We start from the raw sequence: 144179 nt of genomic DNA on the forward strand, positions 1-144179 counted from the left end.
CTCAAGAGTTATCTGTCCACTAGGAACCCCAGTAGGAACCTATAAGTTTGCTTCTTCACCTTTCTCAGGCTCAACGGGTTCTACAGGTATTTCCAAAGCAAGAGAAGCTCCTTCTGTCTGTGGTGTAGACTCCAACAGGAATGTTTGGTGCACCTTTTCTTGTGGATCTGTTTCCCTATTCCTGAGGTGATGTCTCCTGATTATCTGACCTTCAACCGATATATGGTAGGACTGGAGTCCTGTCACTTGCACTCACTTCACCTAATAACCATTTGGGCCCATCTCCAAAGTTCTTTGCAAACTCTGCTTCTCCTGTAGTGAAGTTTCTTTCACGTCTATGGTAATCGTGTTCATTCTTCTGGGCCTCCTGCCTTCTCTCTACCCTCCCCCTGAAATTTGACCCTATGAGACTCAAATGTCCTGAGACATCTCTTCAGTAATAATACTGCAGGGGCAATACCGGTAGTCATGTGTGGTGTATAGTCCTGTAGCTGAGCAGGAAATGGGATAATTTTGTTGCTATACAGTCCCCCTCTAGTTTTTTCATTGCGGCCTTGTAGGTCTGGACTGCCCTCTCGGCCAACCCATTGGATGCAGGGTTGTATGGCGAGGCCTTGACATGCGTTATGTCATTGAAAGTTGTAAATCTTTCAAATGCCCCATTAGTAAATGCGGTTCCATTATCAGGCACTATTATCTCTGGTAAACCATGTATCGCGAAACTCTGACGCAATCAGTCTATGGTGGCAGCAGATGTGGGCGATTGCACCTCGCACACATCCATCCATTTGGAGTGGGAGTCGATAAGTAAGATGCCCCATGTAGTCAACGTGGAGGCGTGAATGGCCCTGCTGGCCATTCCCAAGGATGCAGTGGAGCAGAAGAAGGCAATTTCTGAATCTGTTGTCACTGCATGCAGCTCTTGATTATGTTTTCAATTTCAGCGTCCATCCCTGGCCACCATAAGTAGCAGCGTGCCAACATTTTCATTCTGGAAATGCTGGGGTGAGCTCTATGCAATTCTATCAATAATGGTTGTCATCCCCTTGGAGACACAATGATTCTCGCTCCCCACAGTAAGATGCCATCCTGGCAGGTGAGCTCATATCTCCTATTAAAATAGGGTTTCATTTCATCTGACTTTGGTTTGTTAGACCATCCCTGCAAGACTTGTTCCCTGACGTGAGACAAAACTGGATCGCGGCCTGTCCATTCTCTGACCTGTTTGGCATTCACTGGTGATGAATCCAGAAAGTTTAATAACAAGATAAGCTCTTGAGGAATGGGACGTTCACATTGCTGTCCTTTAGAGGTAATTGGCTCAGTGCGTCAGCATTGGCAATCTGGCTTCCTGGCAGGTGGATAAAAGTATATTTGTAAGCAGCTAGAATCAGCGCCCAACTTTGGATGCATGCCAAGGCGATTAGGGGTATTGCCTTATCTTCCCTGAACAAACCTAGTAGTGGCTTGTGGTCGGACACTATGGTGAAGTGGCGACCAGGGATGTATTGGCAGAACTTCTTAATACCAAATACAATGGATAAGCCTCTTTTCTCTATTTGTGAATATCTTCGTTCTGCCACAGAGTGTTCTTGAGACGTAGCCAATGGGCCGTTCGGAGCCATCCGCCATCCGGTGGGAGAGTACTGCCCCTACTCTGTAAGGGGATGCATCGCAAGTTAAAATCAATTGTTTCGTTGGGTTGAAATGTACCAACAGGGCCAATGAATGTAGTAACTGCTTTACTGCCATAGAAGCCTGTTGTTGTGGAGCTTGCCAAGTCTGCCTGTGGTTTTTCTTGAGTAGCTAGTATAATGGACAAATTTGGGAGAAAACAATTGTAGTAGTTAACCATTCCCAAGAAGGACTTGAGTTCTGTAGCATTTTTCAGGGCTAGCACCTCACAAATAGCTCTCACCTTGTCTTTTACTGGGTGAAGGCCCTGCGAGTTGACCCTATGCCACAACTGAATCAATTCTTTTACTTGGAAGATACATTTTTTCCTTCGGCTTGTGAGAACCGCTTCAATACCTCTTCCAAGTTAGCCAGGTGTTCTTCATCAGTTAGTCCTGTTACTAGGACATCATCGAGATAAACCACCACATGGGGTAGATCTTGGAGCAAATTTTCCATAGTCCATCAAAAAATGGCACAAGCCGATGAGACTCCAAGGAGTAACCTGGTATACTGGTATAACCGTCTATGTATGTTGATAGTCACAAAATCCCAAGAGGCCTTTTCTGGCTCAACTTGCTGGTGAGCCTGGCTCATAGTCAGGCTTTAGTACTGGAACTATGGGCACTGCCCATTTAGAAAACTATACAGGTTGTAAGACTTACAAACTTTCCAGCCTGTCCAATTCAGTATCTACTTTTTCTCATAATGCATAGGGGACTGGACTCGCCTTCAAGTATCTGGGGGTCACCCGAGGATACACGCGATTTTAGCTTGCAGCCCCTGAATCTTCCCGAGCTCTTCCCTGAACACAGGGGCATATTTCTGTAATAATTCTTGCAGATCTTTCATTCTGAAAAATCTTGGTCCACTCCAACTTTATTTCTTTAAGCCAGTTCTGACCAAGTAGAGTTGGACCCTCCCCTGCTGCCACTATCAGGGGTAGGTTAGCAGACTGGTTTCCATATTGTACTGGAACCTTGCATATACCTTTCACTCATACATTTTTGCCAGTATATGTCTTTAGTCTGGCATCTGAGTTTTCCAGCTTTAGTGAGTGGCCTCTTCCATTCAGATACCTAGATGTGTATTCCCCTATGACTGTCGTGGATGTGCCTGTTTCCTTCTATTGTCATGCACATTGACTCTGCTTTACCCATTTATTAATTGTGTAGCTTGCCAGCCCAAGCCTGGATACTGTCCAGGTCTTGCTGCATTTAGACATGGACTGCTTCAGTATCTGAGGAGTCGCGAATGGTGCTGAACATCGTGCAAACATCAGCGAACATCCCCACTTCTGACCTTATGACAGAAAGAAGGTTTTTGATGAAGCAGCTGAAGATGGTTGGGCCTAGGACACTACCCTGAGAAACTCCTGCAGTGATGAAATGGAGCTGAGATGATTGACCTCCAACAACCACAACCATCTTCCTTTGTATTATGTATGACTCCAACCAGCGGAGATTTTTCCCACTGATTCCCATGGAATCCAGTTTTGATGTCACGCTCAGTCAAATGCTGCCTTTGTGTCAAGGGCAGTCACTCTCACCTCCCCTTGGGAGTTCAGCTCTTTTGTCCATGTTTGAAACAAGGCAGTGATGAGGTCAGAAATTGAGTGACCCTTGGGGACCACAATCTGAGCTTCAGTGAGTAGGTTGTTGCTAAGCAAGTGCTGCTTGATAGCACTGTTGATGACCCCTTCCATCACTTTACTGATGGGGCAGTAATTGGCCGGGTTGGATTTGTCCTACATTTTGTGGAGGGGCATAACTGGGCAATTTTCCACATAGCCGGGTAGATGCCAATGTTGTAGCTGTACTGGAACAGCTTGGCTAGGGGCGTGGCAAGTTCTGCAGCACAAGTCTTCAGTACTATTGCCAGAATATTATCAGGGCCCATAGTCTTTGTAGTATCCAGTGCCTTCATCTGTTTCTTGATATCATGTGGCGTTAATCAAATTGGCTGAAGACTGGCATCTGTGACGCTGGGGACCTCCGGAGTAGACCGAGATGGATCATCCACTCGGCACTTCTGGCTGAAGATTGTAGCAAATGCTTCAGCCTTACCTTTTGCACTGATGTGCTGGGCTCCTCCATCATTTAGAGTGGGGATATTTGTGGAGCCTCCTCCTCCAGTGAGTTGTTTAATTGTCCACCACCATTCATGACTGGATGTGGCAGGACTGCAGAGCTTAGAGCTGTTCTGTTGGTTGTGGAAGCTTAACCCTATCATTTGCTACTTATGTAGTTTGGCACGCAAGTAGTCCTGTGTTGAAGCTTCACCAGGTTGATATCTCATTTGTCGGTATGCCTGGTGCTGTTCCTAACATGCCCTCCTGCATTCTTCATTGAACCAGGGTTGATCACCTGGTTTGATGGCAATGGTAGGGTGGAGGATATGCCAGGCCTTGAGGATACAGATTGTGGTTGAGTACAATTCTGCTGCTGCTGATGGCCCACAGCGCCTCATGGATGCCCAGTGACCTGCTAAATCTGTTCGAAATATATCCCATTTAGCATGGTGGTAGTGCCACACAGCACAATGAAGGGTACACTCAATATGAAGACAGAACTTTGTCTCCACAAGGACTGTACGGTGGTCACTCCTACCGATACTGATGCATCTGAGGCAGGCACGTTGGTGAGGATGAGGTCAAGCATGTTTTTCCCTCTTGTCCCCTCACCACCTGCCACATACCCAGTCTTGCAGCTATGTCATTTAGGACTTGGCCAGCTTGGTCTATGGTGCTACCGAGCCACTCTTGGTGATGGACATTGAAGTCCCCGACCCAGAGTACATTCGGTGCCCATGCCATCCTCAGTATTTCATCCAATTTTTGTTCAACATGGAGGAGCACTGATTCATCAGCTGAGGGAAATTACGTGGTAATCAGCAGGAGATTTCCTTGCACATGTTTGACCTGATGCCATGAGACTTAATGAGGTCCAGAGTTAATTTTGAGGCACCCAGGGCAACTCCCTCCCAACTGTATACCACTATGTTGCCACCTCTGCTGGGTCTGTCCAGCCGGTGGGACAGGACATAGCCAGGGATGGTGGTGGTGGTGTCTGGGACATTATCTGTAAAATAGGATTCCGTGAGGATGACTATGTCAGGCTGTTGCTTGACTAATCTGTGAGACAGCTCTCCCAATTTTGGTACAAGCTCCCAGATGTTAGTAAGGAGGACGGGTGCAGGGTTGGCAAGGCTGGGTTTGCCACTGTCATTTCCAGTGCCTAAGTTGATGCCAGGGGGTTCATCCGGTTTTAATCCTTTTTATTAACTTTATATCTGGATTTCCAAAAGGCATTCAATAAGTTGCCACACAAAAGGTTAATACACAAGGTAAGGACTCATAGAGTTGGGGGTAATCTATTAACATGGATAGAGAATTAGTTATCAACAGGAAGCAGAGAGTGGGCATAAATGAGCCATTTTCAAGTTGGCAGGCTGTGACTAGCGGAGTGCCACAAGGATCACAACAGCCTCAGCTTTTTACAGTCTATATTAATGACTTTGACAAAGAGACCAAGAGTAATGTATCCAAAATTGCCGACGATACAAAGTAAGGTGGGAATATAAGCTGTGAGGAGAACACAAAGAGGCTACAAAAGACCTATAGACAGGTAAAATGAATGGGCAACAACGTGGCAAATGAAGTATAATGTGGGGAAGTGTGAGTTTATTCACTTTGGAAGTGAGAAGAAAAGCAGAATATTTTTTAAAAAGCATGAAACTTTTAAATGCTGATGTTAGGAGGGATTTGGGTGTACTCATACCATGGAAGACAGAAAGTTAGCATGTAGGTACGGCGAGCAATCAGAAAGACAGATGGCATGTTGGCCTTTATTGCCAGGGGATTGGAGGACAAGAATAAGGACTTTATGCTCCAATTGTGCAGAGGTTTGATGAGACAATGCCTGGAGTAGTGTAAGCAGTTTTGGTTTCTGTATTTAATGAAGGATATATTTCCATTGGCAGTGCAGCAAAGGTTCATTCACTTGGTTCCTTGTATGAGGGGGTAGTCCTATAATGAGAGACTGAATAAATTGGGCCTATGCTCTCTGGAGTTTAGAAGAACGAGAGGTGATTTCAAAGGAACATACAAGAATCTGAAGAGGCTTGACACTGAATCTAGAACACAAGGGCTCTGTCTCAGGATAAGGATTTGATCATTTAAGACTGAGATGAGGAGAAATGTCTTCATTCAGTGGGTTATGAATCTTTGAAATTCTCTGCCCCCAAATGGTTGTGAATGCTCCATCGTTGAATATATTTGAGGCAGAAGTAGAAAGATTTTTGGTCTCTTGAGAATGGGGAGCAGGTGAGAAAGTGGAGTTAGGACTGATGATCAGCCATGATCGTACTGAATGGTGAAACAGGCTTAAGAGGCCATATGGCCTTCTCCTGCTCCTATTTCTTATGTTCTTGTATTCTATGCAATGTGTCAGAGGCTGCTTGTGCGGATGTTGTGGTGGCCTTGAAATTAAGCTGTGCATTAGTGTATGACCAATTATCAAGTTACCTTTCCAATTCCTCTCTCTGCATCTCGACTAAAATACAGCTCTACTTCGGAAATGATGCTAAAATAAGCAGATTCATGCTTCTGCTGAAAAAGCACAGTGAGGGATTTCAAACAAAGGGTTCAAACACCATCATGTAACTTTAGGACATTATCTGGGGAAATAAAGACTTGTTTCCTTTGCCTTGCATCATGAATTTTCAAGCGTTAATAACACCAGCTGGCATATTTTATTGTCAGAGGAAAATTTGGCACTTCAGAACCGTGCACTCAATACAATTTACACAGTTAAGGAATGATTCTTAGCAGCATGAAAAAATAAGGGGCTTCCTGAAGGAGATCAGATAATAAGTCAGCCTGGGTCACTCTGCATTGCCTGGTCAATAGTGCACAATCTGCTATGCCAACACATTGTCCTTTTCCCTACGATCTTGGCGTTAATAGCGCTGCCGATATATTGCATGAATCAATCAGCACACACACACACCCAGGAATGCATGTGAATGAGATGCAAATGACGCACACGCTCACACACATGCCTGATTTGAATGCCATAGCATTTATGCACCAGAGCAAAGACTGCAAATTGGCTGATTCTGGAATAGACCATATGGCAGTCAACAAAAAAAAAAATACAGTATGCTAAGAATGCTGAAGTCAATTTATTTTTGAGTAAGTTATTCGCAGTGGATGAAGGAAAGGTGGGGGTTGGAGGGAGAGAGAGAGAGGGAAAGCTGTTTGAGTCCCTCCAACACCTCCATAGAGAAGGTTAGGCCCAGAAGGGTTGACACAATGATAATGTCCACAAACAGCAATAAAACCAGCCGCCCTGAACTGCTCGGAGGTGAGTGGAACTCATCCCGACATCTTGCAACACCACATCCCAGCTGAACAAGGATACTTTTGATTGCCTTCCTCAGAAATAGTGCAGGGAGATAGAGCCATAGTGTGGAGTCATTCTGGAGACTAAATACAACGGCAGGCAGCAGGGTCGGTGTGATTCCCGCTAGGCGGTGGGTTGGATGAACTCGCACAATCTTCCATTCCCCAGCTCATTAATTATATATCTGCGAGGAGCTTGACGAATCTCATGGCGGAACGGGCAGGGATTTGTTCACTCAGTTGTTACCTCATGGGGGTCAAAGGTCCTGGCATCATATTTGAATGGCATGCACTCAATGTGTCCAAAGAAAAACTTGTATTTCTATTGTGCTTTTCACAATCACCAAATGTCTTAAAATTCCCGCTCTGGTTTGAGCAGAGAAGATTTACAAGAATGCAGCCACAGCATGAAAATTGCAGCCATGAGGAAAGATTAGACAGGCTAGGGTTGTTTCCTTTAGAACAGAGGAGGCTGAGGGATGACCTAATTGAGGTGTACAAAATTATGAAGGGCCTAGATAGGGTAGACAGGAAAGATCTGTTTCCACTAGCTGAGGGGTCAATTACCAGGGGACATAGATTTAAGGTGATTGGTAGAAGGATTAGAGGAGACGTGAGAAAAAATCTTTTCGCCCTGAGGGTGGTGGGCATCTGCCTAAATCAGTGGTTGAGGCTGAAATGCTCAACTTATTTAAATGATACTTGGATCTGTATCTGAAGTGCTGTAACCTGCAAGGCTATGGACCAGGTGCTGGAAAATGGGATTAAACTAAGCGGCTGGTTTCTTTTTGATCTTTTTTCTGGCTGGCACAGACATGATGGGCTGAATGGCCTCTTTCTGTGCCATAACTTTTCTATGGTTCAGTGTAGCCCAGGTATTCTGTTGGACAGGTAATCCATGATGTCTAAAAGATCAAAACCGTGTGCGCCACGGTTCAGAGAGGCCTCCCTGGGAATTCTCCGCCAGGCTGTCCAGGAAAGGCGGGAGGTCCTCATTCCTTGGAATGGGAGTCGGAGGTCCTTCCACCGGACCACACCAGCCTGGAAGGAGGTCGCCGGGGTGGTCAGCACCTGTGGGAAAGAAAAGAAAAAGGCTGTACAGTGCAGGAAAAGGATGAACGATCTGCTCCACTCTGCCAAGGTAAGTGAAACTTACATTCACTCCAAACTCTCACAATTTCATCAGGTAGTCTAATGACTAGAGCCCCAGGAATGTCACACGCTACCAGCAGATAGGACATCAGCATTGAGAATCTGCCAGCCACTTTAAAATCACCATCATATGAAAGATCCTGCACAACCTGCACCTTAATCCCTTACTGTGGAGGGGTCAGCAGAGACAATAGGCATGCATGCTTCTGAACTGCTCTTTCATCCATTGTGCTCATAGACAATCTATCTTACTTGATGCAGGACTAGAGTTCCCACAACAAAAGGGAGAGAGCCAGGATGAGAGGGGGTGCCCAGAGTTGAGGACATTCTCCCCCTGCGAAGAACAGGCCACAGAGCTGGCTGGAGATGATAGGGATTGTTCATGCTCAGAAGGGGAGATTGGCCTCCCCGAACAAGCCACTGAGGGTACATCCAGTATTCCTCAGCCACATGCGGACAATGGCTGTGAGTGATCTATAATGTGGGAGTCTGCTCAGTCAATTACTAATTCTCTATTCTCTCTATTCCAGGTACCAGCAAGAAAAGGTGTAGGACATCCTCCAGCAAGTGCCTCAGCCCCAGTCCCCAGACCACCTCAGGTGAGGAGGCAGACTAACCATCACTACATTCACCTGCACCCTCCACCAGTGCAGATACACGCACCTCGGAGGGTCATAGTACAAGAGTAGGTTTGAGTCCACAATCTGGTGATCACTTCACTACACGGGTCTACAGCAGGCTAAGGGAGTGGCAGCCAAGGTCTCTGATAATTCGAGGACTGCTGGAGACCAAGCACCTGCTGAGTCCAAGTCCGATGTTGGGCCTCTGGAATTGGGCCTAGGAGAAATGTTGGTGATGCAGAGACAGGCAGGAGAACATCAGGCAGAATGGTCAGAGGCTGTCAGCAGACTGGAACAAAGAATGGAAAAGTCTTTCCATGTTCTGTTTGATGTTGTGGCTCCAGCATGTGAGCGCATCAAAGTCTGTTTGGGGAGGGTGGCAGCCGCCTTGGAGATCAGGTCCAGCAGTTTGTGCCGGATTTGTGCTTGGATCTGTGCACCATCGCTCTAGCCAATGGTGCGTTCCAGCAGTGTCTAGGCAAGAGGGGGATGGGGCACTTTGACCTCCCTCAAGGTGCCCCTTCTCCTCAAGGAGTCAGGGAAGGGCCATCGGGCACCCAAAGGAAGGAGGAGCAGCAGCTGGACACCCCTGGGGCATTCACCCAGGTATTACAAGGGTGTCCTGCCGCTCCAACTCACCTCTGCCAGTGACCCCATTAACTCCAGCAGGTCAGGCCAAAGATGCTGCACCAGAGCAGAGGAGCCTTAGCAGGCAGGGGCCCTCCAGGACATCAGAGGAAGTCCCCCCAACAAAGTCATTACAGACAACAGGGTATAGCAGTCAGCAGGCTGTGTCCACCACTGCTGTGGATGTCTGGGCTACACCTGGACGTAGTGGTAGGGTTAGACAAATTAACAAGTTTTGAATGCATAATGGTGGCACAGGTGTTCAATCACAGTAAATACTTATCACTTTGGTAAATATATTTTGCACTTATCTGTCTCCAAGTCTCAGGTATTCAATGGCTAATTGATGTGATACACGTCCCTGGTTCATTCAAGGGCCAAAAATGTACCCCCACAATGAGCTCCCATCTTGATCCTCAGTTGTATTAAGCCTCACACAACTCACCACAGTGAGTAGCCTTCATGTCCACATCTGTGACATCAACAAAGAACCTTCATATGTAACAATGATGGCTGGACAATACACCTGTGACCCTTGGAACTCAGGCAGACATTATTTGGCCTCAGGAGAATTGTTCATCAATGTTTGTGATTATCCTGATGCTGTCGTACTGATGTCTGTTGTTTGTGGATGGCACAAGTATTTATTGCGACGAATGTTATAATTGTTTCTCCAAGGTGTTCTTTGTAATGGTGTTTATTTTATGACGAGTTTTTGGGAAAAGTTGTATTCATCAACAAGTGCCACAGGCTTTCATGCCTCCCTGTAGCTTGTTATCATCACTACGTTTAAGGCTGATAATTATTCATTTCTTAGTACCCAATCTCCCCGTGCATGAGGCTGAGCAATGGAAGTTGGGTTCACTCAGTGACATCAGAAATAACTGCTAGAGGGGAATGAGTGTGTGATGTCAGAGGTGTGTGCTCATCCTGATGAAGCCATCTACTTACCTGTGAGGATCTTACTTTGCTCCTAAACAGCTGCCTAGCAGTGCTGTACGTGATCTTTCTGTAAAGGCACAGTGCGCAAGTTGAAATGGAATTCATTGCATGACTGCACACTCATTGACTTAGGGTATGGAGAAAGGATTTGCCTTTGTGTGCTCTGAAAGTGATGCTTTTGCACATCTCCTGAGTCCTCAGCAGGGTCTATGAAGGGAAGAAGTTATCATTGATTGCTGTGTCAATACTGACGGGGCCACATTTCCCTCAAATGCCGAGGTAATCCAGAACATCAACTTGGCAGGCGTTCTGTGAAAGCAGGGACCTGAGTGTTTGTAAATAATCAAATGATGGTCCTGCTCAGCCACTCTCTGTGAGGACAATGCGAACAAAACTCCCAGCTTTTGGTGTGTATGATGTAGAGTAACAGGTCATTGCATCCTGATGTCCAAAGGCATATTGGGGCTCAGTAGCAAGTTGAGGCCTCTGCATTATTCACCCATGAGAGCTGGTGATTGGAGAGATGGTGGTTTCCAGATGCTGATCCCTCTTGAGACTGTCAAGTGCTAACCATTGATGAATGTTTTCCCTGTTATTGCCGCCTTGCTAAGCTGCTGTCAAACTGGCATGAGTACATTTATCGGTGCAAAAGCATTTCAGCCACTTAAAAGCTGCTTTATCCAATGACGTTTTGTGCTTTGGTTGAAAGGACTGCGCTATGTGTAGTTGCTTAAGGAGATGTGCTAGTGGAGTGCTAATCACATTCCAGGGCGGCCACATATCCCCAAGGCTACTGTGCCTTGTAAGGATGATGCTATTGTTAAAGCAGAAGGTGACTTATGCTGCTTCTTTGATCATTGTGATATTGATGCCCTTTCCTGATATGTTTCCGCTAAAAATGAATATCTTGCTGTGTCCCTTGCATTGAAGCCTGAAGAGAACTTTGATTGAGAAAACTTGTCTTCACCTTATTCCTCCTGAAATCTTGTAGCTATTTGGTTGTCATAGGCACGTTTGGCATGTCATGCCCATGCAATGGCGTTCTTAAGGATCTCGTCTGAATCCTCGCCCTTTTTAGTGTCATTCCCTTTCGAGTCCTCCCCATCTGATGAAATGCTTAGCTCCTTAATGTCTCCCCAGGCAACATGTCCCCCCTTTGCAGTGCTAGGTTGTGTAGGATGCAGCAAACAATGATGATGTGGGACACTCTCTGTGGTGATTATTGGAGAGCTACATCTGACAGTCCAAACATCAGAAGAACATCTTTAAGAGGCCAATTGTTTGCTCTATTAAGGGCTTTGTGGTGGAATGTACTGCATTGTATCTCTCCTCAGATGTACTCCATGGCCAACAAATGGGCCATGAGCCATGTCTTCTGAGGGGGTCCCCCTTGTCACCGAGAACCCAACCATCTAAGTGCCAAGGTGCCTCAAATACGTGTGGCACCTGCAAGTGACTCAAAATGTAAGAGTTGTGAGAGCTCTGTGGGTTTCTAGCACAAACGTGCTGGATCTGCTTTCTGTGATCACAAATGAGATGGATGTGCAGAGAGTGAAATCCTGTTGCATTAATGAATTTCACAGACTGCTGCCAGGACGTTCTCAAGGCCAATTGTGTGCAGTCAATGGTGCTTGCAAGACATCTGAAAATGAAGCAAATCTCACATTTCTGGCAGCCTGGCTTGTTTCACCCACACTGAACAGCATGTAATAGTGAGCTTAATTAGCATCAAAAGATGCATGTCCTGTACTCCTCAGTCCGGCTTCTGTAAGTTTTTTTACTATTCTTTCACGTGACATGGGCATCGTAGGCTAGGCCAGCATTATTTCCCATCCCCAACTGCCCTTGAGAAGGCAGTGTTGAGCTGCCTTCTTGAACCGCTGCAGTCCATGCGGTGTGGGTACATCCAGTGACAGTGAAGGAACGATAATATAGTTCCAAGTCAGGATAGTGTGCGATTTGGAGGGGAACTTGCAGGTGTTGGTGCTCCCATGCACCTGCTGCCTTTGTCCTTCTGGGGTAGAGGTCACGAGTTTGGAAGTCACTGTCAAAGGAACCTTGGTGAGTTACTCCAATGCATCCTGTAGATGGTACATACTGCTGCCACTGTGCGTCAGTTGTGGAAGGAATAGATGTTGAAGATGGTGGATGGTGTGTCAATTAAGTGGGCTGCTTTACCCTGGATGGTGTTGAGCTTCTTGAGTGTTGTTGAAGTTGCCTCTGGCATGCTCTTGTAGCCATAGTGTTCATATGGTTGGTCCAGCTCAGTTTCTGATGAATTCTAACCCCCAGAATATTGATAGTAGGGGATTCAGTGATGGTAATGCCATTGAATGTCAAGGGGAGATGGTTGGATTCACTCGTTAGAGATGATCATTGCCTGGCACTTCTCTGGCACGAATGTTAATTGCCACTTATCAGCCCAAGCCCGAATGTGTTCAAGGTCTTCCTGCATATGGGCATGGACTGCTTTGGTATCTGAGGAGTCGTGAATAGTGCTGAATGTTGTGCAATCATCAGTGAACATTCCCACTTCTGACTTTATGAAGGAGGGAAGGTCATTGATGAATCAGGTGAAGATGGTTGGGCCTGGGACACTACCCTGTGGAACTCCTACAGCGATGTCCTGGGACTGAGAGGATTAACATCCAATAACCACAACCTTTTGTGCCAGATAGGACTCCAGCCAGTGGAGAATTTTCCCCCGATTTCTATTGATTCCAGTTTTGCCAGGGCTCCTTGATGCCACATTCGGTCAAATGCTGCCTTGCTGTCTTGGGCAGTCACTCTCACCTCACCTCTTGAGTTTAGCTATTTTGTGCATGTTTGTCAGGAGTCATAACTTTTGCTGTATCCAATGTACTCAACCACTTCTTGGTGTCAGCTTTGGAACCGAATACATACCTAGGAGTTTAGTGAACGGGGTAGTTTAAAGTGTTAATCTTGTGCTTGAAAAGTCTAGTCTTGTCTGTAATTAGCAGTAACTGGAAGCTACTGTGTAAGTAGAGTAAGTTTATTTCTTTCTTCAAGCCTTAGGCAGGGTATACACACTCTGCTGAGAGAGCTGAGTAGCTAATTAACTAACTGGCTGAATCTAGTTGCTCCAGCTCCAATGCATTTACTATAAATTCAGGATCTTTAATGCAGCCTTGGTGAAGCTTTGGAACTGAGTGCATACCTGGGATTTTGGTGAGTGGGGGAGTTCAGTGAGGAAGTGTTCCTTTCCTTTTGCTTTTTCTAATTTTTTCATGCTGCAGGAATTGGTTCTTACTCTACTACAGAGAAGAAACTAACTGTTTGGTGAGCATCTATTCCAGTCCTAAGGTTTAAAATAGTATACAAACTTTCGATAAGATTAATAAAATATTTTTAAAAAGAAAATAAATAATTGAATAATATAATTAAGAAATTATTTAAAACACCTTCAGGATGACAGTACAGGTGATGTGTCAAGGCTGCAGCATGTGGGAGCTCCTGGATACCAGTGTGATCCAGGGCAAACATGCTTGCAGTAAATGTTTGCAGCTTGAAGAGCTTCGGCTCAGAGTCATTGAGATGGAGGCCTAGCTACAGACACTGTGACACATCAGGGAGTGGGAAAATTACCCAGATGCTTTGTATCAAGAGGTAGGCACACCCCTTAGGATAGGGTCTTCTGAATTTGTCAGTGGTCAGGGACAGGAGAGTGTGACTGTGAGCGAGACAGATAAGGGGACGCAGAGGGCAGGAGTGCAGGAGCCTCAGCCTTTGTAATTGTCCAATAGGTCTGAGGTTCTCTCAGCTTGTTTACATGAGAACAGGGGCTGCAGGGTGGATGACCAAACTGACCATGGCACCATGGTACAGGAAGCGATTCAAGTGGGGGGAGCAAAAAGGAATGCAGTGGTAGTAGGGAACAGCATAGTGAGGGAGATTGGCACTGTTCCCTGAAGCAAAAAGTGAGAGTCCAAACGGCTGTGCTATCTGTTCGGTGTGAGGTTCGGGACATCTGCTCAACGCTGGAGAGGAACTTGTAGTGGGAAGGGGAGGATCCAATTATCAAGGTCCTTGTAGGCACCAATGACATAGGCAGGGTAAGGAAAGAATATGGCATAAAGAATATGAGGAGTTAGGCAATAAATTGGAAAGCAGAACCTCAAAGATAATAATCTTTGGATTATTACCTGAGCCATGTGCAACTTGTTATACAGTACATAAAAAGAGAGAGGTGTGTGCATGGCTGGAAAACTGGTATGGGAGAAGTTGGTTCCAGTTTGTGGGGCACTGGCACTAGTACTGGAGAAAGTGGAGGCTGCACCATTGGGGCGGTCTATGCCCGAACTGTGCTCGGGCCGTATTCTTGTGTGCAGTATAACTAGGGATGTAGGGAGAGTTTTAAACTAAATAATGGGGGCAAAGGATCAAGTTTGGAAAGTTGTGGTATATCAAGGAGTAGAGACAAGGCAGGAGAGAAAGAAATTAATGTGGGAAATGACAAACAGACCAGTACAGGAAGGGACAGAGAGGACAGGGAGTACAAATCTAAGAGTAAATTAGCAGATAAGGCCAATGGTTGCAAAAATAATAAAAGAACAAAACTAAAGGCTCTGTATCTGAATACACATAGCATTCAAAACAAAATGGATGAACTGATAGTAAAAATAGAAAGAAATGTGTGATCTGATAGCCATTACAGAGACATGACTGCAGGGTGACATAGATTGGGACCTGAATATTGAAGGGTACATGACATTTTGGAAAGACAGGAAGCTAGGAAAAGGTGGAGAGGTGGCTCTGTTAATTAATGATGGTATTAACACATTAGAGAGAGATGACCGAAGTTCAGGAAACCAGGATGTAGAAGCGGTTTGGGTAGAGATAAGGAATGATAAATGCAAAAAGTCACTTATGGGAATGATGTGCAGGCCCCCTAACAGTAACCATACAGTAGAATGGGGTATAAAGGAAGAAATAATGGGAGATTGTCAGAAAGGTATTGCAAAATTCATGGGGGATTATAATCTACATATAGATTGGAAAAATTAGATAGGCAAAGGTAGCCTAGGTGAGAAATTCAAAGAATGTTTTCAGGATAGTCTCTTAGAACAGTGCATTCTGGAACCAACCAAAGATCAGGCTACATTAGACATGGTATTGAGCAACAAGATAAGGTTAATTAATGACCTCATAGTGAAGGCACCTCTAGGTAGCAGTGATCGTAATATGATTGAATTTTACATTCAGTTTGAGGGAGATAAGGTCTAAGATTAGTATTTTAAACTTAAATAAGGAGCAATTATGAGGGCATGAAAGTAGAGCTAGCTAAAGTGAACAGGCAAATTAGGTTAAGGGATAGGTCAATGCAGTGGCGGACATTTAAGGGGATATTTCAGAATACACAGAATAAATACATTCCAATGAGAAAGAAAAATTCCAAGGGGAACAACCTTTATCCGAGGTTGACTAAAAAAGTTAGAGGTAGTATCAAACTTGAAGAAAAAGCATATAATTGCGCTAAGACTAAACAGAATATATAAAGCAGCAAAGAATGACCAAGAGATTGATAAGGAAGAAAAAATTAGAGTACGTGAGAAAGCTGGCTATAAATATAAAGACATATAGTAAGAGTTTCTATAGTTACTTAACAAAGAAAAGAGTTAACTAAGTGAGCACAGGCCCCATAGAAGGTGAGTCTGGGCAATTAATAATGGAAAATAAAGAGATGGCAGATGAATTGAACAGGTATTTTACATCTTCACTGTAGAGGATACAAGTAACATCCCAGAAATAGCTGTAAATCAGGAAATGGAAGGGAGGGAGGAACACAGGAAAATTACATTTACCAGGGAAGTGGTACTGAGCAAATTGTTGGAACTGCGCGCTGACGAGTCCACGGGTCCTGATGAACTTCATCCTAGGGTCTTAAAAGAAGTAGCTAGTGAGATAGTTAATCCATTGGTTTTAATTTTCCAAAATTCCCTAGAAATTGGGGAATATTCCTTTATATTGGAAAATAATGAATGTAACTCCACTATTCAAAGAGAGAGGGGCACAAAAAGCATGAAATTGCAGGCCAGGGAAATCATGTTTAACCAATTTATTGGAGTTCTTTGAAGAAGTAACATATGCTGAGGATAAAGGGGAACTGGTGGATGTACTATATTTAGATTTCCTGAAGGTATTTGATAAGGGACCACATCAAAGATTATTGCAAAAAATAAAAACTCATGGTGTAGGGGGTAATATATTGGCTTGGATAAAGATTGGTTAACTAACAGGAAGCAGAGGGTAGGCATAAATTGGTCCTTTTCTGGTTGGAGAGATGTAATGACGGGATCATTGCTGGGGCCCCAACTGTTTACAATTTATATAAATGACTTAGATGAAGGGACTGAAGGTATGGTTGCTAAATTTGCTGATGACAAAAAAATAGGTAGCATAGTCAGATGTGATGGGAATGTGAAGGGATAGAGATAAATTAAGTGAATGGACAAAGACCTGGCAAATGGAATATAATGTGGGAAAGTATGAAATTATTCATTTTGGCAGGAAAAATAAAAAAAGAAGCATATTTTCTAAATGGTGTGAGATTATAGAGCTCTAAGATGCAGAGGGATCTGGGTATCCTAGTGCATGAGTCGCAAAAGGCTAGGGTACAGGTACAGCAAGTAATTAGGAAAGCGAATAAAATGTTATCATTTATTGCAAGGGGAATTGAATACAAAAGTAGGGAAGTTATGCTTCAGTTATACAGGGCATTGGTGAGACCACATCTGGAGTACTATGTACAGTATAGATCTCCTTATTTAAGGAAGGGTGTAAATGCATTGGAAGCAATTCAGAGGTTTACTAAACTAATAGTTGGAATGGGTGGATTGTCTTATGGGGAAAGGTTGGACAGGCTAGGCTTGCATCCATTGGAGTATGGAAGAGTAAGAGCTGACTTGATTGAAACATATAAGATCCTGAGGGGTATTGACAGGGTCAATGTGGAGAGGATGTTTTCTCTAGTGGGGGAATCTAGTACTAAAGGCTACTGTTTAAAAATAAGGGGTCGCCCATTTTGTTCAGAGATGAGGAGAATTTTTTCTCTCAGAGGGTCATGAGTCTTTGGAACTCTCTTTCTCAAAATTGTGGTGGAAACAGAGTCCTTGAATATTTTTAAGACAGGGGTTGTTAGATTTTTGATAAGCTAGGGGGTGAAAGGTAATTAGGGGTAGTCAGGAATGTGGAGTTGAGGTTGAAATCAGATCAGCCATGCAGGAGGGCTTGAAGGGCTGAGTGGCCTACTCCTGCTCCTAATTTATATGTTCGTATCCACTCGACACTTCTAGCCGAAGATGGTTGTAAGTGCTTCAGTCTTGTCTTTTGCACTGATATGCTGGTCTCCCCTTCATTGAGGATGGGGATATTTGTGGAGCCTCCACCTGCAGTGAGTTGTTTAATTGCCCACCACCATCCATGATTGGATGTGGCAGGATTGCAGAGCTTAGATTTCATCTGTTGGTTGTGGGATCGCTTAGCTCTGTCTATCGCATGCTGCTTCCATTGTTTGGCATGCAAATAGTCCTGTTTTATAGCTTCACCAAGTTAACACCTAATTTTTAGGTATGCCTGGTGCTGCTCCTGGCATGCCCTCCTGCACTCTTCATTGAACCAGGGCTGATCCCCCAGATTGATGGTAATGCTAGAGTGGGAGATATGCAAGGCCATGAGGTTATAGATGGGGTTATATACAATTCTTCTGTGGCTGAAGGCCCACAGAGCCTCATGGTTGCCCAGTCTTGAGTTGTGACATCTGTCCAAAATCTAGCCCATTCAGCACAGTGGTAGTGCCACACAACACAATGGAGGGTATCCTGAATGTGAAGGTAGGACTTCATCTCCACAAGGACGCTGAGGTGGTCACTCCTACCAATAATGTCATGGAAAGATGCATCTGCAAAAGATAGATTGGTGAGGAAGAGGTTAAATAGGTTTTTAGCTCTTGTTGGTTCCCTCACCACTTGCTGCAGACCCAGTCTAGCAATTATATCCTTTAGGACTTGCCCAGCTCAGTCAGTGGTGGTGCTACTGTGCCACTCTTGGTGTTGGACATTGAAGTCCCCAATCAGAGTACATTCTATGCCCTAGCTACCCTTAGTGCTTCCTTCAAGTTGAACACCACTTGCAATACTGATTCACCAGCTGAGGTGGGGGTGGAGGGGGTGCGGCAGGAGATAGTCAGCAGGACGTTGCCTTGCCCATGTTTGACCTCATTCCATGAGACTTCATGGGATCCGAGTCAATGTTGACAACTCCTAGGGTAACTCCCTCCCGAATGTATACCACTGTGCCTCCACATCTGGTGCGGTGTCTGGGACATTGTCTTTAAGGTATGATTCCATGAGTATGACTATGTCAGGCTGTTGCTTGACTAGTCTGTAGGACAGCTCTCCCAATTATGGCACAATTGGCCCTAGATGTTATTAAGGAGCACTTTGCAGAGTCTACAGAGTTGGGTTTGCTATTGTCATTTCCAGTGCCTAGCTCAATGCCAGGTGGTCCATCTGGTTTCCTTCCTTTTAGTGAACTTTATAGCAGTTTGAGACAACTGAGTGGGCTGACTAGGCCATTTCAGAGGGCATTTAAGAGTTGCTGTGGGTCTGGAGTCACATGTAGGCCAGACCAGGTACGAATGACAGATTTTCTTCCGTAAAGGGCATGGGTGAGCAAAATGGTCTTTTACATCAATAATTTAATGGTCACTATTACCAAGACTAGCTTTTCGATTCCAGATTTTATTAGCTGCATTGTAATTTCACCAGCTGCTGTGGTGGGATTCAAATCCATGTCTCTAGAGTATTAGCCTGAGTCTCTGGATTACAGGACCCATGACAATACCACCACGCCATAGCCTCCTCTGAGTTGTCCTCTAGTGGCTTTGACAATAACCATGATGATCTGAGGTGCAAAACACCTTTAAGAGAACGTGAGCAGATTGACCACGTGATTGTATGACTCAATTGCTGTGTAGTGCGGGCTACAATGTGAATCAGTAGTTTAAAATAGGGTCTGGTTTGAGAAGCACATATGTGTTAGTGCTCTGTTACTTGTGTTAATAAACAGCACGTGCTTCATCTTACATCGATCTCTATGTCTGCAGTATATTGTTTACTAACTCACTCACCGGTAGATAGGTGTGCAACCGTGTTCGCTGAGCAAAGCGACCCGACAGAAGGAACATAACTGGTGACAAGGCAAAAAACGACCAGTCGACCACACCAAAGAAAGCTGTGGAAATTAAACATAAGTAAATCAGCCATACTTTGCAAGGTGCAGCCTTCATAATTATCGAAGTTATCTCCCTCCTGTATACCACAGTTTGGCCATATCAAACCATTTGATCAGACCACTGGTCACATTATATTGAATGCTTTGTGTTCTTCTTTTTGGCCAATGACATATTTGGGGAGGAGAAGAGGCGAGCAATCTTCTTATCGACATGTGCAGTAAAACATACAGCTTAATTCATAGTTTAACAGCACCCAATGCCTCAGATTCCAAGAGCTTTGAGTTGGTAAATCTTGTGAAAAGTCACTTTCAGCTGAAACCCTTGATAACAACACAGCATTTTAAATTTAATTTGAGGTGTTCTGTCCCTGGAGAGATGGTTGCTTGCTATGTAGCAGCCTTAAAATAAATGACAGAGTACTGAGAGTTCGGGACATCGATTAACGACATGTTAATAGACCGATTAGTATATAGGATTAATGAAGACACCATTCAAAAAGGATGTTGTCAGAACTAATTTAGACTTCAGCAAGGTGCTGGAGTTGGCACTTGCGATGGACAGCACAGTCAGGGATTCAGAAGCAATCAAGGGAGCACAAAATGGTGCTGTCCTTCATGTTGGGAGGGAAACTGGTTAGAAATGGCGTGGAAATGCTGGGCTCCGCGGAAAGGCAGGACCCAGCCACCATTAACAGACCAGCAAAAGCCAATGGTTTAACAGAGAAAAACCACAATGATAATGGCAGAAATGGAACCAGACAGCCTGCAAGTGAACGACAATTTTAAAATATTGAGCGTTTCTTCTGCCTCGTAATGGGCACATTATACGATATTGTGAGGGCAGAATAAGACAAAACTTTAAGCAAAAGGGTAGAAATCGTGAAATCCACATAATGGAGGAACCAAAAGAAACAGGGTCAAATATTTACTCACTAAACAACTTAAAAATGGGTATAACAGAGCCAATCTACATGACAGTGAAAGTCAATGGGAAGCCCATCCGAATAGAGGTGGACACAAGGGCATCCACGACAGTTATAAGGAAACATACATTCAAATATCTGAACGGAGGAGACCACCCATTAAATCTGGAAAATTCAGATGCTAAATTAAAAACGTATATTGGTGAAGACATACGAGTAAGAGGTATACGCAAAGTTCCAGTACAATATTGAAATCAGTCTGCTAATTTACCCCCTGATAGTGGTAGCAGGGGAGGGCCCGAGTCTACTTGGTCAGAAATGGCTTAAGGAAATAAAGTTGAAGTGGACTGAGATTTTTCAACTCAGGATGAAACATCTGCAAAAATTATTTCAGAGGTATGCCTCCGTTTTCAGGGACGAGCTTGGAAAGATTCAGGGCTACAAGCTAAAATCCATGTAAATCCTGGGGCAACCCTTAGATTCATGAAGATGAGGCCAGTCCCCTATGCATTCTTATGAAAAAGTTGATGTCAAATTAGACAGTCTGGAAAGGTTGGGATGCTCTAACGAGCCAAAGTCTGATGAAATGAAGCCATATTTTAATAGGAGATACAAGCTCACCTGCCAGGCTGGCATCTTGCTGGGGGGAGTGAGGGTCATTGTGCCTCTGAGAGGAAGAAAGCCATTATTGACTGAATTGTATAGTGCTCACCCTAGCACCTCTAGAATGAAAATGTTGGGGTGCAGCTACTTATGGTGGCCAGGGATGGATACAGAAATCAAAAACTTAGTCAAGATCTGCATACAGTGCCAACAGTACAGAAATTGCCCCCTTCTGCTTCATTGCATCCTTGGGAATGGCCAGGAAGGCCATGGGTCCACCTCCACATTGACTGCATAGGGCCTTTTTTGGGCACAATGTTCCTCTTGATTATAGATGCTCACTCCAAGTGGATGGATATATATGAGGTGAGATCACCCACAATTGCCGCCACCATAGATAGATTGCATCAGAGTTTTGAGATACACCGTTTACCAGAGACAGTAGTGTCTGAGAATGGAACGGCATTCACCAGCGGGGAATTCCAAAGACTTACAAGTCTCAATGGCATAACACATATTAAGACCTCGCCATACCACCCTGCATCCAATGGATTGGCTGAGAGGGCAGTCCAGACCTTCAATTCCAGAATGAAAAAACTGGATGGAGGCTCTATTGCAACTAGATTATCACGTTTCCTACTTAGCTATAGGACTACGCCACACACGACCACCAGTATTGCCCCCACAGAGTTATTGAGGAAGAGACGTCTGAGGACACGTTTGAGTATCATAAGGCCAAATTTAGTTGGGGGAAGGTAGAGAGAAGTCAGAAGGCCCAGAAAAATGGACACGGTTACCACAGCCGTGAAAGAAACTTTGCAGTAGGAGATACAGATTTTGCAATGAGCTTTAGAGATGGGCCCAAATGGCTATCAGGTGAAGTTGGTGCTGTGAGAGGACCCCTTTCCTATCACATATCAGTCGAAGGTCAGATAATTAGGAGACACGTAGATCACTTCAGGAAAAGGGAAACATATCTACAAGAAAGGATGCACCAAGCATTCCTGTTGGAGTCTACACCACATGTGAAAGGAACTCTACTAGGTTTGGAAGTGTCTGTAGGATCCATTGAGCCTGAGAGAGTCGAAGAGACAAGCTTACATGTTCCTACTGGAAAGCCTAGTGGTTAGATGACTCCTGAGAGGGAGGCCTCGGATAAACAATCCGAAGTCGTATAAGTATGATGTTCGACACGTTTGAAGAAGCCTCCAGAGAGACTGAATTTATAAATAGTTTATTTATGTAAATAGTTGATAAATTGTAAAGATTGCAAATTGTACCTTTGAGTAAAGGGGGAGGGGTGTGGTAATCTGAGATGCAATACACCTTTAAGAGAATGTGAGCAGATTGACCACATGATTGTATTACCCAATTGCTGTGTAGCATGGGCCACATTGCTAATCAGTAGTTTAGAATAGGGTCTGATTTGAGAAGCACGCATGTGTTAGTGCTCTTGGGTCATTCGGACTCGAAACGTTAACTGTGTTCCTCTCCGCAGATGCTGCCAGACCTGCTGAGTTTTTCCAGGTATTTTTGTTTTTGTTTTTGTTTTGTGTTAGTGCTCTGTTACTTGTGTTAATAAACAGCATGTGCTTCATCTTACATCGGTCTCTGCATCTGCTGTATATTGTTTACCATCTCACTCACTGTTAAATAGGCGTGCAACTGTATTCGCTGAGCAAAGTGACGTGACAGAAGGAACATAACACTATCCATACTCAATCCTTGCACTTATGTCATGACTGTAAGCATGATGCCTTGAATACCATGACCAATACACTGGGAACACTGAGGCTTCTAGAGCCCATGTTGCTTCTATGCAGCTGTCGTGCCCCTAGATTGTTTGACCCTAAATCCATTTTCACATGCCTCTGTCAGGATCAGGTACCAATTATGACAAAATGCACCGCTGCAACTAGACTTAATGGATTCTCGCCTAAGTGTACCATGAGTAAAGGAGCCAAGCTCATTCATTGTGCATTAGATCCTTGAGTCCAACACTCAGTTGAGCCACACTCTCCATGGTTTGAGCAGGAAATTTATAGGGTCTCCCATCGGCCCAAAAGCATTTCACCAAACCCCTACACATGCCGAGACCCCTCCCCATTCAATTTTTCCTAGCTTGTTTTTCAAACTGCGTCATTCTTCGGTGAAAGCGAAAATGGCGCTGTTGATTTTTGTGAGTGATTCCAGCTCCCAGACTCCCCCTATCAGCCACCAATTCCTCCCATCCTCTTCCTCACTGACGCCTAATTCCCATTCTCCCATCACTATCCAGCCTCCCCCTGTTACCTTTGACCCCATCATTCTTCATGTGGATATCCCTGTTTTCTCCTCCCTGAACCCTTTATTATTTGATGTTCCCATTCCCTTTGTCAACCTGAGCCCTCCCCTTTTAGAGGCCACATGCATCCTTACTTTTTGGGTCACCGTCCCCCCATGAAACCATCAAATATCCCCCCTTGACTTTTCAGCTACTGACATATAGGATGCAAATGCCTCTCCTGAAAGTTACAGTGCATGCTGCCTCACAATACCATGACTCAAACCTCCCAGCACCAAGTGCCTTAGGTAACTGACAACGCCCTGCAAACCATACTGTGCACAACCATCACTTCCCCCACCCAAAACCGAGACAAAGACAAAGGTGCTATGCAGAGCCCTCTAGCATGGCCCATTCAGCCCCAAGGCAGTCTCTTCAATATGCCCCTGACAGCATGACCTCAGTCCCAGGACAGCCTCTGACTCTTCGATGGTCAGTCTTATAATTCTTACCCCCTGGACAGTCTTTCACCCTACCACTCTGTTCCTTGACCACCCCCTAGTCCTGTCTCTGTCTCACCCCTCCCCTCTCATGCTCCCCACATCGCCCCCCACCCCCCCCCCCAGTCTTGCCTCCGTCTCACCCCTATAAGCACCCGATATTTCGCAGATGTGATCTTAAAAGGAAGACACAAACAGCATCTACTATCCTCCAAGTCTTGGATTAACTGAAGCTTGCCAGGTACGTGCCATAAAGCAGACCGCGCTAATTATCCACTGGCAGGGCACTTAATTTGGAGGGGGAACTTAATTCCAGTGAGTTATCCTTTTAATGAGTATTCATAAGATGCAAATGAATACAAATGTGGTTCCCGACATAGATCAGCGGGAAATTTGACCTGCCTTTAACCCGCCGTCAAATTCAGGAGCACAAAATTCCAAACTAATTTTCCACCAGCAGGAAATTGACATTTTCAATTATGCCAAATTTGGTGCCCCAGCCTGCCACAATTCCCACCTCTGGCGGGAGGGGAAACTTTCACCCATAGAATCATTAGGGAACAGAAGTGGATCCAATTCATGCTGGCTCTCTGTCGACCCAGTTCCATTCTCCCGCTCTATCTCCATAGCCTTGTGAATTTATGTCCCTCAGAAAGGATAACGAGCAGATTCAATAAGAGACACAAATATTTCTGCTTTTTACGAAATGTTGTCAGGTTTTTAGGTTGGACAACCAAAATTTCATCAACACCAAAATAAGCCCACTGTTGATTATGTTGAGTGCAGGTCAATGCATTTCCCACCTGGATGGAGGAAAAAGCAGTGGAACAAATGCCCTGGATCCCTCTTCACAATGAATTGTACTGGAGAAACTTTCACACCTCCTTGGGTGTGAGTCTTCAACTACCTTAACAGACTCATTAGTGTCAGTATTCCTATAATACAAGAGTGATTACACTCCAAAAGTACCGCATGGCTTTAAAGCATCATGGAGGCTTGTTGACATCATGAAAGGCACTACACAAATGCAAATCTTTCTTTCCTTTGTTTGGATTTCAGAAACATGTCCACAATGACATTAGCACAGACCACTATTGAAGTCCACCTGTAGCGGTATACAAGCTCATCATTACAAATGTTCAATTTGTAATTGACTCAATTGATGAAATTTTCATATTTGGTTCAGAAGAATTTGGATTCACAGCTCACTCCAGAACTTGAAGGCATAATGGCACTCCATTAGCATCTCTGAGAGAGTGCTGTATTGTTTGAGGTTTTTCAATTGAACAATTAATCCATGTCTGCTTGTTCCACTGTGTCATGGATGACAAAGGTACTTCTGCATCATTTGAAGTGAAGAGTGGGGCATTCCCTTGATGTCTCTGAACCAATGTCACCAAAACAAATTAATTGGTCAAACATTTTATTGTTCTTTGTAGTACCCTGCAGCACACAGAGGAATGCTGATTTTATCCACGTAATAAAATAATTCTTTGTAAGTGAAAGCTTTGCTAAAGGCTTTGAAAATTGCAAGTCCTTTTTTCACTTGCTCATGGGATCTGGGTGTTGCTGGCCAGGTCAAAATCTGTTGAAACCCTAATTTTACTTGAAAAGGTGGTGATGAGCCACCTTCTTGAACTGTTGCAGTTCATGTGGTGTAGATAGTGAAGGAACAGCGATATAGTTCCAAGTCAAGATGTTGTGTAGCTTGGAGGGAAACTTGCAACCTTTATGAGACTGTTAGTGATCAAACTTATGCCAACCTTTCATCCCTGACTATAAGGGAAGATTGGTACACCTCTTCCACTGACCAGAATGAGTTAGATTACTATCTCTTAGAACAATAGGAAAAACTAAGGGAGAAAAAAGACACTAGTCATCACCAGAAGAGTTTAAAGATAAAGAGACAGTCATGCTAAGATTGTACCTTGTGCCATAACTTAAAAGAGTGCTGGATAACCTTAGAGAAATATTTTGTCCTATGCACCTAAAACTGAAGTTGCCTCAAATTAGGGCACTTAAAAATAAACCTTGAATGTCCCAAATCAGCTTTTTAATTGATAGGATCTTTGCTAGTATATAATACAGCTATCAGGACTCTGAAAGCTTATTTATATTCATATAATGGAAATGAACCAAGTTTCAGTTTCCTACTGTGTCCAAACCAGACCATACCTGAGCTGGGGGTGTATCACTGTCATGGGCTGTCAAGGAGAAATATGCTTTGGATCATGCTTGACTAACTTAATTGAATTTACCTTAATTGGAGTGTATGGATTAAGGGAATACAATAGAAGCCAAGGCTTGGCCTAAATAGCCAAGTGGTTATGGTACTGGGCTTGTAAGTTCAAATCTCACAATGGCAAACTGAAACAATGTAACTTCATCTGAATAGGAACAGATGGAAACGTGTTTGTACTCGAAAGAGTTACAATAGAAGCCATGCAAAAGAATTTCTGAAGATATTTGATAAAGTACCATCTAAGAGACTTGTTACAAAAATTAAGACACATGATATCAAAGGAAACATAACTACATAAATAGTAGAGTGGCTAGGGATAGAGAAAAGCATCAGGGGGAATGGATTGGTTGGGGAGTTCTGGGGAGAGTGTTATACCCCTAGGGCAGAATCGTCCCAGATTTGCACAAAGTGCGGTAGCGGGCAGGAAAAATGTTGTTTTGGCCGCAGTGGCGGGGTTTCGCACCGTTATCGTCCCATTACCGCCTCATTAATTATGCAGCCACAGGAAATACGCCCTCTCACTGGCAGGCAGCCTCTAATTTGCCTCGCTGCTTCCTCAAGCAGGGCGCCATAATTAAACTGCAGTTGCGCACACACCTCGCAATGCTTGCAGCTCAGGACTCCTCCGGTGAAGTCAAGGCCCCAAGAGTGAAGAGTGTAGCCCCCCAATTCAGTGACAGATCCTGGGATGCCTCCTAGACACCGTGGAGGCCCACCGTGATGCCCTCTACCCCCACTCTGGCCGCAGGAGACCCACGAATCTCACCACTCTGGCTTGGGAGGTGGTGGCAGAGGCAGTCAGCGCCAATGCTGCACACAAGAGGTTGGCCATCCAATGCAGAAAACGGATGAATGATTTTATCTGTGCCGCCAGGGTAAGGCAACCATCGTATCACTCCAAACTCACACACCCATCACACATTAACTGGCGTCTCACTCAGTGCCAGCTCAAGGGACATCACTACTCACTCTCACACACGCACCCTCACATCTCCATCTGGCCCCATCTCCTCTGGAGACCGCCTCCTCAGCCTGGTGAGGCCACTTGCATAGCTCAACATGTGCCCCCACAAACACCCTGAGATACCCCCTTCCCCAGTACAGCCCTCATCCTGCAGCCTCTTCCCTTGTCTGAGGCCACTTCTCCCCCTTCGCCAAGCAAGCCCTAGCCCTGCAGCCATTGAAAAGCTGGTCTGGTAGGTAGAGGTCTGCACATGAACCCTCCTAAATGTGATGTGGTGCTGCCTGGAAAGCCTGGCACTGATGACTGCCAGTGTTGCCCGAAGTAAAGTAGGAAAACAAACCTCAAAGTCCCGAGCAAAGTGCAGCTCACCAGGTGCATGTCACTTATATACAGTTGTGAAACATGTCAGTGTACATTCACACCAACGTGCTCGGATGATCCAGCATAGCTGAGGGTGAATCCGGCGAGCAAGGCTTATAATGAGATGCTATAGTATTGAAATTAGATTCCTGACCTGCAGTGGCGGGAAACGTGGCCCGCCATTGAGGAGGGGAGCGGACAATTGCAAAATGGTTTAATGACAGCATGAAACCGATTTTTGGCCTTCTCACCATATTGTTGTGCCCCCCCCCCCCCCCGACCATAATGCCTGACGCCAATGGGGCTGGAAAATTCTGGCCCTAGGCTCTGTGCTGGGCTCACCTTTATTTAAATAAGTAATCTGGGCATAGTCATGAGAGGGGGAACGTCAAAGATATTAAACTTGAAGGGGTGCTTGACTGTGAGGAAGAATAGAAGAAATTGCAGGTTAAAGGTGAGGTCACAGGTTGAAAAGGCCATAAAAATGCAAATGGAATTCTGGATTTTCTACATGAGGGCACTGAATATAAAAGAAACGAAGAGATGCTGAATTTGTACAAGGCATTGATTAGGTCACAGTTTGAATACCATATACTTCTTTGCCTCCTTCATTACAGGACTGATATGGGAACCACAGCAAGGATTCATTTTCATTACACCGATAATGTTGATAGTTCTAAAGAGAGGTTCAATAAATAGAGAAAGAAGGTAAGTTAAGAATTCAGCAGAGGTTTTCAAAATCTTTGAATGACTTTGTGATGATAGTGTCAGTATACACACTGGTTGGAAAACTGGCAGCAAAGCTGTTTAAGCTCAGGGTTCACATGAAAGAACGAAAGGAGGATTCAGAAGAAAACTTTTCCCACTGGTTGCTGGGGTGATTCAACCCAAGCGATGCAGAGACTATAACATCACTTAAAAGAGAGCTGGATTTGTATTTGAAAAGGAAGAATATCAAAGAGTAGAGAAATATGATTAGATTTGATAGCTCCAATTGAATAGAAAGCATTGTGCACATGTAATGGCTAAAAAGAGCTTTCTATGCTGTAAGTTTGATATGATGACAAACCAATCTGGTCGGTGCAGTGTATGGTCACATCTTTTTGCCTGAGGCATGGAACAGGACAGGTGGTGCTCCTTGTGCAGAGCTCTGTTGCCCAGTCTGCAGCCAACAGGGACAATTGGTTAGTAAGTGGATCTTTTGGTGGAAATAAGTCAGAAAGTGAACAGAAAAGTAGCAACTTAATTATAGCATTGTAGATTGATACAGCACAGAAAGAGGCCATTCAATCCATCCTGTCTATGCCAATTTTCCAAAATAGTTACCAATTAATCCCACTCCCCTGCTCTCTATGACAGCCCTGCGAATTTCTCCTTTCTAAGCCAAGGTCCAATTCCTTTTTGAATGTTACAATTGACTCTGCTGCTGTCACCCTTTCAGGCAGTGCATTCGAGATCAAAACTCAGTGAATAAAAACATTCTCCTCATCTCCCTGTATCCCTAGCATTTTGCCTATTATTTTGGCACTATTATGTCTCACCCTGGTGAAAATTTGAAAAAAAATGAACTGAGAGAACTGGCTTGGCCTGTTATTGTCATTCCTTCATCATTTGAACACTGCTATGGCTCATTGGGTAGCATGTTCAACTCTGAGATGGAAAATTGTGGATTCAAAATGCAGGCTGGCATCCCTAGTGCCAGAACTGAGAGAGTGCTGCACTGTTGGAGGTGCTGTCTTTCCTGATGATCCTGTCTGGCAGCCGATAGGGCTATTGGTTAGTTAGTGGATCTTTTGGTGGAAATGAGTCATATCCTGTCTGGCCTTTTAGGTGAGCATATGGGGTTCCACTATTTTGAAGAAGAGCAGGGGACTTCACCACAGTGTTCTGCCAATGTCTATCTCTCACCAACATCACTAAAACATATTATCTGGTCATTAACACACTGTTGTTTGTGGGAGCTTGCTATGTGCAATTTGTTGTTGCTTTTCCTACATTGCAAAAGTTACTAATTCAAAAGTGATTAATTGACTGTAAAGCACTTTGGGATATCCTGAAATACACGTCTCTCTATTTACCTTAACACCATTGTGGAACCACTATGACGGCATGGTGACAGATGTTCCAGTAGCAGCCCACCAGAATATCCTTGGCCATTTGTTTAACCGCCATTGTTTATGCTCCATAAGCCTTCTCCAACTGAATCTCATCCTATCAGCATATCCTTCTGTTCCTTTCTCCCTCGTGTATTAATTTAGCTTCCAGATAAATGCATTAAATATATTAGTTTCCTTCAGAAAATCTAGATAAATAGTTAATGTAGTCACCATAAAGCCTCCCATACCAAGAGGTGGGAGTTTTGCTTGATAGCTCAGTGAACCAAAACACAACATAGAGAGCAGGGGAGAGGGGGAGGTGTGAACTATCCTCCTCACCTTTCTTGACCAAGCTGATTTGCATCCTCCAAATGTCTTTCCACTGTCATCCAGCTAAGTGGGACTGCACTCACTTAGCCCCATTCCTGTTAAGGCCAGAGAATCAGTTGCAATGACTTCTCTTCCTGCTCCAACTCCCACTCCATTACCTCCAGTGTCCCCCAAGGATCCTTCTTTGGCCCCCTATTTTTCATCCACATCCTGCCCATTGGCAACATAATCTGAAAACACAGCTTCAGTTTCCATGGGCTGAATTTCCCCCAGTCGGGGAGGAAGTTGTTGGCGGGTGCGCTTCTGATCGGAGGCACAGCGCCATTTTACGCGTCAGCAAGTGAGACCCGCCCCCCCCCCATCTGACGGTAAAATCCAGCCCCATGTTCCAAACTTCTGCACCTCCCTATTTTCCCATTTACAGATACAAAGGATCTGAAGTAATCTCATTGCTCCACCAATGTTGGCTGTTCCTTCAACTGCCTACAGGCCTAAGCTCAGGAATTCCGTCTCTCTTCTCCTTTAAGTTGATAATTAATACTTGGCTCTTTAGCCAAATTTTTTGCCACGTAATATCTCTTTATGTGGCTCAGTGTCAAATTTTGTTCAACGGTTCTTGTGAATTGCCTTGGGATGTTTTACTAATTTAAAGATGCTACTAAGTTAGTTGTTCTTGGTAAGCAGCACAGGGTCACAGAGTTGACCCTATCTCTGACCTGTGTCTTTGTATATTAGGAGTCACAATGTTGCCCACGAGTTGTAGGGATCAAGTATAAACACAATTGGGTTAGAAATTTATCTTGGGCTTTCACAAACTAGGCTATTATCACATTGAATGGTTGTAATGGTGATGTTTGGACTGAAGGGAAGTAGGCAATGGAATTCCCCAAGGCTCAGTACTAGGATCACTGCTGTCATTGATATAGATTAATGCCTTGGACTTGGAGGCACAGTGCACAATTTTAAACTTTTCAGATGACGCAACTCTTGGAACTGTGGTAAACAGTGATGATGATAACAATAGACTTCAAAGGATGTAGACAGGCTTGTGGAATGGACACATGGCAGATGAAATTCAATGCAGAGAAGTGTGTTGGAAGAAAGAGCAGAGATATTTACTAAATGGTTCAATTTTAAAAGGAGTGCAACAACAGTAAGATCTGGGGATGTTAGTGCACAAACCTTTGAAGGTGACATTATAGGTTACCAATGCAATTAATAACGTCTATGGGATCCTGGGCTTTATAAACAGAAGCATAGGCCTGGATATTTGCCATGCTGGAGAACCTCTCCATCATGGCGAAAATGGTGGACGAGCCCAGATATCAAAAGTCCCCCCCACTGCCCAAATATAGCAGCTCCTATTTTTGTGGGAGCGGGAATGGGGTCGGGCCGGGGTTTACACACGCTGGGGGAGGCAGCTGGCCATTTAAATCATCGACTGAAGTGGGATTTTGGTAGGCCAAGAGTGTGAAACTCAAAGTGTGCAGTGTAAACCAGGTAAGAGCTGGTCTGAATGGTGGATTCATTTGGATAGCCAGCAGAAGTAAGGGACCCCTTTGGGGGAGTTAAGGTGCCCTTTGTGGTAGGTCAGGTGCCCTTTGGAATTGATAAAGTAGACATGCCTGTGTAAAAAGTGCATAAACTCATTCCTGTCCAGCTCATTGGAACTGTCAACGGACCTGTTAAAATTAACTGTCAAAGGGAGCTGTCAGGACTATGAAGGGGACCTGTCAAGGCTGTCAAGAGAACCTGTCAAAAGCAATTGTCAACCTCTCAAAAGCAGCTGTTAAAGGGAGTTGTCAAGCTGTCAAGGCATTTAAAAGACCTTCCCATTAATTTTTTTGAAAAAATATCAGGAGTGTTAAATATACTGCTTGCTATGGGTATAAGGACAAAGGTTGGCAAGAGGAGTTATGGGAGGTGGGTACAAGGCATGAAGTGGCACACATTAGCATGGATGGGGCATGGAGAGCGTGTGGGATGATGAGTGGGGTGAGGGCTGGAGGGATGGTTTTTTGTTTTATTGTTTCCCTTCCAATCTTTCAGACAGTTTTAGACAGGGCCAATGCACAGAGGCAAGCCTTTCAGCTGGTCCATTTTTGCACCCAACAACCTCTGCCCTCATTCCTGGGATGGAAGGCCCAACTTCTAATCCAGCCTGCCCCCTGAATGAAAATTCCAACTTCAGGCCTCTTTGTCCCGGGTCGAGTTGTAGAACTGGGAAATTTCTCGAATCTGCACAACTGCATCAGGAGCACAAATCCAGGCCTTAGAGTAAAAAAGCCTGGAAGTTATTCTAAAGCTATTGTTGTGATCCCCATGGGGAAACTGTAAACCCGAATGACCAAATTTACCAAATGATGCCCAAAGAAGAAATTACCAAACATATTTCACTTTTTGCAACTTTTACTTCAACATGAATTCAAATCAACATTAGTTGAACATAAATCAACAGGCAAATAATACTTCAAATAAAAAGGTAAGTTTCACTTTAAATAGTTGATTAAACATGAATTAACAGGCAAGTGATACTTCAAGTAAAAAGCTAAGATTCACTTCGTCTTCTGCAACCACAAGTTTTTGCATCACTCCCCGCATAATTATAGCACTATGTAGCTACACAGTTCCACAGTTTGCTGTTCCTTATTCACGCAGAGTAGGTCAGGAGTACTATCTGACAAAAACCTTCATGTTTGAGTTTCACAGGTACATTTATCATCAGCAAAGCACAATCCTACAATATCCCTCTCCCTTGGTCATGACAGTCCTGACGGTGCAGCTTTCTAGAGTTTCTTTTCGACCAACCAACCAATGACATCCTGGGTCACGGTTTGGCCACTTGTGGGAAAACACCCAGCCCTTTAGCATCTGCGAGCTAGTCACACAGCTTTTCATGTTTTAGACCTTTTTGCACAATGCCTCTAAGAGCTCCTGTCTCCTCTCCTGCCAAACAGAAAAACTGACCTCTTCCTCAGAGTGATTTGCTTCTTTTTCTCACAAGAATTCTCTGTATTCTTCTTTCTGTCTCTGCCTGCTTTCTCTTTGTGTTTGCATCCAACTCCTCTGCTTATAGTTCCTGCTTCTCTGCAGCTCTCCCTTGTGCCTGTCAGCCATACGACTTTTTTCTTAACTTCCTTCCTATTGGTACTGCTTCCAGGTCAAGGGTCATCAGGTCTCATAGATCAGTATTTCTTATTATCCAAGAAATTGATCCCTTTACAATTGATGCAAAGTTCTGCCAAACATTCTTAAAAACAATTACAGATGCCGTATACATTTTAAAGCAATTACAGATTTTCCTTACAGCACTGCTTCCTGGTCAGAGGTCATCATGCTATTGCAAGCACTAGTTTGTTGTCAACTGGTGCATTGTGTCCAATTCTGGACGCCACACCCTAGGGAGGTTGTGAAAGGTTTAGAGATGGTGCAGCAAAGATTTACTACAATGTTTGCAGGGATGAGAGTATACAGTTATGCTGATTGACTGGAGATCTCTGAGGAGGAATCTTTGGGATTGCGACAAAAATATCAGAGTTGTCAGCTTACCAAACATTTGTTCATCCAATTCTGGTGTATGAAAGTTGTCTGTGTGATCCTTATATGGTGTGAGATATAAATAAGATCGAAGTGATCCAAAGGCATGCTGCTTAATTCTGCACAAATCAGTATGTGAAATGCACCAGTGTCACATCCTTGATTAAAGATTTGCAATGGAAAGCACTAAAACAAAAGAGGAAGAAAACAATACTGACCATGCTTTACAAAATATGGAATCGACTGGTTGAAATGGACAGAAACAAGTACCTGATGCCCTCTGGCAATGACAGAGCACGGAGTAGCCACCAACCCAAACAATAAAGACCAGTTGTTTCTAAGACTGTGTATATACAATCTCTCTTCCCAAGGACAGTCCCACAAGGAACAATCTGCCAAAGGAAATAGTCACAACCTGTCACTTGAAATCTTCAAGACCCATCTTTAGATTATTTCCATTCAAAGATTTTCATTTTCAGGACTACCATTTCAGCAGGTCATGCCTGGTTTGGTTAGTGCTACCCATATAAATGTTGGTGGAATTATGGATATTAGTATGTGATGCTGACACATCTAATGCAGAAGCAGAATCTGGGGTTGTCCTCCTTAGAGCAGAGAAGGCTAAACAGACATTTGATGGAGGAGTTTAAAATCATAAAGGGTTTAGATAGAGTAAATAAAGAGAAACTCTTGAGTGAAGAGTCAATGAACAGAAGGCACAGATTTAAGATGATTGACAAAAAGAACTGGAGGCGACATGAGGAAAAACATTCTTATACAACTAGTAGTAAGGAATTGGAATGCACTGCCTGATAATGTGGTGGATACAGATTAAATAGCAGCCTTAAAATGGAAATTGGATAAATACTTGAAGGAGAAATGGGGAGATGGAGAAAGAGACAAGGAATGGGATTAACTGGATTGCTCTACAATAGAAGCTAGCACAGATATGATGGACTGAATGGCCTCTTTCTGTGCTGTGCTATTCTAAGTTTCTTTGGTTGGGCAAGCTGCCTAACACTCTCATTGAAGCCGGTGGAATTAAATATCAGATGCTGTGTTTTTTGGGAAGAGAATCCAGTATTGCCCATTTTGCTCCACAATTGAGGTGAATTTCTACCTCAATATTTCTCTTGTTTTTAAGGATGATAAACTTGGTCCTAATTTAGTTTCCTATTTGAGGACTTTTAGACATATTTCTGAATAATGCAACAATGAAAAGGATTTTAATTAAGGAAATGGTTCAGCGCAGTAAAGTGCACGATGAAACCTGTAAATTATGGATACCTGAAGGACTGACATCAGATGTCCTATTCTTGCAGGTGTCCATATTTTCAAAAGGGTCACTACACGAGCTGACAGTGGCTGACAGGAGAAATTCTAACCCCGATACTAGCATAGCCAAAATGGACTCCAGTAACAACCCATTGATCATCATGATCTTCAGACTCAGATACAGTCATTACTTTGAACATTTCAAAGTTTGATGTCAGGCTGTGTCTCATCTTATAAGTTGTATAAAGGGCTTGATGCACTGAAGGATGTCGATAGTTTGTAAGTTGTGAGTTTCCATGATTTCAGAGCGTCTCTTGCATATTTTACAAAATAAGCCAATTACGACCACTAATAAATATCTGTTTTGGGCACTGTCATTTGTACAGGTTATACAGGTAAGCGTTAGATTATGAGTGCCCGTTGTGGCTCAGTTGGTAGCACCCTTGATGCTATGTCAGAAGAATCTGGGTTTAAGTCCCACTCCAGGGCTTGAGCACAAAAATTTAGGCTGATGTTCCAGTGGAGAGCTGGGGCAGTGCTACACAGTTGGAGGTGCTGTCTTTTGGGTGAGATGTTAAACTGAGATCTCATTTGCCTGCTGGATGGTTCTAAAAGGTCCCATGGCACTATTTCAAAGAAGAGAAGGGAAACTTTGCCCCGATTTCTTGCTCTATGTTTATCCCTCAATAAATATCACTGAAACAAAGGCCGATTATCTGTTCATTATCATGTTTGTGTTTGTGGAAGTTTGCTGCGTGTAGATTAGTTGCCACATTTCCTTCATTACAACATTTGTCACACATCAGAAACACTTTGAGACATCCAGTGGGCACAAACAATGCTACATAAATATAAGTTTTCCTTTTCTTCTTATTCTATGAAAAATACAAGTTAAAAAGCCTGGGGTTAGCATCCAAGGTTGTACAGAGAACTTCTCAACAGAAAAGCTTCAAATTTACAATCCAAGCAAGGAGCAGAGACTCCAGAAGGCGAAAGTTTCTAAAACAAAATCAAAATACTGCAGATGCTGGATCTCACATGTGTTATGATGATAAAAATTCACCAATCGCTCGTGATGGATTTTTATTTTTATTCTTAAAGGCTTGGCCAGCAGTTTTATTGCCCATCCTGATTGCCATTGAGAAAGTGGTGGTGAACCGCCTTCCTGAAATGCTGTAGCCCTTGTGGTGTAGGTACACCCATGGTGCTGTTAGGAAGGGCTTTCCAGGATTTTTGACCAAGTGACAGTGAAGGAACGGCAATATCATTCCAAGTCAGGATGGTGTGTGACTTGGAAGGGAGCTTGCAAGTGGTGGTGTTCCCATGCATCTACAGCCTTTGTCTTTCTAGGTGGTAGAGTTCACGGATTTGGAAGGTGCTGTCAAAGTGAGTGGATTGTTCAAACTCAATGTTGGCTCAATTATTAATTCTTAGGCACAAGTGAAAAAAAAATATATATATACACACACGTGGACAGAAAGTTTGAGGACATCTGAACTGCAGAGCTGTGTCTGTGTTCTGCTCCAGGCCAAAATGAAACTGAGGCTGGATCGTATGACACACTTCCCTTAAAGTGATGGCATGCTGCTACTCCTTAAAGGCATATTACAACTTCCCCGCTTCCAATGAGGTGTAGCTATTTACAATAAATGTTCATTTTAGTTCCCATTATGTAAGTGTATAGGACCGGTGAGTCTCTAAAGCGTAAAGATAATCTACTGGTGCACCTGGATCTTGCAATAACCTTGTCTGAAGGTTTTTTGATTGCTCACAGTGATCAGTGGGGTTGCCATTCTTAGATGTTGTTCCTGATTGTATTATAGATCTTGTCCTAGATGCAACAGGACTGCATGGTGGTTGAGGAGATGGAATGGATCTAATTTGTCTTCCATTATGCCTCATTGTTACGCCTCTGTATGTAATGACTTCCTAGGACCTTGGTTCCGAACAAATCCTTGTCACCTCGGCTGGTTGCCAGGTACTTTCTGTGGGCTCCTGTATGTGAACTTGTCGCAACCATAAATGTGGCATTTCTGTACCTGCATTTTTATCATTGTCACTTGCAGTTTTAAAAGTTGCTCTCTAGTTTCTGAGAGAGTAGAATGGGTAAGAGTAGGGAAAATGGTATGCACTGGTCTGCCAAATATGAGTTCTGCTGGTGACAGAATAGTTTGACTTAAAGATGTCACTCCCAGATGTAACATTGCAATGTGTGGATCTTGCTTGGTCTGTCTACATTTGAGAATTAGGGATTTCACCATGCATTTCGTTTGTTCAGCTAGGTCATTAGATCTAGGGTAATGAGGAGAAGAAGTAGTGTGATCGATATTCCACTTCTCACACAAATCACATGGCTTACCAATAAACTGCAGACCGTTATCCATGCTTATCTCTCCAAGCAAACAAAGTAAACTGAAAATAGCACTTGGATTTTGCTGGACCGTTGTGCTTGACGTATTGTGCAAATGTTGAATAATGGGGTACTTGGTAAAGTAGTTGATAATGATGATGAAGTCAGTGCCATGGACATGAAAGAGATAGGATGCAATTTTGGACCAAGGATGATTAGGAATTTCATGTGGAATCAGTGGTTCTTTGTGCTGACTTGGCAAATGCTCTTGACATTCCTCTCACTTCTTAACGATGGCTTCAATGACATTGTTCATACCCAACCAGTAGACTGTCTCTCTTCTAAATCTTTTCGTCCAACCTATGCCCATGTGTGAATGATGAACTTGTTCAATAATATCAGATCACAAAGATTCCATTCTGATTAACTGCCCTCCTTTAAAAATGACTCCCTGGGAGATGCCTATCTCATCAGGTATGGCCAAAATGGTTTCATGTGTTTGTGGACATGCTGAACTGAATTAGGCAGTGATGGTTTTCCACAGTTCCTGTGGTGTAGAATCTTTCATCATTTCCTTTTGTAGCTGCAGACATTTGCATTGTGCAAAATGTACCAGATCAATTTGGAAAACATCTTCAAGTTCAATGCCAATGAAGTCAACTTGTAGATCAAAGGGTAGATCTCCTGTTTTCGCTGGGTTAGGCAATTTACGAATTGTATCTTATATCATGAAAATGTAATAATTCCCATTATATTATTTTGATTTACTGAAAAGTGGGTTAACAGTGGGGTTTGGATTAGTTTCTCTATGTGCATGTGTGTATGTGTGGGATTTAACTGAATTGGAGACAGCTGGATTGGAGGCATGGAGTCATCAGAAAGTCAGCTAGGTTTGAAATGCCAAATACATAAACATGGCTGAAGTTTGACAATGTGACGTGGAAGGAAGATTTGCATTCTTGGATAAATTAGGTTAGTTTGAATTTCAAATGGAATGTAAGATGTTACAGCTAGCCAGAAGAAGCCAAGCCAAACAGTGTGTTGGGAGTGTGAGCATTGCGTGTTCTGTTAACAAGGGAGTGTGAGCTCTGTGTCTTCTCTAAAATTGGGGGTGTGAATGCTGTGTGTTCACTTAACTAGGGAGTGTGAGCGCTGTGTGTTCTCTGAACTCAGGAGTGTAAGCGCTGTGTGTTCTCTAAAATTGGGGGTGTGAATGCTGTGTGTTCTCTTAACTCGGGAGTGTGAGTACTGTGTGTTCTCTGAACTCGGGATTGTGAACACTGTGTTCTCTGAACTCTGGATTGTGAGCGCTGTGTGTGCACTGAACTCGGGAGTGTGAGCGCTGTATGTTCTCTGAACTCAGGAGTGTGAGCGCTGTATGTTCTCTGAACTCAGGAGTGTGAGCACTGTGTGTTCTCTGAACTCAGGAGTGTGATCGCTGTGTGTTCCCTGAACTCGAGAGTGCAAGCGCTGTGTGTTCTCTTCACTTGGGAGTGTGAATGCTGTGTGTTGTCTGAACTCGAGAGTGTAAGCACTGTGTGATCTCTGAACTCATCAGTGTGAGCACTAGTTGATCTCTGAATGAGTGAGTTTGAGTGCCATGTGTTCTCCGAACTCGGAAGCATGAGATCTGTGCATTCTCTGAACTCGGTAGGTGAGCGCTGTGTGTTCTGTAAATTTGTGAGTGTGAGCCCTGTGTGTTCCCTGAACTCAGGAGTGTGAGCGCTGTGTGTTCTCAAAACTTGGGATTGTGAGTGCTGTGTGTACTCTGCATTTGGAAGTGTGAGCGCTGTGTGTTCACTGAAACCAGGAGTGTGATCGCACTGTGATCTCTACATTTGGGAATTTCAGCACTTTGTGTTCTCTGATCTCAGGTGTGTGAGCGCTGAGTGTTGTCTGAACTCAGGTCTCTGAGCACTTTGTGATCTCTGAACGAGTGAGTGTCAGTGCTTTGTGATCTCTGAACTCGGGAGTGTGAGCACTGTGTGTTCTCTGAACAAGTGAGTGTGAGCACTGTGTGTTCTCTCAACGAGTGAGTGTGAGCGCTGTGTGTTCTCTGAACGAGTGAGTGCGACCACTGTGTGTTCTCTGAATTTGGAATGTGGTCACTGTGCATTCTCAGTTCTTGTCAGTGTGAGCGCTGTGTGTTCACTGCACCGGGGTGTGTGAGTGCTGTGTGTTCTGTGAACTCGGGAGTGTGAGCGCTGTGTGTTCTCTGAATTCGCAAGTGTGAACGCTGTATTTTCTGAACTCGGGAGTGTGAGCGCTGTATGCCCTCTGAACCTGGGAGTGTGAGCGCTGTGTGCCCTCTGAACTTGGGAGTGTGAGCGCTGTGTGTTCCCTGAACCTGGGAATGTGAGTGCTGTGTGTTTTCTGAACTCTGGAGTCTGAGCGCTGTGTGGCCTCTGAACTTGGGTCTGTGAGCGCTGTGTGTTTTCTGAACTCCGGAGTGTGAGCGCTGAGTGTTCTTTGAACAAGTGAGTGTGAGCGCTGTGTGATCTCTGATCTTAGGAGTGTGAGTGCTGAGTGCTGTCTGAAGTCAGGTGTGTGAGCGCAGTTTGTTCTCTGAATGACTGAGTGTGAGCACTGTGTGTTCTGTGAATGAGTGAACGTGAGCACTGTGTGTTCTCTGAACGAGTGAGTGTGAGCATGGTGTGTTCTCTGAACGAGTGAGTGTGAGCGCTGTGTGATCTCTCAAGTCGGGAGAGTGAGCGCTAGGGGTTCTCTGAATTCGGGAGTGTCAGCGCTGTGTGTTCTCTGAACTCGGGAGTGTGAGCGCTGGTTGTTCTCTGAATTCGCCAGTGTGAGCCCTGTGTATTTTCTGAACTCAAGAGTGTGAGTGCTGTGTGTTCTCTGTCTTCGGGAGTGTGAGCGTTGAGTGGTCTCTGAACCCGGGAATGTGAGTGATGTGTGTTCTCTGACTTCGGGAGTGTGAGTGATGTGTGTTCTCTGAATTCGAGAGTGTGAGCACTGAGTGATCCCTGAACCCATCAGTGTGAGCGCTTGGTAATCTCTGAATGAGTGAATGTGAGCGCTGTGTGTTCGCAGAACTCGGTAGTGTGAGCATTATGTGTTGTCTGAACTCAAGAGTGTGCGCAATGAGCGTTCTCTGAACTTGAGAATGTGTGAGCGCTGTCTGTTCTCTGAACTCGGTAGTGTGAGTGATGTGTGTTCTCTGATCTCGGCAATGTGAGCGCTGTGTGTTTTCTGAGCTCAGCAGTGTGAGCGCTGTGTGTTCCCTGAACTCGGTAGTGTGACGCTGTGTGTTCTCTGCACTGGGGAGTGTGAGCGCTGTGTGATCTCTGATCTTAGGAGTGTGAGCGTTGAGTGCTGTCTGAACTCAGGTGTGTGAGCGCAGTTTGTTCTCTGAATGAGTGAGCGTGAGCACTGTGTGTTCTCTGAACGAGTGAGTGTGAGCATGGTGTGTTCTCTGAACGAGTGAGTGTGAGCGTTGTGTGATCTCTCAAGTCGGGAGAGTGAGCGCTAGGGGTTCGCTGAATTCGGGAGTGTCAGCGCTGTGTGTTCTCTGAACTCGGGAGTGTGAGCGCTGGTTGTTCTCTGAATTCGCCAGTGTGAGCCCTGTGTATTTTCTGAACTCAAGAGTGTGAGTGCTGTGTGTTCCCTGCACTGGGGAGTGTGAACACTGTGTGTTCCCAGCACTGGGAGTGTGAGAGCTGTGTGTTCTCGGAACTCAGTAGTGAGAGCGCTGTGTGTTCTCGGAACTCAGTAGTGAGAGCGCTGTGTGTTCTCGGAACTCAGGTGTGTGAGCGCTGAGTGTTCTCTGAATTCGCCAGTGTGATCAGTGTGTGTTCTCTGTTCTTGTCAGTGTGAGCATTGTGTGTTCACTGCACTGGCGACTGTGAGCGTTGTGTGTTCTCTGAATTCAGGAGTGTCAGCGCTGTGTGTTCCCTGAATTCGGACGTGTGAGTGTTGGTTGTTCTCTGAATTCGCCAGTGTGAGCGCTGTGTGTTTTCTGAACTCAAGAGTGTGAGCGCTTTGTGTTCTCTGTCTTCGGGAATGTGAGCGCTGTGTATTCTCTGTACTTGGGAGTGTGAACGCTGTGTGCTGTCTGTACTCGAGAGTGTGAGCACTGAGTGATCTCTGAACCCATCAGTGTGAGCACTTGATGATCTCTAAACGAGTGCGTGTGAGCACTGTGTGTTCTCTGAACCCATCAATGTGAGCACTTGGTGATCTCTGATCTCAGGAGTGTGAGCGCTGTGTTTTCTCTGAACTCGGGAGTGTGAGCGCTGTGTGTTCTCTGAACTTGGGAGTGTGAGCGCTGTGTGTTCTCTGAACTCGGGAGAGTGACGCTGTGTGTTCTCTGAACTCAGGAGTGTGAGCGCTGTGTGTCCTCTGAACTCGGGAGTGTGAGCACTGTGTGTTCTCTGAACTCGGGAGTGTGACGCTGTGTGTTCTCTGAACTCGGGAGTGTGAGCGCTGTGTGTTCTCTGAACTTGGAGTGTGAGCGCTGTGTGTTCTCTGAACTCGGGAGAGTGACGCTGTGTGTTCTCTGAACTCAGGAGTGTGAGCGCTGTGTGTCCTCTGAACTCGGGAGTGTGAGCACTGTGTGTTCTCTGAACTCGGGAGTGTGACGCTGTGTGTTCTCTGAACTCGGGAGTGTGAGAGCTGTGTGTTCTTTGAACTCGGTAGTGTGACGCTATGTGTTCTCTACACTCAGGAGTATGTGCACTGTGTGATCTCTGAACTCGGTAGTGTGACGCTATGTGTTCTCTACACTCGGGAGTATGTGCGCTGTGTGATCTCTTCACTGGGGAGCGTGAGTGCTGTCTGCTCTCTGACCTTGGATGTGTGATCGCTGTGTGTTCTCTGCACAGGGGAGTGTGAACACTGTGTGTTCCCTGCACTGGGGAGTGTGAGCGCTGTGTGTTCTTTGAACTCGGTAGTGTGACGCTATGTGTTCTCTACACTCAGGAGTATGTGCACTGTGTGATCTCTGAACTCGGTAGTGTGACGCTATGTGTTCTCTACACTCGGGAGTATGTGCGCTGTGTGATCTCTTCACTGGGGAGCGTGAGTGCTGTCTGCTCTCTGACCTTGGATGTGTGATCGCTGTGTGTTCTCTGCACAGGGGAGTGTGAACACTGTGTGTTCCCTGCACTGGGGAGTGTGAGCGCTGTGTGTTCTCGGAACTCAGCAGTGTGAGCGCTGTGTGTCCACTGAACTCAGGAGTGTGAACGCTGTATGTCCTCTGCACTCAGCTGTGTGAGAGCTGTGTGCTCTCTGAACTTATGAGTGTAAGCGCTGTGTGTTCTTTGAACACAGGAGTATGAGTGCTGTGTGGTCTTGGAACTCGGGAGTGTGAGTGCTGAGTGTTCTCTGAACTCAGGTATGGGAGCATTGAGTGATCCCTGAACCCATCAGTGTGAGCACTTGGTGTTCTCTGATCTCGGGAGTGTGAGCATTGTGTGTTCTCTGAACTCAAGAGTGTGCGCAATGAGTGTTCTCTGAACTCGGGAGTGTGAGTGCTGTCTGTTCTCTGAATTCGGGAGCATGAGCGCTGTGTGTTCCCTGAACACGGGAGTGTGAGCATTGTTTGTTCTCTGAACTCAAGAATGTGCGCGATGAGTGTTCTCTGAACTCGGGAGTGTGAGCGCTGTGTGTTCTCTGAACTCGGGAGTGTGAGCGCTGTGTGTTCTCTGAACTCAGTAGTGTGAGCGCTGTGTGTTCTCTGAACTCAGTAGTGTGAGCGCTGATTGTTCTCAGAACGTGTGAGTGTGAGTGCTGTGTGTTCTCTGAATGCGGGAGTGTAAGCGCTGTATGTTCTCTGAACTCGGGAGTGTGAGCGCTGTGTGTCCTCTGAACTCGGAAGTGTGAGGGCTGTGTGTTCTCTGAATTCGCAAGTGTGAGTGCTGTGTATTTTCTGAACTCAAGAGTGTCAGCGCTGTGTGTTCTCTATACTTAGGAGTGTGTTCTCCGAACTCAAGAGTATGAGCGCTGCGTGATCTCTGAACTCATCAGTGTGAGCACTTGATGATCTCTGAATGAGTGAGTGTGAGCACTATGTGTTCTCAGAACTTGGAATTGAGAGCGCTGTGTGTACTCTGCACTTGGAAGTGTGAGCACTCTGTGTTGTCTGAACTCAGGTGTATGAGCGCTGGTGTGATCTCTGAACTCGGAGAGTGTGAGTGCTGACTGTCCTCTGAACTCAGGAGGATGAGCGCTGTGTGCACTCTGAACTCGGAAGTGTGAATGCTGTATGTTTTCTGCACTGCGGAATGTGAACACTATCTGTTCTCTGCACTGGAGAGTGTCAGCGCTGTGTGTTCTCCACATTGGCAGTGTCAGCGCTGTGTGTTTCCCCTGCACTGGGGAGTGTGAGCGCTGTGCATTCTCTGAACACATCAGTGTGAGTGCTGTTTGATCTCTGCACTTGGAAGTGTGAACGCCGTGGAGTCACTGAACTTGTGAGTGTGATAGGTGTGTGTTCTCTGCACACGATAGTGGTGAGCGCTGTGTCTTCACTGAACTCGGGAGTGTGATCGCATCGTGATCTCTACATTTGAGAGTTTCATCATTTTGTGTTCTCTGATCTCAGGACTGTGAGTGCTGAGTGTTGTCTGAACTTGGTGTTTGTGCGCTGTGTGTTTTTCTGAACTCGGGAGTGAGCGCTATGTGTTAACTGAACTCGGGAGTGTGAGCGCTGTGTGTTCACTGAACTCAGGAGTGTGAGTGCTGTGTGTTCTCTGATCTCGGTAGTGTGAGTGCTGTGTGTTCCCTGACCACGGCAGTGTGAGCGCTGTGTGTTCACTGATGTCGGTAGTGTGAGTGCTGTGTGTTCCCTGAACACGGAATTGTAAGCGCTGTGTGTTTTCTGATCTCAGCAGTGTGAGCGCTGTGTGTTCTCTGAACACGGGAGTGTGAACGCTGTGTGATCTCTGATCTCGGTAGTGCGAGCGCTGGGTGTTCTCTGATCTCGGTAGTGTGTGTGCTGTGTGTTCCCTGAACACGGGAGTGTGAGCGCTGTGTGTTCTCTGATCTCGGTAGTGTGAGTGCTGTGTGTTTCACTGAACTCAGAAGTGTGAGGGCTGTGCGTTCTCTGATCTCAGGACTGTGAGCACTGAGTGTTGTCTGAACTCGGGAGTTTGTGCGCTGTGTGTTTTCTGAACTCGGGAGTGTGAGTGCTGTATGTTCACTGAACTCATCAGTGTGAACGCTGTGTGTTCAATGTACTTGGGAGTGTGAGCACTGTGTGTTCTCTAATCTCGGGAGTTTGTGCGCTGTGTGCTTTCTGAACGTGGGAGTGTGAGTGCTCTGTGTTCACTGAACTCGGGAGTGTGAGCGGTGTCTGTTCACAGAAGTTGTGAGTGTGAGCGCTGTATGTTCTCTGATCTTGGGAGTTTGTGCGCTGTGTGTTTTCTGAACACGACAGTGTAAGCGTTGCGTGTTCACTGAACTCATCAGTGTGAACACTGTGTGTTTTGTGCACTCGGGAGTGTGAGAGCTGTGTGTTTTCTGAACACGGGAGTGTGAGCGCTGTGTAATCTCTGAGCTTGTCAGTGTGAGCACTGTGTGATCTCTGGACTCAGGAATCTGAGCACTGTTTGTTCTCTATACTTGGGAGTGTGAGCGATGTGTGTCTCCGAATTCGAAGTGCAAGCGCGGAGTGATCTCTCAACTCATCATTGTGAGCACTTGGTAATCATGAGTGCATGTGAGCACTGTGCGTTCTCTGAACTCGGGAGTGTGAGTGCTGTGTGTTCCCTACATTCGGGAGTGTGAGCACCGTGTGTTCTCGGAACGCGTGAGTGTGAGCGCTGGGTATTCTCTGAACCCGTCACATTCAGCGCCGTTTGTTCTCTGAACTCAGGAGTGTGAGCGCTGTGTGTTCTCTACACTCGGGAGTGTGAGCACTGTGTGTTCTCGGAACGCGTGAGTGTGAGCACTGTGTGTTCTCTGAACCCGGGAGTGTGAGCGCTACGTGTTCACTGAACTCAGGAGTGTGAGCACTTTGTGTTCACTGATCTCAGGACTGTGAGCACTGAGTGTTGTCTGAACTCGAGAGTGTGAGCGCTGTCTGTTCACAGAAGTTGTGAGTGTGAGCGCTGTATGTTCTCTGATCTTGGGAGTTTGTGCGCTGTGTGTTTTCTGAACTCGGGAACGTGAGTGTTCTGTGTTCACTGAATTTGGAAGTATGAGCGCTGTGTGTTCACTGAACTCGGGAGTGTGAGCGCTATGTGTTCACTGAACTCAGGAGTGTGATCGCACTGCCATCTCTACATTTGAGAGTTTCAACACTTTGCGTTCTCTGATCTCAGGAGCCTGAGCGTGAGTGTTGTCTGAACTCAGGGTGTGTGAGCGCTGTGTGATCTCTGAACTAGGGAGTGTGAGTGCTGACTGTCCTCTAAACTCAGGAGAATGAGCGCTGTGTGCACTCTGAACTCGGGAGTGTGAGCGCTGTGTGTTCTCTGAACTCGGGAGTGTGAGCGCTGTGTGTTCTCTGAACACGGGAGTGTGAGCGCTGTGTGTCCTCTGAACTCAGGAGTGTGAGCACTGTGTGTTCTCTGAACTCAGGAGTGTGAGCGCTGTGTATTCTCTGAACACGTCAGTGTGAGTGCTGTTTGATCTCTGCACTTGGAAGTGTGATCGCCGTGGAGTCACTGAACTTGGGAGTGTGAGTGGTTTGTGTTCTCTGCACACGATAGTGTGAGCGCTGTGTGTTCACTGAACTCGGGAGTGTGATGCATTGTGATCTCTACATTTGAGAGTTTCATCATTTTGTGTTCTCTGATCTCAGGACTGTGAGCGCTGACTATTGTCTGAACTTGGGAGTTTGTGCGCTGTGTGTTTTCTGAACTCGGGAGTGAGCGCTATGTGTTCACTGAACTCGGGAGTGTGAGCGCTGTGTGTTCGCTGAACTCGGAGTGTGAGTGCTGTGTGTTCTCTGATCTCAGTAGTGTGACTGCTGTGTGTTCTCTGATCTCGGTAGTGTGAGCGCTGGGTGTTCTCTGATCTCGGTAGTGTGAGTGCTGTGTTTTCCCCGAACACGGCAGTGTGAGCGCTGTGTGTTCACTGATGTCGGTAGTGTGAGCGCTGTGTGTTCTCTGAACACGGGAGTGTGAACGCTGTGTGTTCTCTGATCTCAGTAGTGTGAGCACTGGGTGTTCTCTGATCTCGGTAGCGTGAGTGCTGTGTGTTCCCTGAAGACGGGAGTGTGAGTGCTGTGTGTTCTCTGATCTCGGTAGTGTGAGTGCTGTGTGTTCACTGATCTCAGGACTGTGAGCGCTGAGTGTTGTCTGAACTCAAGAGTGTGAGCGCTGTCTGTTCACAGGAGTTGTGAGTGTGAGCGCTGTATGTTCTCTGATCTTGGGAGTTTGTGCGCTGTGTGTTGTCTGAACTCGGGAATGTGAGTGTTCTGTGTTCACTGAATTTGGAAGTATGAGCGCTGTGTGTTCACTGAACTCGGGAGTGTGAGCGCTATGTGTTCATTGAACTCAGGAGTGTGATTGCACTGTCATCTCTACATTGAGAGTTTCAGCACTTTGCGTTCTCTGATCTCAGGAGCGTGAGCGTGAGTGTTGTCTGAACTCAGGTGTGTGAGCGCTGTGTGATCTCTGAACTAGGGAGTGTGAGTGCTGAGTGTCCTCTGAACTCAGGAGAATGAGCGCTGTGTGCACTCTGAACTCGGAAGTGTGAACGCTGTGTGTTTTCTGCACTGCGGAATGTGAACACTATAGGTTCTCTGCACTGGAGAGCGTCAGCGCTGTGTGTCCTCCACATTTGGCAGTGTCAGCGCTGTGTGTTCCCTGCACTGGGGAGTGTGAGCGCAGTGTGTCCTCTGAACACGGGAGTGTGAGCGCTGTGTGTCCTCTGAACTCAGGAGTGTGAGCACTGTGTGTTCTCTGAACTCAGGAGTGTGAGCGCTGTGCATTCTCTGAACACATCAGTGTGAGTGCTGTTTGATCTCTGCACTTGGAAGTGTGAACGCCGTGGTGTCACTGAACTTGGGAGTGTGAAAGGTGTGTGTTCTCTGCACACGATAGTGTGAGCGCTGTGTCTTCACTGAACTCGGGAGTGTGATCGTATCGTGATCTCTACATTTGAGAGTTTCATCATTTTGTGTTCTCTGATCTCAGGACTGTGAGCGCTGAGTGTTGTCTGAACTTGGGAGTTTGTGCGCTGTGTGTTTTCTGAACTCGGGAGTGAGCGCTATGCGTTCACTGAACTCGGGAGTGTGAGCGCTGTGTGTTCACTGAACTCAGGAGTGTGAGTGCTGTGTGTTCTCTGATCTCGGTAGTGTGAGCGCTGTGTGTTCTCTGATCTCAGTAGTGTGAGTGCTGGGTGTTCTCTGATCTCGGTAATGTGAGTGCAGTGTGTTCCCTGAACACGGGAGTGTGAGTGCTGTGTGTTCCCTGACCACGGCAGTGTGAGTGCTGTGTGTTCACTGATGTCGGTAGTGTGAGTGCTGTGTGTTCCCTGAACACGGAATTGTAAGCGCTGTGTGTTTTCTGGTCTCAGCAGTGTGAGCGCTGTGTGTTCTCTGAACACGGGAGTGTGAACGCTGTGTGTTCTCTGATCTCGGTAGTGCGAGCGCTGGGTGTTCTCTGATCTCGGTAGTGTGAGTGCTGTGTGTTCCCTGAACACGGGAGTGTGAGGGCTGTGCGTTCTCTGATCTCAGGACTGTGAGCACTGAGTGTTGTCTGAACTCGGGAGTTTGTGCGCTGTGTGTTTTCTGAACTCGGGAGTGTGAGTGCTGTATGTTCACTGAACTCATCAATGTGAACGCTGTGTGTTCAATGTACTTGGGAGTGTGAGCGCTGTGTGTTCTCTAATCTCGGGAGTTTGTGCGCTGTGTGCTTTCTGAACGTGGGAGTGTGAGTGCTCTGTGTTCACTGAACTCGGGAGTGTGACCACTGAGTGTTGTCTGAACTCGGGAGTGTGAGCGGTGTCTGTTCACAGAAGTTGTGAGTGTGAGCGCTGTATGTTCTCTGATCTTGGGAGTTTGTGCGCTGTGTGTTTTCTGAACTCGGCAGTGTAAGCGTTGCGTATTCACTGAACTCATCAGTGTGAACACTGTGTGTTTTGTGCACTCGGGAGTGTGAGTGCTGTGTGTTCTCTGAACACGGAAGTGTGAGCGCTGTGTGATCTCTGAACTCGGGAATGTGAGTGCTGAGTGTTGTCTGAACATGGGAGTGTGAGCGCTGTGTAATCTCTGAGCTTGTCAGTGTGAGCACTGTGTGATCTCTGAACTCGGGAATCTGAGCACTGTTTGTTCTCTATACTTGGGAGTGTGAGCGATGTGTGTCTCCGAATTCGAAAGTGCGAGCGCGGAGTGATCTCTCAACTCATCATTTTGAGCACTTGGTAATCATGAGTGCATGTGAGCACTGTGCGTTCTCTGAACTTGGGAGTGTGAGTGCTGTGTGTTCCCTACATTCGGGAGTGTGAGCACTGTTTGTTCTCGGAACGTGTGAGTGTGAGCGCTGGGTATTCTCTGAACCCGTCACATTCAGCGCCGTTTGTTCTCTGAACTCAGGAGTGTGAGCGCTGTGTGTTCACTGAACTCGGGAGTGTGAGCACTTGGTGTTCACTGATCTCAGGACTGTGAGCGCTGAGTGTTGTCTGAACTCGAGAGTGTGAGCGCTGTCTGTTCACAGAAGTTGTGAGTGTGAGCGCTGTATGTTCTCTGATCTTGGGAGTTTGTGCGCTGTGTGTTTTCTGAACGTGGGAGTGTGAGTGCTGTGTGTTCACTGAACCTGGGAGTGTGAGCACTGAGTGTTGTCTGAATTCGGGAGTGTGAGCGCTGTCTGTTCACAGAAGTTGTGAGTGTGAGCTCTGTATGTTCTCTGATATTGGGAGTTTGTGCGCTGTGTGTTTTCCGAACTCGGGAATGTGACAGTTCTGTGTTCACTGAATTTGGAAGTATGAGCGCTGTGTGTTCACTGAAGTCGGGAGTGTGAGCGCTATGTGTTCATTGAACTCAGGAGTGTGATCGCACTGCCATCTCTACAGTTGAGAGTTTCAACACTTTGCGTTCTCTGATCTCAGGAGCCTGAGCGTGAGTGTTGTCTGAACTCAGGTGTGTGAGGGCTGTGTGATCTCTGAGCTAGGGAGTGTGAGTGCTGACTGTCCTCTGAACTCAGGAGAATGAGCGCTGTGTGCACTCTGAACTCGGGAGTGTGAGCGCTGTGTGTTCTCTGAACTCGGGAGTGTGAGCGCTGTGTGTTCTCTGAACTCGGGAGTGTGAGCGCTGTGTGTTCTCTGAACACAGGAGTGTGAGCGCTGTGTATTCTCTGAACACATCAGTGTGAGTGCTGTTTGATCTCTGCACTTGGAAGTGTGATCGCCGTGGAGTCACTGAACTTGGGAGTGTGAGAGGTGTGTGTTCTCTGCACACGATAGTGTGAGCGCTGTGTGTTCACTGAACTCGGGAGTGTGATGCATTGTGATCTCTACATTTGAGAGTTTCATCATTTTGTGTTCTCTGATTTCAGGACTGTGAGCGCTGAGTGTTGTCTGAACTTGGGAGTTTGTGCGCTGTGTGTTTTCTGAACTCGGGAGTGAGCGCTATGTGTTCACTGAACTCGGGAGTGTGAGTGCTGTGTGTTCACTGAACTCGGGAGTGTGAGCGCTGGGTGTTCTCTGATCTCGGTAGTGTGAGTGCTGTGTTTTCCCTGCACACGGCAGTGTGATCGCTGTGTGTTCACTGATGTCGGTAGTGTGAGCTCTGTGTGTTCTCTGAACACGGGCGTGTGAACGCTGTGTGTTCTCTGATCTCGGTAGTGTGAGCGCTGGGTGTTCTCTGATCTCGGTAGTGTGAGTGCTGTGTGTTCCCTGAAGACGGGAGTGTGAGTGCTGTGTGTTCTCTGATCTCGGTAGTGTGAGTGCTGTGTGTTCACTGAACTCGGAAGCGTGAGCGCTGTGCATCTCTGAACTCGGAAATGTGAGCACTGAGTGTTGTCTGAACTTGGGAGTGTGAACGCTGTGTGTTCACAGAAGTTGTGAGCGTGAGCGCTGTATGTTCTCTGATCTTGGGAGTTTGTGCGCTGTGTGTTTTCTGAACTCGGCAGTGTGAGCGTTGCATGTTCACTGAACCCATCAGTGTTAACGCTGTGTGTTTTGTGCACTCGGGAGTTCGAGTGCTGTGTGTTCTCTGAACACGGGAGTGTGAGCGCTGTGTGTTCTCAGAACTTAGGATTGTGAGTGCTGTGTGTACTCTGTACTATGCAGTGTGAGCCTTGTATGTTCATTGAACACGGGAGTGTGATCGCTCTGTGATCTCTACATTTGGGAGTTTCAGCACTTTGTGTTCTCTGATCTCAGGAGTGTGAGCGTGAGTGTTGTCTGAACTCAGGTGTGTGAGCGCTGTGTGTTCTCTGAACAAGTGAGTGTGAGCGCTGTGTGATCTCTGAACTCGGGAGTGTGAGTGCTGAGTGTTGTCTGAACATGGGAGTGTGAGCGCTGTGTAATCTCTGAACTTGTCAGTGTGAGCACTGTGTGATCTCTGAACTCGGGAATCTGAGCACTGTTTGTTCTCTATACTTGGGACTGTGAGCGATGTGTGCTCTCCGAATTCGAAAGTGCGAGCTCTGAGTGATCTCTCAACTCATCATTGTGAGCACTTGGTAATCATGAGTGCATGTGAGCACTGTGCGTTCTCTGAACTCGGGAGTGTGAGTGCTGTGTGTTCCCTACATTCGGGAATGTGAGCACTGTGTGTTCTCGGAACGCGTGAGTGTGAGCGCTGGGTATTCTCTGAACCCGTCACATTCAGCGCCGTTTGTTCTCTGAACTCAGGAGTGTGAGCGCTGTGTGTTCTCTGAACTCAGGAGTGTGAGCGCTGTGTGTTCTCTACACTCGGGAGTGTGAGCACTGTGTGTTCTCGGAACGAGTGAGTGTGAGCACTGTGTGTTCTCTGAACTCGGGAGTGTGAGCGCTCTGTGTTCACTGATCTCAGGACTGTGAGCGCTGAGTGTTGTCTGAACTCGAGAGTGTGAGCGCTGTCTGTTCACAGAAGTTGTGAGTGTGAGCGCTGTATGTTCTCTGATCTTGGGAGTTTGTGCGCTGTGTGTTTTCTGAACGTGGGAGTGTGAGTGCTGTGTGTTGTCTGAACTCGGGAGTGTGAGCGCTGTCTGTTCACAGAAGTTATGAGTGTGAGCGCTGTATGTTCTCTGATATTGGGAGTTTGTGCACTGTGAGTTTTCTGAACTCGGAAATGTGAGTGTTCTGTGTTCACTGAATTTGGAAGTATGAGCGCTGTGTGTTCACTGAACTCGGGAGTGTGAGCGCTATGTGTTCACTGAACTCAGGAGTGTGATCGCACTGTCATCTCTGCATTTGAGAGTTTCAGCACTTTGCGTTCTCTGATCTCAGGAGGGTGAGCGTGAGTGTTGTCTGAACTCAGGTGTGTGAGCGCTGTGTGTTCTCTGAACAAGTGAGTGTGAGCGCTGTGTGATCTCTGAACTCGGGAGTGTGAGTGCTGAGTGTTGTCTGAACATGGGAGTGTGAGCGCTGTGTAATCTCTGAGCTTGTCAGTGTGAGCACTGTGTGATCTCTGAACTCGGGAATCTGAGCACTGTTTGTTCTCTATACTTGGGAGTGTGAGCGATGTGTGCTCTCTGAATTCGAAAGTGCGAGCGCTGAGTTATCTCTCAACTCATCATTGTGAGCACTTGGTAATCATGAGTGCATGTGAGCACTGTGCGTTCTCTGAACTCGGGAGTGTGAGTGCTGTGTGTTCCCTACATTCGGGAGTGTGAGCACTGTGTGTTCTCGGAACGCGTGAGTGTGAGCGCTGGGTATTCTCTGAACCCGTTACATTCAGCGCCGTTTGTTCTCTGAACTCAGGAGTGTGAGCGCTGTGTGTTCTCTACACTCGGGAGTGTGAGCACTGTGTGTTCTCAGAACGCGTGAATGTGAGCACTGTGTGTTCTCTGAACACAGAAGTGTGAGCGCTCTGTGTTCTCTGAACCCAGGAGTGTGAGCGCTGTGTGTTCGCTGAACTCGAGAGTGTGAGCGCTCAGCGCTCACTGATCTCAGGACTGTGAGCGCTGAGTGTTGTCTGAACTTGAAAGTGTGAGCGCTGTCTGTTCACAGAAGTTGTGAGTGTGAGCGCTGTATGTTCTCTGATCTTGGGAGTTTGTGCGCTGTGTGTTTTCTGAACGTGCGAGTGTGAGTGCTGTGTGTTCACTGAAGTCGGGCGTGTGAGCACTGAGTGTTGTCTGAACTCGGGAGTGTGAGCGCTGTCTGTTCACAGAAGTTGTCAGTGTGAGCGCTGTATATTCTCTGATCTTGGGAGTTTGTGCGCTGTGTGTTTTCTGAACTCGGCAGTGTAAGTGTTGCGTGTTCACTGAACTCATCAGTGTGAACACTGTGTGTTTTGTGCACTCGGGAGTGTGAGTGCTGTGTGTTCTTTGAACACGGGAGTGTGAGCGCTTTGTGTTCTCAGAACTTAGGATTGTGAGTGCTGTGTGTACTCTGTACTATGCAGTGTGAGCCCTGTCTGTTCATTGAACACGGGACTGTGATCGCTCTGTGATCTCTACATTTGGGAGTTTCAGCACTTTGTGTTCTCTGATCTCAGGAGTGTGAGCATGAGTGTTGTCTGAACTCAGGTGTGTGAGCGCTGTATGTTCTCTGAACAGGTGAGTGTGAGCGCTGCGTGATCTCTGAACTCGGGAGTGTGAATGCTGAGTGTTGTCTGAACACGGGAGTGTGAGCGCTGTGTAATCTCTGAACTTGTCAGTGTAAGCACTGTGTGATCTCTGGACTCAGGAATCTGAGCACTGTTTGTTCTCTATACTTGGGAGTGTGAGCGATGTGTGCTCTCTGAATTTGAAAGTGCGAGTGCTGAGTGATCTCTGAACTCATCATTGTGAGCACTTGGTGATCATGTGAGCACTGTGCATTCTCTGAACTCAGGAGTGTGAGCGCTGTGTGTTCTCTGAACTCGGGAGTGTGAGTGCTGTGTGTTCCCTACATTCGGGTGTGTGAGCGCTGTGTATTCTCTGAACCTGTCATATTCAGTGCGTTTGTTCTCTGAACTCAGGAGTGTGAGCGCTGTGTGTTCTCTGAACTCAGGAGTGTGAGCGCTGTGTGTTCTCTACACTCGGGAGTGTGAGCACTGTGTGTTCTCGGAATGCGTGAGTGTGAGCACTGTGTGTTCTCTGAACCCGGGAGTGTGAGCGCTGTGTGTTCTCTACACTCGGGAGTGTGAGCACTGTGTGTTCTCGGAATGCGTGAGTGTGAGCACTGTGTGTTCTCTGTACTCGGGGTTGTGAGCGCTCTGTGTTCTCTGAACCCAGGAGTGTGAGCGCTGTGTGTTCCCTACATTCGGGAGTGTGAGTGCTATGTGTTCCCTGCACTGGGGAGTGTGAGCGCTGTGTGTTCTCTGAACACAGGAGTGTGAGCGCTGTGTGTCCTCTGAACTTGGGCGTGTGAGCACCCTGTGTCCTCTGAACTCAGGAGTGTGAGTACTGTTGTTCTCTGAACTCGGGAGTATGAGCGCTGTGTGTATTCTCTGAACTTGTCATTGTGAGTGCTGTTTGATCTCTGCACTGCAGGGTGTTGATCGCTGTGTGTTCTCTGAATTTAGGAGCTTGTGCGCTGTGTGTTCTCTGAACTTGGGAGTGTGAACGTTGTGTATTCACTGAACTTGTGAGTGTGAGCGTTCTGTATTCACTGAACGTGGGAGTGTGAGCGCTGTGTGTTCTCTAAACTCGGGAGTGTTACCGGTTTCTGTCTCTGAACTCGGGAGTTTGTGCGCAGTGTGTTCTCTGAACTCAGCAGTGTGAGCATTGTGTGTTCTCTGAACTCGGCAATGTGACCGCTGTGTGTTCTCTGAACTCGGGAGTGTGAGCATTCCGTATTCACTGAACACGGGAATGTGAGCGCTGTGTGTTCTCTGAACTCGGGAGTGTGAGTGCTGTGTGTTCTCTAAACTCGGGAGTGTGAGTGCTATGTGTTCTCTGATCTCGGCAGTGTGAGCGCTGTGTGTTCTCTGAACTTGGGAGTGTGAGAGCTGTTTGTTCTCTGATCTTGGCAGTGTGAGCGCTGTGTGTTCCATGAACACGGGAGTGTGAGCGCTGTGTGTTCCCTGAACACGGGAGACTGAGCGCTGTGTGTTCTCTGATCTCGGTTGTGTGAGCGCTGTGTGTTCACTGATCTCAGTAGTGTGAGTGCTGTGTGTTCCCTGAACACGGGAGTGTGAGCGCTGTGTGTTCTCAGATCTCGGCAGTGTGAGTGCTGTGTGTTCTCTGATCTCGATAGTGTGAGTGCTGTGTGTTCTCTGATCTCGGTAGTGTGAGTGCTGTGTGTTCCCTACACTCTTGAGTGTGAGTGCTGTGTGTTCCCTGAACACGGGAGTGTGAGCGCTGTGTGTTCTCTACACTTTGGAGTGTGAGCGCTGTGTGTTCTCGGAACGTGTGAGTGTGTGCACTGTGTGATCTCTGAACTCATCAGTGTGAGTGCTGTTTGATCTCTGCACTGTGGGGTGTTGATCGCTGTGTGTTCTCTGAATTCAGGAGCTTGTGCGCTGTGTGTTCTCTGAACTTGGGAGTGTGAGCGTTGTGTATTCACTGAACGCGGGAGTGTGAGCGCTGTGTGTTCTCTAAACTCGGGAGTATTACCGCTTTCTGTCTCTGAACTCGGGAGTTTGTGCGCTGTGTGTTCTCTGAACGCGTGAGTGTGAGCGCTGTGTGATCTCTAAACTCCAGAGTATGAGTGCTGTGTGTATTCTGAACTTGAGAGTGTGAATGCTGTGTGTTCCATACACTCGGGAGTATGAGCGCTTTGTGTTCTCTGAACCCAGGAGTGTGAGCGCTGTGTGTTCTCTGAAACTCAGATGTGTGAATGTGAGTTTCAGCACTTTGTCTTCTCTGATTTCAGGAGTGTGAGCGCTGTGTTTTCTTTAAACTTGTCAGTGTGAGTGTTGTGTTCTCTGAAGTCGGGACTATGAGGGGTCTGTGTTCGCTATATTCGGGAGTGTGAATGCTGTCTGTTCTCTGAGCTCGGGTGTGCGAGCGCTGTGTGTTCTCTGCACTTGGGATTGTGAGTACAGTGTGCTCACCGAACTTACGAGTGTGATCGCTGTGCTTTCTCTACATTTGGGAGTGTGAGCGCTGTGTGTTCTCTGAGCTTGAGATTGTGAGCGCTGTGTTTTCTCTGAAATCAGGAGTGTGAGCACTGTATGTTCTCTGAATTCGGTAGTGTGAGCACTGAGTGTTCTCTGAATTCTGGAGTGTGAGCATTGTGTGTTCTCTGAATTTGGGAGTGTGAGAACTGTGTGTTCTCTGAACTCAGGAGTGTGAGCACTGAGTGTTCTTTGAATTCTGGAGTGTGAGTATTGTGTGTTCTCTGAATTTGGGAGTGTGAGCATTGTGTGTTCTCTGAACTCAGGAGTGTGACAACTGTGTGTTCTCTGAACTCAAGACTGTGCGGACTGAGTGTTCTCTGAACTTGGGAGTGTGAGCATAGTGTGTTCTCTGAACTCAAGAGTGTGAATGCTGTGTGTTCCCTGAATTCAGAATTGTGAGCACTGTGTGTTCTCTGAGCTCAAGAGTGTGAGCATAGTGTGTTCTCTGAACTCGGGAGTGTGTAATAGTGTGTTCTCTGAATTCGGGCGTGTAAGCGCTGTGTGTTCTCTGAACGAGTGAGTATGACCAATTTGTTTCCTCTGAACTCAGGAGTTGTGGCACAGTTTGTTCTTTACATTTGGGTGTCTGAGTGCTGCGTGTCTTTGAACTCAGAAGCGTGAAGTGTGTGCATTTTATGAACACGGGAGTGTGAGCGATGTGTGTTCTCTGTGCTGGGGAGTGTGAGCACTCTGTGATCTCTGAACTCGGGAGTGTGAGCGCTGTATATTCTCTGAACTCAGGAGTGTGAGCGCTGTATGTTCTCTGATCTCGGTAGTGTGAGCGCTGTGTGTTCCCTGAACACAGGAGTGTGAGCACTGTGTGTTCTATGATCTCGGCAGTGTGAGCGTTGTGTGTTCTCTGATCTCAGCAGTGTGAACGCTGTGTATTCCCTGAACTCGGGAGTGTGAGCATTGTGTTCTCTGAACTCGGGAATCTGAGCGCTGGGTGTTTTCGGATCTCGGCAGTGTGAGTGCTGTGTGTTCTCTGATCTCGGTAGTGTGAGAGCTGTGTGTTCCCTAAACTCGCGAGTGTGAGCGCTGTGTGTTCTCTGATCTCGGCAGTGTGAGCGCTGTGTGTTCTCTGATCTCAGCAGTGTGAACGCTGTGTCTTCCCTGAACACAGGAGTGTGAGCACTGTGTGTTCTATGATCTCGGCAGTGTGAGCGTTGTGTGTTCTCTGATCTCAGCAGTGTGAACGCTGTGTATTCCCTGAACTCGGGAGTGTGAGCATTGTGTTCTCTGAACTCGGGAATCTGAGCGCTGGGTGTTTTCGGATCTCGGCAGTGTGAGTGCTGTGTGTTCTCTGATCTCGGTAGTGTGAGAGCTGTGTGTTCCCTAAACTCGCGAGTGTGAGCGCTGTGTGTTCTCTGATCTCGGCAGTGTGAGCGCTGTGTGTTCTCTGATCTCAGCAGTGTGAACGCTGTGTCTTCCCTGAACACAGGAGTGTGAGCGCTGTGTGTTCTCTGATCTCGGTAGTGTGAGCGCTGTGTGTTCTCTGCACTCGGGAGTGTGAGCGCTGTGTGTTCACTGAATACGGGAGCGTGAGTGCTGTGTGTTCCCTACACTCGGGAGTGTGAGCGCTGTGTGTTCCCTGAACACAAGAGTGTGAGCGCTGTGTGTTCTCTGATCTCGGTAGTGTGAGTGCTGTGTGTTCACTGATCTCAGTAGTGTGAGTGCTGTGTGTTCCCTGAACACGGGAGTGTGAGCGCTGTGTGTTCTCAGATCTCGGCAGTGTGAGTGCTGTGTGTTCACTGATCTCAGTAGTGTGAGTGCTGTGTGTTCCCTGAACACGGGAGTGTGAGCGCTGTGTGTTCTCAGATCTCGGCAGTGTGAGTGCTGTGTGTTCCCTGAACACGGGAGTGTGAGCACTGTGTGTTCTCTGATCTCGGTAGTGTGAGCGCTGTGTGTTCCTTGAACACGGGAGTGTGAGCGCTGCGTGTTCTCAGAACTTGGAATTGAGAGCGCTGTGTGTACTCTGCACTTGGAAGTGTGAGCACTCTGTGTACTCTGCACTTGGAAGCATGAGCACTGTGTGTTCACTGAACTCGGGAGTGTGATTGCACTGTGATCTCTAATCTCAGGAGTTTGAGCGCTGAGTGTTGTCTGAACTTGTGTGTGAGCGCTGAGAGTTGTCTGAACTCATGTGTGTGAGCACTGCAAGTTCTCTGAACAAGTGAGCGTGAGCGCTGTGTGATCTCTGAACTCGGGAGTGTGAGTGCTGAGTGTTGTCTCAGCTCAGATGCCTGAGTGCTGTGTGTTCTGTTATCTCGGGAGTGTGAGTGCTGTGTGATCTCTGAACCCAGGAATGTGAGCGCTGTGTGTTCTCCATACTTGGGTGTGCGAGCAATGTGTGTTCTCCAAACTCGAGAGTGTGACCACTGAGTGATCTCTGAATTCATCAGTGTGAGCACTTGCTGATCTCTGAATGAGTGAGTGTGAGCACTGAGTGTTCACTGAACACGGGAGTGTGAGTTAAAAACAAAAAAACTGCGGATGCTGGAAATCCAAAACAAAAACAGAATTACCTGGAAAAACTCAGCAGGTCTGGCAGCATCGGCGGAGAAGAAAAGAGTTGACGTTTCGAGTCCTCATGACCCTTCGACAGAACTTGAGTTCGAGTCCAGGAAAGAGCTGAAATATAAGCTGGTTTAAGGTGTGTGTGTGGGGGGCGGAGAGATAGAGAGACAGAGAGGTGGAGGGGGTTGGTGTGGTTGTAGCGACAAACAAGCAGTGATAGAAGCAGATCATCAAAAGATGTCAACAACAATAGTACAATAGAACACATAGGTGTTAAAGATAAAGTTGGTGATATTATCTAAACGAATGTGCTAATTAAGAATGGATGGTAGGGCACTCAAGGTATAGCTCTAGTGGGTTTTTTTTTATTTTATATAATGGAAATAGGTGGGAAAAGGAAAATCTTTATAATTTATTGGGAAAAAAAAAAGAGAAGGGGGAAACAGAAAGGGGGTGGGGATGGGGGAGGGGACTCACGACCTAAAGTTGTTGAATTCAATATTCAGTCCGGAAGGCTGTAAAGTCCCTAGTCGGAAGATGAGGTGTTGTTCCTCCAGTTTGCGTTGGGCTTCACTGGAACAATGCAGCAAGCCAAGGACAGACATGTGGGCAAGAGAGCAGGGTGGAGTGTTAAAATGGCAAGCGACAGGGAGGTTTGGGTCATTCTTGCGGACAGACCGCAGGTGTTCTGCAAAGCGGTCGCCCAGTTTACGTTTGGTCTCTCCAATGTAGAGGAGACCACATTGGGAGCAACGAATGCAGTAGACTAAGTTGGGGGAAATGCAAGTGAAATGCTGCTTCACTTGAAAGGAGTGTTTGGGTCCTTGGACGGTGAGGAGAGAGGAAGTGAAGGGGCAGGTGTTGCATCTTTTGCGTGGGCAAGGGGTTGTGCCATAGGAGGGGGTTGAGGAGTAGGGGGTGATGGAGGAGTGGACCAGGGTGTCCCGGAGGGAGCGATCCCTACGGAATGCCGATAAGGGGGGTGAAGGGAAGATGTGTTTGGTAGTGGCATCATGCTGGAGTTGGCGGAAATGGCGGAGGATGATCCTTTGAATGCGGAGGCTGGTGGGGTGATAAGTGAGGACAAGGGGGACCCTATCATGTTTCTGGGAGGGAGGAGAAGGAGTGAGGGCGGATGCGCGGGAGATGGGCCGGACACGGTTGAGGGCCCTGTCAACGACCGTGGGTGGAAAACCTCGGTTAAGGAAGAAGGAGGACATGTCAGAGGAACTGTTTTTGAATGTAGCATCATCGGAACAGATGCGACGGAGGCGAAGGAACTGAGAGAATGGGATGGAGTCCTTACAGGAAGTGGGGTGTGAGGAGCTGTAGTCGAGATAGCTGTGGGTGTCGGTGGGTTTGTAATGGATATTGGTGGACAGTCTATCACCAGAGATTGAGACAGAGAGGTCAAGGAAGGGAAGGGAAGTGTCAGAGATGGACCACGTGAAAATGATGGAGGGGTGGAGATTGGAAGCAAAATTAATAAATTTTTCCAAGTCCTGACGAGAGCATGAAGCAGCACCGAAATAATCATCGATGTACCGGAGAAAGAGTTGTGGAAGGGGGCCGGAGTAGGACTGCAACAAGGAATGTTCCACATACCCCATAAAGAGACAGGCATAGCTGGGGCCCATGCGGGTACCCATAGCCACACCTTTTATTTGGAGGAAGTGAGAGGAGTTGAAGGAGAAATTGTTCAGCGTGAGAACAAGTTCAGCCAGACGGAGGAGAGTAGTGGTGGATGGGGATTGTTCGGGCCTCTGTTCGAGGAAGAAGCTAAGGGCCCTCAGACCATCCTGGTGGGGGATGGAGGTGTAGAGGGATTGGACGTCCATGGTGAAGAGGAAGCGGTAGGGGCCAGGGAACTGGAAATTGTTGATGTGACGTAAGGTGTCAGAGGAATCACGGATGTAGGTGGGAAGGGACTGGACAAGGGGAGAGAGAAGGGAGTCAAGATAACGAGAAATGAGTTCTGTGGGGCAGGAGCAAGCTGAGACGATCGGTCTACCGGGGCAGTTCTGTTTGTGGATTTTGGGTAGGAGATAGAAGCGGGCCGTCCGAGGTTGGGCAACTATCAGGTTGGAAGCTGTGGGAGGGAGATCCCCAGAGGAGATGAGGTCAGTGACAGTCCTGGAAACAATGGCTTGATGTTCAGTGGTGGGGTCATGGTCCAGGGAGAGGTAGGAGGAAGTGTCTGCGAGTTGACGCTCAGCCTCCGCGTGGTAGAGGTCAGTGCGCCAGACAACAACAGCACCACCCTTGTCAGCGGGTTTGATGACAATGTCAGGGTTGGACCTGAGAGAATGGAGTGCAGTAAGTTCAGAGAGAGACAGGTTAGAATGGGTGAGAGGAGCAGAGAAATTGAGACGACTAATGTCGCGCCGACAGTTCTCAATGAAAAGATCGAGAGAAGGTAAGAATCCAGAGGGAGGGGTCCAGGTGGAGGGAGAATATTGAAGATGGGTAAAAGGATCCGTTGAACTGGGAGAGGACTCCTGCCCAAAGAAGTGAGCCCGGAGACGAAGACGGCGGAAGAAGAGTTCAGTATCATGCCGAGCCCGAAATTCATTGAGGTGAGGGCGTAAGGGTATGAAACTAAGTCCTTTGCTGAGCACTGAACGTTCAGCATCGGAGAGGGGAAGGTCAGGGGGTATAGTGAATACATGGCTGGGGTTGGGATTGGAAGATGGGGTGGGGACGGAGGGACAGGCAGGGGTGGAGGGTCCTAGATGGGTGTTGGTGTGTGGAGTGTGAGTGCTGTGTGTCCCCTACACTCGGGAGTGTGAGCGCTGTGTGTTCTTGGAATGCGTGAGTGTGAGCACTGTGTGTTCTCTGAACTCGGGAGTGTGAACGCTGTGTGTTCTCTGAACGCAGGAATGTGAGCGCTGTGCGTTCCCTACACTCAGGTGTGTGAGCGCTGTGTGTTCCCTGCACCGGGGAGTGTGTGCACTGTGTGTTCTCTAAATATAGGAGTGTGAGCGCTGTGTGTCCTCTGAACTTGGGCGTGTGAGTGCCCTGTGTCCTCTGAACTCAGGAGTGTGAGTACTGTTGTTCTCTGAACTCAGGAGTATGAGCGCTGTGTGTATTCTCTGAACTCGTCAGTGTGAGTGCTGCTTGATCTCTGCACTGTGGGGTGTTGATCGCTGTGTGTTCTCTGAATTCAGGAGCTTGTGCACTGTGTGTTCTCTGAACTTGGGAGTGTGAGCATTGTGTATTCACTGAACTTGTGAGTGTGAGCATTCTGTATTCACTGAACGCGGGAGTGTGAGTGCTGTGTGTTCTCTGAATTCAGAAGTGTGAGCACTGTGTGTTCTCTGAGCTCAAGAGTGTGAGCGCTGAGTATTCTCTGAACTCAGGAGTGTGAGCATAGTGTGTTCTCTGAACTCAGGAGTGTGAATGCTGTGTGTTCCCTGAATTCAGAAGTGTGAGCACTGTGTGTTCTCTGAGCTCAAGAGTGTGAGCAGAGTGTGTTCTCCGAACTCAGGAGTGTGAGCATAGTGTGTTCCCTGAACTCGGGAGTGTGAGCATAGTGTGTTCTCTGAACTCGGGAGTGTGAGCATAGTGTGTTCTCTGAATTCGGGAGTGTAAGTGCTGTGTGTTCTCTGAACGAGTGAGTATGACCAATTTGTTTCCTCTGAGCTCAGGAGTTGTGGCACAGTTTGTTCTTTACATTTGGGTGTCTGAGTGCTGCATGTCTTTGAACTCAGAAGCATGAAGTGTGTGCATTTTATGAACACGGGAGTGTGAGCGATGTGTGTTCTCTGTGCTCGGGAGTGTGAGCACTCTGTGATCTCTGAACTCGGGAGTGTGAGCGTTGTGTGTCCTCTGAACTCAGGAGTGTGAGCGCTGTATGTTCCTGAAATCAGGAGTGTGAGCACTGTGTGTTCTCTGATGTTGGTAGTGTCAGTGCTGTGTGTTCCCTGAACACGGGAGTGTGAGCACTGTGTGTTCTCTGATCTCGGCAGTGTGAGTGCTGTGTGTTCTCTGATCTCGGCAGTGTGAGTGCTGTGTGTTCTCTGATCTCGGTAGCGTGAGTGCTGTGTGTTCCCTACACTCGGGAGTGTGAGTGCTGTGTGTTCCCTGAACACGGGAGTGTGAGCGCTGTGTGTTCTCTGATCTCGGTAGAGTGAGCGCTGCGTGTTCCTTGAACACGGGAGTGTGAGCGCTGCGTGTTCTCAGAACTTGGAACTGAGAGCGCTGTGTGTACTCTGCACTTGGAAGTGTGAGCGCTCTGTGTACTCTGCACTTGGAAGCATGAGCACTGTGTGTTCACTGAACTCGGGAGTGTGATTGCACTGTGATCTCTAATCTCAGGAGTTTGAGCACTGAGTGTTGTCTGAACTTGTGTGTGAGCGCTGAGAGTTGTCTGAACTCATGTGTGTGAGCACTGCGAGTTCTCTGAACAAGTGAGCGTGAGCGCTGTGTGATCTCTGAACTCGGGAGTGTGAGTGCTGAGTGTTGTCTCAGCTCAGATGTCTGAGTGCTGTGTGTTCTGTTATCTCGGGAGTGTGAGTGCTGTGTGATCTCTGAACCCAGGAATGTGAGCGCTGTGTGTTCTCCATACTTGGGTGTGCGAGCAATGTGTGTTCTCCAAACTCGAGAGTGTGACCACTGAGTGATCTCTGAATTCATCAGTGTGAGCACTTGGTGATCTCTGAATGAGTGAGTGTGGGCGCTCTGTGTTCTCTACACTTGGGAGTGTGAGCGCTGTGTGTTCTCGGAACTCGGGAGTGTGAACGCTGTGTGTTCTCTGAACCCAGGAGTGTGAGCGCTGTGCGTTCCCTACACTCGGGTGTGTGAGCGCTGTGTGTTCCCTGCACTCGGGAGTGTGTGCACTGTGTGTTCTCTGAATACAGGAGTGTGAGCGCTGTGTGTCCTCTGAACTTGGGCGTGTGAGTGCCCTGTGTCCTCTGAACTCAGGAGTGTGACTACTGTTGTTCTCTGAACTCGGGAGTATGAGCGCTGTGTGTATTCTCTGAACTCGTCAGTGTGAGTGCTGTTTGATCTCTGCACTGTGGGGTGTTGATCGCTGTGTGTTCTCTGAATTCAGCAGCTTGTGCACTGTGTGTTCTCTGAACTTGGGAGTGTGAGCATTGTGTATTCACTGAACTTGTGAGTGTGAGCGTTCTGTATTCACTGAACGTGGGAGTGTGAGTGCTGTGTGTTCTCTGAATTCAGAAGTGTGAGCACTGTGTGTTCTCTGAGCTCAAGAGTGTGAGCGCTGAGTATTCTCTGAACTCGGGAGTGTGAGCATAGTGTGTTCTCTGAACTCGGGAGTGTGAGCGTAGTGTGTTCTCTGAATTCGGGAGTGTAAGCGCTGTGTGTTCTCTGAGCGAGTGAGTATGACCAATTTGTTTCCTCTGAACTCAGGAGTTGTGGCACAGTTTGTTCTTTACATTTGGGTGTCTGAGTGCTGCATGTCTTTGAACTCAGAAGCGTGAAGTGTGTGCATTTTATGAACACAGGAGTGTGAGCAATGTGTGTTCTCTGTGCTCGGGACTGTGAGCACTCTGTGATCTCTGAACTCGGGAGTGTGAGCGTTGTGTGTCCTCTGATCTCAGGAGTGTGAGCGTGAGTGTTGTCTGAACTCAGGTGTGTGAGCGCTGTGTGTTCTCTGAACAAGTGAGTGAGAGCGCTGTGTGATCTCTGAACTCGGGAGGGTGAGTGCTGAGTGTTGTCTGAACACGGGAGTGTGAGCACTGTGTAATCTCTGAACTTGTCAGTGTGAGCACTGTGTGATCTCTGAACTCGGGAATCTGAGCACTGTTTGTTCTCTATACTTGGGAGTGTGAGCGATGTGTGCTCTCCGAATTCGTAAGTGCGAGCGCTGCGTGATCTCTCAACTCATCATTGTGAGAACTTGGTAATCATAAGTGCATGTGAGCACTGTGCGTTCTCTGAACTTGGGAGTGTGAGTGCTGTGTGTTCCCTACATTCGGGTGTGTGAGCACTGTGTTTTCTCAGAACGCGTGAGTGTGAGCGCTGGGTATTCTCTGAACACTTCACATTCAGTGCCGTTTGTTCTCTGAACTCAGAAGTGTGAGCGCTGTGTGTTCTCGGAACGCGTGAGTGTGAGCACTGTGTGTTCTCTGCACTCGGGAGTGTGAGCGCTCTCTGTTCACAGAGGTTGTGAGTGTGAGCGCTGTATGTTCTCTGATCTTGGGAGTTTGTGCACTGTGTGTTTTCTGAACGTGGGAATGTGAGTGCTGTATGTTCACTGAACTCATCAGTGTGAACGCTCTGTGTTCATTGTACTTGGGAGTGTGAGCGCTGGGTGTGCTCTGATCTCGGTAGTGTGAGTGCTGTGTGTTCCCTGAACACGGGAGTGTGAACACTGTGTGTTCTCTGATCTTGGTAGTGTGAGTGCTGTGTGTACCCTGAACACGGGATTGTGAGCGCTGTGTGTTCTCTGAACTCGGGAGTGTGAGCGCTGTGTGTTCTCTGAACTTGGGAATGTGAGTGCTGTGTGTTCACTGAACTCATCAGTGTGATCGCTGTGTGTTGTCTGAACTGGGGAATGTGAGCGCTGTCTGTTCACAGAAGTTGTGAGTGTCAGCGCTGTATGTTCTCTGATCTTGGGAGTTTGTGCGTTGTGTGTTTTCTGAACTCGGGAATGTGAATGTTGTGTGTTCACTGAATTCGGAAGTATGAGCACTGGGTGTTCACTGAACTCGGGAGTGTGATCGCACTGTCATCTCTACATTTGAGAGTTTCAGCACTCTGTGTTCTCTGATCTCAGGAGTGTGAGCGTGAGTGTTGTCTGAACTCAGGTGCGTGAGCGCTGTGTGATCTCTGAACTTGGGAATGTGAGCGCTGTGTGTTCTCTGATATCGGCAGTTTGAGCGCTGTGTGTTCCCTGAACACGGGAGTGTAAGCGCTGTTTGTTCTCTGATCTCAGTCGTGTGAGCGATGTGTGTTCTCTGATCTCGGTAGTGTGAGTGCTTTGTATTCTCTGATCTTGGTAGTGTGAGTGCTGTGTGTTCCCTGAAAACAGGAGTGTGAGCGCTGTGTATTCTCTGAACTCAGCAATGTGAGTGTTGTGTGCTCACTGTACTCGTGTGTGTGAGCGCTGTGTGTTCACTGAACTCGGGAATGTGAGTGTTTTGTGTTCACTGAACTCGTGAGTGTGAGCACTGTGTGTTCACTGAACTCGGGAGTGTGAACGCTCTGTGTTCACTGATCTCAGTACTGTGAGCGCTGAGTGTTGTCTGAACTCAAGAGTGTGAGCGCTGTCTGTTCACAGAAGTTGTGAGTGTGAGCGCTGTATGTTCTCTGATCTTGGGAGTTTGTGCGCTGTGTGTTTTCTGAACTCGGGAATGTGAGTGTTCTGTGTTCACTGAATTTGGAAGTATGAGCGCTGTGTGTTCACTGAACTCGGGAGTGTGAGCGCTATGTGTTCACTGAACTCAGGAGTGTGATCGCATTGTCATCTCTACATTTGAGAGTTTCAGCACTTTGCGTTCTCTGATCTCAGGAGCGTGAGCGTGAGTGTTGTCTGAACTCAGGTGTGTGAGCGCTGTGTGATCTCTGAACTAGGGCGTGTGAGTGCTGAGTGTCCTCTAAACTCAGGAGAATGAGCGCTGTGTGCACTCTGAACTCGGAAGTGTGAACGCTGTGTGTTTTCTGCACTGCGGAATGTGAACACTATAGGTTCTCTGCACTGGAGACTGTCAGCGCTGTGTGTTCTCCACATTTGGCAGTGTCAGTGCTGTGTGTTCCCTGCACTGGGGAGTGGGAACGCTGTGTGTTCTCTGAACACGGGAGTGTGAGCGCTGTGTGTCCTCTGAACTCAGGAGTGTGAGCACTGTGTGTTCTCTGAACTCAGGAGTGTGAGCGCTGTGCATTCTCTGAACACGTCAGTGTGAGTGCTGTTTGATCTCTGCACTTGGAAGTGTGAACGCCGTGGGGTCTCTGAACTCGGGAGTGTGAGAGGTGTGTGTTCTCTGCACACGATAGTGTGAGCGTTGTGTGTTCACTGAACTCAGGAGTGTGATCGCATTGTGATCTCTACATTTGAGAGTTTCATCATTTTGTGTTCTCTGATCTCAGGACTGTGAGCGCTGAGTGTTGTCTGAACTTGGGAGATTGTACGCTGTGTGTTTTCTGAACTCGGGAATGTGAGTGTTATGTGTTCGCTGAACTCGGGAGTGAGCGCTATGTGTTCACTGAACTCGGGAGTGTGAGCGCTGTGTGTTCACTGAACTCAGGAGTGTGAGTGCTGTGTGTTCTCTGATCTCGGTAGTGTGAGCGCTGTGTGTTCTCTGATCTCGGTAGTGTGAGCGCTGTGTATTCTCTGATCTCGGTAGTGTGAGCGCTGTGTGTTCCCTGAACACGGGAGTGTGACTGCTGTGTGTTCCCAGAAAACGGCAGTGTGAGTGCTGTGTGTTCTCTGATCTCGGTAGTATGAGCGCTGTTTGTTCCTTGAACACGGGAGTGTGACCGCTGCGTGTTCTCAGAACTTGGAATTGAGAACGCTGCGTGTACTCTGCACTTGGAAGTGTGAGCGCTTGGGAGTTTGTGCGCTGTGTGTTTTCTGAACGTGGGAGTGTGAGTGCTGTATGTTCACTGAACTCATCAGTGTGAACGCTGTGTGTTCATTGTACTTGGGAGTGTGAGCGCTGTGTGTTCTCTGATCTCGGGAGTTTGTGTGCTGTATGTTTTCTGAACGTGGGTGTGTGAGTGCTGTGTGTTTACTGAACTCGGGAGTGTGAGCACTGTGTGTTGTCTGAAATCGGGAGTGTGAGCGCTGTCTGTTCACAGAAGTTGTGAGTGTGAGCGCTGTATGTTCTCTGATATTGAGAGTTTGTGCGCTGTGTGTTTTCTGAACTCGGGAACGTGAGTGTTCTGTGTTCACTGAATTTGGAAGTATGAGCGCTGTGTGTTCACTGAACTCGAGAGTGTGAGCGCTATGTGTTCACTGAACTCAGGAGTGTGATTGCACTGTCATCTCTACATTTGATAGTTTCAGCACTTTGCGTTCTTTGATCTCAGGAGTGTGAGCGTGAGTGTTGTCTGAACTCAGGTGTATGAGCGCTGTGTGATCTCTGAACTCGGGAGTGTGAGTGCTGACTGTCCTCTGAACTCAGGAGGATGAGCGCTGTGTGCACTCTGAACTCGGAAGTGTGAATGCTGTATGTTTTCTGCACTGCGGAATGTGAACACTATCTGTTCTCTGCACTGGAGAGTGTCAGCGCTGTGTGTTCTCCACATTTGGCAGTGTCAGCGCTGTGTGTTCCCTGCACTGGGGAGTGTGAGCGCTGTGCATTCTCTGAACACATCAGTGTGAGTGCTGTTTGATCTCTGCACTTGGAAGTGTGAACGCCGTGGAGTCACTGAACTTGTGAGTGTGATAGGTGTGTGTTCTCTGCACACGATAGTGTGAGCGCTGTGTCTTCACTGAACTCGGGAGTGTGATCGCATCGTGATCTCTACATTTGAGAGTTTCATCATTTTGTGTTCTCTGATCTCAGGACTGTGAGTGCTGAGTGTTGTCTGAACTTGGGTGTTTGTGCGCTGTGTGTTTTCTGAACTCGGGAGTGAGCGCTATGTGTTAACTGAACTCGGGAGTGTGAGCGCTGTGTGTTCACTGAACTCAGGAGTGTGAGTGCTGTGTGTTCTCTGATCTCGGTAGTGTGAGTGCTGTGTGTTCCCTGACCACGGCAGTGTGAGCGCTGTGTGTTCACTGATGTCGGTAGTGTGAGTGCTGTGTGTTCCCTGAACACGGAATTGTAAGCGCTGTGTGTTTTCTGATCTCAGCAGTGTGAGCGCTGTGTGTTCTCTGAACACGGGAGTGTGAACGCTGTGTGATCTCTGATCTCGGTAGTGCGAGCGCTGGGTGTTCTCTGATCTCGGTAGTGTGTGTGCTGTGTGTTCCCTGAACACGGGAGTGTGAGCGCTGTGTGTTCTCTGATCTCGGTAGTGTGAGTGCTGTGTGTTCACTGAACTCAGAAGTGTGAGGGCTGTGCGTTCTCTGATCTCAGGACTGTGAGCACTGAGTGTTGTCTGAACTCGGGAGTTTGTGCGCTGTGTGTTTTCTGAACTCGGGAGTGTGAGTGCTGTATGTTCACTGAACTCATCAGTGTGAACGCTGTGTGTTCAATGTACTTGGGAGTGTGAGCACTGTGTGTTCTCTAATCTCGGGAGTTTGTGCGCTGTGTGCTTTCTGAACGTGGGAGTGTGAGTGCTCTGTGTTCACTGAACTCGGGAGTGTGAGCGGTGTCTGTTCACAGAAGTTGTGAGTGTGAGCGCTGTATGTTCTCTGATCTTGGGAGTTTGTGCGCTGTGTGTTTTCTGAACTCGACAGTGTAAGCGTTGCGTGTTCACTGAACTCATCAGTGTGAACACTGTGTGTTTTGTGCACTCGGGAGTGTGAGAGCTGTGTGTTTTCTGAACACGGGAGTGTGAGCGCTGTGTAATCTCTGAGCTTGTCAGTGTGAGCACTGTGTGATCTCTGGACTCAGGAATCTGAGCACTGTTTGTTCTCTATACTTGGGAGTGTGAGCGATGTGTGTCTCCGAATTCGAAAGTGCAAGCGCGGAGTGATCTCTCAACTCATCATTGTGAGCACTTGGTAATCATGAGTGCATGTGAGCACTGTGCGTTCTCTGAACTCGGGAGTGTGAGTGCTGTGTGTTCCCTACATTCGGGAGTGTGAGCACCGTGTGTTCTCGGAACGCGTGAGTGTGAGCGCTGGGTATTCTCTGAACCCGTCACATTCAGCGCCGTTTGTTCTCTGAACTCAGGAGTGTGAGCGCTGTGTGTTCTCTACACTCGGGAGTGTGAGCACTGTGTGTTCTCGGAACGCGTGAGTGTGAGCACTGTGTGTTCTCTGAACCCGGGAGTGTGAGCGCTACGTGTTCACTGAACTCAGGAGTGTGAGCACTTTGTGTTCACTGATCTCAGGACTGTGAGCACTGAGTGTTGTCTGAACTCGAGAGTGTGAGCGCTGTCTGTTCACAGAAGTTGTGAGTGTGAGCGCTGTATGTTCTCTGATCTTGGGAGTTTGTGCGCTGTGTGTTTTCTGAACTCGGGAACGTGAGTGTTCTGTGTTCACTGAATTTGGAAGTATGAGCGCTGTGTGTTCACTGAACTCGGGAGTGTGAGCGCTATGTGTTCACTGAACTCAGGAGTGTGATCGCACTGCCATCTCTACATTTGAGAGTTTCAACACTTTGCGTTCTCTGATCTCAGGAGCCTGAGCGTGAGTGTTGTCTGAACTCAGGTGTGTGAGCGCTGTGTGATCTCTGAACTAGGGAGTGTGAGTGCTGACTGTCCTCTAAACTCAGGAGAATGAGCGCTGTGTGCACTCTGAACTCGGGAGTGTGAGCGCTGTGTGTTCTCTGAACTCGGGAGTGTGAGCGCTGTGTGTTCTCTGAACACGGGAGTGTGAGCGCTGTGTGTCCTCTGAACTCAGGAGTGTGAGCACTGTGTGTTCTCTGAACTCAGGAGTGTGAGCGCTGTGTATTCTCTGAACACGTCAGTGTGAGTGCTGTTTGATCTCTGCACTTGGAAGTGTGATCGCCGTGGAGTCACTGAACTTGGGAGTGTGAGTGGTTTGTGTTCTCTGCACACGATAGTGTGAGCGCTGTGTGTTCACTGAACTCGGGAGTGTGATGCATTGTGATCTCTACATTTGAGAGTTTCATCATTTTGTGTTCTCTGATCTCAGGACTGTGAGCGCTGACTATTGTCTGAACTTGGGAGTTTGTGCGCTGTGTGTTTTCTGAACTCGGGAGTGAGCGCTATGTGTTCACTGAACTCGGGAGTGTGAGCGCTGTGTGTTCGCTGAACTCGGGAGTGTGAGTGCTGTGTGTTCTCTGATCTCAGTAGTGTGACTGCTGTGTGTTCTCTGATCTCGGTAGTGTGAGCGCTGGGTGTTCTCTGATCTCGGTAGTGTGAGTGCTGTGTTTTCCCCGAACACGGCAGTGTGAGCGCTGTGTGTTCACTGATGTCGGTAGTGTGAGCGCTGTGTGTTCTCTGAACACGGGAGTGTGAACGCTGTGTGTTCTCTGATCTCAGTAGTGTGAGCACTGGGTGTTCTCTGATCTCGGTAGCGTGAGTGCTGTGTGTTCCCTGAAGACGGGAGTGTGAGTGCTGTGTGTTCTCTGATCTCGGTAGTGTGAGTGCTGTGTGTTCACTGATCTCAGGACTGTGAGCGCTGAGTGTTGTCTGAACTCAAGAGTGTGAGCGCTGTCTGTTCACAGGAGTTGTGAGTGTGAGCGCTGTATGTTCTCTGATCTTGGGAGTTTGTGCGCTGTGTGTTGTCTGAACTCGGGAATGTGAGTGTTCTGTGTTCACTGAATTTGGAAGTATGAGCGCTGTGTGTTCACTGAACTCGGGAGTGTGAGCGCTATGTGTTCATTGAACTCAGGAGTGTGATTGCACTGTCATCTCTACATTTGAGAGTTTCAGCACTTTGCGTTCTCTGATCTCAGGAGCGTGAGCGTGAGTGTTGTCTGAACTCAGGTGTGTGAGCGCTGTGTGATCTCTGAACTAGGGAGTGTGAGTGCTGAGTGTCCTCTGAACTCAGGAGAATGAGCGCTGTGTGCACTCTGAACTCGGAAGTGTGAACGCTGTGTGTTTTCTGCACTGCGGAATGTGAACACTATAGGTTCTCTGCACTGGAGAGCGTCAGCGCTGTGTGTCCTCCACATTTGGCAGTGTCAGCGCTGTGTGTTCCCTGCACTGGGGAGTGTGAGCGCAGTGTGTCCTCTGAACACGGGAGTGTGAGCGCTGTGTGTCCTCTGAACTCAGGAGTGTGAGCACTGTGTGTTCTCTGAACTCAGGAGTGTGAGCGCTGTGCATTCTCTGAACACATCAGTGTGAGTGCTGTTTGATCTCTGCACTTGGAAGTGTGAACGCCGTGGTGTCACTGAACTTGGGAGTGTGAAAGGTGTGTGTTCTCTGCACACGATAGTGTGAGCGCTGTGTCTTCACTGAACTCGGGAGTGTGATCGTATCGTGATCTCTACATTTGAGAGTTTCATCATTTTGTGTTCTCTGATCTCAGGACTGTGAGCGCTGAGTGTTGTCTGAACTTGGGAGTTTGTGCGCTGTGTGTTTTCTGAACTCGGGAGTGAGCGCTATGCGTTCACTGAACTCGGGAGTGTGAGCGCTGTGTGTTCACTGAACTCAGGAGTGTGAGTGCTGTGTGTTCTCTGATCTCGGTAGTGTGAGCGCTGTGTGTTCTCTGATCTCAGTAGTGTGAGTGCTGGGTGTTCTCTGATCTCGGTAATGTGAGTGCAGTGTGTTCCCTGAACACGGGAGTGTGAGTGCTGTGTGTTCCCTGACCACGGCAGTGTGAGTGCTGTGTGTTCACTGATGTCGGTAGTGTGAGTGCTGTGTGTTCCCTGAACACGGAATTGTAAGCGCTGTGTGTTTTCTGGTCTCAGCAGTGTGAGCGCTGTGTGTTCTCTGAACACGGGAGTGTGAACGCTGTGTGTTCTCTGATCTCGGTAGTGCGAGCGCTGGGTGTTCTCTGATCTCGGTAGTGTGAGTGCTGTGTGTTCCCTGAACACGGGAGTGTGAGGGCTGTGCGTTCTCTGATCTCAGGACTGTGAGCACTGAGTGTTGTCTGAACTCGGGAGTTTGTGCGCTGTGTGTTTTCTGAACTCGGGAGTGTGAGTGCTGTATGTTCACTGAACTCATCAATGTGAACGCTGTGTGTTCAATGTACTTGGGAGTGTGAGCGCTGTGTGTTCTCTAATCTCGGGAGTTTGTGCGCTGTGTGCTTTCTGAACGTGGGAGTGTGAGTGCTCTGTGTTCACTGAACTCGGGAGTGTGACCACTGAGTGTTGTCTGAACTCGGGAGTGTGAGCGGTGTCTGTTCACAGAAGTTGTGAGTGTGAGCGCTGTATGTTCTCTGATCTTGGGAGTTTGTGCGCTGTGTGTTTTCTGAACTCGGCAGTGTAAGCGTTGCGTATTCACTGAACTCATCAGTGTGAACACTGTGTGTTTTGTGCACTCGGGAGTGTGAGTGCTGTGTGTTCTCTGAACACGGAAGTGTGAGCGCTGTGTGATCTCTGAACTCGGGAATGTGAGTGCTGAGTGTTGTCTGAACATGGGAGTGTGAGCGCTGTGTAATCTCTGAGCTTGTCAGTGTGAGCACTGTGTGATCTCTGAACTCGGGAATCTGAGCACTGTTTGTTCTCTATACTTGGGAGTGTGAGCGATGTGTGTCTCCGAATTCGAAAGTGCGAGCGCGGAGTGATCTCTCAACTCATCATTTTGAGCACTTGGTAATCATGAGTGCATGTGAGCACTGTGCGTTCTCTGAACTTGGGAGTGTGAGTGCTGTGTGTTCCCTACATTCGGGAGTGTGAGCACTGTTTGTTCTCGGAACGTGTGAGTGTGAGCGCTGGGTATTCTCTGAACCCGTCACATTCAGCGCCGTTTGTTCTCTGAACTCAGGAGTGTGAGCGCTGTGTGTTCACTGAACTCGGGAGTGTGAGCACTTGGTGTTCACTGATCTCAGGACTGTGAGCGCTGAGTGTTGTCTGAACTCGAGAGTGTGAGCGCTGTCTGTTCACAGAAGTTGTGAGTGTGAGCGCTGTATGTTCTCTGATCTTGGGAGTTTGTGCGCTGTGTGTTTTCTGAACGTGGGAGTGTGAGTGCTGTGTGTTCACTGAACCTGGGAGTGTGAGCACTGAGTGTTGTCTGAATTCGGGAGTGTGAGCGCTGTCTGTTCACAGAAGTTGTGAGTGTGAGCTCTGTATGTTCTCTGATATTGGGAGTTTGTGCGCTGTGTGTTTTCCGAACTCGGGAATGTGACAGTTCTGTGTTCACTGAATTTGGAAGTATGAGCGCTGTGTGTTCACTGAAGTCGGGAGTGTGAGCGCTATGTGTTCATTGAACTCAGGAGTGTGATCGCACTGCCATCTCTACATTTGAGAGTTTCAACACTTTGCGTTCTCTGATCTCAGGAGCCTGAGCGTGAGTGTTGTCTGAACTCAGGTGTGTGAGGGCTGTGTGATCTCTGAGCTAGGGAGTGTGAGTGCTGACTGTCCTCTGAACTCAGGAGAATGAGCGCTGTGTGCACTCTGAACTCGGGAGTGTGAGCGCTGTGTGTTCTCTGAACTCGGGAGTGTGAGCGCTGTGTGTTCTCTGAACTCGGGAGTGTGAGCGCTGTGTGTTCTCTGAACACGGGAGTGTGAGCGCTGTGTATTCTCTGAACACATCAGTGTGAGTGCTGTTTGATCTCTGCACTTGGAAGTGTGATCGCCGTGGAGTCACTGAACTTGGGAGTGTGAGAGGTGTGTGTTCTCTGCACACGATAGTGTGAGCGCTGTGTGTTCACTGAACTCGGGAGTGTGATGCATTGTGATCTCTACATTTGAGAGTTTCATCATTTTGTGTTCTCTGATTTCAGGACTGTGAGCGCTGAGTGTTGTCTGAACTTGGGAGTTTGTGCGCTGTGTGTTTTCTGAACTCGGGAGTGAGCGCTATGTGTTCACTGAACTCGGGAGTGTGAGTGCTGTGTGTTCACTGAACTCGGGAGTGTGAGCGCTGGGTGTTCTCTGATCTCGGTAGTGTGAGTGCTGTGTTTTCCCTGCACACGGCAGTGTGATCGCTGTGTGTTCACTGATGTCGGTAGTGTGAGCTCTGTGTGTTCTCTGAACACGGGCGTGTGAACGCTGTGTGTTCTCTGATCTCGGTAGTGTGAGCGCTGGGTGTTCTCTGATCTCGGTAGTGTGAGTGCTGTGTGTTCCCTGAAGACGGGAGTGTGAGTGCTGTGTGTTCTCTGATCTCGGTAGTGTGAGTGCTGTGTGTTCACTGAACTCGGAAGCGTGAGCGCTGTGCATCTCTGAACTCGGAAATGTGAGCACTGAGTGTTGTCTGAACTTGGGAGTGTGAACGCTGTGTGTTCACAGAAGTTGTGAGCGTGAGCGCTGTATGTTCTCTGATCTTGGGAGTTTGTGCGCTGTGTGTTTTCTGAACTCGGCAGTGTGAGCGTTGCATGTTCACTGAACCCATCAGTGTTAACGCTGTGTGTTTTGTGCACTCGGGAGTTCGAGTGCTGTGTGTTCTCTGAACACGGGAGTGTGAGCGCTGTGTGTTCTCAGAACTTAGGATTGTGAGTGCTGTGTGTACTCTGTACTATGCAGTGTGAGCCTTGTATGTTCATTGAACACGGGAGTGTGATCGCTCTGTGATCTCTACATTTGGGAGTTTCAGCACTTTGTGTTCTCTGATCTCAGGAGTGTGAGCGTGAGTGTTGTCTGAACTCAGGTGTGTGAGCGCTGTGTGTTCTCTGAACAAGTGAGTGTGAGCGCTGTGTGATCTCTGAACTCGGGAGTGTGAGTGCTGAGTGTTGTCTGAACATGGGAGTGTGAGCGCTGTGTAATCTCTGAACTTGTCAGTGTGAGCACTGTGTGATCTCTGAACTCGGGAATCTGAGCACTGTTTGTTCTCTATACTTGGGACTGTGAGCGATGTGTGCTCTCCGAATTCGAAAGTGCGAGCTCTGAGTGATCTCTCAACTCATCATTGTGAGCACTTGGTAATCATGAGTGCATGTGAGCACTGTGCGTTCTCTGAACTCGGGAGTGTGAGTGCTGTGTGTTCCCTACATTCGGGAATGTGAGCACTGTGTGTTCTCGGAACGCGTGAGTGTGAGCGCTGGGTATTCTCTGAACCCGTCACATTCAGCGCCGTTTGTTCTCTGAACTCAGGAGTGTGAGCGCTGTGTGTTCTCTGAACTCAGGAGTGTGAGCGCTGTGTGTTCTCTACACTCGGGAGTGTGAGCACTGTGTGTTCTCGGAACGAGTGAGTGTGAGCACTGTGTGTTCTCTGAACTCAGGAGTGTGAGCGCTCTGTGTTCACTGATCTCAGGACTGTGAGCGCTGAGTGTTGTCTGAACTCGAGAGTGTGAGCGCTGTCTGTTCACAGAAGTTGTGAGTGTGAGCGCTCTATGTTCTCTGATCTTGGGAGTTTGTGCGCTGTGTGTTTTCTGAACGTGGGAGTGTGAGTGCTGTGTGTTGTCTGAACTCGGGAGTGTGAGCGCTGTCTGTTCACAGAAGTTATGAGTGTGAGCGCTGTATGTTCTCTGATATTGGGAGTTTGTGCACTGTGAGTTTTCTGAACTCGGAAATGTGAGTGTTCTGTGTTCACTGAATTTGGAAGTATGAGCGCTGTGTGTTCACTGAACTCGGGAGTGTGAGCGCTATGTGTTCACTGAACTCAGGAGTGTGATCGCACTGTCATCTCTACATTTGAGAGTTTCAGCACTTGGCGTTCTCTGATCTCAGGAGCGTGAGCGTGAGTGTTGTCTGAACTCAGGTGTGTGAGCGCTGTGTGTTCTCTGAACAAGTGAGTGTGAGCGCTGTGTGATCTCTGAACTCGGGAGTGTGAGTGCTGAGTGTTGTCTGAACATGGGAGTGTGAGCGCTGTGTAATCTCTGAGCTTGTCAGTGTGAGCACTGTGTGATCTCTGAACTCGGGAATCTGAGCACTGTTTGTTCTCTATACTTGGGAGTGTGAGCGATGTGTGCTCTCTGAATTCGAAAGTGCGAGCGCTGAGTTATCTCTCAACTCATCATTGTGAGCACTTGGTAATCATGAGTGCATGTGAGCACTGTGCGTTCTCTGAACTCGGGAGTGTGAGTGCTGTGTGTTCCCTACATTCGGGAGTGTGAGCACTGTGTGTTCTCGGAACGCGTGAGTGTGAGCGCTGGGTATTCTCTGAACCCGTCACATTCAGCGCCGTTTGTTCTCTGAACTCAGGAGTGTGAGCGCTGTGTGTTCTCTACACTCGGGAGTGTGAGCACTGTGTGTTCTCAGAACGCGTGAATGTGAGCACTGTGTGTTCTCTGAACACAGAAGTGTGAGCGCTCTGTGTTCTCTGAACCCAGGAGTGTGAGCGCTGTGTGTTCGCTGAACTCGAGAGTGTGAGCGCTCAGCGCTCACTGATCTCAGGACTGTGAGCGCTGAGTGTTGTCTGAACTTGAAAGTGTGAGCGCTGTCTGTTCACAGAAGTTGTGAGTGTGAGCGCTGTATGTTCTCTGATCTTGGGAGTTTGTGCGCTGTGTGTTTTCTGAACGTGCGAGTGTGAGTGCTGTGTGTTCACTGAAGTCGGGCGTGTGAGCACTGAGTGTTGTCTGAACTCGGGAGTGTGAGCGCTGTCTGTTCACAGAAGTTGTCAGTGTGAGCGCTGTATATTCTCTGATCTTGGGAGTTTGTGCGCTGTGTGTTTTCTGAACTCGGCAGTGTAAGTGTTGCGTGTTCACTGAACTCATCAGTGTGAACACTGTGTGTTTTGTGCACTCGGGAGTGTGAGTGCTGTGTGTTCTTTGAACACGGGAGTGTGAGCGCTTTGTGTTCTCAGAACTTAGGATTGTGAGTGCTGTGTGTACTCTGTACTATGCAGTGTGAGCCCTGTCTGTTCATTGAACACGGGACTGTGATCGCTCTGTGATCTCTACATTTGGGAGTTTCAGCACTTTGTGTTCTCTGATCTCAGGAGTGTGAGCATGAGTGTTGTCTGAACTCAGGTGTGTGAGCGCTGTATGTTCTCTGAACAGGTGAGTGTGAGCGCTGCGTGATCTCTGAACTCGGGAGTGTGAATGCTGAGTGTTGTCTGAACACGGGAGTGTGAGCGCTGTGTAATCTCTGAACTTGTCAGTGTAAGCACTGTGTGATCTCTGGACTCAGGAATCTGAGCACTGTTTGTTCTCTATACTTGGGAGTGTGAGCGATGTGTGCTCTCTGAATTTGAAAGTGCGAGTGCTGAGTGATCTCTGAACTCATCATTGTGAGCACTTGGTGATCATGTGAGCACTGTGCATTCTCTGAACTCAGGAGTGTGAGCGCTGTGTGTTCTCTGAACTCGGGAGTGTGAGTGCTGTGTGTTCCCTACATTCGGGTGTGTGAGCGCTGTGTATTCTCTGAACCTGTCATATTCAGTGCGTTTGTTCTCTGAACTCAGGAGTGTGAGCGCTGTGTGTTCTCTGAACTCAGGAGTGTGAGCGCTGTGTGTTCTCTACACTCGGGAGTGTGAGCACTGTGTGTTCTCGGAATGCGTGAGTGTGAGCACTGTGTGTTCTCTGAACCCGGGAGTGTGAGCGCTGTGTGTTCTCTACACTCGGGAGTGTGAGCACTGTGTGTTCTCGGAATGCGTGAGTGTGAGCACTGTGTGTTCTCTGTACTCGGGGTTGTGAGCGCTCTGTGTTCTCTGAACCCAGGAGTGTGAGCGCTGTGTGTTCCCTACATTCGGGAGTGTGAGTGCTATGTGTTCCCTGCACTGGGGAGTGTGAGCGCTGTGTGTTCTCTGAACACAGGAGTGTGAGCGCTGTGTGTCCTCTGAACTTGGGCGTGTGAGCACCCTGTGTCCTCTGAACTCAGGAGTGTGAGTACTGTTGTTCTCTGAACTCGGGAGTATGAGCGCTGTGTGTATTCTCTGAACTTGTCATTGTGAGTGCTGTTTGATCTCTGCACTGCAGGGTGTGATCGCTGTGTGTTCTCTGAATTTAGGAGCTTGTGCGCTGTGTGTTCTCTGAACTTGGGAGTGTGAACGTTGTGTATTCACTGAACTTGTGAGTGTGAGCGTTCTGTATTCACTGAACGTGGGAGTGTGAGCGCTGTGTGTTCTCTAAACTCGGGAGTGTTACCGGTTTCTGTCTCTGAACTCGGGAGTTTGTGCGCAGTGTGTTCTCTGAACTCAGCAGTGTGAGCATTGTGTGTTCTCTGAACTCGGCAATGTGACCGCTGTGTGTTCTCTGAACTCGGGAGTGTGAGCATTCCGTATTCACTGAACACGGGAATGTGAGCGCTGTGTGTTCTCTGAACTCGGGAGTGTGAGTGCTGTGTGTTCTCTAAACTCGGGAGTGTGAGTGCTATGTGTTCTCTGATCTCGGCAGTGTGAGCGCTGTGTGTTCTCTGAACTTGGGAGTGTGAGAGCTGTTTGTTCTCTGATCTTGGCAGTGTGAGCGCTGTGTGTTCCATGAACACGGGAGTGTGAGCGCTGTGTGTTCCCTGAACACGGGAGACTGAGCGCTGTGTGTTCTCTGATCTCGGTTGTGTGAGCGCTGTGTGTTCACTGATCTCAGTAGTGTGAGTGCTGTGTGTTCCCTGAACACGGGAGTGTGAGCGCTGTGTGTTCTCAGATCTCGGCAGTGTGAGTGCTGTGTGTTCTCTGATCTCGATAGTGTGAGTGCTGTGTGTTCTCTGATCTCGGTAGTGTGAGTGCTGTGTGTTCCCTACACTCTTGAGTGTGAGTGCTGTGTGTTCCCTGAACACGGGAGTGTGAGCGCTGTGTGTTCTCTACACTTTGGAGTGTGAGCGCTGTGTGTTCTCGGAACGTGTGAGTGTGTGCACTGTGTGATCTCTGAACTCATCAGTGTGAGTGCTGTTTGATCTCTGCACTGTGGGGTGTTGATCGCTGTGTGTTCTCTGAATTCAGGAGCTTGTGCGCTGTGTGTTCTCTGAACTTGGGAGTGTGAGCGTTGTGTATTCACTGAACGCGGGAGTGTGAGCGCTGTGTGTTCTCTAAACTCGGGAGTATTACCGCTTTCTGTCTCTGAACTCGGGAGTTTGTGCGCTGTGTGTTCTCTGAACGCGTGAGTGTGAGCGCTGTGTGATCTCTAAACTCCAGAGTATGAGTGCTGTGTGTATTCTGAACTTGAGAGTGTGAATGCTGTGTGTTCCATACACTCGGGAGTATGAGCGCTTTGTGTTCTCTGAACCCAGGAGTGTGAGCGCTGTGTGTTCTCTGAAACTCAGATGTGTGAATGTGAGTTTCAGCACTTTGTCTTCTCTGATTTCAGGAGTGTGAGCGCTGTGTTTTCTTTAAACTTGTCAGTGTGAGTGTTGTGTTCTCTGAAGTCGGGACTATGAGGGGTCTGTGTTCGCTATATTCGGGAGTGTGAATGCTGTCTGTTCTCTGAGCTCGGGTGTGCGAGCGCTGTGTGTTCTCTGCACTTGGGATTGTGAGTACAGTGTGCTCACCGAACTTACGAGTGTGATCGCTGTGCTTTCTCTACATTTGGGAGTGTGAGCGCTGTGTGTTCTCTGAGCTTGAGATTGTGAGCGCTGTGTTTTCTCTGAAATCAGGAGTGTGAGCACTGTATGTTCTCTGAATTCGGTAGTGTGAGCACTGAGTGTTCTCTGAATTCTGGAGTGTGAGCATTGTGTGTTCTCTGAATTTGGGAGTGTGAGAACTGTGTGTTCTCTGAACTCAGGAGTGTGAGCACTGAGTGTTCTTTGAATTCTGGAGTGTGAGTATTGTGTGTTCTCTGAATTTGGGAGTGTGAGCATTGTGTGTTCTCTGAACTCAGGAGTGTGACAACTGTGTGTTCTCTGAACTCAAGACTGTGCGGACTGAGTGTTCTCTGAACTTGGGAGTGTGAGCATAGTGTGTTCTCTGAACTCAAGAGTGTGAATGCTGTGTGTTCCCTGAATTCAGAATTGTGAGCACTGTGTGTTCTCTGAGCTCAAGAGTGTGAGCATAGTGTGTTCTCTGAACTCGGGAGTGTGTAATAGTGTGTTCTCTGAATTCGGGCGTGTAAGCGCTGTGTGTTCTCTGAACGAGTGAGTATGACCAATTTGTTTCCTCTGAACTCAGGAGTTGTGGCACAGTTTGTTCTTTACATTTGGGTGTCTGAGTGCTGCGTGTCTTTGAACTCAGAAGCGTGAAGTGTGTGCATTTTATGAACACGGGAGTGTGAGCGATGTGTGTTCTCTGTGCTGGGGAGTGTGAGCACTCTGTGATCTCTGAACTCGGGAGTGTGAGCGCTGTATATTCTCTGAACTCAGGAGTGTGAGCGCTGTATGTTCTCTGATCTCGGTAGTGTGAGCGCTGTGTGTTCCCTGAACACAGGAGTGTGAGCACTGTGTGTTCTATGATCTCGGCAGTGTGAGCGTTGTGTGTTCTCTGATCTCAGCAGTGTGAACGCTGTGTATTCCCTGAACTCGGGAGTGTGAGCATTGTGTTCTCTGAACTCGGGAATCTGAGCGCTGGGTGTTTTCGGATCTCGGCAGTGTGAGTGCTGTGTGTTCTCTGATCTCGGTAGTGTGAGAGCTGTGTGTTCCCTAAACTCGCGAGTGTGAGCGCTGTGTGTTCTCTGATCTCGGCAGTGTGAGCGCTGTGTGTTCTCTGATCTCAGCAGTGTGAACGCTGTGTCTTCCCTGAACACAGGAGTGTGAGCGCTGTGTGTTCTATGATCTCGGCAGTGTGAGCGTTGTGTGTTCTCTGATCTCAGCAGTGTGAACGCTGTGTATTCCCTGAACTCGGGAGTGTGAGCATTGTGTTCTCTGAACTCGGGAATCTGAGCGCTGGGTGTTTTCGGATCTCGGCAGTGTGAGTGCTGTGTGTTCTCTGATCTCGGTAGTGTGAGAGCTGTGTGTTCCCTAAACTCGCGAGTGTGAGCGCTGTGTGTTCTCTGATCTCGGCAGTGTGAGCGCTGTGTGTTCTCTGATCTCAGCAGTGTGAACGCTGTGTCTTCCCTGAACACAGGAGTGTGAGCGCTGTGTGTTCTCTGATCTCGGTAGTGTGAGCGCTGTGTGTTCTCTGCACTCGGGAGTGTGAGCGCTGTGTGTTCACTGAATACGGGAGCGTGAGTGCTGTGTGTTCCCTACACTCGGGAGTGTGAGCGCTGTGTGTTCCCTGAACACAAGAGTGTGAGCGCTGTGTGTTCTCTGATCTCGGTAGTGTGAGTGCTGTGTGTTCACTGATCTCAGTAGTGTGAGTGCTGTGTGTTCCCTGAACACGGGAGTGTGAGCGCTGTGTGTTCTCAGATCTCGGCAGTGTGAGTGCTGTGTGTTCACTGATCTCAGTAGTGTGAGTGCTGTGTGTTCCCTGAACACGGGAGTGTGAGCGCTGTGTGTTCTCAGATCTCGGCAGTGTGAGTGCTGTGTGTTCCCTGAACACGGGAGTGTGAGCACTGTGTGTTCTCTGATCTCGGTAGTGTGAGCGCTGTGTGTTCCTTGAACACGGGAGTGTGAGCGCTGCGTGTTCTCAGAACTTGGAATTGAGAGCGCTGTGTGTACTCTGCACTTGGAAGTGTGAGCACTCTGTGTACTCTGCACTTGGAAGCATGAGCACTGTGTGTTCACTGAACTCGGGAGTGTGATTGCACTGTGATCTCTAATCTCAGGAGTTTGAGCGCTGAGTGTTGTCTGAACTTGTGTGTGAGCGCTGAGAGTTGTCTGAACTCATGTGTGTGAGCACTGCAAGTTCTCTGAACAAGTGAGCGTGAGCGCTGTGTGATCTCTGAACTCGGGAGTGTGAGTGCTGAGTGTTGTCTCAGCTCAGATGCCTGAGTGCTGTGTGTTCTGTTATCTCGGGAGTGTGAGTGCTGTGTGATCTCTGAACCCAGGAATGTGAGCGCTGTGTGTTCTCCATACTTGGGTGTGCGAGCAATGTGTGTTCTCCAAACTCGAGAGTGTGACCACTGAGTGATCTCTGAATTCATCAGTGTGAGCACTTGCTGATCTCTGAATGAGTGAGTGTGAGCACTGAGTGTTCACTGAACACGGGAGTGTGAGTTAAAAACAAAAAAACTGCGGATGCTGGAAATCCAAAACAAAAACAGAATTACCTGGAAAAACTCAGCAGGTCTGGCAGCATCGGCGGAGAAGAAAAGAGTTGACGTTTCGAGTCCTCATGACCCTTCGACAGAACTTGAGTTCGAGTCCAGGAAAGAGCTGAAATATAAGCTGGTTTAAGGTGTGTGTGTGGGGGGCGGAGAGATAGAGAGACAGAGAGGTGGAGGGGGTTGGTGTGGTTGTAGCGACAAACAAGCAGTGATAGAAGCAGATCATCAAAAGATGTCAACAACAATAGTACAATAGAACACATAGGTGTTAAAGATAAAGTTGGTGATATTATCTAAACGAATGTGCTAATTAAGAATGGATGGTAGGGCACTCAAGGTATAGCTCTAGTGGGTTTTTTTTTTTATTTTATATAATGGAAATAGGTGGGAAAAGGAAAATCTTTATAATTTATTGGGAAAAAAAAAAGAGAAGGGGGAAACAGAAAGGGGGTGGGGATGGGGGAGGGGACTCACGACCTAAAGTTGTTGAATTCAATATTCAGTCCGGAAGGCTGTAAAGTCCCTAGTCGGAAGATGAGGTGTTGTTCCTCCAGTTTGCGTTGGGCTTCACTGGAACAATGCAGCAAGCCAAGGACAGACATGTGGGCAAGAGAGCAGGGTGGAGTGTTAAAATGGCAAGCGACAGGGAGGTTTGGGTCATTCTTGCGGACAGACCGCAGGTGTTCTGCAAAGCGGTCGCCCAGTTTACGTTTGGTCTCTCCAATGTAGAGGAGACCACATTGGGAGCAACGAATGCAGTAGACTAAGTTGGGGGAAATGCAAGTGAAATGCTGCTTCACTTGAAAGGAGTGTTTGGGTCCTTGGACGGTGAGGAGAGAGGAAGTGAAGGGGCAGGTGTTGCATCTTTTGCGTGGGCAAGGGGTTGTGCCATAGGAGGGGGTTGAGGAGTAGGGGGTGATGGAGGAGTGGACCAGGGTGTCCCGGAGGGAGCGATCCCTACGGAATGCCGATAAGGGGGGTGAAGGGAAGATGTGTTTGGTAGTGGCATCATGCTGGAGTTGGCGGAAATGGCGGAGGATGATCCTTTGAATGCGGAGGCTGGTGGGGTGATAAGTGAGGACAAGGGGGACCCTATCATGTTTCTGGGAGGGAGGAGAAGGAGTGAGGGCGGATGCGCGGGAGATGGGCCGGACACGGTTGAGGGCCCTGTCAACGACCGTGGGTGGAAAACCTCGGTTAAGGAAGAAGGAGGACATGTCAGAGGAACTGTTTTTGAATGTAGCATCATCGGAACAGATGCGACGGAGGCGAAGGAACTGAGAGAATGGGATGGAGTCCTTACAGGAAGTGGGGTGTGAGGAGCTGTAGTCGAGATAGCTGTGGGTGTCGGTGGGTTTGTAATGGATATTGGTGGACAGTCTATCACCAGAGATTGAGACAGAGAGGTCAAGGAAGGGAAGGGAAGTGTCAGAGATGGACCACGTGAAAATGATGGAGGGGTGGAGATTGGAAGCAAAATTAATAAATTTTTCCAAGTCCTGACGAGAGCATGAAGCAGCACCGAAATAATCATCGATGTACCGGAGAAAGAGTTGTGGAAGGGGGCCGGAGTAGGACTGCAACAAGGAATGTTCCACATACCCCATAAAGAGACAGGCATAGCTGGGGCCCATGCGGGTACCCATAGCCACACCTTTTATTTGGAGGAAGTGAGAGGAGTTGAAGGAGAAATTGTTCAGCGTGAGAACAAGTTCAGCCAGACGGAGGAGAGTAGTGGTGGATGGGGATTGTTCGGGCCTCTGTTCGAGGAAGAAGCTAAGGGCCCTCAGACCATCCTGGTGGGGGATGGAGGTGTAGAGGGATTGGACGTCCATGGTGAAGAGGAAGCGGTAGGGGCCAGGGAACTGGAAATTGTTGATGTGACGTAAGGTGTCAGAGGAATCACGGATGTAGGTGGGAAGGGACTGGACAAGGGGAGAGAGAAGGGAGTCAAGATAACGAGAAATGAGTTCTGTGGGGCAGGAGCAAGCTGAGACGATCGGTCTACCGGGGCAGTTCTGTTTGTGGATTTTGGGTAGGAGATAGAAGCGGGCCGTCCGAGGTTGGGCAACTATCAGGTTGGAAGCTGTGGGAGGGAGATCCCCAGAGGAGATGAGGTCAGTGACAGTCCTGGAAACAATGGCTTGATGTTCAGTGGTGGGGTCATGGTCCAGGGAGAGGTAGGAGGAAGTGTCTGCGAGTTGACGCTCAGCCTCCGCGTGGTAGAGGTCAGTGCGCCAGACAACAACAGCACCACCCTTGTCAGCGGGTTTGATGACAATGTCAGGGTTGGACCTGAGAGAATGGAGTGCAGTAAGTTCAGAGAGAGACAGGTTAGAATGGGTGAGAGGAGCAGAGAAATTGAGACGACTAATGTCGCGCCGACAGTTCTCAATGAAAAGATCGAGAGAAGGTAAGAATCCAGAGGGAGGGGTCCAGGTGGAGGGAGAATATTGAAGATGGGTAAAAGGATCCGTTGAACTGGGAGAGGACTCCTGCCCAAAGAAGTGAGCCCGGAGACGAAGACGGCGGAAGAAGAGTTCAGTATCATGCCGAGCCCGAAATTCATTGAGGTGAGGGCGTAAGGGTATGAAACTAAGTCCTTTGCTGAGCACTGAACGTTCAGCATCGGAGAGGGGAAGGTCAGGGGGTATAGTGAATACACGGCTGGGGTTGGGATTGGAAGATGGGGTGGGGACGGAGGGACAGGCAGGGGTGGAGGGTCCTAGATGGGTGTTGGTGTGTGGAGTGTGAGTGCTGTGTGTCCCCTACACTCGGGAGTGTGAGCGCTGTGTGTTCTCGGAATGCGTGAGTGTGAGCACTGTGTGTTCTCTGAACTCGGGAGTGTGAACGCTGTGTGTTCTCTGAACGCAGGAATGTGAGCGCTGTGCGTTCCCTACACTCAGGTGTGTGAGCGCTGTGTGTTCCCTGCACCGGGGAGTGTGTGCACTGTGTGTTCTCTAAATATAGGAGTGTGAGCGCTGTGTGTCCTCTGAACTTGGGCGTGTGAGTGCCCTGTGTCCTCTGAACTCAGGAGTGTGAGTACTGTTGTTCTCTGAACTCAGGAGTATGAGCGCTGTGTGTATTCTCTGAACTCGTCAGTGTGAGTGCTGCTTGATCTCTGCACTGTGGGGTGTTGATCGCTGTGTGTTCTCTGAATTCAGGAGCTTGTGCACTGTGTGTTCTCTGAACTTGGGAGTGTGAGCATTGTGTATTCACTGAACTTGTGAGTGTGAGCATTCTGTATTCACTGAACGCGGGAGTGTGAGTGCTGTGTGTTCTCTGAATTCAGAAGTGTGAGCACTGTGTGTTCTCTGAGCTCAAGAGTGTGAGCGCTGAGTATTCTCTGAACTCAGGAGTGTGAGCATAGTGTGTTCTCTGAACTCAGGAGTGTGAATGCTGTGTGTTCCCTGAATTCAGAAGTGTGAGCACTGTGTGTTCTCTGAGCTCAAGAGTGTGAGCAGAGTGTGTTCTCCGAACTCAGGAGTGTGAGCATAGTGTGTTCCCTGAACTCGGGAGTGTGAGCATAGTGTGTTCTCTGAACTCGGGAGTGTGAGCATAGTGTGTTCTCTGAATTCGGGAGTGTAAGTGCTGTGTGTTCTCTGAACGAGTGAGTATGACCAATTTGTTTCCTCTGAGCTCAGGAGTTGTGGCACAGTTTGTTCTTTACATTTGGGTGTCTGAGTGCTGCATGTCTTTGAACTCAGAAGCATGAAGTGTGTGCATTTTATGAACACGGGAGTGTGAGCGATGTGTGTTCTCTGTGCTCGGGAGTGTGAGCACTCTGTGATCTCTGAACTCGGGAGTGTGAGCGTTGTGTGTCCTCTGAACTCAGGAGTGTGAGCGCTGTATGTTCTCTGAAATCAGGAGTGTGAGCACTGTGTGTTCTCTGATGTTGGTAGTGTCAGTGCTGTGTGTTCCCTGAACACGGGAGTGTGAGCACTGTGTGTTCTCTGATCTCGGCAGTGTGAGTGCTGTGTGTTCTCTGATCTCGGCAGTGTGAGTGCTGTGTGTTCTCTGATCTCGGTAGCGTGAGTGCTGTGTGTTCCCTACACTCGGGAGTGTGAGTGCTGTGTGTTCCCTGAACACGGGAGTGTGAGCGCTGTGTGTTCTCTGATCTCGGTAGAGTGAGCGCTGCGTGTTCCTTGAACACGGGAGTGTGAGCGCTGCGTGTTCTCAGAACTTGGAACTGAGAGCGCTGTGTGTACTCTGCACTTGGAAGTGTGAGCACTCTGTGTACTCTGCACTTGGAAGCATGAGCACTGTGTGTTCACTGAACTCGGGAGTGTGATTGCACTGTGATCTCTAATCTCAGGAGTTTGAGCACTGAGTGTTGTCTGAACTTGTGTGTGAGCGCTGAGAGTTGTCTGAACTCATGTGTGTGAGCACTGCGAGTTCTCTGAACAAGTGAGCGTGAGCGCTGTGTGATCTCTGAACTCGGGAGTGTGAGTGCTGAGTGTTGTCTCAGCTCAGATGTCTGAGTGCTGTGTGTTCTGTTATCTCGGGAGTGTGAGTGCTGTGTGATCTCTGAACCCAGGAATGTGAGCGCTGTGTGTTCTCCATACTTGGGTGTGCGAGCAATGTGTGTTCTCCAAACTCGAGAGTGTGACCACTGAGTGATCTCTGAATTCATCAGTGTGAGCACTTGGTGATCTCTGAATGAGTGAGTGTGGGCGCTCTGTGTTCTCTACACTTGGGAGTGTGAGCGCTGTGTGTTCTCGGAACTCGGGAGTGTGAACGCTGTGTGTTCTCTGAACCCAGGAGTGTGAGCGCTGTGCGTTCCCTACACTCGGGTGTGTGAGCGCTGTGTGTTCCCTGCACTCGGGAGTGTGTGCACTGTGTGTTCTCTGAATACAGGAGTGTGAGCGCTGTGTGTCCTCTGAACTTGGGCGTGTGAGTGCCCTGTGTCCTCTGAACTCAGGAGTGTGACTACTGTTGTTCTCTGAACTCGGGAGTATGAGCGCTGTGTGTATTCTCTGAACTCGTCAGTGTGAGTGCTGTTTGATCTCTGCACTGTGGGGTGTTGATCGCTGTGTGTTCTCTGAATTCAGCAGCTTGTGCACTGTGTGTTCTCTGAACTTGGGAGTGTGAGCATTGTGTATTCACTGAACTTGTGAGTGTGAGCGTTCTGTATTCACTGAACGTGGGAGTGTGAGTGCTGTGTGTTCTCTGAATTCAGAAGTGTGAGCACTGTGTGTTCTCTGAGCTCAAGAGTGTGAGCGCTGAGTATTCTCTGAACTCGGGAGTGTGAGCATAGTGTGTTCTCTGAACTCGGGAGTGTGAGCGTAGTGTGTTCTCTGAATTCGGGAGTGTAAGCGCTGTGTGTTCTCTGAGCGAGTGAGTATGACCAATTTGTTTCCTCTGAACTCAGGAGTTGTGGCACAGTTTGTTCTTTACATTTGGGTGTCTGAGTGCTGCATGTCTTTGAACTCAGAAGCGTGAAGTGTGTGCATTTTATGAACACAGGAGTGTGAGCGATGTGTGTTCTCTGTGCTCGGGACTGTGAGCACTCTGTGATCTCTGAACTCGGGAGTGTGAGCGTTGTGTGTCCTCTGAACTCAGGAGTGTGAGCGCTGTATGTTCTCTGAACTCAGGAGTGTGAGCGCTGTGTGTTCTCTGATCTTGGTAGTGTCAGTGCTGTGTGTTCCCTGAACACGGGAGTGTGAGCACTGTGTGTTGTCTGATCTCGGCAGTGTGAGCGCTGTGTGTTCTCTGATCTCAGCAGTGTGAACGCTGTGTGTTCCCTGAACTCGGGAGTGTGAGCGTTGTGTTCTCTGAACTCAGGAATCTGAGCGCTGGGTGTTCTCTGATCTCGGCAGTGTGAGTGCTGTGTGTTCTCTGATCTCGGTAGTGTGAGCACTGTGTGTTCCCTAAACTCGCGAGTGTGAGCGCTGTGTGTTCTCTGATCTCGGCAGTGTGAGCGCTGTGTGTTCTCTGATCTCAGCAGTGTGAACGCTGTGTGTTTCCTGAACATGGGAGTGTGAGCACTGTGTATTCTCTGATCTCGGTAGTGTGAGCGCTGTGTGTTCCCTGAACACGGGAGTGTGAGCACTGTGTGTTCTCTGATCTCGGTAGTGTGAGTGCTGTGTGTTCTCTGATCTTGGTAGTGTGAGCGCTGTTTGTTCCTTGAACACGGGAGTGTGACCGCTGCGTGTTCTCAGAACTTGGAATTGAGAACGCTGTGTGTACTCTGCACTTGGAAGCGTGAGCACTGTGTGTTCACTGAACTCGGGAGTGTGATTGCACTGTGATCTCTAATCTCAGGTGTTTGAGCGCTGAGTGTTGTCTGAACTCATGTGTGTGAGCGCTGAGAGTTTTCTGAACTCGTGTGTGAACGCTGAGTGTTCTCTGAACAAGTGAGTGTGAGTGCTGTGTGATTTCTGAACTCGGGAATGTGAGTGCTGAATGTTGTCTCAGCTCAGATGTCTGAGTGCTGTGTGTTCTGTTATCTCGGGAGTGTGAGTGCTGTGTGATCTCTGAACCCAGGAATGTGAGCGCTGTGTGTTCTCCATACTTGGTTGTGCGAGCAATGTGTGTTCTCCAAACTCGAGAGTGTGACCACTGAGTGATCTCTGAATTCATCAGTGTGAGCACTTGGTGATCTCTGAACGAGTGAGTGTGAGCGCTGAGTGTTCACTGATCTCGGCAGTGTGAGCACTGTGTGTTCTCTGCACTCGGGAGTGTGAGCGCTGTGTGTTCACTGAATACGGGAGTGTGAGTGCTGTGTGTTCCCTACACTCGGGAGTGTGAGCGCTGTGTGTTCTCGCAACACGTGAGTGTGAGCACTGTGTGTTCTCTGAACTCGGGAGTGTGAGCGCTGTGTGTTCTCTACACTTGGGAGTGTGAGCGCTGTGTGTTCTCGGAATGCGTGAGTGTGAGCACTGTGTGTTCTCTGAACTCGGGAGTGTGAGCGCTGTGTGTTCCCTACACTCGGGAGTGTGAGCGCTGTGTGTTCCCTGCACTGGGGAGTGTGAGTGCTGTGTGTTCCCTGAACACGGGAGTGTGAGCGCTGTGTGTTCTCTGATCTCGGCAGTGTGAGTGCTGTGTGTTCCTTGAACACGGGAGTGTGAGCGCTGCGCGTTCTCAGAACTTGGAATTGAGAGCGCTGTGTGTACTCTGCACTTGAAAGTGTGAGCGCTCTGTGTACTCTGCACTTGGAAGCATGAGCACTGTGTATTCACTGAACTCAGTAGTGTGCTTGCACTGTGATCTCTAATCTCAGGAGTTTGAGCGCTGAGTGTTGTCTGAACTTGTGTGTGAGCGCTGAGAGTTATCTGAACTCATGTGTGTGAGCACTGCGAGTTCTCTGAACAAGTGAGCGTAAGCGCTGTGTGTTCTCTATACTTGGGTGTGCGAGTAATGTGTGTTCTCCAAACTCAAGAGTGTGACCGCTGAGTGATCTCTGAATTCATCAGTGTGAGCACTTGGTGATCTCTGAATGAGTGAGTGTGAGCGCTGAGTGTTCACTGAACACGGGAGTGTGAGTGCTGTGTGTTCCCTACACTCGGGAGTGTGAGTGCTGTGTGTTCTCGGAACACGTGAGTGTAAGCACTGTGTGTTCTCTGAACTCGGGAGTGTGAGCGCTGTGTGTTCTCTACACTTGGAAGTGTAAGCGCTGTGTGTTCTCGGAACGCGTGAGTGTGAGCACTGTGTGTTCTCTGAACTCGGGAGTGTGAATGCTGTGTGTTCTCTGAACCCAGGAGCGTGAGCGCTGTGCGTTCCCTACACTCGGGAGTGTGAGCGCTGTGTGTTCCCTGCACTGGGGAGTGTGTGCACTGTGTGTTCTCTGAATACAGGAGTGTGAGCGCTGTGTGTCCTCTGAACTTGGGCGTGTGAGCGCCCTGTGTTCTCTGAACTCAGGAGTGTGAGTACTGTTGTTCTCTGAACTCGGGAGTATGAGCACTGTGTGTATTCTCTGAACTCGTCAATGTGCGTGCTGTTTGATCTCTGCACAGCAGGGTGTTGATCGCTGTGTGTTCTCTGAATTCAGGAGCTTGTGTACTGTGTGTTCTCTGAACTTGGGAGTGTGAACGTTGTGTATTCACTGAACTTGTGAGTGTGAGCGTTCTGTATTCACTGAACGTGGGAGTGTGAGTGCTGTGTGTTCTCTAAACTCGGAAGTGTGAGCGCTGTGTGATCTCTAAACTCCAGAGTATGAGTGCTGTGTGTACTCTGAACTTGAGAGTGTGAATGCTGTGTGTTCTATACACTCGGGAGTATGAGCGCTGTGTGTTCTCTGAACCCAGGAGTGTGAGCGCTGTTTGTTCTCTGAACTCAGATGTGTGAATGCTGTGTGTTCTTTGAAACCAGGAGTGTGAGCACCGTGTGTCTCTGAACTCGGGAGTTTGTGCGCTGTGTGTTCTCTGAACGCGTGAGTGTGAGCGCTGTGTGATCTCTAAACTCCAGAGTATGAGTGCTGTGTGTACTCTGAAATTGAGAGTGTGAATGCTGTGTGTTCTATACACTCGGGAGTATGAGCGCTGTGTGTTCTCTGAACCCAGGAGTGTGAGCTGGCATAGTGGTACTGTTGCTGCACTAGTAATCCAGAGGCCCAGGCTAATCGTCTGGGGAATGTGTTCAAATCCCACCATGGTAGCTGGCGGATTTTGAATTCAATTAATAAATATGTTCTCGGAACTCAGATGTGTGAATGCTGTGTGTTCTCTGAAACCAGGAGTGTGAGCACCGTGTGTTCACTGAACTCGGTAGTGTGAGCGCACTGTGATCTCTACATTTGAGAGTTTCAGCACTTTGTCTTCTCTGATCTCAGGAGTGTGAGCGCTGTGTTTTCTTTAAACTTGTCAGTGTGAGTGTTGTGTTCTCTGAAGTCGGGACTGTGAGCGATCTGTGTTCGCTATATTTGGGAGTGTGAATGCTGTCTGTTCTCTGAGCTCGGGTGTGCGAGCGCTGTGTGCTCTCTGCACTTGGGATTGTGAGTACAGTGTGCTCACCGAACTTACGAGTGTGATCGCTGTGCTTTCTCTACATTTGGGAGTGTGAGCGCTTGTGTTCTCTGAGCTTGAGATTGTGAGCGCTGTGTTTTCTCTGAACTCAGGAGTGTGAGCACTGTATGTTCTCTGAATTCGGTAGTGTGAGCACTGAGTGTTCTCTGAATTCTGGAGTGTGAGCATTGTGTGTTCTCTGAATTTGGGAGTGTGAGCATAGTGTGTTCTCTGAACTCAAGAGTGTGAATGCTGTGTGTTCTCTGAATTCAGAAGTGTGAGCACTGTGTGTACTCTGAGCTCAAGAGTTTGAGCGCTGAGTATTCTCTGAACTCGGGAGTGTGAGCATAGTGTGTTCTCTGAACTCGGGATTGTGAGCATAGTGTGTTCTCTGAATTCGGGAGTGTAAGCGCTGTGTGTTCTCTGAACGAGTGAGTATGACCAATTTGTTTCCTCTGAACTCAGGAGTTGTGGCACAGTTTATTCTTTACATTTGGGTGTCTGAGTGCTGCGTGTCTTTGAACTCAGAAGCGTGAAGTGTGTGCATTTTATGAACACGGGAGTGTGAGCGATGTGTGTTCTCTGTGCTCGGGAGTGTGAGCACTCTGTGATCTCTGAACTCGGGAGTGTGAGCGTTGTGTGTCCTCTGAACTCAGGAGTGTGAGCGTGAGTGTTGTCTGAACTCAGGTGTGTGAGCGCTGTGTGTCCTCTGAACTTGGGCGTGTGAGCGCCCTGTGTTCTCTGAACTCAGGAGTGTGAGTACTGTTGTTCTCTGAACTCGGGAGTATGAGCACTGTGTGTATTCTCTGAACTCGTCAATGTGCGTGCTGTTTGATCTCTGCACAGCAGGGTGTTGATCGCTGTGTGTTCTCTGAATTCAGGAGCTTGTGTACTGTGTGTTCTCTGAACTTGGGAGTGTGAACGTTGTGTATTCACTGAACTTGTGAGTGTGAGCGTTCTGTATTCACTGAACGTGGGAGTGTGAGTGCTGTGTGTTCTCTAAACTCGGAAGTGTGAGCGCTGTGTGATCTCTAAACTCCAGAGTATGAGTGCTGTGTGTACTCTGAACTTGAGAGTGTGAATGCTGTGTGTTCTATACACTCGGGAGTATGAGCGCTGTGTGTTCTCTGAACCCAGGAGTGTGAGCGCTGTATGTTCTCTGAACTCAGATGTGTGAATGCTGTGTGTTCTTTGAAACCAGGAGTGTGAGCACCGTGTGTCTCTGAACTCGGGAGTTTGTGCGCTGTGTGTTCTCTGAACGCGTGAGTGTGAGCGCTGTGTGATCTCTAAACTCCAGAGTATGAGTGCTGTGTGTACTCTGAAATTGAGAGTGTGAATGCTGTGTGTTCTATACACTCGGGAGTATGAGCGCTGTGTGTTCTCTGAACCCAGGAGTGTGAGCTGGCATAGTGGTACTGTTGCTGCACTAGTAATCCAGAGGCCCAGGCTAATCGTCTGGGGAATGTGTTCAAATCCCACCATGGTAGCTGGCGGATTTTGAATTCAATTAATAAATATGTTCTCGGAACTCAGATGTGTGAATGCTGTGTGTTCTCTGAAACCAGGAGTGTGAGCACCGTGTGTTCACTGAACTCGGTAGTGTGAGCGCACTGTGATCTCTACATTTGAGAGTTTCAGCACTTTGTCTTCTCTGATCTCAGGAGTGTGAGCGCTGTGTTTTCTTTAAACTTGTCAGTGTGAGTGTTGTGTTCTCTGAAGTCGGGACTGTGAGCGATCTGTGTTCGCTATATTTGGGAGTGTGAATGCTGTCTGTTCTCTGAGCTCGGGTGTGCGAGCGCTGTGTGCTCTCTGCACTTGGGATTGTGAGTACAGTGTGCTCACCGAACTTACGAGTGTGATCGCTGTGCTTTCTCTACATTTGGGAGTGTGAGCGCTTGTGTTCTCTGAGCTTGAGATTGTGAGCGCTGTGTTTTCTCTGAACTCAGGAGTGTGAGCACTGTATGTTCTCTGAATTCGGTAGTGTGAGCACTGAGTGTTCTCTGAATTCTGGAGTGTGAGCATTGTGTGTTCTCTGAATTTGGGAGTGTGAGCATAGTGTGTTCTCTGAACTCAAGAGTGTGAATGCTGTGTGTTCTCTGAATTCAGAAGTGTGAGCACTGTGTGTACTCTGAGCTCAAGAGTTTGAGCGCTGAGTATTCTCTGAACTCGGGAGTGTGAGCATAGTGTGTTCTCTGAACTCGGGATTGTGAGCATAGTGTGTTCTCTGAATTCGGGAGTGTAAGCGCTGTGTGTTCTCTGAACGAGTGAGTATGACCAATTTGTTTCCTCTGAACTCAGGAGTTGTGGCACAGTTTATTCTTTACATTTGGGTGTCTGAGTGCTGCGTGTCTTTGAACTCAGAAGCGTGAAGTGTGTGCATTTTATGAACACGGGAGTGTGAGCGATGTGTGTTCTCTGTGCTCGGGAGTGTGAGCACTCTGTGATCTCTGAACTCGGGAGTGTGAGCGTTGTGTGTTCTCTGAACTCGTAAGTGTGAGCGCTCTGTGTTCTCTACATTAGGGAGTGTGAGCACTGCGATCTCTGGATTCGGGAGTGTGAGCACTGTGTGATCTCTGGATTTGGGAGTGTGAGCACTGTGTGATCTCTGAACAATTGAGTGTGAATGCTGTGTATTCTCTGAACTCAGGAGTGATGGCACTGTGTGTTCTCTACATTTGGGAGTGTGAGATCTGTACATCCTCTGAACACGGGTGTGTGAGCGCTGCTTGTTCTCTGAACTTGGGAGTGTGAGCTCTGTGTGACCTCTGAACTCGGGATTGTGGGTGCTCTGTGTTCTCTAAATTTGGATGTGTAAGCACTCTGTGTTCCCTGATCTCGGGAGTGTGAACGCTGTGTTTTCCCTAAACTCAGGAGTGTGATCGTGGTGCATTCCTTGAACTCGGAAGGGTGAGCTCTGTGTGTTCCCTGAAATCAGGAGTGTGAGTGCAGTGCGTTCCCTGAACTCTGGGGTGTGAGTGCTGTGTGTTCCCTGAACTCTGGAATGTGAGCGCTGTGCATTATCGGAAGTCGGGAGTGTGAGCACTGTGTGTTCTCTGAACTTGGGAGTGTAGGTGCTGTGTGTTCCCTGAACTCGGGAGTGTGAGTGATGTGTATTCCCTGAACTTGGGAGTGTGAGCACTGTGTGTTCTCTGAAATCAGGAGTGTGAGCACTGTGTGTTCTCTGAAATCAGGAGTGTGAGCCCTGTGTGGTCTCTGCACATGGGAGTGTGAGGGCTGTAGGGGGTGGTGGTGTGTGTCAATAGGAATTGATGGAATATTCTCCACTGGCTAGAGTCCTACCTAGCACAAAGGGTTGTGGTTGTTGGAGGTTAATCATCTCAGTCCCAGGACATCGCTGGAGGAGTTCCACAGGGTAGTGTCCCAGGCCCAACCATCTTCACCTGCTTCATCAATGACCTTCCCTCCTTCATAAAGTCAGAAGTGGGGATGTTCACTGATGATTGCACAACGTTCAGCACTATTCGCGACTCCTCATCTACTAAAGCGGTCCATGCCCATATACAGGAAGACCTTGAACACATTTGGGCTTGGGCTGATAAGTGGCAAGTAACATTCGTGCCAGAGAAGTGCCAGGCAATGATCATCTCTAACAAGAGTAAAGCCAACCATCTCCCCTTGACATTCAATGGCATTACCATCACTGAATCTCCTACTATCAATATTCTGGGGGTTAGCATTCACCAGAAACTGAGCTGGACCTACCATATGAACACTGTGGCTACAAAAGCATGCCAGAGGCTGGGAATCTGGTGGAAAGTTAATCACCACCAGACTCCCCAAAGCCCGTTCGCAATCTACAAGGACTGTGATGCAATACTCTCCACTTGCCTGGTTGAGTGCAACTTCAACAACACTCAAGAAGCTCAACACCATCCAGGGTAAAGCAGCACACTTGATTGACACACCCTCCACCATCTTCAACATCTATTCCTTCCACCACTGACGCACAGTGGCAGCAGTATGTACCAGCTACAGGATGCATTGGAGTAACTCACCAAGGTTCCTTTGACAGCAACTTCCAAACCCGTGACCTCTACCCCGGAAGGACAAGGGCAGCAGGTGCATGGGAGCACCACCAACTGCAAGTTCCCCTCCAAATCGCACACCATCCTGATTTGGAAATATATCACTGTTCCTTCACTGTCACTGGGTGTACCCACAACACGTGGACTGCAGCGGTTCAACAAGGCAGCTCAACACTGGCTTCTCAAGGGCAATTAGGGATGGGAAATAATGCTGGCCTAGCCTATGATGCCCATGTCATGTGAAAGAATAATAAAAAACTTACAGAAGCCGGACTGAGGATTAGCATCTTCTGATGCTAATTAAGCTCACTATTACATGCTGTTCAGTGTGGGTGAAACAAGCCAGGCTGCCAGAAATGTGAGATTTGCTTCATTTTCAGATTTCCTGCAAGCACTATTGACTGCACAAAATTGGCCTTGAGAACGTCCTGGCAGCAGTCTGTGAAATTCATTAATGCAACAGGATTTCACTCTCTGCACATCCAACTCATTTGTGATCACGGAAAGCAGATCCAGCATGTTTGTGCTAGGAACCCACAGAGCTCTCACAACTCTTACATTTTGAGTCACTTGCAGGTGCCACACGTATTTGAGGTTGGATCCTCGGTGACAAGGGGGACCCCCCAGAAGACATGGCTCATGGCCCATTTGTTGGCCATGGAGTACATATGAGGAGAGATACAATGCAGTAGATTCCACAACAAAGCACTTAATAGAGCAAACGATTGGCCTCTTAAAGATGTGTTTCTGATGTCTGGAATGGTCAGATATAGCTCTCCAATAATTTCCACAGAGAGTGTCCCTCACCATCATTGTTTGCTGCATCCTACACAACCTAGCACTGCAAAGGGGGGACATGTTGCCTGGGGAGACATTAAGGAGCTAAGCATTTCATCAGATGGGGAGGACTCGAAAGGGAGTGACTCTGAAGAGGGCGAGGATTCAGACGAGACCCTTAAGGATGCCATTGCATGGGCATGATATGCCAACTGTGCCTATGATAACCAAATAGCTACAAGATTTCAGGAGGAATAAGGTGAAGACAAGTTTTCTCAATCATAGTTCTCATTCAGGCTTCGATGCAAGGGACACAACAAGATCTTCATTTTTAGCGGAAACATATCAGGAAAGGGCATCAATCTCACAATGATCAAGGAAGCAGCATAAGTCAGCTTCTGCTTTAACGATAGCATCATCCTTACAAGGCACAGTAGCCTTGGGGACATGTGGCCGCCCTGGAATGTGATTAGCATCCACTAGCACATCTCCTTAAGCAACTACACATAGCGCAGTCCTTTCAACCAAAGCGTCAAAACGTCATTGGATAAAGCAGTTTTTAAGTGGCTGAAATCCATTGCACCAATGGATATACTCATGCCAGTTTGACAGCAGCTTAGCAAGGCGGCACTAACTGGGAAAACATTCATCAATGGTTAGCGCTTGACAGTCTCAAGAGGGATCAGCATCTGGATAGCACCATCTCTCCAATCACCAGCTCTCATGGGTGAATAATGCAGAGGCCTCATCTTGCTACTGAGCCCCAATATGCCTTTGGACATCAGGACGCATTGACCTGTTACTCTATATCATACACCAAAAGCTGGGAATTTTGTTCGCATTGTCCTCACAGAGAGTGGCTGAGCAGGACCATCGTTTGATTATTTACAAATACTCAAATCCCTGCATTAACAGAAAGCCTGCCAAGTTGATGTTCTGGATTACCTTGGCATTTGAGAGAAATGTGGCCCCGTCAGTATTGTCACAGCAATCAATGATAACTTCTTCCCTTCATAGACCCCGCTGAGGACTCAGGAGATGTGCAAAAGCATCATTTTCAGAGCATTACAGTCTTTGTCTAGCACACAAAGGCAAATCCTTTCTCCATACCCTAAGTCAATGAGTGTGCAGTCATGCAATGAATTCCATTTCAACTTGCGCACTGTGCCTTTACAGAAAGATCATGTTCAGCACTGCTAGGCAGCTGTTTAGGAGCAAAGTAAGATCCTCACAGGTAAGTAGATGGCTTCATCAGGATGAGCACACACCTCTGACATCACACACTCATTCCCCTCTAGCAGATATTTCTGATGTCACTGAGTGAACCCAACTTCCAATGCTCAGCCTCATGCACGGGGAGATTGGGACTAAGAAATGAATAATTATCAGCCTTAAACGCAGTGATGATAACAAGCTACAGGGAGGCATGAAAGCCTGTGGCACTCGATGATGAATACAACTTTTCCCAAAAACTCGTCATAAAATAAACACCATTACAAAGAACACTTTGGAGAAACAATTATAACATTCGTCGCAATAAATACTTGTGCCATCCACAAACAACAGACATCAGTACGACAGCATCAGGATAATCACAAACATTGATGAACAATTCTCCTGAGGCCAAATAATGTCTGCCTGAGTTCCAAGGGTCACAGGTGTATTGTCCAGCCATCATTGTTACATATGAAGGTTCTTTGTTGATGTCACAGATGTGGACATGAAGGCTACTCACTGTGGTGAGTTGTGTGAGGCTTAATATAACTGAGGATCAAGATGGGAGCTCATTGTGGGGGTACATTTTTGGCCCTTGAATGAACACGGGACGTGCATCACATCAGTTAGCCATTGAATACCTGAGACTTGGAGACAGATAAGTGCAAAATATATTTACCAAAGTGAAAAGTATTTACCGTGATTGACCACCTGTGCCACCATTATGCATTCAAAACTTGTTAATTTTTCTAACCCTACCACTACGTCTAGGTGTAGCCCAGACATCCACAACAGTGGTAGATGCAGCCTGCTGACTGCTATACGCTGTTGTCTACAAAGACTTTGTTGAGGGGGCTTCCTCTGATGTCCTGAGTGCTGGAAGGCCCCTGACTGCTAACGCTCCCCTGCTCTGGTGCAGCATCTTTGGCCTGACCTGCTGGAGTTAATGGGCTCACTGGCAGAGGTGAGTTGGAGCGGCAGGACACCCTTGTACTGTCCTGGGTGGATGCCCCAGGGGTGTCCAGCTGGTGCTCCTCCTTCCTTTGGGTGCCAGATGGCCCTTCCCTGACTCCTTGAGGAGAAGGGGCACCTTGAGGGAGGTCAAAGTGCCCCATCCCCCTTTTGTCTAGACACTGCTGGAACGCACCATTGGCTAGAGCGATGGTGCACAGATCCAAGCACAAATCCGGCACAAACTGCTGGACCTGATCTCCAAGGCGGCTGCCACCCTCCCCAAACAGACTTTGATGTGCTCACATGCTGGAGCCACAACATCAAACAGAACATGGAAAGACTTTTCCATTCTTCGTTCCAGTCTGCTGACAACCTCTGACCATTCTGCCTGATGTTCTCTTGCTTGTCTCTGCATCACCAACATTTCTCCTAGGCCCAATTCCAGAGGCCCAACATTGGACATGGATTCAGCAGGTGCTTGGTCTCCAGCAGTCCAATTATCAGAGACCTTGGCTGCCACTCCCTCAGTCTGCTGTAGACCCGTGTAGTGAAGTGATCACCAGATTGTGGATTCGAACATACTCTCGAACTATGACCCTCCGAGGTGCGTGTATCTGCACTGGTGGAGGGTGCAGGTGAACGTAGTGATGGGTCTTCGGCAGTTTGTGTAGGATCTTTCATATGATGGTGATTTTAAAGTGGCTGGCAGATTCTCAATGCTGATGTCCTATCTGCTGGTAGCGTGTGACATTCCTGTGGGCTCTTGACATTAGACTACCTGATGACCTTATGAGAGTTTGGAGTGAATGTAAGTTTCACTTACCTTGGCAGAGTGGAGCAGATCATTCATCCTTTTCCTGCACCATACAGCCTTTTTCTTTTCTTTCCCACAGGTGCTGACCTCCCTGGCGACCTCTTCCCAGGCTGGTGTGGTCCGGTGGAAGGACCTCCGACTCCCATTCCAAGGAAGGAGAACCTCCTGCCTTTCCTGGACAGCCTGACGGAGACTTCCCAGGGAGGCCTCTCTGAACCGTGGCGCACATGGTTTTGATTTTTTTAGGCATCGTAGATTACCTGTCCAACAGAATACCTGGGCTACACTGAACCATAGAACCATAGAAAAGTTATGGCACAAAAAGAGGCCATTCAGCCCATCATGTCTGTACCAGCCAGAAAACGATCAAAATGAAACTAGCCGCTCAGTTTAATCCCATTTTCCAGCACCTGGTCCATAGCCTTGCAGGTTACAGCAATTCAGATATAGATCCAAGTACCATTTAAATGAGTTGAGCATTTCAGCCTCAACCACTGATTTAGGCAGATGCCTACCACCCTCAGGGTGAAAAGATTTTTTCTTACGTCCCCTCTAATTCTTCTACCAATCACCTTAAATCTATGTCCCCTGGTAATTGATCCCTCAGCTAGGGGAAACAAATCTTTCCTGCCTACCCTATCTGTAGGGGGTGGTGGTGTGTGTCAGCTTCACCTCTGACTTCTGAGCGGTCCGAATCGCTCCCACTCCCTGGGTTCTAGACCTTGGACTTATTTGGGGGTTATGACAAAGTGCAGCAGACAACTGGTTTTGGTGCAAGAAGGAAAAAATCTGGTTTTATTGAAGTCACAAATGAACTTATAACATTAGGATTATACTGAGATTATACAGACCTACAAAGTACACTTAGTTAAGAGTGGAGAACACACGGCATAGCGAGGGAAATTCATGATACTAATCCCCTTACCCTTGTCCCACCCCCAAAACCTAACTAAATTGAACTAGGAGAGGTCAGGGATGATGCTCACCAACCCAGGGTTCCTTGACAGTTCGAAATCCAGCCAGGTAAGCCAGTTGCAGTTTTGGGGTACGCTCTTTGTGTCCTCTGGGGCTTGCCGTCCCCACGTAGTCCTGGTCTGTGGAATCTGCGAAGGTTCTTCAGTTGGGTGGAGGGCGCGGTTGTGGCCTTGTTGTCTGTGGTTGAGCCTGCCACCCCGTGCCCCTCGCCAAGATGTTGCCTGAGGGCCTGCAAACCTCCAGATCTCCTCCTTCCGTTTGGCTCAGCTACCTCTCCCTGCTTAAACTCTGCTTCAACCACTCCAAAACTGCTCACCCTCCTTCCTTTCATAATTGGTGGCCCATTTATGCTGTTTTTCGAATTTCTTACCTGAATCCAAATCAAGGTTAGTTCTTTCTTTGATTTTGGTGGGCTTCTTCAGGTGATTGTTGTCTCATTGGTTTTAATGGGCTCGCATGACGTTTATCGTTGTCTTCCTGTCCCCATAACTAGTCTTGAACTGAAAACCATTGTATATGTGGAGTGTTGATAGGTTCATATAATTGCATTGATTGCTACCTTCCTGCCTTAGTAGTTACTAGCGACTCTTTATGCAAGATTTTGATGGGCTTTAGGTTTGTGTAAGATGAAGTCTTTCTCTGGGTTGATTGTTTTAACGGGAAGAATGCTCTGTCTCCTCTCGTTGTCTGGTTGCGGGCAACAATCCACACTGCACTCAATAAGCCCAGGCATGTCCAGTTCCAGGCTTTCATCAGCCTAGCCTCCTGTCTGCAGGGTTCTACACTTAACTCAGCAGTTGGTTCCTCTGCCATAAAAGTCCAAAAGTCATATCCTTGTTGATGATATGAAAAATGTGGGAATTTTGAGAACCCTTCAGCCCCCTCGTGATATTTAAACCTTGCTTCAAGTATCATACTGGAAAAAAAAACAAAATTCCCGACCCTTTATAGTCAATCTTCTCCTGTAATTACCTATCTAAGATATAATGACACATACATTCCCCATTCTGTAAAATGTGGTGTACGTAACCAGGCACAGGCAAAATACAGTTATTTACATACATTCAAACACTTAGGGGGGCCAACACCCCACTTGGTGCACATACACCTTTATTAAAAGAAAACAACACATAAAATTCTTTTTAAAAAATAACCGAACACAAAAAAACAACAACAATCTTTATTCAGGAACACAACAAAATATATATGAAAGGTTCAAACAGGTGTATCTCTATCCACCTTAGCATAATGCTTCTTCCAGGTCCTTTCATTTTGGAACTCTAGGATTTTGCCTTTTCCCTTGCACTGACAGCACAACAGGTACAAGATTATTCCCAGCTGGCAAACCACGAGGATGTGGGAAGACATCCTGACTCATGAAGGGAACTCTTTGTTTTCGAAAATGTCCCACCAGGGTGGGACTGTGATACCTTGAATCTCTCCCTCTATCTCATGTGTTTTCTGTTCCAAAGTATAGAAATACTTTTGTGATGACTCTACAGCTTTTAGTAATTTAGTGAGATGTTCTGGTCGAGGGGGAATTTCGTAACCGAAATGTGTGTTAGAGCTCTGCAGGTTGGTAATGTTTTCCCTAACAGTGAGGTGAACAGTGGAGGGCTCAGGAATGGGGACAATCTGTTCCAGGGCCACTTGAACTTCTGCCTTGGGTTTAAAACAAAAACTGCTGTCACTTACCGGACACCGGATGTCCTGTCCAAGCTGGTAGTGGGGCGCACTTGTGGTGACACAATATGTCCAGCCCCTTTATATGCTACCTGTGGGGGAACATGGCCTTGTGCCATTACCTCCATGGTACAGTTTATAGGCCGTGCACCAGCAGTTTTAAACCCGCACTGTGGTCTGGAATAGACGTTCAAGTGCTGGGGACACAGTAGTATGTGTGCACCCCGGCTCCGGCAGAGGTCTGTACCTGTCATCATGTGCTCCCACTTTATGACGTAAGGTGGGACCACTGCAAAACGGATGTGTGCACCCCCTTCAATGACTCCAATGTTCTCCACCCCATATACTGGTGCAGATCGGGCTGTCCCGCCCATGACCGGCATCCTCATTCTAGACCCATGATGGTGTGGTTGGAGCGCCCACAATCTACTGGGACAGGGTAGGCTTCAGAGGCGAGGCAGAACTGAAATGGGCTTAGTGATTTCTCAAATGGGTGGAGGGCTGCGAGCTGCTTGTTGCTGATCCAGGAGGGGACTAAACCTTGCTTTAAATCCTCCAGGTTGCTGTTGCCTCGCCCTGCAACCAGGCCCCGTACAGCACGCACACCTCATTCTGTGCAGCCTGGTCTGATGCATTCCTATCATCTCAAATGAGTGCATTCACTGTTTTGGCATGCCTTTCCAACTCAGCAATAATCTCCTTTCAATAGACCGTCATGGCCTGGTGCTCGTGTAGCTCTGAGCCTATCACCATGTTCTCCTCTGTTAAGATTTTTCGTAAATGTGTTTTTAAACCGTTTACATGTGTCTGCAATTCTGTGTCATCCAGACTGTTTATCACAGAGGATCCTGTGTTATATGCTGTGAAAACATCATTTCAGGTTCTCCTTCTTTGTCTCCCCGCATTGCTAAAGTACTCAGTGTGGGTAGTGTACAGTTCTGCTTTATCTACATTGGCAAAATCGAACTCGTAGAATTTCCTGAACATTTCTCTTAACAGGGCCTGGTATAGCTGTTCTGTCTCCTTGGGGCACCACAGAGGTAAGTGTACCTCTGTGAGGTTTAGAATCACAGAAGCTACCGTGTAGTGTACCCCCTGGTATAGCACCTTTTCGGACAGCATTGTACCAGCCCATTCCCTGGTCCCTTGGTGGTGGCAGGGCACTTCTCCATATGTGTCCTTACTGTTGGGGCCGTGGGCAGGTGCTTTTGGGTGTGTGCCACGAGTTCAGTGGTCTTAACTGAGGCTGGAGAAGATGGGGTTTGCAAGTGCATAGGTGGGAATCCCATTCCACCCCCTTCCCCTTGTCCAGCCATGCTGCGGAAAAGATAACAGATACGCCCGTGGGGCAGGTCGTCCGCGATTCCCACATGCAGACATAGATTCCCTGCTCCATTTTCCACCACTTGTCCCAGCACACGTTAACCACCGCCCCCCCCCATGGTTCCCGGTAATGGTCCGATGGGTGTTGTTCCCCTGTCGCTCCCAGTCAGCTGCACTGTCCCCCATGTCTCTGCACAGCTTCCTGAGCCACCACCACCTTCCCAGGGGAATCTGTCCTCTGTAGGTCAGGCATACGCGTTTCCCCTCAGTGACCCTGACCCGTGTGGCCACAACCCGCTTGCTGGGGCAGGGGAGGGAGGCCTCCCTGTAGGTGAACCCGGTCTGACTGGAGTATCCAGGCTGGAGTTAGATCCCAGCCACCCTGACCATCTTCCCACATGGGAATAGGTAGTGATCTCCTCCACGTTACCTCACCTCCCGGTGACCATTCCTATCAGGGCGAGTAGGAGTATGTCCCCCATTCTATCGAAATCTTTTCTGAAGGGAGACGTAAGAGCATACAGCCAGGTCCTGAACAGATTCGCTGGCTTGGGTAAAGCATAGTCGAGTCTTGCGACCTCAACTCAATACAAACACTCTTAAACAAAAATACTTAAACTACCAACCACCTTATTTAAAATTTAACTAAAACACCCAAACTTAACAATCTCAAAATTAAATAACAGAAGCTATGTACGTCCACTGCCTGTCCCCGGGCAGCCAGGTTAATCCCTGTTCGGGCTACAGCACACTACTCCCTTCGGTGTGGCCGCCCTGTCCTGTACCTTTGGTCCCTCGTAGCCTGTGACTGCTGGCTGGGGACCTCTGTCCTCAGATCGATCCCTGACTTGAGGGGCTGCCCATTTAAACTGGTGAACCGGAGGCCACGGGTTCTTTGGCCGTGGTGTTTGTGGGGACCTTCTAGGGACTCTGGCTGGTGGGGGTTTTCTGGCTGGTGGATCTTCAACCCGAGTCACTGTCCCCTCTTGTGCGGTCTGTGGAATCTCCACTGCCACTGGCTGGGGATTTCTATCTTCAGGCTGTACCTCTTCTAAACCCGTGTCAGGGGCAGGTAACTCTCTGCCCTCAGGTCCCACCTCATCTGAGTCCTAGATGAGCGGGGGAGTGTCCCAAACGGTGGGTGGGATGGCCCTTCCCTTAAAACAAGCCCTGCACCTGCTTGTGCAGTCTGTGAGTTTGCTCCTGCTGCAGGCTGAGGATTTTTATCCTCAGACCTTGCCGCAACTGACTGTTCCCTTCTCTCAGATTTAAACAACTTACATTGGTTAATGTGGAACCATTTGGTGCACCGAGGCAGCTTTATGGCGTATACCATGGGGCTTGCCTTATCTACAATGCTGTAGGGCCCCATGTGTAATGGTTCTAGACTGCCTACCCGAGCAAAATTCCTAACCATAACCTGATCCCCTATCTCCCACTCGTGGTGCGTATGGTGTTCTAGCAGCAGTCGGTTACTCCGATGCTGTTTTCCCATGTTGCTAGCAGTCTGCCAGTGAACCTGTTTAAGGTGTTTGAACAGATTCCTGACGAAGCTGTTCCGGTTCACCTCTCTGAGCTGACCCTCCGTGAGCACTGGGGCTAGCATATGGGTGGGGGTCCACATAACTCTCCAAGTCATGAGCTCGTGTGGGGAATACCCCGTGCTTTTCGACTGGCTGTCTCGGATCCCCATTAGGACCAAAGGTAAGACTTCTACCCACTTTCTAGGTGAGTCTACCGTATCTTTGCTCAGCCTTTCTTTCATGGTTCTGTTCATTCTCTATAACCCCTGAGGACTGTGGGTTATGTGCAACGTGCCATTTCCCCTCTATGCCGAGTACCATAAGGGTATTCTGCATGGCCTGCCCGGTAAAGTGGCTCCCTTGGTTGGACTCCACGTACTGTGGTAGTCCCCATAGTGAGAACACCTCCCTGACCAGGATCCTGGCTGTACTCAGAGCCGTGGCTGTTTGGTAGGGGAAGGCTTCTTCCCACTTTGTGAACACATCCACCAGGACTAGGCAGTACTTACAGCCTCCCTGGGCGGTGGGTAGGGGCCCAATGTATTCGACCTGGATCGACTGCCATGGTCCCTCTACCCTCCTGATGTGTCCCATAGGTACCTTCCTTTTGTGCGGGTCAGGGTTGTTAGCAGCACACACCAGACAGCTGGCACAGAACTCACGGACATCTTCCCTGAGTCCTGGCCACCATCCTGCCTGTTTCACCCGCTGCCAGGTGGTCTCAGGCCCAAGATGCCCAGCTCCTGGACCCTCATGGGCCAGTTGAAGGAATTCCCTCCTGTGCTGCTGCGATACTACCCATTGCTCTCCCTTAAACAGCATGCCACCCTTTACAGAGAGGGCTGCTGTGCTGTAAGAGCCTGCTACCCTTTTCCCTTCTGTCACTGCACTGAGGACTGCCTTGAGGACGGGGTCTTGGGTTTGGACAGTCTTAAGGTCCAGGGTTAAAGTTACCCCTGCACTCCCCCATGTTCCATTCCTACCTGTGACTGCTGCTATAGGGCGGGACCTATATGGGTCCCAGAAAATGCCTGCGCACCCTCCTTAGCTAGCACCTCGGCCTGCCGCTTGACCTCACTCCGGGGTTCTGCAGAGGAATGGGCTTTCACCTTATGGATGAAAACCTCCCCTTCCTCCCCCACTGCTGCTAAGATTTTCTCCAGCAAGGATTTCACTGTGAGGGATCTCTCGTCAGCGGAGGTGTATCCACGGAGGGACCAGATGGCCAGGTGCTCCGTACAGGAATTGCATGTGAACATGCTGTCCGAGCAAGTCGTGTATGGGGTGGGGAAGATCTCGGGGTGTGTAACCACGTACACTACTGCAGACAGTTCAGGCTGTCACTTTCCCACTTCATTAGGATACAAGTCCACCTAGAGCGGAGTGTTCTTAAACAAATGGTCAGCGGGATGGAAAATGAGCCAGCCTGTTCTTTATCTGTGAATCCCGACAGACTGTATGGGACCTCGTTAGAAAGAGGTGAGGTGGTGGGTTTAGCTGAGTACATGATGCTGGGACCGGGGCCTTAACCTTTGCTGCCGGGTCAGGCACATCGGCCCTGATCCCAGCCTCTCTTGCTGGGGGTTTTCCTCCTCAGCTTCTGCCCCTAATTCCACCCCCCACTCCTGCCAGATTTCACTAAAGCTTGGCGCTACGGGTGGTGGTCGTGGGCCCTCTTGCTCCTTAACCGGGTAGTCCTTTGGCACCACCTGTGGTGTCTGAACCGTCTTCCCCAGGTTCCCTGTGAAGTCGACCTGAGCTGTACTAGGGCTTATGATGCTTATGATAAAGGGGACCTATCTTTTGGACATGGGAGCATCATGTACCGTGATCCACTCAGCTAAACCCACCACCCACCGTTTGGGACACTCCCCCGCTCATCTAGGACTCAGATGAGGTGGGACCTGAGGGCAGAGAGTTACCTGCCCCTGACACGGGTTTAGAAGAGGTACAGCCTGAAGATAGAAATCCCCAGCCAGTGGCAGTGGAGATTCCACAGACCGCACAAGAGGGGACAGTGATTCGGGTTGAAGATCCACCAGCCAGAAAACCCCCACCAGCCAGAGTCCCTAGAAGGTCCCCACGAACGCCACGGCCAAAGAAACCGTGGTAACCGGCTCCCCAGTTTAAATGGGCAGCCCCTCAAGTCAGGGATCGATCTGAGGACAGAGGTCCCCAGCCAGCAGTCACAGGCTACGAGGGACCAAAGGTACAGGACAGGGCGGCCACACCGAAGGGAGTAGTGTGCTGTAGCCCGAACAGGGATTAACCTGGCTGCCCGGGGACAGGCAGTGGACGTACATAGCTTCTGTTATTTAATTTTGAGATTGTTAAGTTTGAGTGTTTTAGTTAAATTTTAAATAAGGTGGTTGGTAGTTTAAGTATTTTTGTTTAAGAGTGTTTGTATTGAGTTGAGGTCGCAAGACTCGACTATGCTTTACCCAAGCCAGCGAATCTGTTCAGGACCTGGCTGTATGCTCTTACGTCTCCCTTCAGAAAGGATTTCGATAGAATGGGGGACATACTCCTACTCGCCCTGATAGGAATGGTCACCGGGAGGTGAGGTAACGTGGAGGAGATCACTACCTATTCCCATGTGAGAAGATGGTCAGGGTGGCTGGGATCTAACTCCAGCCTGGATACTCCAGTCAGACCGGGTTCACCTACAGGGAGGCCTCCCTCCCCTGCCCCAGCAAGCGGGTTGTGGCCACACGGGTCAGGGTCACTGAGGGGAAACGCGTATGCCTGACCTGCAGAGGACAGATTCCCCTGGGAAGGTGGTGGTGGCTCAGGAAGCTGAGCAGAGACATGGGGGACAGTGCAGCTGACTGGGAGCGACAGGGGAACAACACCCATCGGACCATTACCGGGAACCATGGGGGGTGAGCGTGTGCTGGGACAAGCGGTGGAAATCGGAACAGGGCATCTATGTCTGCATGTGGGGATCACGGAAGACCTGCCCCACGGGTGTATCCATTATCTTTTCCGCAGCATGGCTGGACAAGGGGAAGGGGGTGGAATGGGATTCCCACCTACACACTTGCATAATCCCATCCTCTCCAGCCACAGTTAAGGCCACTGAACTCGTGGCACGCACCCAAAGCCCCTGCCCACGGCCCCAACAGTAAGGACACATATGGAGAAGTGCCCTGCCACCACCAAGGGACCAGGGAATGGGCTGGTACAATGCTGTCCGAAAAGGTGCTATACCAGGGGGTACACTACACGGTAGCTTCTGTGATTCTAAACCTCACAGAGGTACACTTACCTGAGCGGTGCCCCAAGGAGACAGAACAGCTATACCAGGCCCTGTTAAGAGAAATGTTCAGGAAATTCTACGAGTTCGATTTTGCCAATGTAGTCAAAGCAGAACTGTACACTACTCACACTGAGTACTTTAGCAATGCAGGGAGACAAAGAAGGAGAACCTGAAATGATGTTTTCACAGCATATAACACAGGATCCTCTGTGATAAACAGTCTGGATGACACAGAATTGCAGACACATGTAAACGGTTTAAAAACACATTTACGAAAAATCTTAACAGAGGAGAACACGGTGATAGGCTCAGAGCTACACGAGGACAGCACATCCGGTGTCCGGTAAGTGACAGCAGTTTTTGTTTTAAACCCGAGGCAAATGTTCAAGTGGCCCCAGAACAGATTGTCCCCATTCCTGAACCCTCCACTGTTCACCTCACTGTTAGGGAAAACATTACCAACCTGCAGAGCTCTGTCACACATTTCAGTTACGAAATTCTCCCTCGACCAGAACATCTCACTAAATTACTAAAAGCTGTAGAGTCATCACAAAAGTATTTCTATACTTTGGAACAGAAAACACATGAGATAGAGGGAGAGATTCAAGGTATCACAGTCCCACCCTGGTGGGACATTTTCAAAAACATAGAGGTCCCTTCATGGGTCAGGATGTCTTCCCACATCCTCGTGGTTTGCCAGCTGGGAATAATCTTGTACCTGTTGTGCTGTCAGTGCAAGGGAAAAGGCAAAATCCTAGAGTTCCAAAATGAAAGGACCTGGAAGAAGCATTATGCTAAGGTGGAGAGAGATACACCTGTTTGAATCTTTCATATATATTTTGTTGTGTTCCTGAATAAAGATTATTGTTTTTTTTTGTGTTCGGTTATTTTTAAGAAAGAATTTTACGTGTTGTTTTCTTTTAATAAAGGTGTATGTGCACCAAGTGGGGTGTTGGCCCCCCTAAGTGTTTGGATGTATGTAAATAACTGTATTTTGCCTGTGCATGCTTACGTACACCACATTTTAAAGAATGGGGAATGTATGTGTCATTATATCTTAGATAGGTAATTACAGGAGAAGATTGACTATGGAGGGTCGGGAATTTTGTTTTTTTTGCAAGTACGATACATGAAGCAAGGTTTAAGTATCACGGGGGTGGCTGAAGGGTTCTCAAAATTCCTACATTTTTCAAATCATCAACAAAGATATGACTTTTGGACTTTTATGGCAGAAGACCCAACTGCTGAGTTAAGTGTAGAACCCTGCAGACAAGAGGCTAGGCCCATGAAAGCCTGGAACTGGACATTACTGGCCTTGTTGAGTGCAGTGTGGATTGTTGCCTGAAACCAGACAACAAGAGGAGACAGAATATGCATTCTTCCCATTAAAACAATCAACCCAGAGAAAGACTTCATCTTACACAAACCTAAAGCCCATCAAAATCTTGCATAAATAATTGTTACTAACTACTAAGACAGGAAGGCAGCAATCAATGCAATTATGCGAACCTATCAATACTCCACATATACAATGACTTTCAGTTCAAGACTAGTTATGGGGACAGGAAGACAACGATAAACATCATGCCAGCCCATTAAAACCAACGAGCCAACAGTCACCTGAAGAAGCCCACCAAAATCAGTCAAAGAACTAACCTTGATTTGGATTCCAATAAGAAATTCGAAAAACAGTATTACTGGGCCACCAGTTATGAAGGGGAAGAAGGTGAGCAGTTTTGAGGTGGTTGAAGTAGAGTTTAAGCAGGGAGAGGTAGCTGAGCCAAGTGGAAGAAGGCAATCTGGAGGTTTGCAGGCCCGCAGGCAACATTACGGCATAGGGTGGCTGGCTCAGCCCTTGACAAGGCCACAACCGCAGCGCTCTACGAAGATCGGCCACCCAGAACCACGCCCTCCACCCAACTGAAGAACCTTCGCAGATTCCACAGACCAGGACCACGTGGGGACGGCAGGCCCCAGAGGAAACAAAGAGCGTACCCCAAAACTGCAACCGCTTACCTGTTTGAGCGCTGTGCATTCTCTGAAATTGGGAGTGTGAGAACTGCGTGATCTCTGAACTCGGGAATGTGAGCGCCGTGTGTTCTCTGAACTCACGAGTGTGAGCGATATGTGTTCTCTGAACTCACGAGTGTGAGCACTGTGTGGTCTCTGCACTTGGGAGTGTGAATGCTTTGTGTTCTCTGAACTCGAGAGTGTGAGCATTCTGTGTTCTCTGAACCTGGGAATGTGAGTGCTGTGTCTTCGCTGAACTCAGGAGTGTGGGCGCTGTGTGTTTTCTGAACCTGACAGTGTGAGCGCTGTGTATTCTCTGAACTCGGGAGTGTGAGCGCTGTGTGTTCTCTGAACTCAGGAGTGTGAGCGCTGTGTGTTCTCTGAACTCAGGAGTGTGAGTGCTGTGTGTTCTCTGAACTCAGGAGTGTGAGCGCTGTGTGTTTTCTGAACCTGACAGTGTGAGCGCTGTGTATTCTCTGAACTTGGGAGTGTGAGCACTGTGTGTTCTCTGAACTCAGGAGTGGGAGTTCTATGTGTTCTCTGAACTCAGGAGTGGGAGTTCTGTGTGTTCTCTGAACTCAGGAGTGGGAGTGCTGTGTGGTCTCTGAACTCGAGAGTGTGAGCAGTCTGTGTTCTCTGAACCTGAGAGTGTGAGCTCTGTGTGTGCACTGAACTCAGGAGTGTGAACGCTGCGTGTTTTCTGAGCTCAGAAGATTGAGCTCTCTGTGTTCTCCGAACTCAGAAGTGTGAGCGCTGAGTGTCCTCTGACATCAGGAATGTGAGCGCTGTGTATTCTCTAAACTCTGGAGTGTGAGTGCTGTGTGTTCTCTGAACTCTGGAGTGTGAGCGTTGTGTATTCTCTGAACTCTGGAGTGTGAGCGCAGTGTCTTCTCAGAACTCTGGAGTGTGAGTGTTGTGTGTTCTCTGAACTTGGGTGTGTGAATGCTGTGTGTTCTCTGAACTCGGGCGTGTGTGCGCTGCATGTTCTCTGAACTCGGGAGTGTGAGTGCTGCGTGTTCTCTGAACTCTGGAGTGTGGGCGCTGTGTATTCTCTGAACTCTGGAGCGTGAGTGCTGTGTATTCTCTGAACCCTGGAGTGTGAGCATTGTCTGTTCTCTGAACTCAGGAGTGTGAGCGCTGCATGTTCTCTGAACTCGGATGTGTGAGTGCTGTGTGTTCTCTGAACTCGGATGTGTGTGCGCTGCATGTTCTCTGAACTCGGGAGTGTGAGCGCTGCGTGTTCTCTGAACTCTGGAGTGTGAGCGCTGTGTATTCTCTGAACTCTGGAGCGTGAGCGCTGTGTATTCTCTGAACCCTGGAGTGTGAGCATTGTCTGTTCTCTGAACTCAGGAGTGTGAGCGCTGCATGTTCTCTGAACTCGGGTGTGTTAGTGCTGTGTGTTCTCTGAACTCGGATGTGTGAGTGCTGTGTGTTCTCTGAACTCTGGAGTGTGAGCATTGTGTGTTCCCTGAACTCGGGAGTCTGAGCGCTGTGTATTCTCTGAACTCGGGAGTCTGAGTGCTGTGTGTTCTCTGCACTTGGGATTCTGAGTGCTGTGTGTTCTCTGCACTCAGAATTGTGAGCACTGTCTGTTCACTGAACTCAGGAGTGTGAGCACTGTGTGACCTCTGAACTCAGGAGTGTGAGTGCTGTGTGTTCTCTACATTTTGGAGTTTGAGCGCTATGTGATCTCTGAACTCAGGATTGTTAGCACCGTGTGTCCTCTGCACATGTGGGTGTGTGCGCTGTGTGATCTCTGAACTTGGGATTGTTAGCTCTATGTGTTCTTTGCACTTGGAAGTGTGAGTGCTGTGTGCTCTGAACTCCAGAATATTCACGTTCTGCATTCTCCAAACCTAGGAGTATGACTCTTTATAATGACAGGGTCAAGTTACACATTCCTAATGATAACACATTGATGTTGATAGGTTAGTAAGTAAGTCACATGATATATTATGTGAATGGGTAAAATTAATTCAATTTATGAAAATTTTGTTGCTTTTTCTGCTGATTAGTGCTTTCAGCTCTTGTTAAGTGATTCCACCTTTGAAAAGTTACGCATTAAAATATTAATTTCTTTCCACACTAATATTTTTCTGAAACATATATTTGAATACCACATAGAATTTTATTACATTTTGATTAAAATTAATCCTGAGTCAGTTCAAGAATGAATGATTAAACAGACTTAGCTACTGATCGTGCAAATTAATCATTTTTATGAAGATGTTCTGATCCCAATATAATCCAGCCCCAAACAATCCCCTTTATTCCTTTATTCAATGCTCAGTACAGTGAATTGCCAATCCACTGGCTGCTTTCCACTTGAAAAACTTTTCAACCAAGGGTTAGGCAACTCTATACAAATTCCCATATTCTCCATATATTTCCGTGGAACAATATGCTCAAATAATAGGGTTACAGAGAAGAAAATACTTGACTGGTAGATCAATTTTTGAGCCATGCATTTGTGGGAGCTCCAGTTTTGATCCCGTATCTCTCCTGAAATATCTAATTTCAGCTGGGACAGCCACAGGGATGCTGCAATTCACATTCACACCCCAAGGTCTGGGAAAGGAAAGGGTTTTAAGTTTATGAAAAGGTTGGACAGGGCAGGTGCAGAGAAGCTATGGCTGAGAATAAAGCTAGGGACCATAAATATAAGCAATTCAGGAAAAACTTCTTTACCCAGAGGGGGTTAGAATGTAAAATTTGCTACCACCTGGAGGAGTTAAGCTGCACTGTATAAATGCCAGCTAAGCATGTAAGGGGGAAGGAATAGATTATTATACTCATAGGGTGAGGCAAAGAGCAGTCGGAGGAAGTTCTTGAGGAGCTTTGCACCAACATGAAGAAATTGGGCCAAATGGTGTGTTTGTGTGTTGTCTAATTATTTGGCCGTTTGCCGATACGTTATAGGAGAGGGGTCCAGTTACTCCACTCACTTCACTTAACAGCCGATTGGGCCCATCTCCGAGGTTCATCACAGGGACTGCATCTCCCACTATGAATGTTCTTTTGTGACCATAACCATCATGTCTGGCCTTCTGCGCCTTTTGGCTTTTCTCCACCCTCCCCTCTGAATTCTGCTGGGTAAGGGTCAGGTAGGTGTGGAGACATCTCTTCATTAGTAGTTCTGCGGAGGCAATGCCCGTCATTGTGTGTGGCATGGTCCGGTATGCGAAGAAGAACCGGGACAATCTCGTGCCAGTGGAACTTCTTTCCATCTTTCTCATCCTGGATTTAAAGGTTCGGACTGCCTGCCCAGCTATGCCATTCGATGCTTGGTGGTAGGGTGAGGTTTTGAAATGGGTAATGCTGTTAAGGGTTGTGAACTTGTGGAACTCCCCAGTGGTAAAAGCAGCCCGATTGTCAGACATGAGGAACTCTGGCAACTTATGCACTGCAAAACTCTGCTGCACACGGTCTATGATGGCAGCCGACGTGGGTGACCGGACTCCATGTATGTCCATTCATTTGGATTGGGAGGCAATCAGTAAAAGGAACATTGTGCCCAAGAAGGGTCCCATGTAGTCGATGTGGAGGTGCACCCATGGCCACCCCAGCCATTCCCATGGGTGCAATGGAGCTAAGGGGGGGCGTGGCTTTTGCACCTGCTGGCATTGAGGAGAGCTTTTGACCAGGGTTTCGATATCCAAGTCTGTGCCTGGCCACCACAAATAGCTGCATATGAGCATCTTCATTCTGCTAATGCTCGGGTGAGCGCTATGTAGCTCAACTAATAACTGCCTTTGTCCCCTTGGAGGCACAATAACTTTGCTCCCCATAGTAATATGTTGTCCTGGCAGGAGAGTTCATATTTGTGATCAGAATAGGGCTTCAGCTCCTTGGATTTGGACCCACCTGACCAACTATTCAAGACCTGCTACTTTTTAATTCATTCATTAATGGGATGTGGGCTTTGCTGGCTAGGCCAGCATTTATTGACCATCCCTCGTTGCCCTTGAGAAGGTGGTGGTGAGCTGCCTTCTGGAACCGCTGCAGTCCATGTGGTGTAGACACACCCACAGTGCATTTAGGAAGGGAGTTCCAGGATTTTGACCCAGCGACAGTGAAGGAACAGCGATATATTTCCAAGTCAGGATAGTGAATTACTTGGAGGGGAACCTCCAGGTGCTGGTGTTCCCATGTATCTGCTACCCTTGTCCTTCTGGATTTCTGGATGGTAGTGGCGGTGGGTTTGGTAGGTGCAGTCAAAGGAGCCTTGGTGAATTCCTGCAGTGCATCTTGTAGATGGTACACACTGCTGCTACCGTGTATCAGTGGTGGGGTGAGTGAATGTTTGCTCCCGGATGTTAGGCAATAGTAGGTCCTGGCTTGTCCACTCACGGATTTGTCCGATCTGAACAGGGGAGAAATCTGGAAAATTTACTTGGATGACATATTGTTCATGGGACTGACTGATGATGAACACCTTGCAAATCTAGAAGAGGTGCTCAAATGCTTATTTAGCACTAAGACCAGTTCCTCGGGAACTGGAGCCTCCCCATTATTAGCTGGCAAGGGAAGGTGGCTTAGTGCATTGGCATGTACGATTTGACTACCCAAACTGTGAAAAAAGTGTATCCGTAGGCGGCTAATATTAGTGCCCGTCTCTGGGTGCGAGACAACACAATAGGTAGTATCACTTTTCTTCCCCAAATAATCCCAGTAAGGGCTTATGGCTGGTAATGGTTATGGAAATGGTTACCGTGGAGATATTGATGAAACTTCCGGATGCCGAACATAATAGATAAGCCCTCCCCCGCGATGTCGTTAGTGGTAAAAAAAGAGCTGCAGCATCATGAATGACTGCAAGGGGACTGCGCTTCCAATGGGCTTCCCAGTTAATGATGAATTCAGGTGTTTGGCTTACCGCGGCTTTCTTGACTGCTGTTGATCGATTCATGTTTTACCTTCCGCAGAGTTGCCCCCACTCTGGGATCTCTTATAGTTTTGTGTCCATAGCCATTTTTTCTTAAATGTACCTCTTTAAATGGATTGCTGCTTTAAGAGCAGTTCTCGTTTTTTTTCAACTCCGTCTCTGGGCTGTCGGCTTTTCTATGCTGGGTTTCATGCTCTTATCGAGTTTTGGCGGGATCCCCGTGATCGCGATCCTGCAGGGTTTTTTTTTTCTTTTTTTTTCAAATTTAAAACTGCAGCACTGCTTTCTGCTCTGATTGCTGCCCATTTGACAACTAAAGTGCAGATTCTCTTTCTAATGTTTTTTTCACCCGTCCTGTCGATTCTCACTTAGGGGTCTTACTATTTTGCTATGTTCAGCCTCGTCACCAGTTTTATGTCTTGAGCCTATGAGTTCACTAGTCAAGTAAATTTGAATTGCATGCCTTCATATGCACTTGACCGACATAAGAATAAACTGTGATTGTTTATTACAACAGAGGGCAGAGCACTAAATCCTTGCATGCTCACACAAGCACCTCCAGCTCCAGACTTACAGTTAAACAGTCGCCTGCGCTGTACAGTGATTGGTCATTCTTGTCACATGGTTAGTCCACTTGCATTCTCTTAAAGGTACATGGTATTCCACTTTACCACAGGGAAGCTTGTGCTTGACTGCCTAACTGCTGTTCCTAAAAACCTACTACTACTTCAAAACTTCTTCCAAACCTTGTCCTGCTAACGGTTGTGCCGTGGAGGCCTGCTGAAACCTTTGCTGCTTCCTGATAGAGGATTGGCTAACTAATAGAAGACAGAGAGTTGGAATAATGGGGACATTTTCAGGATGGCAACCTGTAACTAGTGGAGTGCCATAGGTATCAGTGCTGGGGCCACAATTATTTACATTATAGATCAATGACTTGGATGAGGGAAGTGAATGTACTATCGCCAAGTTCGCAAATCAGCCAAAGGAGGTGGGAAGGCAAGTGATGAGGATGACACAAAGAGTCTACAGAGGGATTTAGACAGGTTAAGTGAGTGGGCAAAAACTTGGCAGATGGAATATAATGTGGGAAAATGTGAGGTTATGCACTTTGGCAGGAAGAATAGAGGAGCTGAATAGTATTTAAATGGAGAAAGACTGCAGAAAGCTGCGGCACAGAAGGATTTAGGGGTCCTCATGCATGAATCCCAAAAAGCTACCATACAAGTTCAGCAGGCAATAGGGAAGGCAAATGGAATATTGGCCTTTATTTCAAAGGGAATGGAGTATAAAATTAGGGAAGTCTTGCTAAAACTATACAAGGTACCAGTTAGACCACACCTAGAATACTGTGAACAGTTTTGGTCCCCTTATCTAAGGAAAGATATACTGGCATTGGAGGCAGTCCAGAGGAGGTTCACTAGGAGGTTGATCACAGGAATGAAGGGATTTTCTTATGAGGAGATGTTGAGTATGTTCGGCCTGTACTCATTGGAGTTAGAAGAATGAGAAGCGACCTTATTGAAACATATAAGATTTTAGGGGTCTTGACATGGTAGGTGCTGACAGGTTGCTTCCCTTTGTGGGAGAGTCTAGGACCAGAGGGCATAATCTTGGAATGAGGGGTTACCCATTTAAGACAGAGATGAGGAGGAATTTTTTCTCCCAGAGGGTAGTCAATCTGTGGAATTCTTTACCACAGAGGGCTGTCGAGGCTGGGTCATTATGTTTTATCAAGGCTGAGATAGATTTTTAATCAGTAAGGGAATCAAGGGCAATGGGGAAAAGGCAGGAAAGTAGATTTGAGGATTATCAGACCAGCCATGATCTCATTGAATGGCAGAGCAGACTTGATAGGCCAAATGGCCTACTTCTGCTCCTACTTTTTTTGGCCTTATGGTCTCTGCTGCAGGGCAGGGCCTCCAGGCCGGAGGCCTAGGGGAGAGGAGAGGAAGTGAGTGTCTGGAACAGGGAGACTCGAAGGTAAAGGCCACAGCATCCTTACAAAGAAAGCAGGAGGACCTTATATATCATTACGTCCTAAGGGGAAGCTTGTTCTTGCCTGCTTAATTGCCTAACTACTAGTTGTTGCTGACTGACTGCTGTTCCTCAAAAAAAAGTCTGCTGCTTCTTTAAACCTCTTCCAAACCTTGTCCCATTGACTGCTGTGCTGTGGAGGTCTGCTGGAACATTCCCTGCTCCTGACTGCTGCAGGGGTTGGGGGGGTGGGGGGTGCGCTTCCAGGCCTGAGGCCAAGGAGAGGGGAGAGGAGAGGAGATGAGAGACTGAAACAGGGAGACTGGAAGGTAAAGACCACAACATCTTTGCAAAGAAGATAAAAGAACTTTGTATTTCATTACATTCTGAGGGGAAGCTTGTTCCTGCCTGCTTAACTGCGTAACTGCCTGACTGCTAGCTGCTGCCAATTGACTGCTGTATCTAAAAGCCTGCAACTGGCACAAGCCTCTTCCAAACTTGTCCTGCTGACTGCTGTGCTGTGGAGGCCTGCTTGAAACCTTGGCTGCTTCCTGACTGCTGCAGGGCAAGGCCCCGAAACCTAGGGGAGTGGAGAGGAAAGGGGGAGAGGGACTGGAAAGGGGGGAAGAGAGAGCAAAAGCCACAACACCCTTACAGAGGAAGAAAGAGGACTTTATACTTTATTACACCCTGAGGTGGGTGCCTGAAAGAACTTTTGCCAGATCTTTAAAAGACTGATTGCAGAGGGAAGGAGTCACAAGATCCAGAGAGGCAAGGGCTGAGACAGCAGAAACCTACTGAAGTCAGTGCCCTAATCCCTTGTTAGCTTTGAACCTCAGTCGGCTGGTGCTGCCCAGACTTATTGAGTAATTTAAAGGGACCCCTGCCAGAAGACTGAGACCATCAAGACATTCCCCTCCATCAAACACCTGTGGCACCCACCTACAGCTTTGCTTTCCCTCTGGCCTCTACCTCTATCTCTCTCTCTCTCTTTCTCTCCTGCTCCATCTCATAAAAAACAACTATACAGACTGGAGGAGACCTATCATTCCACCTATTTACCTCAACCCCAAGTTAACCTTTTTCTTAGTAACACCAAGTTTGGGGTGGGTGTAGTTAAAACACAAGATGGCAATGACACTCCCATCAACACCAGCGGCGGAGCCTAGTAGGACCTACGCGGGAGCAGCTGGCACTCCAGCTCCTGCTGCTGCTCCTGCGGCCCTGCCCCCTTTCAAACTCTTGACCAAACAACTCAGGGCGAAAAGCTACACTCACCCCGAAATGACCATAGAACCGAGTGTCAAAGCTATGGCTGCGGTTGTCGGCCCCTCAGCCACAGTCGCAGCCTCATGGGAAGGTAGTGTTCTTCCTGAGGTCTGATGGGCGGTGCACCTGGCCCTGGCCAAGGGGCTCACCGTGGGTGGGACATAATTAGTGGTGGACTCCTTAGAGGCCGCCACAGAGAGGGTTCTTTTATCCAAAGTCCTTCATCCCCGGTGAGCTCCTTCTCATCTACCTTTGTCAACATGGGGAGGTCAGGTCTGGGTTAGGCCGATCCCACTCAGCTTCAGGGAGCCAAGCCTCCGCTATGTGTATGCCTTCCGAGGCCAGGTCTTGGTTCGCCTGGCCCAGAAGGAGTATACAGAGGGGCGTTTCAATGCCATTTATGAGGGGGCTGCCCACTGCATCTCCTGGTCAGCAATCAGCGTGCAGTACCATGTCTGCAAGGAGGTGAGGTATGTACAAAAGAACTGCCCGCCTCCAAGGCCGCCAGCAACACCCAGGTGGCTGCGGCTGGCACTGCTGCACCTCCCCACAACACCGCTCCACCTCCTCCTCCGTAAGGGGGAGTGGCGCCGGAGCCACCGCGGCCGCTGGAGCATCCCCACAAGAAGAAGGCGTGGCAGAAGTCCAGGAAATCTGACGAGGCCCCCCCGCCAGCCCTAAACCCCGGCCCAACCCGAGACCCCTCCCATCACCGGTTTGGGCAGTAACAACAATTCCGGGCCCAGCGCCGGTGTTGTGAGCAATCACAGACCCGTTGGTGCCTCGGCGCCGAGTGCAGGGCCCATCAGTGTCCCTGCATATGATCCCGGGTCCGACGGCAGCAGTGCCTGCGTCCCCAAGCCAGCTGTACTTTTGCATAGGGTCGGAACGTCCAGAGGTTGGGGCATCAGGGGGAGGTGAGTGAGGAGAGGGGGGGGCCTCCGACATGGAGGTATCCCCGGCCCAAACGTTGCCCAGAAGAGACCCCACCCCACGGAGGGGGAGGACCTCTCGCCACCCCACGGAGGGGGAGGACCTCTCGCCACCCCATGGAGGGGGAGGACGTCTCACCATCCCACGAAGGGGGAGGACGTCTCACCACCCCACGAAGGGGGAAGACCTCTCGTCACCCCACAGAGGGGGAAGATGTCTCGCCACCCCACGGAGGGGGAAGACGTCTCGCCACCCCACAGAGCGGGAAAACCTCTCGCCACCCCACGGAGGGGGAGAACCTCTCGCCACCCCATGGAAGGGAGGACCTCTTTGCGTGTAAGGTTAAGCATGTCACCCCCTCCCCCGGTGAAGAGGCAGTGGTGCCCTTGCCCTCTACGTCATGCGATCCCTTGCACTGCCCTCAAAATGACACAGGCAGCATTGCCAAGCCGACAAGGTCCCCTGAGGCAGGCTCCTCACTTGGTGGTGAGGGTGCAGCCCCTCTGATAGCACCCTACCCAGTACCACCCTGTAACCCCGAGGGGCCTGCTGACCCGCCAGGAGGCTGCGGTAGAGCTATTAACACTGGGTCATTGGGTAGTAGTGGCAAGGAAGTCCTCCCCGTTCCTTCACAACCTTTGGCACCGGATGCTTCCATCATACGTCCGGAGCTTTTTCCGGACTCGCCAGGCGACCCAATGGTATAGGAGGAGTGGGGTTCTGCGCCAGCACTGCCCTACAGCCCAGGACCCCTAGAGGAGACCAGAGAAGGCCCCTTGCCCATGATCCCAGTGGTAGGATTGAGGCAGAGGTAGAGCCAGCTGGCAGCTCCGAACCAGCCCCCACACTGAATGTAGGGGAGGGGACGGAAGCTGGAGGGAATGACCTGGAGAAGGATGGGATGTCGATAGTGAGCACCAGTGATGACCTTGGGTCATTGGGGCCAGGTGACTTGATGGGGATTCCAGTGCCTGCTGTTGACTCCCCCCTCATCCCTGTGGGGGACATCCAGGATTTTTTGGCAAGTAATTGCAGTCATCGAGACAACGTCCAGTCAGCCTTGGACCTGTGGCATTCATTTCCACTGCTGTTCTAGTCCACCCTAAAGGTCCCTGGGCTGGACTGAGACACCAAGTGCCAGTTCTACACATTTCTCGCTGAGCTCCTGCAGATGAGGAAGGCTCAATATTCTCCTTCTGCACTTCAACTGGTGTTGGTGATGGTTACATATACCGTTGGCAATGAAGATAACTGTAGCTTTCCTCAACATCAATGGCAGCAGAGGAGCACAGTGCGAGTTCCAGAACTCCTCGGTCCTCGGGGATGGGAAGTATGCGGTGTGCTTCCTGCAGGAAACACATACCGTTCCGGGAGACAAAGCTACGTGGCCCCTGGAGTGGCAAGAGGGGGCTCTACATGAGTCACCTAGCTTTGAATTCTGGTGGGCTGGCTATCTTGTTGGGCCCACTGTTTCAGCAGGAGATCTTGGGGGTCAGGGAGCTTGTGCCAGGCTGGTTGCTGCACCTTATTGTCTGCCTAGGGGGTGCAACGCTTCACTTTGTGAATGTGTACGCTTCCCTGGGTGCGCAGCAGCAAGTGAGGTTATTTGAGGAAGTGTCCACTCACCTTGGCTGCATCGCCGCGGACGTGTGCATTGTCCTTGGGGGTGATTTTAAATGTACCCTCAGGACCAGAGACTGTCTTGATGCCCAGCATTGCATGCTAGCATTGCACCACACGCTAGCTGTGAGCAAGTTAAGGGATCTGGTTGGGTCCTTCGACTTGGTGGACATCTGACGACATCTCCATTCTGACTCCAGTGTTTTTACTTTTCCCAGAGGACTGGTCTGTCGAGTGCCTTCCTGCCTCTTGGCCAAGGAAAGGCGTTCAGTAGGGTGGATCAAGAATATTTATTCAGGTCTCTGTGAACTCATTTGGGTTCAGGATGCATTTCATCACCCGGATCCGACTTCTGTACGCTGCTGCAGATTGTCTAGTTAAGGTTAGCGGGTCCCTGACAGCACCTCTTCCCTTTGGGATGGGAGTATGTCAGGGCTGCCCCCTGTCTGGCCAATTGTATTCTATCTGCATGGAGCCTTTCCTGCGTCTCCTGCAGAGGAGGTTGTTGGGATTGGTTCTGCGTGGGCTTACATCAATGATGTGCTCCTCATGTTCATCAACCCGGCTGACCTGTGGAGGATGCGTGAGTGACGGGAGGTCTACTCTCCCCGCCCTCTGCCAGGATCCAACTGGGACAAGTGTTCTGAACTTCTGGTCGGTCAGTGGTAGACGAATCCCCTACCCAGGGAGCTCAGACCTTTCACCTGGAGCAGGACCAGCCTCCTCTACCTGGGGGTCCACCTCTGCCCTGCTGAGGAATCCTGACTAGCAAACTGGTAGGAGCTGGAGGCCAAAGTCACCACTCGCCTACACCGCTGGGCAGGACTGTTTCAAATGCTGTCTTACTGGGGTCGAGTGCTGGTCACAAACCAGCTGATTGCTGCCATGTTGTGGTATCGGCTGGTCACTTTGACCCCTCCCCAGGATTTTGTCACAAAAATCCAGAGAATGCTGATCGATTTCTCCTGGGACAAAAGGCTGCACTGGGTCGTTGCTGAGGTTCTGAGTCTCCCGCTTAGGGGGGTTGGTCAAGCGCTGGTGTACCTACGCATCCAGGTGGCAATCTTCCAGCTTCAGGTCCTGCAGCGATACCTTTATGTCAAGCCTCCTCCAAGATGGTGTGCCCTGGCGATGTATTTCTTCTGCCAGGTGCACGGCCTGAATTAGGGTGTGCTGCTCCTGTTTATAGACGTGAAGGGCCTTCATGGCTCCTTGCAGGCATTACCTGTCTTTTAACAGGACCTGATCAAAATCTGGAACGTGGTCGCCAGGCGACGCAGCTCTCTGCCGTCAGGAGTTGTGGCTATCATCAGAGAACCTCAGGAATCCTCACCACCACCACTTTAGGTGGCTGGCAGAGGGGAGGGTGTGGTATTCGGCGTGTCCAGGATTAGGGAGGTGCTGGGTGGTGGAGGAGTGGATTGGATGATTCCACATCAACTGGTGCATCATGTGTTGGTGAATGTCCAGCTCGCGGCCAATGCCATCCATGACCTTAGAACAGTCGTGCTCGGCCCCAATACCATACTGGGTCTTTAGGAGGCTCAGGTGTGCAGTGGACTCCCATCTGAGCGAACCTCTGTTCGGAGGGAATTCCACATTGGCCCCAAACCCCGAACCCTCCCTCGGGAGCTGGAGACCCACAACACAAGCCACCTCATGGAAATGTGCACTGTGCCTTTTAGCTCAGTGTGGAGGGGTTTCCTGTATCGGCGGCTGCTGCACACCCTTCACCTCCTTGTTTTCATCTGCTGTCCAGTCATGCCTTGACATGCCCTGTTGCTATCCGGTGGCGGAGAACCCCACTAGAGGGGTCTCTACTCAGGAGTCCTTCCCCTTACCACCAGGGACATGGGATGAAGGGTGTTGCACGCAGCAATCCCCTACAACTGTAGGTTGTGTCAGTTCACGGACTCCCAAGGAACCTGCCTCTTTTGCGATCTTGTGGAGTCTGTGGACCTCGTGTACATAGGGTATCATAGGCCAATCTCCCTTTTTAGTTGTTTTTTTAAAATGTTACTTCATTTTTGGTTGCACTTCAGCCCCATGCTCCTGATCTTTGGGCACCTGGTGCAGAGGGGCGGAGGGGGTGGGGGTGGGTGGGAGGAGGACCTCCTCGTGTATCTGCACCTGGGCCTGGCCAAGTTGGCCATCAACAGGTCCAGGCAACGGGCAATTGAGTGGATCGTCTGGCCTGCTGTCTGCCCTTCTTACACGGCTGTGTTGGAGATTGAGTGCCTTCAGAGCAGGAGCACGTGGTGTCTGCCAGCACGGTGGAGGCCTTCTGTGCCTAGTGGGCACAGTGGGGGCTGGGGTGCTTTATCGACCCCCTTAATCACGTTTTAACTTGAGTCCTTTGTAAGTTTCCTTTAAGATTTAGTCTTTCTTTATGCAGTTTCCTTTAAGGGGCTGCCTTTTAATTTTTCCCTTGATTTGTTAATTTAGTTCATTTGGTTTCATCAAAGTAGTGTAAAGGGGATAGCTGGAACACTGGGGTGTTGGAGTAGTGCTGGCTGTGAACGAAATCAATAAACTCTCTGCAGCAAAGAAAGCGGCTGTGTTTTTGTTTTTAACTTCACCAACTGGTATGGATCGAATAACATTATAGGCTCTTCTAAGCAAAACAAAATCAATAAATTAAACTAAAAATCAGTAAATTGTGAGGGGTGGTGACAGCCCTTGGTGGGGCACTGTAACAAAAACAAAAACGTGGAAGGAAACTTAGAAAACTAAATCAAAAGGTCATTATCTCATTATGTTGTGGCGGGGGTGGGGGAGTGTGGGTGCGTGGTTGTGGTGGTTGGGGGGGGGGAGGGTGATGCACCCCAGCACCCATGGTGCCCACCAGGCGCAGAAGGCCTCCAGTCTAGTGGTGGACACCACATGCTCCATCTCCACGGCTAGAATAACATTATAAATGCAGATGTCAAACCAGGACTAGATTCACCTTGTATAAAAGCAAAATACTGTAGATAACGGAAATCTGAAATGAAACCAAGGAATGCTGGAAATGGTGCCTTTTGTGCCCAGTGAGCACCATGGCAGGACTGGCAATATCTGTGGAGAGAGTTAACATTTCAGGTCGATGACCTTTCATCAGAACTGGGAAAAGTTAGAGATATAATACGTTTAGAGTAAGTGAGGTGGGATTTGGTGGGGGATGAACAAAAGGGAAGATCTGTGATAGTTGGAGGGCAGGAGGGATAATTACAAAAAATGTCACTGTGCAAGGTCAAAGGGAGTAAGGAGACAAGTTTACAAAAGGGAATATCTATGATAATATATGTTGTCATATACCTTTAAGGGATAGCAGCATGCCATCACTTTAAGAGAAGTGCTTCATGTGATCCAGCCTCAGTTTCACTTCAGCCTGGAACAGAACACGTAGACACAACTCTGCAGCTCTGGCGTCCTCAAGCTTTCTGCCCATGTGTATCTGTTCACATGTGTCTATAATTAATAAATGAACGCACAACATGTTTGCACAATGCCTGATGAGCAATTGGTGCCTTTATAGCATTAAAAAACCACAGAAGTATATACAGGTTTGATGCTCATAATGTGGTCTCCTCCACGATGGGCAGACCAAATGCAGTCTGGGTGATCACTTTGTGGAACACTTCTACTCACTCTGCAAGGGTGATCCTGGGCTTCCGGTCGCCCACCTTTTTGATCCTTCACCTGTCTTCCGCTCTGATCCTTCTATCCTTAACCTGCTGCAACAAAGTTCAATGTAAGCACAAGGAACAGCACCTGGCATTTCAACTGGGCACTTTACAGCTTTCAACTGGAATCGATGCTGAGTTCAACAATTTGAGATCGTAATCCCTGAGTCAATTTTGTTTCATTTTTCCTTGCTGGTTTGTTTCTTTACTCTCTCTTGTTTCTCTCTTTGTTTCCTTTTCTTTGTCTTCAGATGGAATTTATTCAAGACCCTGCCATTCACACCTCCTCTACACACGTCCTTTGTCTCTTTACTTGTTCAATTACCACTCGATTTGGCCTTGCACCATGAACCCTTTGTTATTTGATCTCCTCTGCCTTCCACCCTATCACCCTGTCACAGACCTTCTCGCTTGCTCTTCTTCCCATCCTCCTCCTTTCGCTTGCTCAAAACATATATTTTTAACTTTCCCCAGTTCTAGTGAATGGTCATCGATCTGTAACATGAACTCTGTTTCACTCTTCACAGATACTGCCTGACCTGCTGAGCATTTCCAGCACTCTCTGTTTTTATTTTAGGTTGGCCTTGGTTGCCACCCTGCCTCTACTGGCCCTATGACCAAATCGCCACTGTCATGGCTACTTTTGTTACTAATTTGTGGAACATGGACATTGATGACATTTATTGCCCATCCCCAAAAGCCCTTGATAAGGTGGTTATGAGGGCCACCTTCTCAGCTGGCGCAATACATTCACAGTGCTGTCCGGGAGGATGCTTCAGGATTTCTATCCAGCACCAGTGAAGGAAGAGCACCATAGCACCCAATCAGAATGGTTTGTGGCTTGGAGGGGAACCTGCAGGGATGGTGTTGCCATGTGCTTGCTGCTTTTCTAGGGGTAGGGGTTGCTGGTTTGGAAGGCACGGTTGAAGAAACCTCAGCAAGGTGCTGCAGCAATGGTGCTCCGGTGGTGGAAAGAGAGGAGACAGTCACAAATAATAACTATGTGAGCAGCTTACTGATGATAAACAAATATAACTGTATTCCTGCAAGGAGGTCTAACGTTCTTTCTCACCTGGCCTGTACCACTCACCTCCATTCCTTTCAATATTTCTCTATAAAAAGCCATGGGATGTCTTGTATCTTTAAAGCACAATGTATATGTAAGTTGTTGTTGATTATGTGCATGTTCTAAAAGTACCTAAGTGTTAAATTTCCCTTTTAGAAAGAAAACTTTGCATTTTTGTAACATTCCGCATGACCACAGGATGAGGTAAATGTGCTTTACAGCCAACAATGAACTTGAAGTGCAGTCACCGTTGTACAGTACAAAACACCAATTTTTCTTTATTCGTTCATGGGATGTGGGCATCGCTGGCTAGACCAGCATTTATTGTCCATCCCTAATTGCCCTTGAGAAGGTGGTGGTGAGCTGCCTTCTTGAGCTGTTGTGGTCCATGTACTGTAGGAACACCCACAGTGCTGTTAGGAAGGGAGTTCCAGGATTTTGCCCAGTGACAGTGAAGGAACAACGATATATTTCCAAATCAGGATGGTGAATAGCTTGGAGGTGAACTTGCAGGTGGTGTTGTTCCCATGCATCTGCTACCTTTGTCCTTCTAGGTAGTTCAGGTTGTGGATTTGGAAGGTGTTATCGCACACTTGGTGAGTTGCTGCAGTGTGTCTTGTAGATGGTACACACTGCTGTTACTGTGCGTCAATGGTGGAGGGAGTGAATGTTGAAGGTGGTGGATAGGGTGCCATTCAAGTAGTCTGTCTTGTCCTGGATGGTATCAAGCTCCTTGAGCGTTGTTGAAGCTGCATTCATCCAGGCATTCATCCATCACACTTCTCGCTTGTGACTTATAGATGGTAGACAGGCTTAGGGGAATCAGTAGGTGGGTTACTCTCCACAGAATTCCCAGCCTCTGACATACTTTTGTAGCCATAGTATTTATATGGCTGGTCCAGTTCCATTTCTGGTCAATGGTAACAACAAGGATGTTGATAGTGGAGGATACAAATGATGGTAATGCCATTAAGTGTCAAGAATTAAATTCTCTCTTGTTGGAGATGGCAATTGCCTGGCACTTATATGGTGTGAGTGTGACTTGCCACTTATCAGCCCAATATATTGTCCAGGTCTTGCTGCATATGGACACAGACTACTTCAGTATCTGAGGAGTCACAAATGGTGCTGAACATTGTGCAATCATCCCCAGACATCCCCACTTCTGACTTTATGATGGAGGGAAGGTCATTGGTGAAACGGCTGAAGATGGTTGGGCCTCAAATACTGCCATGAGGAACCCCTGCAGCAATGTTCCAGGTCTGAGATGATTGACCATGAACAAACACAACCATCTTTCTTTGTGTTAGGTATGACTCCAATCAGTGGAGAGCTTCCCCCTGATTCCCATTGAGTTCAGTTTATCTTGGGCTCCTTGATATCACACTATCTAATGCTGCATTGATGTCAAGTCCCTCTCACCTCAGCTCTTGAGTTTGGTTCTTTTGTCCATGTTTGGACCAAGGCTGTAATTAGGTCAGGAGTTGAGTGGACCTAGCGGGACCCAATCTGAGTGTCAGTGAGCAGGTTATTACTGAGTTAGTACTGCATGATAGCACTGTTGACAACACTTCCCATCACTTTGCTGATGATCAGCAGTAGACTGATGGGCAGTAATTGGTTGGGTTTGATTTGTCCTGCTTTTTTGTGGATAGGGCATGCCTGGGCAATTTTCCACATTGTTGGGTAAATGCCAGTGTTGTAGCTGTACCGAAACAGCTTGGCTAGGGGTGCTGCTAGTTCTGGAGCACAAGTCTTCAATACTATTGCCAGAACCTTGTCAGACCCCATAGCCTTTGCAGTATCCAGTGCCTCAGCCAGTTCTTGATGTTAAGAGGAATTGTTCAAATTGACTGAAGGCCGGCATCTGTGATGCTGGGGACCTCAGGAGGAGGCCGAGATGAATCATCCACCAGGCACTTCTAGCTGAAGAAGTCTGTAAATGCTTCAGCCCTGTCTTTGACACTGATATGCTGGGCTCCCCTATCATTGAGGATCGGGATATTTGTGGAGCTTCCTCCTCCAGGTAGTTGTTTAATTGTCCACCACCATTCATGACTGAATGTGTCTGGATTGCAGAGCTTAAATCTGATCTGAGTCTGTTCTGTTGAAGGGTCACGAGGACTCGAAACGTCAACTCTTTTCTTCTCCGCCGATGCTGCCAGACCTGCTGAGTTTTTCCAGGTAATTCTGTTTTTGTTTTGGATTTCCAGCATCCGCAATTTTTAGTTTTTAAATCTGATCTGTTGGTTGTGGGATCACTTAGGTCTGCTTATTGTTTGCTGATTCCACTGTTGGCATGCAAGTAGTCCTGTGTTGTAGCTTTACCAGGTTGAAACCTCATTTTTAGGTATGCATGCTGCTGCCAACCGTGCACTTCATTGAAGCAGGATTGATCCCCTGGCTTCATGATAGTGTTAGAGTGGGGGATTATGTTTTCACTTGTTCATGGGATGTGGGTGTCACTGTCTAGGCCATCATTTATTGCCCATCCCTAATTGCTCTTCAGATACGCCAGACCATGAGGTTACAGGTTGTGGGTGTATACAATGCTGCTGCTGCTTATGGCCCACTTGTGTCTCATGGATGGCCACTTTTGAGTTGTTAGATCTATTCGCAATCTATACCATTTAGCACAGTGGTAGTGCCAAATAATGGGGGCTATCCTCAATGTGAAGACGAGTCTTCGTCTCCACAAGGACTGTGCAGTGGTCACTCCTACCAATACTGTTGTGGATAGATGCATCTGCAACAAATAGATTGGTGAAGGTGAAGTCAGGTAGATTTTTCCCTCTTTTTAGTTCCCTCAACATCTGCCACAGACCCAGTCTAGCAGTTATGTCCTTTAGGACTTAGCCAGCCCAGTCAGTCACGGTGCTAATGAGCCACTCTTGGTGATGAACATTGAAGTCCCCCACCCAGGGTATATGTTGTGCCCATGCCACCCTCAGTGCTTCCTCCAAGTGGTGTTTACGATGGAGGAATACAGATTCATTAGGTGAGCGGGGGGGACGGTTGGTGGCAGCCTGAAGGATGTTTCCTTGCCCATGTTTGATCTGATGCCTTGAGACTTCATGAAATAGAAATATAGAAAATAGGAGCAAGAATAGGTCATTCGGCCCTTCGAGCCTGTTCCGCCATTCAATATGATCATGGCTGATCCTCTATCTCAATGCCACACTCAGGCTCGCTCCCCATACCCCTTGACACCTTTAGAGTCCAGAAATCCATCTAGTCCCTTCTTAAGTATGTTCAGTGACTTGGCCTCCACAGCCTTCTGTGGTAGAGAATTCCAAAGGTTCACCACCCTCTGAGTGAAGTGTTTCTCCTCATCTCAGTCTTAAATGGTCTACCCCGTATCCTGAGACTGTGACTCCTTGTTCTTGACCCCCAGCCAGAGGAACCATCATTCCTGCATCCAGTCTGTCCAGCCCTGTCAGAATTGTATACATTTCAATGAGATTCTCTCTCATTCTTCTGAACTCCAGTGAATACAGACCTAGTCAGCCCAACCTCTCCTCATACGACAATCCTGCCATCCCAGGGATCAGTCTGGTGAGCATTCACTGCACTCCCTCATAAGCAAGTATATATCCTTTCTTAGGTAAAGAGACCAAATATGCACACAATACTCCAGGTGTGGTCTCACCAAGGCCCTGTACAGCTGCAGTAAGACATCCTTGTTGCTGTACTCAAGTCTTCACACAATGAAGGCCAACATACCATTTGCCTTCTTAACTGCTTGCTGCACCTGCATGCTTGATTTTAGCGATTGGTGTACAAGGACACCCAGGTCCTTTTGTAGATCAACATTTCCCAATCTATCACCATTTAAATAATACTCTGCCATTCTGTTTTTCCTACCAAAGTGGATAACTTCACACTTATCCACACTGTACTGCATCTGCCATGTATTTGCCATTCACTCAACCTGTCTAAATTGCTTTGAAGCCTCTTACCACCCTCCTCATCTCTCACATTCCCATCAAGTTTCATGTTGTCAGCAAACTTGGAAATATTATATTTGGTTTCCTCATCCAAATCACTGATATATATTGTGAATAGCTGGGGCCCTAGCATTGATCCCTGCAGTACCCCACCAGTCACTACTTGCCACTCCAGAAAAGACCTGTTTATTTCTACTCTCTGTTTCCTGTCTGCTAACCAATTCTCAATCCATGCCAATATATTACCCCCAATCCCATTTGCACACTAACTTCTTAAGTGGGACTTTATCAAAAGCTTTCTGATAATCCAAATACACCACAAGCACTAGTTCTCCCTTATCTATTCTGCTAGCTACATCCTCAAAAAATTCCAGTAGGTTTGTCAAACATGATTTCCCTTTAATAAATCTATGTTGACTTTGTCTAATCCCGTTGATAAGCGTCCTGCTATCACATCCTTTATAATATTCTATAATTTTCCCTTCTACTGATGTTAGGCTAACTGGTCTGTAATTCACTGTTTTCTCCCTTCCTCATTTTTAAATAGTGGAGTTACATTTTCCACCCTTCAATCTGCTGGGACTGTTCCAGAATCTAAGAATTTTATAAGATGACGACCAACACATCCACTATTTCCACGGCTGCCTCCTTTAGTACCTGGGATGTGGATACTGGGCCATGGGGATTTATTGGCTTTCATTCCCATTAATTTCTCCACCACTATTGTTTTAGTAATACTAATTTCCTTCAATTCCTCCTTCTCACTAGACCCTTGGTTCCCCAGTATTTCTGGGAAGTTGTTTGTTTTCCTCCATGAATACGAATTAAAGTAGTTGTTTAATTGCTCTGCCATTTCCTTGTTCTCTATTATAAATTCTCCAATTTTGGACTGTAAGGGACTTACATTTGTCTTCACTAAGCTTTTTCTTTTTACATACTTATGGAAGCTTTTTCAGTCTGCTTTTATGGTCCTTGCAAGTTTACTCTCATACCTTTTTTTCCCCTCTTAATTAATCTCTTGGTCCTCCTCTGCTGAATTCTAAACTGCTTCCAATCCTCAGGCTTGCTACATTTTCTAGCAACTTTATATGACTGCTCTTGGATCTAATACTATCCTTAATTTATTTTGTTAGCCATGGCTGGGCTGCTTTCCCTGTTGTGTTTTTGCACCAGAAATAAACGTATTACTGTTGCAATGCATACATTCATTCCTTAAATATTAGCCATTGCAATCCACCTTTTAATGATGTTCCCCAATCTTTCTTAGCCAACTCACGACTCATACCTTCGTAGTTTCCCTTGTTAAGATTTAGGACCCTAGTTTCAGATCGGACTACTTCACCTTCCATCCTAATGAAGAATTCGATCATGTTATGATTACTAATCCCTAAAGGACCTCGCAATACAAGATTATTAATTAATCCTTTCTCATTGCACAATACCAAATCTAGGTTAGCCTGTTCCCTAGTCAGTTCCTCAATACACAGATCTAAAAAGCCATCTTGTACACGGTCCAGGAATTCATCCACCACAGTGTTATTGCTAATTTGGTTTTCCCGCTCTTTATGTAGGTTAAAGTCACCCATGATTGCTGTAGCACAGTTGTTATATGCATCTCTAATTTCCTGTTTAATGCCATCCCCTACCTTATCACTACTGTTTAGAGGCCGAGAGACAACTCCCACTAATGTTTTTCACCCCTTGTTGCTTCTTAGCTCCACCCAGACCGATTCGATATCGAGGTATTCTGAGCCAATATCCTCTGTCACTATTAAGAACATAAGAACTAGGAGCAGGAGTAGGCAATTCAGCCCCTCGAGCCTGCCCCGCCATTCATTACGATCATGGCTGATCTCATTTCGGCTTCAACTCTAATTTCCTGCCCTCTCCCCATAACTTTTCAACCCATTATTAATTAAAAATCTATCTATCTCCTTCTTAAATTTATTCAGCGTCCCAGCATCCACTGCACTCTGAGGTAGTGAATTCCACAGATTCACGATTCTTTGAGAAAAGTAATTCCTCCTCATCTCTGATTTAAATCTACCACTCCTTAGCCTAAAACTATGGCCTCTCATTCTTGAATGCCCCACAAGGGGGAACATCCGCTCCATGTCTACTTTGTCTATCTCCTTTAGCATCTTATATACCTCAATTAGATCTCCTCTTATCCTTCTAAACTCTAGCAAGTATAGGCCTAAACTATTCAATCTCTCCTCATAACACAAGCCCCGCATCTCTGGAATCAATCTAGTGAATCTCCTCTGAAACACCTCCACTGCTACAACATCCTTCCTCAAGTAAGGGGACCAAAACTGTGCACTGTACTCCAGGTGCAGTCTCACCAATGCCTTGTACAGTTGCAACAACACTTCCCTATTTTTATACTCTATTCCTTTGGCAATAAATGCCAAAATTCCATTTGCCTTCCTTATTCCTGCTGTACCTGCATACTAGCTTTCAGCGATTCATGCACGAGGACACCCAGATCCCTCTGCACTGAAGCATTCTGAAGTTTCTCTCCATTTAAATAATAAGATGCCTTTTTATTCCTCCGACCAAAATGGATAACCTCACACTTATCCACGTTAAACTCCATCTGCCAAATTTTGGTCCATTCACCTAACCTGTCCATATTCATTTGTAAATTTCTTATTTCTTCATTGCAACTTACTTTCCCACCTATTTTGATGTCATCTGCAAATTTGGCTATAGTACCTTCTATCCCTGAATCCAAGTCATGAATATAGATTGTAAATAGTTGGGGCCAAAAGGCCGAACTCTGTGGCACCCCACTAGTTACAGCTTGCCATCCAGAAAAAGACCCACTTATCCCGACTTTCTGCTTTCTGTTGGTTATTGAATTTTCAATCCAAGCTAATATATTACCCCTAACTCCATGTGATTTTATCTTGTGTATTAATCTTTTGTGCGGCACCTTATCAAAGGCCTTCATGAAGTCCAGATATACTACATCTACAGGATCCCCATTATCCACTTGCACTGATTTTCATCCTTAACTAACAATGCCACACCACCTACTTTTCCTTTTTTTCCACTCCGTTGTAAATATCAAGTACCCTTGGATATTAAGTTCCCAGACTTGTTCACCCTCCAGCCATGTCTCCGTAATCGCAATTGTTTTAATATGGCAGGTGGTATTTGCCAGGCTGACCAAATCCACAAGGGAAACTTGGCCACTCTGTCATAACCGTTTTGCAATTTGTATTTATTATGAGAAAACTTATGCACTGAATTCAGAAGTAATGAGTCCATTCACACCTTTAGAAATTTTAAAAAATAAATTAAAACATTTATTAACAAAAGAAAGGAATAAAACACTTACATACGATTACAGTTATACCATTACTTAATGTTATAACAAATCCCAAAATTCCTAATTAACCTGACTCCAATTACACACCCCCTTTAAGGCAACAGTCCAAAATAGATGTTAAATTTAGTTAGACAATCCAGCAAAGTTGCTGCAGGAGCCCACCTGACAGTGGAATTCCAAAGGCTTCTAACACAACTTTGGTTACTGGAACAGCAGGCTTCTTCAAAGTGGCTAGAGGCTGTTTCCCCAAGTATGTTTCACACAGTGTATCTTTTAAATCTTACATGGCCACCCCTTCACAGCCTTCCATCCCTCTTGAAATATATTTCTCTCTCTTTAACCTGTAAATCCCATTGTTCCCATTTTCCTTCAGAATTTACTTTTCCCATAATATAAAAATCTTTCATGTTGTCAATATGGCCTTTTCCTTTTGGGAAAAATAACCATAATAACCTTGCCCTATGTATCCTGTGAGTTGTAAAACTTTATTATGTTTCTGTGAAAACCAAACACCTCCCCACTTATCTTACAACACAAATTTCATTCACACCCCTATCTACTGAGACTTCTACCTGAGCTCACTGATCAGCATTTCAAATACCCTTTTAACACTTAACTGTTTTGATATCTTCAACCTTGCAGTGTATCTGACTCTAATTTATTGAAATCAGCCACACAGACAGAACCATCCACAAACACACATACAAACATAAGCCTATTTTACAATACCCCACAATAATATTATGAAAAATATTTTGTGACATAATTGTATCCGTTTACATCTATTTGTGTTGTTAATTCGACTACCTTATTACAAATGCTCTGTGCATTCAGATACAGTGCCTTTAGACTTGTCTTTTTAACATTTTTACATTTTTTTTGTATTATGGCCTTATTTGCTGCTAGCCCTTGTTTCCTCTGCCTTCCACTTTTGCTTTCTACTTTTCTGTCTTTCATTCCTATCTTTGCTTCCCTCTCTTGTGTCACCCCGCTCAAGTTCCCCTCCCCCCGCCAACCTAGTTTAAACCCTCCCCCGCTTGTTATGACCGGTGCAGTTGGTAAAGTGGAGTTAGTTAAAATTCCCAGAGGGAAACTTTAGAAAACTATCATAACCTATAATTTTAAGTGGTATGTTTGAGATGCGACTCTAAATTCAGGAATCAGACCAAGAGTTCACGAGGTTTTACATTAATCTAATAGAAACATTTTATTAATTTATACAAGTTAAATATATATATACACATAGCTACAAATTACTACTATCATAACATTTAATAAATTCCCAAACTAATTTCCATTAAGGCAACAGCAACCCATAGACTTAGCCAAACACCAGACAAAGCATTTTCACCTTACAAATTCAAAATGAGGCTGTTTTCACTGTGGAGCCAGTTGGATTTTGCCTTTTGATCTTACATTGCCTCTGCCTGCACACCGGAAAGCTACTGAAGCTATACCTACCACCACTGATTGAATTCAAATTCTCATTGACTCATCAGTCTCTTTGAACTTTACCTTTTAACAATGAAACCCTATTCATTGTACCAATTTTATTAGTAATTTAAACATATTGCTTGGTGGCTGTTAGAAAGGCATCAAGTTTTCACCCCATTTCTTGAATGCTCTATTCAAAAAATGCAAATACACTCTACCTCTCTGTGTACATCTCAAACTAATGCATATCAAAGCACCCAGACTAGCTGACTTTAATCCAACTAAGACATACCCGCAAGCTAAACCTCCATTTTAAAAGAAAAATGTTTTCCAAAATATTATATACATTAATAGCTTTATGATACACAGTACTAGCAAATGCCCCTGCGGGGATATTGGTCCCAGTCCTACTGGGGTGCAACCCGTCCAACTTGTACAGGTCCCATCTTCCCCAGAATTGGTCCTTGTGCATCAGGAATCTAAATCCCTCCCTCCTACACCATCTCTCCAACCACACATTCATCTAGTCTATTCTCCTATTCCTGATTTCGCTAGCACGTGGCACTGGGAGTAATCCTGAGATTATTACCTTTGAGAGGGAGATGGGTTCAGGGGATTCCTGCACTACCTGCCCAGTACTTTTACTCTGTATCGCGGCCACCCATTCCCTTTCTGCCTGTGCACTCTTTACTTGCGGTGTGACCACCTCATTGTACATGCTACTCACGAAGATATCATTCTAACTAAATAACTAGCTGCAGCTGCAAGCAGAGCCTGTATAACCCCTGTTTTAAAGCTGTATTAAAACTCACCATCTCTCAATTCTCTCAATCCAAAGAGCAACTTTTAGTTAGTTGCTAAATTAAAGAAAGATTAGACTTTAGATAGAAAATAACCTTTAAAAGTCCCTCTCTCACCAAATGTCAACTGAAGCGCTCTAATGCAGTCCAAAGCAGCACTCCAGCGCAGACAAAAGCAGCACTACAGATGGCTCTAGAGTCAAAGTTGAGGACTCGCAGGGCATCTAGTACCCGACTGTATACCTCCGTGCTGCCACCTCTTGTGGGTCTATCTTGTCAGTTGGATAATACATACCCAGGGAAGGCGATGGTGAAGTCTGGGGCATTGTCTGTAAGGTATGATTTTGTGAGTATGACTATGTCAAGCAATTGCTTGACTAGTCGGTGAGACAGCTCTCCCAATTTTGGCACAAGTCCCAGATGTTAGTAAGGAGGACTTTGCAGGGTCAACAGGGCTGGGTGTACTGTTGTTGTTTCTGATGCCTAGGTCAATGTTGGATGGTCCATCCGGTTTCACTCCTTTTAGACTTTGTAGCAGTTTGCTCCAAATGAGTGGCTTGCTAAGCCATTACAGAGTCAACCCCATTGCTGTGGGTCTGGAGTCACCTATAGGCCAGGATGGGTAAGGACATCAGATTTCCTTCACTAAAGGGCATTAATGAACCAGATGGGTTTTTATAACAATCAACAATGGTTTCTTGGTCACCATTAGGCTAGCTTTCAATTCCTGATTTTTTTATTGATTGAATTTAATTCCACCAGCTGCCATGGTGGGATTTGAACCTGTGTCGCCAGCACATTAGCCTGAGCCTCTGGATTACTGCTTCATTGATTTTACCACTATGCCAATACCTCCCCCAAACAGCAAGATCACACAGCAAGATCCCACATCAATGAAATAATGGCCATGACCAGATAATCTGTTCTGGTGATGTTGGCTGAGGGATAAATGTTGGTCAGGGCACCAGGGTAAACTCCTCTTTGTACAGCAATATTAAATCTTTCACATCCATCTTTGAGGACAGAAGGGACCTCATATTAATATCTAATCCAACCAGTTCTCCGACAATCCAGATCTTCCTCAGTATTTCACTGGGAATGTCAGCCTGGTTTATGCACTCACGTCTATGGAGTGGAACATCTGACTCAGAGGTTGAGTGCTACCCATTGATCCATGGCTGACACCAGCACAATTGCTGTCAATTTACAGACACCTTTGTACTGTAGACTCGTGTCCATAAATAGATAGGTTGTGACTGCCCAAACCCCTTTGACAGACAGCTCTTTGCAGCCAGAGGAGACTATTATCTCATCAGTCTGAATTGATTTGAATCCAGGTCCCAGAAGTATCTACTGCACTGCATCACCCAGCTCCTGCACAATAGAATTTCAATAGAACTTATTTGTAAGATTATAAACAGCCTCTACAGAATAAGTCCACAGATCAATCGTAATATTAGAATTAATATGTACTATTTGAACTTCAACAAATAATTCCAAAGAATGATATTAAAACACTGAAATCTCTGTAACATATACAAGAAAATAATTAAATTCTGCACTGGAATCATTTATTTCATTATTATGTCCATTTCTGTCTCTTGTTGTTATTGGATTTGGTTTCAGCAATTTCTTGCCCATCTGGCTAAAGCACTCATTATTTAAAGCATTTAAGTTGCTATGGAATCATTATTCCCGCTAAGATTTATAAGTAAATACAATGACTATGGTCTCCCAGTTTCAGTGTAAAGATAGTCATCTTGAACATCATTATTTTGTAGGCATTTTTGGCGTTTCTCTTCAGCCTTCAATTATATCACTCCCCAATCATATTTACATTCTGACAACAGCGGCAACTTAAATCACCATGTAACTTTCTGACCAAGGGATAAGACTTAGCGGACGCATATTCAAGTAATTCCTCCAACCCGAAAAGTTAACCATTATCCTCTGTTTCCTATTACTTAGCCAATTTTGTATCCGCATTGCTACTGTCCCTTTTGTTTCATGAACTATAGCTTTTCTCAATTTGTTGTGTGGCGCTGTATCGAATGCAGAAATGATAATAGGAATGTTTTAAGCTGCCTTACATCCTCTTGGAGAACTCCATTACACACCAAAGGCAGCTCAGCTAAATAAAAGAGTGAAAAACTTCCTCTGGATCCTTTGACACCCTTCAATACCACGGCTATACTCCTTCTTTGCCTATCTGTCTGTCTTTCCAAAATAATGTGTACCCTGGAATATTTATTTCCCAACCTTGATCGCCTTGCACCCATATCTCTGTAATGGCAATCTGTGCCACTAGTTCATCTACTTCATTGCAGATGCTTTGTATACTCAGATAAAGAACCTTAATTTCATTTGTTTTTACTCCTATTCCCTATAATGTGCTATTCACTGATGCCCAATTCAGGTTAAACTTTCTGTCCTTCCTGTCCCATTCTGCGTATCTACATCACAACACTGTTCCATTACTTCCACCTCTTTTTTTGGATTTCTAAACCTCCCTTCACCCAAACCAAACACCCCCACCCCCTTTTGTTAGTTTAAAGTCCTGTCCGCAGCCTTAGTTATACGATTGGCCAAGATGCTGGTCGCAGCCCAGTTTAAGTGGAACCTACCCCAATAGAATAGTTTGCTCTTTCCTGACTACTGGTGCTAATGCCCCATGAATCAAAACTCCTTCTTCCCACACCATGCTTTGAGCCATGCATTTAATTCTCTAATTTCTTGACTCTTTGCCAATTGGTGCATGGCTCAGATAAAAAGCCAGAGATGATTACCTATGATGTTCTGCCTTTTAATTTGGACCTGGCTCCTCAAATTATTTTAGCAGTTGGTTCACATGGACCATGATAATTGGATTCTCCCCCTCCCACTCCAACTTCCTTTTAAGTCACAGGGAGATGTCCTTAATACTGGCACCGGGCCGGCAACAAAATCTCCAAAGCTCCCAGTCGTGGCTGCAGAGAACAGCATCTATTCCCTGACTATACTGTCTCCTATCACTACCACATTCCCTTTTCTCCCCGCTTTTGATTAGCGCCATGCGCCATGGTGTCATCATCAGTCTGCTCATCCACCCAACAGTCCTTCTCATCCATACAGGTGGCAAGCATCTCACACCAGTTAGATAAAATTAGGGACTGAGGCTCCTCCATCACTACCTGCTGGAGATCCCCTTACCTGCCTAATTTTTACCCTTCTGTCCCCGACAATTGACCAGCTCTAAATTTCTGCCTAGCCTAAGAGTGTGACTGCCTCCTGGAACAAAATGTCCAGGTAACACTTTGCCTCCCTGATGCCCTGCAATATCTGCAACTCAGTCATCTGCTCAGCAACTCCGAGTCAAATTTGCTCAGGCTGCAGACACTTACTGGAGATATGGTTGTCCAGGATTGAAGTGCATTCCACAGATTCCCACATGCTGCAGTCATGGCACATCACCATCACTGCCATGTCTGTCTTTTTTTTAAATTCATTTATGGGATGTGGGTGTTGCTGGCTAGGCAAGCATTTATTTCCCATCCCTAATTGCCCTTGAGAAGGTGGCGGTGAGCTGCCTTCTTGAACCACTACAGACCATGTGGTTTAGGTACACCCACAGTGCTGTAAGGGAGGGAGTTCCAGGATTTCGACCCAGCGACAGTGAAGGAACGGCAATATATTTCCAAGTCAGGATGATGAGTGACTTGGAGGGGGACTTCCAGGTGGTGGTGTTCCCATGTGTCTGCTGCCCTTGTCCTTCTAGATGGTAGTGGTTGTAGGTTTGGAAGATGATACCTAAGGAGCCTTGGTGAGTTTCTGCAATGCATCTTGTAGATACACTTTATTTATTTAACCATATTTATTTAATTAATCAATTAGTTATTAATTTGCACAGCTAAAGTGATAGAAAGCTGCACACTCCTAGCTTGGAAACAAAGGAAGAAGACTTAAAGTAAGTTACTGGAGATTGAAAGAAGGGAGGAAAAGGAGCACCTCTTTCCCCCTCTGTACCAAATTCCCACTTGAACCAAGCTCCTGACTTTGCATTCCATCTAGTCACTCTCAGGCATAGTCTCCTCTCCGTGCATCCCCTTACTTAAATGATTGCCTCAACATTTGTTGCATTGAGAATGATGGATACCAGGGAATGAATGCAAAGCAAGCATCTCACAGAGGGATTCACACAATGTTCAACAATCTTGTAATTGTTTCCTAAAAGATCCCGTGGCATTATTTCGAAGAAGAGCCCTGTTGTCCTGGCCAATTTCTACCCCTTGACTAACACCAGTAATACATGATGACCCAAAGCACTGCAAATGAAGTGCATGAAGTTCTTAACTTATAGCTGTTTGTGGGAGCTTGCTATGCCCAAATTGGCTGCTGTGTTTTCTACATTCCAATAACGACTACACTTCAAAATGATTCTAAAGTGATTTGGGATGTCCTTGGGTTATGAAATGAATACAAGACCTTCCTTAATTCCATCACTCTTCATCCGTCCACATCTTCATCTTATCACATTTATTGTAAAATTAATGGCAATGTGTACTGCAAGCAGATTATTTCTGCATCATTCCATTATTCTAAGAGTGCAGTGTGAAGAAGTGAAAGGTTACTGGGGCTGATTTGCAATTTAATTGTATATGGCAAGAGAGTTTTATAACTGCCAACAATCCATACCCACCAGACAGGAGTCATCCTAATGGGATGGCAACCCGTTATACAGAACTGGATAAAAGCAAAATACTCCAGATACTGGAAATCAGAACTGGAACTTGGTCTCAGTTGGACCGTCGGAGCAGGGTTTGAACCCTACAATTTCTGAGATTACAGCAGGGAATGCTACCATTAAGGTAAAGGCTCAACCCTCTGCAAGCAATTAAATAGCAAGAAACATGGATCTCTGCACTCCTCCGATTCTGGCCACTTGATCGTCTTGATTTTAATCACTCCACATTGGTGGCAGTGTCTTCAGCTGTCTGATCCCTAAGCTCTGGAATTTCCTCCATAAACCTCTCTACTTCTCTCTCTTCTCCTTTAAGATGCCTCTTAAAATTTCCCTCTCTGAGCAGGCTTTTGTTCTAGTATCTCCTTAAGTGGCTCCGTGTCACTCACTGGGTTAAGTGCCTTGGGACATTTTACTACATTATAAGTGCTAGATTGATTCAAATTGTTGTTGTTGTAGTTTTAATAGAGTAAAAGATAGCCATTAGCATGCCTAGAATTCAACACACCAGGAGAAAGGCAACTGATAACAGGTGACAAGCAACTGATCAGAAAATTTCTAACATAAATGCTAAAACCCCTTCTTCTCATCCTTATAAACAAAAAATACCTTTGTTAACATGTTCTGAGGCTTTTGTTTCTGACCTCAGGTCACTGATAACGTAACCCTCATAGAGGCTTTCAAGATGATGAGAGATTTTGATAGAGTAGATCGGGAAAAATTATTCCCTCTGGTCAGTGGGTCAATAACCAAGAGGGAATAGATTTAAAATCACTGGCAAAAGATCGAGAGGGGAAATGAGGAGAAATTCTTTTCACTCAGAGTTGTCAGGAGGTGGAACATTCTAAAGAAAAGGTGATGGAAACTGATTCCAAGAACCATTTTAATAGAGAGTTGGAAAAGTACTTTGAGGATAAGGAACTTTTAGAGTTACAGGTTTTTTAAAAAGAGTATTGTGGGACTCAACACAATCATTTGTTCACAGATCCAGCACAGGCACAACAGACTAAATAGCCTCCTGTGCAGCAAGTTTCTATGACTCTGTGAATGAGTGATTTATGTTACAGCTGCAAACCACAGGCTGAGGCTTCAAGGTTATAGAGCATAAGGGTGCAAGGGATTTGGGGAAAAAGATCAATTGAAGGTGAAACAATTCACTCTAAAAATGGATTGAGAGGAGGAACAAAAAGAACCAACTCCATAATTTTACTTCATTTCAGCAATATCTGATGTTGATTTAGATTTAGAATTAATAATTAAATGAGCTACAGTTTAAATACTTTTACAGGCAATTGATGACGTTTTCTGGATGCAACTGGAGAGAGAGTGATCCAAAGGCATGGTAAGGCTTTTTTAGCTGTACAATATATACTTTGTGCATGGCCAATTTAAGCTTGAAGGGATTAATCCCTTTGCCTGTGGCACTGAAGAATGGTAAAAAAAAGTTCCAGTGAACATGCGAGAAACAAAGCTTATAATCATCATGGTGTTTTTCAGAATGTGGCAATTCTCCATTGCTTTATTTGTCAAATGTGGGTTGGAGTTTGTTTTTGACCCAGAGCTGAACTTCTGATCCCATTTCCTCTCTATCACCAAGATACTCAAAATTCATCACCGTAACATCTCCTGAATCCACCCTCTTCTGCTGATCTGCAAGTCATACCCTCATCTATCCTTTTATTACCTCTAGACTTGAGTAGGGCTCTCCTGGTCAGCCTGCCTGGCTCCCAGTCCTGTAACATCTCACTGCTCAATTTCTCGTCTCGTTTTCAAATCTCTCCATGGCCTCACCCCTCCCCATCTCCGTAACCTTCTCGAGTTCTACAACCCTCCAAGGTTTCAGTGTCCTTTCAATTCTGGCCTCTTGTGCATTCCAGATTTTAATCGCTCCATTATTGGCAACTGTGCCTTTAGCTGGCTGGGCCCTAAAGTCTGGAATTCCCTGCTTAAATTTTTCATCACCTCTCTTCCTCTGCTTCTCCTCCTTTAAGATGTTCCTTAAACCAACTTCCTTGACCAAGTTTTGTTCACCTGTCCTTGTGTGGCTTGGTATCAAATTGTGTTTGATAACGATCCTATGAAGCACCTTGGGATGTTTTATTATGCTAAAGGCACTAAATAAATGCAAGTTCTCATTAGTACACCTGGGACAGAATTTTGACCTCGGTGGGCGGGCTTGGCGGAGCGGGCGATGGTGGTGGCAGTCAGGAAGCCAAGCGCCATCCACAATCGAGGCTGGAAGGGGATTTCACACTGGCAGGCCAAATAAGGCCCGCCAAGCGTGAAGCGTGAGTGGCATTGCTCAGCGCTGCCTGTGCGGGGGTGGGGAGGAGTGCGAGTGCGAACACATGCAAATGTGCACTTGAGAATCTTCCTGAGGCACAGAGCTGCCTCAGGGAAATGAAGGGTTTTCAAAAAAAATAATAAATATCTGAAAAATGTTACAAAACATGTACCCTCCTGTGACTTTGTCAGAGAAGGCAGGGAGCTGAAGAATTTCAAACAATCAAATTAAGGTTTCAAAATGCAGAAAAAACATCGGATTTACTCACCTAATCATATAGCTTATAAGAATTCTGCCCAAACAATTTTTTTAAATTAATATCAGAAACCTCATCCCACCCTTGAATGAGGTTTCCTCGAAAAATCCATAGGCTACCTGGCCGATTTGCCTGTCCGCCAATAGTAACATTGGACAGGCAGCGAAAAATCCAAATTAATTAATACATTAATGGCCTCAATAGGCCTCTTTCTTAATTGTCAGCGGGCGCGCTGCTGAGTCTTGAGTATGCCCACCGAGCGAAATGTCGCGCAAGTGTGCGATAACGTTGGAACACTCACCCAACGTCATCGTGCACAATTTTGCGCCCGATCGGGTTGGGCACACGCCCACGAGACGTGAAATTTTGCCCGTTAAGTTCCAGTACAGTGGTTAGGTCTTTACCTAACAGTTATGTCAATTTAGTTTAAATATAAAAACATACAATCAATAGCAACTATTTGTTAAATAACATAAAAGATTCTGCAACACTGTTCGAAGAAGAGGAGGGGTGTTTGCCCCAGAACCCTGGCCAATATTTATTCCTCCACCTGCCTCACTTGGACACAAGATTAAATGGTCATTATCACAATGCTGTTTCTGGGAGCTTGCTATGTGCAAATTGGCTGCTATGTTTTCCTACAGGAGTAACAGCACTTCCAAAACACTTCCTAAAGCAGTTTGAGACATCCTGAGGTTGTGACAAGTGCTATATAAATGCAAGTCTTTCCTTTTTACAAATTCATGTCTTTGTGATGTGAAGAGTCAGCTTACAACTCCTTAGTCATTTTTGTTAGTTTTAAGAGTTTTATCTTAATGAGACATTTCCATCTTTGTAGATTAATTCGAAGGGCATTAATCTTGGTGTCCTTGTTTGTGTTAAAGGTATTTATCCCACTTTTCCTAAATTTTTGATGATCCATGGCAGGATCGGTTTGACATCAGTTTATGACACATCTTGCAATTGCTGAAACCAGAATCGTAAAATCTCACAGGCCCATTGTGCATTTAAAAGAGTCAATTAGTCCCACTCGCCTGCCCTTTCCCTATTGCCCTGTGATTTTCCCCCCTTCAGGTATTCAATGTCATGAGAGATTGATATCACCATGATCTTATCTGGTGGCTCTCGAGGCCGCACCTATTGTACCAATGGAATTAATCAGATAATCATGGTATACATTTGGGTACCACATTTAGTTGGTAGCAGCAAATTTTCTTCCTCATCGCTAACTGATTCTCCTTTAGTGGTGATGATGGGTAGCTTGGGGTCTGAAGCACGAGTTGCTTGACCTGTCACTTTAAGGTCACTGCTCAAGTACTCCCTGTGGGAACTCCAGTAATTGTGGTTGCTTGTAAATTGGTGAGGTCAATTAGAGGTCAGTAAATTGCTTATAAATTTCAGGCCATAACTCACAAGGACCCAGCATGAAATGACTGGCTTTCTAGCTCCTTTTGGTAAGACCGTTCGGCATCTGTAACAAACTGTGACATCTGTAGGGTGATGTCTGCAGTGTGACAGATGTGGTTTATTCATATGTGGGTGAGGGGGCTAATTGGACTGAGACATGGGAAGAGGGGAGAGCACAGATGGGAGTCAGGTTACCAACTCTGGTTGAATGCATTCCTGGAGCTTTCATCACATGACCTCCCAGGTGCAATTACTCCGCCTGATCAAACAGTCTTTTTTCCTCCTATGTCCAATAGTTTTTGAACTAATAAATGAAGGTGTTCAAAGCAATTGAAAAAATAATTTTTTTCACTGCCCCATGATTTTTCTCCCAGGTGAAGGTTACAGCAACGTCCTGGTGATTGACTTTCAATTCCTGGAGATTCCAGGGCATTCCTGGATCATTGGCAACCCTGAATGGTAGGATGGAGAGATTGAGGGGTGAGGCTGGAAAGGAGGAACAGGAGAGTGGATAAGAGACAGAAGGTGAGAAGAGAGGAAAGCAAGGATTTTAAGGAGGAGAGAGGGGAGCAGATGAATAGAGAGGAGGAAGGGAACAGGGGAGAAGAATGGGGATAAGGTGGAGGAGGAAACAATGCTTTGGGATCAGGGAAAACCTATCCAAGTTGATCCATTACCTCCCCTAATCAGTCACAAAATTTTAGCTCAGTGGTGGCCCACCATATTTGATCAGACCTGAATATATTCAATGTCATGAGAGATTGATATCACCCTGATTATATCTGGTGGCTCTTGAGGCAATGTGGAGGAGTTGCCGGGGAGATGTGGAGGAGTTGCCGGGGAGATGGCCCACTTGTGTACCATAAAACCATAGAAAAGTTACGACGCAGAAATACACCATTCAGCCCATAATGTCTATGCCGGCCAGAAAAAGATGAAAAAGAAACTAGCCGCTCATTTTAATCCCATTTTCCAGCACCTGGTCTATAACCTTACAGGTTACAGCACTTCAGATGCAGATCCAAGTACCTTTTAAATGAGTTGAGCATTTCAGCCTCAACCATTGATTTAGGCAGTGAATTCCAGATGCCCACCGCTCTCTGGGTGAAAAGGTTTTACCTCATGTCCCCTCTAATCCTTCTACCAGTCACCTTAAATCTATGCCCCATGGTAATTGACCCCTCAGCTGGCGGAAACACGTCTTTACTGTTTACCCTATCTAGGCCCCTCATAATTTTGTACGCCTCAATTAGGTCACCCCTCAGCCTCCTCTGTTTTGAGGAAAACAACCCTGGCCTATCCAACCTTTCCTCATGGCTGAAATTTTCAAGCCCTGGCAGTATTCTTGTAAATCTTCTCTGTGCTCTCTCCAGAACATTTGTGTCCTTCCTGTAATGTGGTGGCCAGAACTGTACACTAAATTCCAGCTTTTTATACAGTTCCATCATTACATCCCTGCTATTGTATTCAATACATCACCCAATAAATGTTTATGTCCAACTCATTATATATAACAAACAACAAGTACCCCAACACTGAGCCCTGTGGAACATCACTGGAAACTGTTTTCCATTTGCAAAATCACCCATCGACCATTGCCCTTTGGTCCTGTTGTTTGGCCAATTTTGGATCCAACTTGCCACTTTCCCCTGTATCCCATGGGATCTCACTTTTCTGACCCGTGTGCCATGTGGGACCTTGTCAAAGACCTTACTGAAATCCATGTAGTCAACATCCTGCACTCCCCTCATCAATGCTCCTTGTTTCTTCCTCAAAAAATTCTATTAAGTTATTAAGGCATGATCA

Source organism: Carcharodon carcharias, chromosome 10 (assembly GCF_017639515.1).
Source record: "Carcharodon carcharias isolate sCarCar2 chromosome 10, sCarCar2.pri, whole genome shotgun sequence".
Classification (NCBI taxonomy): Eukaryota; Metazoa; Chordata; class Chondrichthyes; order Lamniformes; family Lamnidae; genus Carcharodon; species Carcharodon carcharias.